The sequence below is a fragment of the Nuphar pumila genome, chromosome 5 (genome assembly GCF_984573655.1).
Source record: "Nuphar pumila chromosome 5, dmNupPumi1.hap1.1, whole genome shotgun sequence".
Taxonomy (NCBI): domain Eukaryota; kingdom Viridiplantae; phylum Streptophyta; class Magnoliopsida; order Nymphaeales; family Nymphaeaceae; genus Nuphar; species Nuphar pumila.
Genome location: NC_143253.1, coordinates 81769449 through 81913627, shown reverse-complemented (window position 1 = coordinate 81913627; position 144179 = coordinate 81769449).

The following is a 144179-nucleotide window of genomic DNA, read 5'->3' as shown; positions in this document are numbered from 1 at the left end:
TTCACCGTGAAATCCTTCCGTCCTAATTCACGGTGAATGTAGTGCTCTAGATTTTAGCAGCAACAACATATTTCAGAATGCTGGAATGATTTCAGCCAACGCTTCAGCCGATCTGCTTTTCACAGCAAAGGCTTGATGAAAATGTTGGATAGATGTTATGCAGATCAGATGACGGTAAATGCTAATGGTTATGAACCTACAGCTACAACAACAACATGAGATGCACTATGTGATAAAATGCAAGAAAATCAGATGCAAAAGACAAAACATTAAACATAGATGCAGATCTAAAATGCTTAGTGAAAAAAATTTGCAGATGATGATGTTAATATGCAGAATGCAGGTAAGATGCTATGCTCATGTGATGAAACAAAATGAACAACAACGATGTAGAAAACAAACAGGACATTCGGTGAAATGAAATGAAAACTGATGCAAACTTTTTTTCATTTTTCTTTCAAATAAACTATTTCTACAGCGTGAGTTGAAAGAGGATACGAGAGACGATGATGAAGAAGAAAAGAAAGAGAAGATAGAAAGAAAAGAAAATGAAAAGAAGAAGAAGAAGATGAAGATCACTTACTGAACCAGAGGGATTAGAAGAGAGGTGGAATCCTCTCTCTTGCTTCAGCCATTGTTGGAATTCTCCACCGGAAAGAGGATGAGAAAAAGAGGGTAAAATAGGGAGAAGGAGAAGAAGAGGTAAGAAGAGGTGGAGAAGAAGAGGAAGAAGAGAGGGCTTAGGCAAGAAAGAGAAGACAAGCTTCCCTTCCCCCTACGTATGGTATTTATAATTTTGAAAGTTTTTCCATAAGTCCATCTTATTTCAAAGAATTCCATTTTAAATCTTCTCCTAAAGAAAACTTATTTGCAAAACAACTCAAAATGACTATGTTTTAGAAATTGTAAAACTAAGTCTATTTTAACTCTAATTTTTTTATGATTTTCAAAAACTAAACTACTACAATTATGTCAAACACTAAAATATGCATTAAAATGTAAAATAACACTATTTTTTCATGCATTTTCTATTCTTATATTATTTTAGCACATTTACTCGAAACTAACATAAAATTGGGTTTTTAAATCATTTTCTCATGAAATCATGCATATTTTTATATGAAATATCTCTAAAATATATGCATGATCAAATACCCCCAAGCTTATGTTTTGCTAGTCCTCAAGCAAACTAGAAAAATGCACGAAATCAGAACTATCAACTAACTCACTTTCGTAGGAATCACAGTTGCATTTAGCTCATGCAACAAGCCCTTTCAACCCCTCAGTTACCCTAGTGGACGAGTAAGGTCTCGTGAGGGTTTGCAGTGATGCTACCCACAAACATCTCTGTCATGTATGCATAATATTACGCATCCTCATAAGCAGTAGTTAATTAAAGACTTTGTTTTCACAAATATTTCGTGTTACAAAAAAAATCAAAACATAATTATAGTTTTTTATATACCACCACAGAAAAAAGAATTTCTTTCACTTTTCTAAATATCACAATTATTTATGTTTTATTCTTAGAAAATCCAATAAAAATATATTATTATTTACTTATCCTCACTCATATGTTTTCTGCACAGGTTTTCTCAATCACACTTCTAAGCACTGAACTTTTCTTTCTTTTTAAGCTCTTTTCTTCATTTTTTTCATTTTTTACGCTTTTTTTCTTTTTGCGTATTCATTCTTCTCTTATAGCTTGTGTGTGGTCTGCTTTTATGCCTTGTGCAATGTCAATATCTTCTATACTTTTTCAATGCATACCAAAAGATATCAACTAAGACATAAAAGTGACTTCCTTCATTCACCTTTATAACGTGAGAGTCAAACATTTCAACTTGTATCTGTTCTCAGCTACTTAGGATCACGAAGTTTTCCACTCTCCTTTTCGAAATGTAATTAAAAGTTTTAACTTACATCTAAGTTCCATCTACTAAGTATTATGGAATTATCCAAACAACCTAACACATGCTTCTTTTTTTCTCTCTTGAGCTCTTTTTTTACGCTTTTGTTCATATGCTTAGTTTTTCAAAAATAGAACTGTGCATATTCATATTTGTGATTCAAAATAAATTCTAACATGTATTTATCATCATTTCTTCGAAATCCGCATAAACAACCATAATTTTTAGATCTATGTCAGAAAAAATTTTCATGGGGCTTAAAAATCCTCTAAAAACATCAGATTTGAAATAACATTCATATAAGTTCAAACTCTTTCTTTAAAAATCTACTTTTCATGAGAGATGTGTAAACATGTGCAAGAACATAGACAAAAATATTCTGGTGAGCTACTGCACCCTCCCCCATGCTTGAATGACACTGTCCCAGTGGCACTCCCCCATGCTTATAAGAAACTAAGTGAATGCACATGAGACAAAATAAATAAGGGAAAAGAGTAGAATGACCTTACATGAAAAAAAATGCATGTTCTATGAATGTAATGAATGCAATGTATACATGACAAAACATGAAACTCATAGAAAGAGATAGAAAACAAAAAATAAAACCAAATAAAATCTACAAATCCTAACAACAAATGTAATACTATACAAAATATGGGTTGCCTCCCATAAAGTGCTAAGTTTCACGTCCCCAGCCAGACGGATCCCTGGAAAAACCTTCATCGTCCATGAGATCAATGGACATGAAGTCAGTCTCAACAGAGCTCTATGTAGAAAAGAGTGTCATCTGTGACACTGCGCACTGTGTTTCCATCCCGTCTACCTCTAAATGTAGTATCATATCTCTCTCGACATGAAGAACAGAGATTAGTCTCATCTGAGAGACTGGTCAAGAAATGAGAGTCTAGGACCGACCGAGTATCAATGAATGCAACTTCAGACAAGTGGTGAATATGATCAGGCTTGACTTGGTCAAGCACCTTCTGCATCTGTACCTCTTGCTTACTGAAAAGAATAGGTGATCCTAAAGGCTGAGAAAACGGGGCTTTATGAATATGTGAAGAATGTAACACTTGAGGGCCTTGCCCCTTCTGCTGAAGTATCATGGAGATCGACTCGTCAGTGAAAATGATATGGGGCTCATGAGTCGATTCCTGAATGGGATGATACGCCTTCCCGCTCTGAAGGGATGTATCAGATTTGACTTGCACAGGGTGTGAATTTGTGGGTTGCAAGTCAAATGAAATGGGCTCCTCTCCCTTGGATATGACAACAGGCCTACTAGATGGGTTCCCCTGGCTTTGTCTACTTAATGTCTGAGCTAACTATCCCAGTTGAGTCTCTAGCTTGGCCATCGACTGCGTATGGGAGCAAAGAGTGGCTTCGATATTAGAAAAGGCCTCTAACATCTTCTCTTGAAATGATGAACTTGGAATGGGCTCTTGAAGAGAAGGTAGACTAGACTGGGGATGAACCAGTGAAAAAATGGGATGCGAGTAACCTTGTGAAGGGTTACTGTGTCTATACTGTGTCTGAGAGGGCTGATGGGATGGGGAAATGGAATAGTTTCGCCAACCTGGGTTATATGATGGTGTAAATGAATCAGGCATGGGTCTAGCGAAACCTTGGGCAGCATTCACCTGCTCCTGAATGAATTCAGGATATAGCGGTGCTGCCGAACAATCCGAAACACAGTGTGCAGGGCTAGCACAAAGCTCGCACACTCTTCCTATTGGACTTCTCGAAGAATTTGCTAGGAATTTATCTAACTTCCTAGTCAACTGGTCAACCTAGGTACGCAAATCTAACTCGGACCCAACTTCGGAAATCCCTATTTTTTTAGGACCACTAGACAGAGATGTAGTCCTATAGAGCCGTGAAGATAAAGCATGATGCATTGTGTTTTCACTCAAGGTCTCAAATAGAGACCACGCCTCATCCTCACTCTTGAGCATAAAAGTGCCCCCACAAGACGAATCACCCATTTGACGATGCTTCTCAGTAAGCCCATCATAGAAATACTGCACCAACTCCCAACGAGGCACCTGGTGATGGGGACACTTGCGGAGAAGATCTTTCAATCTCTCCCAAGACTCGTGAAACTGTTCTCCCTCAATTTGAGAAAAGTTGGTTATGGCTTTACGAAACTGATTCGTTTTACCAATTGGGAAGTACTTTTTGAGGAATTCGCGCTGCATTCCTTCCCAAGTAGTAATACGAACCGTCTCAAGAGACTTTAGCCAGTGCTTGGCTTTATCTTTGAGAGAGAACGGAAACAAAGTCAACCTCATAGCATCGTCTCCAAAGTTATTGATTCGCACAGTCGAGCAAATCTCAAGGAATTCGTCGAGATGACAATATGGGTCTTCATTGCTAAGGCCATAAAACGCGGGTAACATTTGAATCACACTGGCCTTAATCTCAAAATGGCTCGCTCCTACATCAGGTCTCCTGATGCAGGAGGCGGGAGTATACGTATTTGGCATGAAGTACTCCCTCAAAGGACGGATCAATTGATGATCGTCAGCCATTGCGTACACCTTGGAGTAGACCGGTGTAGCACACGTCCTAACTTTGGGTTTTCTACCTAACTAACACACTAAGCGGCCAAACCACGCAAACCACAAAGCGAGTAAACTAAAAAAAACAAAACTAAACAAACACCACGCAGTTACACATAACAAAGATTATGCATAAGAAATATGAAATCTATGTGTACGGTACCAATCGTACACAATCACCTTTAAGGGGATCCTAGTAGGTAGGCTGTGCAGAAAAGTAAGCTTGTCTCTAAGATATGCACATACGTGGTTCTAAACCTAAATGCAACACAAACACTAGGCAATAAATTGAATACGAATATTACGTCGTTCCCCGGCAACGGCGCCAAAAATTTGATGTCTTATTTTAAATCATTGTAATTTTGAAAAGATTTTTATATGTAAAACATGTGAAAACCAGACATCAAATAATAAAAACCGGTTCTCACTAGTGGATGAGATCGGGTCGAACTCAGGGAATGGAAATATTTCGTATTCAATCTAAACTAATCTTTATTGCCGTATTATTAAAATGTAAAATGTACGAGAAAAGAAAAAACAAACAACTATCTATTACAACAAATGAATACCCTTCGCAGAGGGCGTAAAGTGCAAAATTTACAAACCCAATTAAATTCCTAATTCTAAACTGACAAATGTCGTCTACACTCGTGCCTCGTGTCACATGTCAGATGTGCGCACAAGATATCGCTTGCTTGCTTTCTCCATGCTTTCCTACAAAACACAAACACACACAAAGCAGAAAGACAAAACAAGTAGTGCTCTACTAAAAAAATGTAAAATAATGTAAGCATGTGTGGAATAAAAGAATGCAATACATAAAAATTAAAATGACTAACATAACTAAAAATGCCTAAGATGCAATGTTTGAAATGTAAAATAAAATGTGAACTAAAGTAAAACTAAGATGAAACTAAATGCAATTGAACTTTAAAATGCAATGACATGCATGCAGAAATGACCAACTAAAAATCAAAACAAAGATGCCTAAAATGAAATGTTGTAAGCATCTAAATGAAAATATGTAAAATAAGATGACATGAAAATTGCAATTCATGAAATGCAAATGGTTAATGCCGTGAAAAATGTTAAAAACAGGTTGCTGTTAAAATGATTTTCAAAATCAAACAGAGAATGCCTAACCGGGGCTATTGTGGAAAGAGTTTCACGGTAGCTAATAGAGGTTCATGGTAAAAAAAATGGTTTCATCGTGAAACCCAAATCAATCTCTGGCTATGAAATTTGTCAGAAGTGATGAGTTCAACGAACACTGGAGAATGTTTGGCTGATATAAAGACACTCCAGTAATAGCAAGGGAATCCGGCCAGATCAACAACACTCCAGTAGACAGATGATAAATCCGGTAGATCCAATGATCTTCACGGTCAATTTCAAAGCAAATCAAAACAATTCCATCAGATCAAATGAGTTTTTTTTTTCACAGTAACTCGAATTCTGGTTTCACGGCAAATGGAAAACCAAGGCAAGTCCGTCTGAAAGGGAAATTTGACTGATATAGTTGCCGATAGATGCAGAGGATTCTGGATGTCTGGAGTAAATCCGGCAAAACAGGTTTCTAATTCATAACAGATCGGAAGGGATTTCTGCTAGTGATTTTGGTAGATCCAATGATTTAGAGTTCTAATGAAGGGATTCACGATGAATACAATGATTCAAACGGTTGAATATGAAGGATTTCATAGTCAATCAAGGCTTCACCGTGAAATCCTTCCGTCCTAATTCACGGTGAATGTAGTGCTCCAGATTTTAGCAGCAACAACATATTTCAGAATGCTGGAATGATTTCAGCCAACGCTTCAGCCGATCTGCTTTTCACAGCAAAGGCTTGATGAAAATGTTGGATAGATGCTATGCAGATCAGATGACGGTAAATGCTAATGGTTATGAACCTACAGCTACAACAACAACATGAGATGCACTATGCGATAAAATGCAAGAAAATCAGATGCAAAAGACAAAACATTAAACATAGATGCAGATCTAAAATGCTTAGTGAAAAAAATTTGCAGATGATGATGTTAATATGCAGAATGCAGGTAAGATGCTATGCTCATGTGATGAAACAAAATGAACAACAACGATGTAGAAAACAAACAGGACATTCGGTGAAATGAAATGAAAACTGATGCAAACTTTTTTTCATTTTTCTTTCAAATAAACTATTTCTACAGCGTGAGTTGAAAGAGGATACGAGAGACGATGATGAAGAAGAAAAGAAGGAGAAGATAGAAAGAAAAGAAAATGAAAAGAAGAAGAAGAAGATGAAGATCACTTACTGAACCAGAGGGATTAGAAGAGAGGTGGAATCCTCTCTCTTGCTTCAGCCATTGTTGGAATTCTCCACCGGAAAGAGGATGAGAAAAAGAGGGGAAAATAGGGAGAAGGAGAAGAAGAGGTGGAGAAGAAGGGGAAGAAGAGAGGGCTTAGGCAAGAAAGAGAAGACAAGCTTCTCTTCCCCCTACGTATGGTATTTATAATTTTGAAAGTTTTTTCATAAGTCCATCTTATTTCAAAGAATTCCATTTTAAATCTTCTCCTAAAGAAAACTTATTTGCAAAACAACTCAAAATGACTATGTTTTAGAAATTGTAAAACTAAGTCTATTTTAACTCTAATTTTTTTATGATTTTCAAAAACTAAACTACTACAATTATGTCAAACACTAAAATATGCATTAAAATGTAAAATAACACTATTTTTTCATGCATTTTCTATTCTTATATTATTTTAGCACATTTACTCGAAACTAACATAAAATTGGGTTTTTAAATCATTTTCTCATGAAATCATGCATATTTTTATATGAAATATCTCTAAAATATATGCATGATCAAATACTCCCATGCTTATGTTTTGCTAGTCCTCAAGCAAACTAGAAAAATGCACGAAATCAGAACTATCAACTAACTCACTTTCGTAGGAATCACAATTGCATTTAGCTCATGCAACAAGCCCTTTCAACCCCTGGGTTACCCTAGTGGACGAGTAAGGTCTCGTGAGGGTTTGCAGTGATGCTACCCACAAACATCTCTGTCATGTATGCATAATATTATGCATCCTCATAAGCAGTAGTTAATTAAAGACTTTGTTTTCACAAATATTTCGTGTTACAAAAAAAATCAAAACATAATTATAGTTTTTTATATACCACCACAGAAAAAAGAATTTCTTTCACTTTTCTAAATATCACAATTATTTATGATTTATTCTTAGAAAATCCAATAAAAACATATTATGATTTACTTATCCTCACTCATATGTTTTCTGCACAGGTTTTCTCAATCACACTTCTAAGCACTGAACTTTTCTTTCTTTTTAAGCTCTTTTCTTCATTTTTTTCATTTTTCACGCTTTTTTTCTTTTTGCGTATTCATTCTTCTCTTATAGCTTGCGTGTGGTCTGCTTTTATGCCTTGTGCAATGTCAATATCTTCTATACTTTTTCAATGCATACCAAAAGATATCAACTAAGACATAAAAGTGACTTCCTTCATTCACCTTTATAACGTGAGAGTCAAACATTTCAACTTGTATCTGTTCTCAGCTACTTAGGATCACGAAGTTTTCCACTCTCCTTTTCGAAATGGAATTAAAAGTTTCAACTTACATCTAAGTTCCATCTACTAAGTATTGTGGAATTATCCAAACAACCTAACGCATGCTTCTTTTTTTCTCTCTTGAGCTCTTTTTTTACGTTTTTGTTCATATGCTTAGTTTTTCAAAAATAGAACTGTGCATATTCATATTTGTGATTCAAAATAAATTCTAACATGTATTTATCATCATTTCTTCGAAATCCGCATAAAAAACCATAATTTTTAGATCTATGTCAGAAAAAAATTTCATGGGGCTTAAAAATCCTCTAAAAACATCAGATTTGAAATAACATTCATATAAGTTCAAACTCTTTCTTTAAAAATCTACTTTTCATGAGAGATATGTAAACATGTGCAAGAACATAGACAAAAATATTCTGGTGAGCTACTGCACCCTCCCCCACGCTTGAATGACACTGTCCCAGTGGCACTCCCCCATGCTTATAAGAAACTAAGTGAATGCACATGAGACGAAATAAATAAGGGAAAAGAGTAGAATGACCTAACATGAAAAAAAAATGCACGTTCTATGAATGTAATGAATGCAATGTATACATGACAAAACATGAAACTCATAGAAAGAGATAGAAAATGAAAAATAAAACCAAATAAAATCTACAAATCCTAACAACAAATGTAATACTGTACAAAATATGGGTTGCCTCCCATAAAGTGCTAAGTTTCACGTCCCCAGCCAGACGGATCCCTGGAAAAACCTTCATCGTCCATGAGATCAATGGACATGAAGTCAGTCTCAACCGAGCTCTATGTAGAAAAGAGTGTCATCTGTGACACTGCGCACTGTGTTTCCATCCCGTCTACCTCTAAATGTAGTATCATATCTCTCTCGACATGAAGAACAGAGATTAGTCTCATCTGAGAGACTGGTCAAGAAATGAGAGTCTAGGACCGACCGAGTATCAATGAATGCAACTTCAGACAAGTGGTGAATATGATCAGGCTTGACTTGGTCAAGCACCTTCTGCATCTGTACCTCTTGCTTACTGAAAAGAATAGGTGATCCTACAGGCTGAGAAAATGGGGCTTTATGAATATGTGAAGAATGTAACACTTGAGGGCCTTACCCCTTCTGCTGAAGTATCATTAAGATCGACTCGTCAGTGAAAATGATATGGGGCTCATGAGTCGATTCCTGAATGGGATGATACGCCTTCCCGCTATGAATAGATGTATCAGATTTGACTTGCACAGGGTGTGAATTTGTGGGTTGCAAGTCAAATGAAATGGGCTCCTCTCCCTTGGATATGACAACAGGCCTACTAGATGGGTTCCCCTGACTTTGTCTACTTAATGTCTGAGCTAACTATCCCAGTTGAGTCTCTAGCTTGGCCATCGACTGCGTATGGGAGCAAAGAGTGGCTTCGATATTAGAAAAGGCCTCTAACATCTTCTCTTGAAATGATGAACTTGGAATGGGCTCTTGAAGAGAAGGTAGACTAGACTGGGGATGAACCAGTGAAAAAATGGGATGCGAGTAACCTTGTGAAGGGTTACTGTGTCTATACTGTGTCTGAGAGGGCTGATGGGATGGGGAAATGGAATAGTTTCGCCAACCTGGGTTATATGATGGTGTAAATGAATCAGGCATGGGTCTAGCGAAACCTTGGGCAGCATTCACCTGCTCCTGAATGAATTCAGGATATAGCGGTGCTGCCGAACAATCCGAAACACAGTGTGCAGGGCTAGCACAAAGCTCGCACACTCTTCCTATTGGACTTCTCGAAGAATTTGCTAGGAATTTATCTAACTTCCTAGTCAACTAGTCAACCTAGGTACGCAAATCTAACTCGGACCCAACTTCGGAAATCCCTATTTTTTTAGGACCACTAGACAGAGATGTAGTCCTATAGAGCCGTGAAGATAAAGCATGATGCATCGTGTTTTCACTCAAGGTCTCAAATAGAGACCACGCCTCATCCTCACTCTTGAGCATAAAAGTGCCCCCACAAGACGAATCACCCATTTGACGATGCTTCTCAGTAAGCCCATCATAGAAATACTGCACCAACTGCCAACGAGGCACCTGGTGATGGGGACACTAGCGGAGAAGATCTTTCAATCTCTCCCAAGACTCGTGAAACTGTTCTCCCTCAATTTGAAAAAAGTTGGTTATAGCTTTACGAAACTGATTCGTTTTACCAATTGGGAAGTACTTTTTGAGGAATTCGCGCTGCATTCCTTCCCAAGTAGTAATACGAACCGTCTCAAGAGACTTTAGCCAGTGCTTGGCTTTATCTTTGAGAGAGAACGAAAACAAAGTCAACCTCATAGCATCGTCTCCAAAGTTATTGATTCGCACAGTCGAGCAAATCTCAAGGAATTCGTCGAGATGACAATATGGGTCTTCATTGCTAAGGCCATAAAACGCGGGTAACATTTGAATTACACTGGCCTTAATCTCAAAATGGCTCGCTCCTACATCAGGTCTCCTGATGCAGGAGGCGGGAGTATACGTATTTGGCATGAAGTACTCCCTCAAAGGACGGATCAATTGATGATCGTCAGTCATTGCGTACACCTTGGAGTAGACCGGTGTAGCACACGTCCTAACTTTGGGTTTTCTACCTAACTAACACACTAAGCGGCCAAACCACGCAAACCACAAAGCGAGTAAACTAAAAAAAACAAAACTAAACAAACACCACGCAATTACACATAACAAAGATTATGCATAAGAAATATGAAATCTATGTGTATGGTACCAATCGTACACAATCACCTTTAAGGGGATCCTAGTAGGTAGGCTTTGCAGAAAAGTAAGCTTGTCTCTAAGATATGCACATACGTGGTTCTAAACCTAAATGCAACACAAACACTAGACAATAAATTGAATACTAATATTACGCCGTTCCCCGGCAACAGCGCCAAAAATTTGATGTCTTATTTTAAATCGTTGTAATTTTGAAAAGATTTTTATATGTAAAACATGTGAAAACCAGACATCAAATAATAAAAACCGGTTCTCACTAGTGGATGAGATCGGGTCGAACTCAGGGAATGGAAATATTTCGTATTCAATCTAAACTAATCTTTATTGCCGTATTATTAAAATGTAAAATGTACGAGAAAAGAAAAAACAAACAACTATCTATTACAACAAATGAATACCCTTCGTAGAGGGCGTAAAGTGCAATATTTACAAACTCAATTAAATTCCTAATTCTAAACTAACAAATGTCGTCTACACTCGTGCCTCGTGTCACATGTCAGATGTGCGCACAAGATATCGCTTGCTTGCTTTCTCCATGCTTTCCTACAAAACACAAACACACACAAAGCAGAAAGACAAAACAAGTAGTGCTCTACTAAAAAATGTAAAATAATGTAAGCATGTGTGGAATAAAAGAATGCAATACATAAAAATTAAAATGACTAACATAACTAAAAATGCCTAAGATGCAATGTTTGAAATGTAAAATAAAATGTGAATTAAAGTAAAACTAAGATGAAACTAAATGCAATTGAACTTTAAAATGCAATGACATGCATGCAGAAATGACCAACTAAAAATCAAAACAAAGATGCCTAAAATGAAATGTTGTAAGCATCTAAATGAAAATATGTAAAATAAGACGACATGAAAATTACAATTCATGAAATGCAAATGGTTAATGCCGTGAAAAATGTTAAAAACAGGTTGCTGTTAAAATGATTTTCAAAATCAAACAGAGAATGCCTAACCGGGGCTATTGTGGAAAGAGTTTCACGGTAGCTAATAGAGGTTCATGGTAAAAAAAATGGTTTCACCGTGAAACCCAAATCAATCTCTGGCTATGAAATTTGTCAGAAGTGATGAGTTCAACGAACACTAGAGAATGTTTGGCTGATATAAAGACACTCCAGTAATAGCAAGGGAATCCGGCCAGATCAACAACACTCCAGTAGACAGATGATAAATCCGGTAGATCCAATGATCTTCACGGTGAATTTCAAAGCAAATCAAAACAATTCCATCAGATCAAATGAGTTTTTTTTTTTCACAGTAACTCGAATTCTGGTTTCACGGCAAATGGAAAACCAAGGCAAGTCCGTCTGAAAGGGAAATTTGACTGATATAGTTGCCGATAGATGCAGAGGATCACTACAAGAAAATAGGTTATTAGCGACGGACGTTAGCGACAGAATCGATTCTGGATGTCTGGAGTAAATCCGGCAAAACAGGTTTCTAATTCATAACAGATCGGAAGGGATTTCTGCTAGTGATTTCGGTAGATCCAATGATTTAGAGTTCTAATGAAGGGATTCACGATGAATACAATGATTCAAACGGTTGAATATGAAGGATTTCATAGTCAATCAAGGCTTCACCGTGAAATCCTTCCGTCCTAATTCACGGTGAATGTAGTGCTCCAGATTTTAGCAGCAACAACATATTTCAGAATGCTGGAATGATTTCAGCCAACGCTTCAGCCGATCTGCTTTTCACAGCAAAGGCTTGATGAAAATGTTGGATAGATGCTATGCAGATCAGATGACGGTAAATGCTAATGGTTATGAACCTACAGCTACAACAACAACATGAGATGCACTATGCGATAAAATGCAAGAAAATCAGATGCAAAAGACAAAACATTAAACATAGATGCAGATCTAAAATGCTTAGTGAAAAAAATTTGCAGATGATGATGTTAATATGCAGAATGCAGGTAAGATGCTATGCTCATGTGATGAAATAAAATGAACAACAACGATGTAGAAAGCAAACAGGACATTCGGTGAAATGAAATGAAAACTGATGCAAACTTTTTTTCATTTTTCTTTCAAATAAACTATTTCTACAGCGTGAGTTGAAAGAGGATACAAGAGACGATGATGAAGAAGAAAGAAGGAGAAGATAGAAAGAAAAGAAAATGAAAAGAAGAAGAAGAAGATGACGATCACTTACTGAACCAGAGGGATTAGAAGAGAGGTGGAATCCTCTCTCTTGCTTCAGCCATTGTTGGAATTCTCCACCGGAAAGAGGATGAGAAAAAGAGGGGAAAATAGGGAGAAGGAGAAGAAGAGGTAAGAAGAGGTGGAGAAGAAGGGGAAGAAGAGAGGGCTTAGGCAAGAAAGAGAAGACAAGCTTCTCTTCCCCCTACGTATGATATTTATAATTTTGAAAGTTTTTCCATAAGTCCATCTTATTTCAAAGAATTCCATTTTAAATCTTCTCCTAAAGAAAACTTATTTGCAAAACAACTCAAAATGACTATGTTTTAGAAATTGTAAAACTAAGTCTATTTTAACTCTAATTTTTTTATAATTTTCAAAAACTAAACTACTACAGTTATGTCAAACACTAAAATATGCATTAAAATGTAAAATAACACTATTTTTTCATGCATTTTCTATTCTTATATTATTTTAGCACATTTACTCGAAACTAACATAAAATTGGGTTTTTAAATCATTTTCTCATGAAATCATGCATATTTTTATATGAAATATCTCTATAATATATGCATGATCAACTACTAACACTATTGCATAATTAACATATACTTAACTAAACATTAAGTTGCAAATTATACTAATGAAACAAACTAAAAACTATATGGAAAACCCTACAGCCGGCTGGACAACACTACAACTAGGAAAATAAGACTCGATTTTTCATTTTCAATAGAAATCAAACACCAAAACACAAAAATGATATTTAGCAATGTCCTAAGATGCTGAACTCGACCAAGACAAACTCTATAGGACTGTAAAATCAACAAGATAGATGCAGACACACAACTTGCAGTTGGAAATTACACGCACTTACCTAGATTCAACCCTAATCCAACGATTTTGTCAAAGCAATTCACACGACACACCTAAATCTACCCTCACCTAAAACGAAGATAGAGGACACTGGAAACAGATGAAATGAACTCAGATTACACGATGGAACTACAGAAAAACTGCAGAACCTACACTTACTAAAACGTCAAGATTGGCTAGAAATATTCTAGCCGATTTTGATTTTTAATTGAAAACGCAATCTAAATGAGACTCATCAACCAAACTATACCAAAAAGAAAATTTTAAAACACGTTTTTCTGTAAAAATAATACAATAAACCACGTTGGACAAAAAGAGAAAATCGGCTAGAAGGGGATCTAGCCGATATTCACGTTTTGAGTGAAAACGATGGGAAATCTATACTCGAACACTTAAAAATGAAACCAAACCTAGATCTACCGTGCTGGTCTATGCACGAAAGCTACACTAAGGCTGGAACGATAAACACACAGCACACGAACAGAAAATAAAACAAGAAAAACGAGCACACACGATTTGGGTTTTAACTAGAAGAAAGGGAAGAAGAAGACCTACCTCCAGGGCGATCCGATGATTGTGGGGAAGAAGAGAGCGAACAATGGCTCTAGATTGACGTCCCGGATTGTTCAAGGATGCTGAAATATCACCACGAGCAGGGGTTTTACAAATGCAACACGTTGGAGATCCACCGAAAATGGAAAAGGTGCCGATTCGCGATCGAAGGGCTTAGAAAACCGGATGGAGGTAGGGTCGGCTCATCTTGTTGGAGTGTTTCGCACTTCTACGCAAGATAGATGTTCTCCACCTCTTCTACACCTGTAAAAACACAGCAAACAATGGTTAATCACAGCAAGGATGAAGAGGAAACAAAAAGAATTGAAACGGGAGATGAATCAATGCTTGAGTTTTAAGCAAAACTCAATCTTCAAGGCAAATGATGTGAGATGAAGGTTTGGAAGGGGGATGGAGCTAGAATCACAATAGGGGGCATCAATGCCAATGCCAAAGATGTCTAGGGCTCAGCCAAAAAGTATATTTATACTTTTGGCAATTTTCAAAAACAATGGTATAATAAAAAATTTTACTCTACGCCACTTTCTGAGAGGGTTTTCTGAAAATCTTTTGTAATTGGGTATGGATATGCATGTGGATTGGATTTGGGCTCTCTAATGATTGGTTCAAGGTCCAAAACAGTCTAATTGGGTCGGATATGGATCCGATCTACCTCAAAATCCATGCCCAAACACTAAAGTAGTCATAACTCTCTCATTTTAACTCCGATTTTTCTGAAATTCGAACCACAACCCCTTGATATCAAAATACATCCAAACATGGGTTTTAAACCTTAAACTCACCAAAAAAGCATGAATAACTTTCTAACATGATGTGCATTTCATGCATCATGTGACCACATGAAAAAGGACGGAATGCACTGAATAATTGATAAACACTTTCAGGAATATCTTGCCTTTAGTCATTTGACCATGGTTGTCAAATCGATATATGGTGATAGGATCTGGAATGTATTCCTCCTCTTTGATGCCTAACGCCTTTGTTGTCATCTTGGGACATATGTTGAGGTTGCTGCCTCCATCGATCAACACATGAGGTATTGTCATTCCTCTTACTCGAATGACGATGTACAAGGCATTATTATGAAAGAAGTGAGGCTTTGAAAGGTCCTCATCCGAGAAGGTGATTGACACATTTGTCATGGCTTAATTCACAATTTGAGTCATGTCTTCAGGCGTGGTACTGGGTTTTACTTTAATTTTTCTAAGCAAATCGTCCAGTACTTGTTGGTGCTTGCAAGAACTCTTGGCTAAGTCTAAAATTGAAACATTGGATAGAGCAGTCACTGGCTTTTGAGTTGATATTTCTCCCTTTTCTGGCATGGGCTTGATGAATTGGCTAAGGAATTCCTTTTACTTTCTTAGGGGATTGTGATCATCGCAAAATTTTTCCTCTCTTATGCATTTCTCTCTCTTCTTTCTCTTTTCCTTTTCTAACCTCTATTTTCCTCCTTTTTGAAGGGAGAAGAATAAAAGAAAGAAAAGAAAGAGAGAAGAGAAAAGAAAGAGAAAGAGAGAGAGAAGGGGAACTATTTTGCGCGGTCTCACTTGACCTTGATTTGAAAAATATTTAGAAATTTAACTCGCCTCCGTTTTGAAAATTTGCGGGAAAAATGGAGAGACGGGATTCGCTCGTCGGTATGAGGTTCGACCGTTACTGGCGCTTTTACCAGGGGTAATCGAACCAAGGATCGAATCTATGCCTTTTGCTTTGCCTAAATATAATCTAAGAATTTATTCTAACTCTAAAATGCACAAAGAATCATGCTTGTGCAATGCAAGGATGTATGCTCTTTTGAAAAGAATGTTTTGGAAATTTCCAAGTATTCTGAGATGAACTTGGTAAAGGAGTGAAGAAATGATTGAATCTAACTTAGAACTTGAGATAGATTAGAGAAGTTCTAAGTTTTTGAAGTAAATCGGAGTTGGAAGAATAAATCTTGACTTGGAGAAAGAATGATTTAAAGCTTTGAAATGAAAGGAAATGAAGTTTCAAAGTCAGAAATAGACTTTGAATTTAATCATGGATTTGGGAGAAGAAGATGAAGTTCTTTGAAGTGATATTGAATTTGAATCTTAGAATGAACCTCGGAAAATCAAATGGTATTTAAGAATAGACATGGATTTAGGGAGTTCCAATGAGATCTGGAAATGGACTTGGATTTGAAATCCAGATTTTGAAATTGAATTGGATCTAAAAATGGATTTAAGATCTGGGATCTAATATCCGATATAAAATTGGGTTCTGGATCCTAAGATGGATTTGGATCTGAAGTCTGAGATCCAATATGAAGTTGGATTCTGGATCCTAAGATGGATTTGGATCAGAAGTCTGAGATCCAATGTGGAGTTGGACTCTGGATCCTAAGATGGATTTGGATCTGAAATCTGAGATCCAATGTAGAATTGGATTCTGGATCCTAAGATGGATTTGGATTTGAAGTCTAAGATCCAACATGTGATTGAATTCTGGATCCTAAAATGGATTTGGATCTGAAGTCTGAGATCCAAGGTGAAATTGGATTTTGGATCCTATAAGGAAATTGGATCTGGAGTCTGAGATCCAATGTAGAATCGGATCCTGGATCCTAAGATGGAATTGGATCTGAAGTCTAAGATCCAAAGTAGAATTGGACTTTGGACCCTCAGATGGAATTGGATCTGAAGTCTGAGATCCAATGTAGAGTTGGACTCTGGATCCTAAAATGGATTTGGAGTTGTTAAATTCAGAAGATGAATTAAGAACTTCCAAGTTTAAATTGAACTTGGAAAATGAAATTTAGAATTTGAATCTTGAATATAAAAATGAATTTCAAAGTCAAATTGGACTTTGAAATCTGATTTAAATTTGAATATAAAAATGACTTTGAAATCTCAAAGTTAAAAATTGAACTTTGAGATTGAAAATGAAATTGATTTTGAAAATGAAAGGATGAATTGGATTTTATAAGAATTGAAGATAGATTGAGGAAGATATTTACATCACTTGGAGTTTTAGAAAAGGAAATTTGGAAAATATGATGCAGTTTTATCCTAAATGATGAATGAATTTAAAGAATTTTGAAATTGGATTTTGAAAAAGCTATTTCATTCTTTAAATGAATTTAAGATAAGATTGGAAAATATAATACATCCTTGACTATGGTCATTGAATGTATTATATAATAATCTATATTTAAATTCAGATGAAGAATAAAACATATTTTTGTGCTTTTATAGAGTTTAAAATGGAATTATTTCTCAATATACCCTGACTATGGTCATTGATATATATTTTGAGCTAATTCTAAGTTAAACTCTAATAAAAGAAGGAAATATTTGAAAATATGATGATTTTTGAAGAGGATCCAGTGTTATTTTATAAAAGATAAAAATCCTAGGTTTTGTTTACATCCTAACTATGGCCATTTATGTAAATCATCAACTTAGGATTAATTACCTCTTACGAAATGGTGCCCGTGCCATTCGTGTTCACATTTGTGAAAATTTAAGAAATAAAGGCAAAAATGCATGAAAATAAGCAATTTATGATATTTACAATGTTCATTCATTCTATCTAAGAGCTGGAAATTTAAATTATCGTTAATATGTAACTATTACAAAGCTCCTAATCTAAATAAGAATCTAATAATTGCCGTGTTCCTGCAAAGACAAGGTTAATATAAAATAACATGCTAAGAAGGTGGAAGATATTATGATAGAATTGGCATATTTATAACAGAGTGTGACGTCTACTTCTCATGAAAGAAATATACATATATGCATGCCAATGAGACAAATATATACGGATACGCATATCAAAACCGAAAAAAAATGCATGGAAAGAGTATTTACAAGCAATATTTATGCTAATGGGGATGGTGTATATGTGTGCCTAAGCCTGATATGAATGCCTCATGTTAGATAGAATGCAATAAGAGAAACCAGTGGTAATAGGATGCTGATGTACACTACCTACCAATGCCTGTACTGACCCATCGTGTATGCAACTGATATTCTAATTTCAATAGACAATACATGCTAACCTCATGCACCAACACTATCTTACCCGACATTGATGTACTGTTGGTCCAGACCCACCGACATATTATTACCTCTTAATTATGCCTGACTGAATTTACTAATGCATAGTGGCTAACGTAGGCCAATACCTGTTACTTGATAAATGACTTATCTATGCACTGATGCAGACTTGCTAATCTACTGGCTGTTAATACAGACTACTAGTCCTCATTAATACACACTACATGATGCCAACACATTAACTGTTGAGATATGGGCTGACTGCAAGAGACCACCCAACACAATCTGCATCAACCTTCAATGCTTAGCACCGATTTGTTCATTCACATGCATGCAAGTTACTTAATGTTCTGCTTCCTGACTTAGAGAAATTATAATGGGGGTCATATATGATAAAATAATAATAAAAAAATTATTTGGACATCAAAGCATAGATATAACACATTACACATCTACTGCCAAACTCAGATGTAGCCATTCCTTGTAGCAGCTGCCAATGAACACAGCGCATGCTCTACTAGAGGCTAGATACCAAATTCCTTTTGAAAAGGTCATGCACTTATATGCAGTTCAGTAATAATTGGATTATTCTAACAATGATTATTGAAGACTCCTGCAATTGAATAATTCTATCCCCTGAATGAAAATTTGGAAGAATGTAAAAATATCCATGGTGGTATTCCAGAGAATATTATACGCCATATTTACATTTCTAGACTTACTGCGGCCCATGCTAAAGGTTGGTGATACTGACCTTCCTCAGATGAAATCTTTGAGTTAGAATCCTTGGTAATGAACTTATTACATTTTGTGCTTGCAACATCAACACAGTAAATCGTATTCTGTTCTTCCTGATTTTGGAGAGAACCAGCATCGAATGTAGACAAGACAACAAGGTGATCTTCGGGAGCCCCTCTTTGAAATCCCCTTCAACACCTGGATGGCGAGGTGGCGGATGTTGTGATTCCCTTCCCGCCATACAATGTCGGTTCCAGTCACATAATCTCCATTCTGGACCAAACCTGCGTACACCCAGAAATTATCACTCCCCAAATCATAAAAATAAAGAAAGGAAAAGATGTACAGTAGGATAGGCAGGATGGTGGGTGATTCTGAGACTCCCTTCATTTCAACGTTGGAATTCCTGGAGGGTTAGATCCAGCAATACCTCACATCCTGCCGATATGGTTACCGGAGTAACTTTAGCAGCAGGTTTCTTGTATTTTGCCATTCTCATTTGTTCTCCCAGAAGTCAGAATGAATCAGCAGTGGCTGGAGCATTTCTTATCAAAGTATGTAGCAGGGGGAGGAATGATACATATTACAGATATAGGTGAAAACATTGTGGTGTAATATGGGAACAAATGCTATGGCAAAAAATGATAAAGAAAAATGATGAGATGCAGAATGAAGTGCTAATATAACAATGAATGGATGTCATTTGATTGAGTGATAGAGTATATAGGAAACAAAAAACAAAGAATCTAGATTAATCTACAAGCACAAAGAACAAACCTGCTGAAGCCAATGTCCATGTAATATGAGCAACATATGCGGATTTAGCTGATTGACTGAATGGCAATAGCTGGAACCGGTTCAGAAGATCCCACTAAATTTGTGGTTTGATTTTAACAATCACAAGCAATTTAACACTCCAACCAGTAGGGCTGGAGGACAGCATAATCGGGTATGAATGGGTGTATACTTAGATGGGTTGCCAGTGGGATGGAAACTATATGCGGATATGAAAATCAATCATGTGATCCATTCAAACACTCGACCTGGTGGAAGAGATTGCTTCAACTCATCAGCCTCCTCAGGTACAGGGGAATGATAGGCTATTGGTGGATGATGGAGAGGATAAAATATTGCTACAAAAATGATTTCTTCAACAAAGCAAAAAAAAAAAATCACCCACTGATATGCAGTCTCAGAAGCTGTAGGAATGTCATCACAACAGGTAACATACCTGATTGAATCCTATTTTACCTCAGTTTTCACCAGGTTTGAAGATCATCAGCCTCCTAAACTCATCAGAACTTAGTGAAAATCCGATGAGACTCAATAAGTTTCAGTTAGAATCATAATGAAACTTTTGCAACACATGTAGCAGAAACTGCAATTAGCATACAGTAGAGAAACTCAATTGATTGGACAATTGCAATTAGTAAGAATTGCAGTGAAGCTCCACAAAATCAGCTCTAAAAAGAAAATAACAGTAAAAAAAAAATGCAGTGAAGATCGTAATGAATTTCAAGCATCCAGACCTGGCCCTGTTGCCAAATCGCAGTGAGCTTTAGACTCTCAAACATCCAATCTTGCTGGAAATTGCATCAGTCGACTGTTGAAAATCAAGTACAAGCGATTTCGGACTTAGCTCTCACCGGAGGGTGCGATAATCAATCCAACGGAGAATGCAGTGATCAGCATAGTCACAATTCATTGGGGATTAGACAGCAGGCGTCAATCAAACATACACCAGATTTTCAATTTGCAAGCATCCCCCGGATTTAAACAACGAGACTTGCAGTAAAGGGGACATCGGTCAGCCATCAGAACTTAGAAAAATCTGAGATTCATTCAGGAAACCCCAGCGTTTGGATGATCACGACGATCCAACAACCCAAAAACGAAAATATATAAATCCGATGATCAGAGCATCGCGGATATTCTCAGATTCGGATATCTGATTGAATCGGTATTCACCGAAAACAGTAAACCACAGGTCGAAATCCGATGGAATTTTTAACAAACGGATATCCTCCACTGTAAAACGATAATAGCTTCAGAGATTTTTTTTTTACTATTCTGATTGTTGATCGGAAACAGCAAATCGACTCCAAATATTTACAAACAGTAGAAACATCGATTGAAATTTCAAACAACAGCCGGATTTTGAATAATCTATCACCAAAAAAGGGTGACGACATCGGTCAGATCGAGATTTTACTTCACGGATCGCTCAGAGTTTACTGCAATCAATCAGGCTTAAACAACAAACATTTATCTAAAAGATAGAAAACTGTGGTGTAGGGCCACATGAATGATAAACGGAACATCAGGAAGTAGGAAATAGATGTAAACAGGAGATCTAAAGAGATTGAACCAAAAAGAAAATTGAAATATAAACTGATTACAGAAAATGGAATAAAAAATATAAATAAAAAAAAAATCGTAATAATGAAGGGATACCAAAAATCATAATACTGACTATAGATTGGAATCATGACTGAAATAGCAAAAATAAAAGAGAAAAGAAAAAAAATGAACGATATGTCGGAATAAGAACATTCCCATTAATCTCGCCATTTGTAAGCTGATTCTACAATACGTAGATCAATGTTACAAAGAGGCTTGCTCGAATAATAATAATAAAAAAAAGAAATGAAAGTAATTCAGAAATTCGTAAAACAGAAAGAAAGATGGAAATGACATCGATCCTTATTGTATCTTTACTGTGGGATTCGTCGGGTTCCTTCTGCTATTCAGGGGAAGGCTAGGGGAAGAAGAAGGAGAAGAAGAAGAGTAAAGGGGGAGAAAGAGATCGAGAACCGGAAGAGGCATGAGGAAAGGAAGTTCAGAAATCAAAAGGATGGAGGGGTGATTACGGGCCATCGTGAAGGAGAAGAAGATGGAGAGGTGAAGAAGCGGTCTGATGCTGGAAGAAGAGGGGTGCGGGGGTGAAACGCGGTGCGGTGAAGGGTTTTCGTTGGCCGATTTTAAAGGAGAAGAAAGAAGTCTCGGTTGGGGGATGAAGGGTGAAGATGGGGGTTGTTGGTGATGAGGGGTTGGAAATGGAGGGTTCGGCCATGGAGGAGAGAGAGAAGCGGCTGAGGAAGGAAGATGGCGAGAGTTAGGGTTTTCAAAAACCCTAACTCGACTTTAAAATGAAAATAATGCTTTTTCCAAAGAAGGGCCTCTTCTTTTTAAAAAGTTTTCTCTAAAACAGGTTTCTAAAAATCATTTTGCAATTTTCTTCGTTTATTTTTTTTATATATATTTTTTTGGTTCTTTTCCGAGTATTTTTATTTTTTTGTATTTTGGGAAATACAAAATCCTAAAATGTACGGCAAAACAAGGATTTAAACTAATTTTTTTATATTTTTGAGAAATATTTACAAAAAGAAGGTTTTCAAGGCTATTTTGAAGAAATTTCTTCAGAAAATGGGTTCGGACCCGAGTTTTGAGAAAATGTTTGAGTTTTTGAAGCTCGAATTGAGAAATACATGTGATGGATCCAAACGGATGTCGAATGGACTGTCCGAGCTATTTAAAGACTATTTTTGGTATTTTTTTTATAATTTAAATTTAAAATTTGAACAAGGAGATTTAGATTTGGATCTGGACAATGGATCCAGATCCGAAATCAATTTAAACATATAAAATGAATTTGATTTCAGTAAAACTTGAGAAATGAACTGGAATTTAGATTTAAAAATGACTCATTTGCTCAAAATTGAATTTAGGGGCAAGAAGGGAATATTTAAAAGTTTTTGAAAAATTTGGGGTGTTCACAGATGCCCCTCTTTGCTACTAAGCCGGTTGAAAGCAGAGTTTAGTGGCAAAGAAAACACTCCAAATTTTGAAAAAAAATGCCCCAGTCAGCAGATCTGAACTGGGTGTGGAAGAATTTGATTTAAAAGACATGTTTCTCAGATTTAAACTTTATCCCTGAATGGCTTTGGGAAGACGAAATCCTCGAAAATGATATGATTGAGTAAAGAATGAGGAAATCGTGATGGGACTTTGGGTGATGATATCAAAATGATGAAAGATAGGGAATTTAGATCAAGTCTCGTGGGTGAGAAATGACTCAGGTTTAGCCCTTAACCTGGATGGGACAAAGATATATCAAAATGACCTGAATGGGGAAAGAAGTATATGAGGGCTTTGATGGGACATTTATGAGAGAAGGCCTTGTGAAGCTCAAGTAGGATCAAAGCATGGATTCCTCGATGGGAAGAACCATGATGGGACTTGGAAGGAAAACACCTCGTCGAAACGAGACTCAGGTTTAACCCAAACCTGAAAAAGGAAAATACCTCGAGGGGCGGGGTTCAAGCTTAACCATTATCCTGAAGGGGACGACCATATGGAATCCTCGAGTGAAGAGACCATGATGGGACCTTCGGAGTTTGGACGAACAAATCCGAAAGGGGTTTGCGAAAGGAGGAAGAAAATGGGGTTCCCTAAAGCTTGAAAAAGGGATGAACTTGGGCGTCTCATTGCTGAGACTAAATCAGCTTTTGAATTTAACGACCTCTTGCAGGAAGTACAGGTTTTGACCCTTAACCTGAGTGGGACCAACCATACTGATTTCTTGAAACCGTGATGAGACAGGAGAGATACTTCAACTGAATGAGGCAACTCTTCTGGAATGTGAGAGATGGAAAGTAAGGAGATGACAGGAGGCGAATCTTTCGATGGGGTGAAAGATGAATAAGGCAGACCTTTTATCAAGGAGACGAATCTCTTGACAAGACAAAAGATGGAACAAGACAAATCCTTTGGACAGGAGAAGGTGAGAGGGAAAATATGAAGATGGTGATGAAGATGGCAATCCTTTTAGTAAGGAGAAGGTAAAATATGAAGATATGAAGATGGCAATAGTAAGGAGAAGGCGAAATGTGAAATATGAAGAAGACAATATTTTTAACAAGGAGAAGGAAAAAATGTAAGATATGAAGAAGGCAATGTTTTTAACAAGGAGAAGGCAAGTCTCTCGACAAAGCAAAAGACGAGGAAGGTGATCATTTAATCAAGGAGAAGGCGAGTCTCTCGTCAAAGCGAAAGACGAAGAAGGCAATCATTTAGTCAGGGAGAAAGGCAAATCTTTTGACAACGCAAAAGACGGGAAAAGGCAATCCTTTTATCAAGGAGAAGGCGAGTCTCTCGACAAAGCGAAGGACGGAGAAGGCGATCATTTAATCAAGGAGAAAGGCAAATCTTTTGACTACGCAAAAAGATGGAGAAGGCGATCCTTTCATTAAGGAGAAAGCGAGTCTCTCGACAAAGCGAAAGACGAAAAAGGCAATCCTTTTATCAAGGAGAAGGCGAGTCTCTCGACAAAGCAAAAGACGGAGAAGGCAATCCTTTGATTAAGGAGAAGGCGAGTCTCTCGACAAAGCAAAAGACGGGGAAGGCGATCCTTTTAGAAAGGAGAAGGCGAGTCTCTCGACAAAGCGAAAGACGGAGAAGGCGATCCTTTTATCAAGGAGAAGGCGAGTCTCTCGACAAAGCGAAAGACGAGGAAGGCGATCCTTTTAGAAAGGAGAAGGCGAGTCTCTCGACAAAGCGAAAGACGGAGAAGGCGATCCTTTTATCAAGGAGAAGGCGAGTCTCTCGACAAAGCGAAAGACGGGGAAGGCGATCATTTTAGAAAGGAGAAGGCGAGTCTCTCGACAAAGCGAAAGACGGAGAAGGCGATCCTTTTATCAAGGAGAAGGCGAGTCTCTCGACAAAGCGAAAGACGGGGAAGGCGATCATTTTAGAAAGGAGAAGGCGAGTCTCTCGACAAAGCGAAAGACGGAGAAGACGATCCTTTTATCAAGGAGAAGGCAAGTCTCTTGACAAAGCAAAAGACGAAGAATGTAAACAACTCTAGGTTGTATCAAAATGGATATCAAATATTTATTTCATTCTTAGAATATCTAGAAAATTTTGCCAATAGGATAAATTTATAGTTGACTTCAACGCTTAAAAATGTGCACGTATGTGCGAAAGATATTCCCTCTTTTACCTAGAGTATTTCCTCCAACGAGTTTAACTCCTCAGTTTTAAGAGTCAAATTCAAAATTTTAGCGCTGATGACTTTCTTCAAGAAAGCTATCTATTTCCTGGATATGAGAAGAGAAGAAATATTCTCAATTTCATAAAAGTAGGTAGTGAAAAGACATTGATAAAAGATATTTTGTATAAGAAAAGATGATTTCTGGCAATTTAGGCAGTTTGATATCTGAGTGTTTTCTCATGATGATCTTCTTACACTCTTTTTGAGTCATTGGGCTTTTTCGGGCTTTTTACATCATCCTTCATTTTGGAGATGTCCTGACTTTTCTCTCTTTTTTTCAGGGAAGGGTACGTCACAAACTCCTTCAACTCGGAGATGCTTCGATCCTTCATTTTCTCAGGGGTTATATATGAGGGTATTGGCTCAAAAGTCTTTAGATGATAGCAGAAATCAAATATCATTTAGGGTTTGTTGGTAGGTCCATCACATCCACCTTCATCTCGACGGTGATCCGAACTTTCCCTGGAAGGATCCATCACAAACTCCGTCATCTTGGAGATGTTTCAAATCTTCTTTGGCCCCGGGGGTCTACTCGCTTAATTTGCCTTCATTTTGACGACAATGGAGAGATCCCTTTTGCAGATATTTGATTGCAGCTTTAAACTGGATAAGGAGATATGGATTAAGTGGATTCTTTTACGGCTCAGGATATTTCTACTGCCTAATTTGCCAGAAAATCATCTTTAAACATGCACCATAGCTATGATCAATATCAATTCGCTTCCGGCTTTTCAATGTCATCGAATACTTCTTTCGCCAATCATACCGAGGATATTTCTTTCATCCTTTTGGTTGATCAAACAGGGAAAAGTTTTGAATTTTACCTCTTTTTCGCAAAAAGTTTCACCTTTTTGGAAAGAATACTAAAGGTAATTTAAGGTGATTCTTTTGTGTTTTTTAAGAATATTGTAATCAACAAATATTTTTAGCAAATTGGCAAAGTTTTCATGACTTCTATGTGAAATATTTACTCAATATAGATTTTGATGCGACCCTTAGTTGTAATTTATGATTTTGGACATTCTGACTAGTAAACTGGGATCTTTCATTTAACGATCAGTGAAGGAGCTGGAACCTTTCATTTAACGACCAGCGAGGTAGCTGGGACATTTCATTTAACGACCAGCGAAGTAGCTGGGACATTTCATTTAATGACCAGAAAAATCTGGGACCTTTCATTTAATCATTTAACGACCAGCGAAGTAGCTGGGACATTTCATTTAATCATTTAACGACCAGCGAAGTAGCTGGGACATTTCATTTAACGACCAGCAAAGTAGCTGAGACATTTCATTTAACGACCAGTAAAAACCGGGACCTTTTATTTAACGACCAGCGAAGTAGCTGGGACATTTCATTTAACGACCAGCGAAGTAGCTGGGACATTTCATTTAGCGACCAGCGAAGTAGCTGGAACATTTTATTTAATCATTTAACGACCAGCGAAGTAGCTGAGACATTTCATCATTTAACGACCAGCGAAGTAGCTGGGACATTTCATTTAATCATTTAACGACCAGCGAAGTAGCTGGGACATTTCATTTAACGACCAGCGAAGTAGCTGGGACATTTCATTTAGCGACCAGCGAAGTAGCTGGAACATTTCATTTAACGACCAGCGAAGTAGCTGGGACATTTCATTTAATTATTTAACGACCAGCGAAGTAGCTGGGACATTTCATTTAATCATTTAACGACCAGCGAAGTAGCTGGGACATTTCATGTAATCATTTAACGACCAGCGAAGTAGCTGGGACATTTCATTTAATCATTTAACGACCAACGAAGTAGCTGGGATATTTCATTTAATCATTTAACAACCAGCGAAGTAGCTGGGACATTTCATTTAATCATTTAATGACCAGCGAAGTAGCTGGGACATTTTATTTAATGACCAGCGAAGTAGCTGGGACATTTCATTTAATCATTTAACGACCACCGAAGTAGCTGGGACATTTCATTTAATCATTTAATGACCAGCGAAGTAGCTGGGACATTTCATTTAATTTTTAACGTCCTGATTTAAGATTGAGACTTTTGAAAGACAACCAATATGAGGACTGAATTTGATCTTTAGATTTAAAAACTTTAGCAAAATAACCAGTGCGAGCACCAGGTTTTTCCAACCGAGAATCGGGAAGGAGATTGGCCTATTTAAGATATTTAGAGATTGAAGCAAGAAGAATGGCCGGGGTTTCAGGATTATCCCTTATCCTGAAGGGGAAATAGAATAGACATTTTTTGAAGAGAATTTAGAAAAAGAATGATTCAGGTTTATCCCTTAACCTGAAGGAGAAATGAAATAGACATTTGATGAGAATCTAGGAAAAGAATGATTCAGGTTTATCCCTTAACCTGAAGGGAAAATAGAAGATTTTATGAAGAGATAACCTGAGACTTGAATTTAGAAGGAATATGACAAGATTTAGAATTTATGATCTATGATTTAGATGGACCAGGTATGTGACGGGGAATGTAAAAAAGAATAAACTAAAAGGATATAGAATTTTGAAGAAAATGTAGAACATTTGAGGAAATTGATTTATTTTTGTAAAAAAGAATTCTCACAGGTAGCATGGTTGCCCCTATGAGTGATCTCAGGATAATCCCTTATCCTGAATGGGAAAAAGAATAGAATTTAAAGAGAAATTGATATAAATGTAGAAAATCAATAAAGTTTGACAAAACTTGTATTTACAAAAGAATCCTCATAGGTAGCGCCATTGCTCCTACAAGGGGTCTCAGGATTATCCCTTATCCTGAATAGAATAGAATTTAAGAAAAATTTTAATGAAGAAAAATCGATATAAATCTAAAAAGAATTAATAAAGATTGGCAAGACTTGTATTTACGAAAGAATCCTCATAGGTAGCGTTATTGCTCCAACAAGGGGTCTCAGGATTTTCCCTTATCCTGAATGGGAACACCTCGGACAACGAGGGTCAGGTTTATCCCTTAACCTGAGTGGAAAACACCTCGGACAACGAGGGTCAGGTTTATCCCTTAACCTGAGCGGGAAACACCTCGAACAACGAGGGTCAAGTTTATCCCTTAACCTGAAAGGGTAAAAGAATTGATAAAATTTAATGGAATTTGAGGAAAATTTTTGATAAACTTGATAAAACATGATAAAATTGATGTAAACTTGATAAAATATGAATAAAACGAATGAAACAGATAAAAAGTACCAAAAATTAACTAAAAATTTATAAGATTTGAGAAAAAGGAGTTTTTCTGATCCTGCCTGCATATGGGATCTTGAAAGGGAAATGTTTATTTAAAAGATAGGTGAAAAATCATTTTTGGGAGGAAAATTCATTTGTAAGAAGAACGATCAGCGCGAGATCTGATCCTTTAAAAAGGAGAATCATCATGAGAGATCATCATGAGGTTTGATTTCGAGGATAGTGGTTTAAAAACCAGTTTGAAAGAGAAAACAAACATAAGGTGATGATTTTGAAGACAAATGGTTTTCAAAACCTAATTTGGAAAAGGAAAATCAGTATGTTAGTTTATTTAAAAGGGATTTAGATCAAAATATTTAAATTTTTGAAGAATTTTGCAGAAATTTTTATGATTTTGAAAATCCTCATAGGTAATATCATTTCTCTCATGATGGAGGAAAACAAATTTTGAAAATAGATGACAAGGATTTAAAAATTTTGAAAAATAGCAGGCAGGATCAAAAGATTTTGAAGAAATCAGAAAGAAAAGGCAATACACCTGGGTTTTTAAAAGAGGGATTTTTGAATAATATATACCCAGGGTTTTTGGAAAATATAAGGAAGATATATACATATATAATATCATTCAATCATAGACATACAAGCAAGGATGCACAAATAGCATTCCCTAAAGCTGACTCTATATGCAATATTTGAAATGGATTGTAGGACCTTAATCCTAACTCTAAGATTTATATCATCTGTTTCCAATCAAGGTACGCCGATATACTCAAGTCGAAGCTCGAAGTACGTGGCATATAAGATATCACTTCGGTTTTAAGGTAATGGCTTCCCAACATCCTTGAGCACCTACCGATATACCTCGGACTATGGCCCATAGGTACGTGGTAGGGGGGCGCAAACCCAAATAAGTGGTCCAGTTGTGAGGCTCTCTCCCAAACTATGGTTCAGTGAGACACCCCAGCAACGTGAAGACCGGGACAAATATAGGTAGGGATGTTTTCAAAATATGATCAACATGCGATAAAATTAAAAGGCTCTAATGCAAGTCCTAAAGAGATAGATTTAAATGAAAAGAAGCATACACTTGCATACATTGTCTGCATTCAATCCTTAAAATTGAGGAGAGTTGTATTTAAAATCTAAGTCTAATGTGAACATAGATATAATCTCCTCAATATGGTCCTACCAAACCATACTTAGATCCTATATGCAATGATGTCAGCTTAGGACAAGATCTAGGCTCCTAAGGTTTGCATGAAAATATAGCTGACATATGTTAGAATAAAGACTTAGATTATATAAAAGCAAAGCAAAGGCATAGATCCAACCGAACGAAGACGGATCCCATCACGGTCGCCAAAACAGTGATCATCGCAAAATTTTTCCTCTCTTATGCATTTCTCTCTCTTCTTTCTCTTTTCCTTTTCTAACCTCTATTTTCCTCCTTTTTGAAGGGAGAAGAATAAAAGAAAGAAAAGAAAGAGAGAAGAGAAAAGAAAGAGAAAAAGAGAGAGAAGGGGAACTATTTTGCGCGGTCTCACTTGACCTTGATTTGAAAAATATTTAGAAATTTAACTCGCCTCCGTTTTGAAAATTTGCGGGAAAAATGAAGAGACGGGATTCGCTCGTTGGTACGAGGTTCGACCGTTCCTGACGCTTTTACCAGGGGTAATCGAACCAAGGATCGAATCTATGCCTTTTGCTTTGCCTAAATATAATCTAAGAATTTATTCTAACTCTAAAATGCACAAAGAATCATGCTTGTGCAATGCAAGGATGTATGCTCTTTTGAAAAGAATGTTTTGGAAATTTCCAAGTATTCTGAGATGAACTTGGTAAAGGAGTGAAGAAATGATTGAATCTAACTTAGAACTTGAGATAGATCAGAGAAGTTCTAAGTTTTTGAAGTAAATCGGAGTTGGAAGAATAAATCTTGACTTGGAGAAAGAATGATTTAAAGCTTTGAAATAAAAGGAAATGAAGTTTCAAAGTCAGAAATGGACTTTGAATTTAATCATGGATTTGGGAGAAGAAGATGAAGTTCTTTGAAGTGATATTGAATTTGAATCTTAGAATGAACCTGGGAAAATCAAATGGTATTTAAGAATAGAAATGGATTTAGGGAGTTCCAATGAGATCTGAAAATGGACTTGGATTTGAAATCCAGATTTTGAAATTGAATTGGATCTAAAAATGGATTTAAGATCTGGGATCTAATATCCGATATAAAATTGGGTTCTGGATCCTAAGATGGATTTGGATCTGAAGTCTGAGATCCAATATGAAGTTGGATTCTGGATCCTAAGATGGATTTGGATCTGAAGTCTGAGATCCAATGTGGAGTTGGACTCTGGATCCTAAGATGGATTTGGATCTGAAATCTGAGATCCAATGTAGAATTGGATTTTGGATCCTAAGATGGATTTGGATCTGAAGTCTAAGATCCAACATGTGATTGAATTCTGGATCCTAAAATGGATTTGGATCTGAAGTCTGAGATCCAAAGTGAAATTGGATTTTGGATCCTATAAGGAAATTGGATCTGGAGTCTGAGATCCAATGTAGAATCGGATCCTAGATCCTAAGATGGAATTGGATCTGAAGTCTAAGATCCAAAGTAGAATTGGGCTTTGGACCCTCAGATGGAATTGGATCTGAAGTCTGAGATCCAATGTAGAGTTGGACTCTGGATCCTAAAATGGATTTGGAGTTGTTAAATTCAGAAGATGAATTAAGAACTTCCAAGTTTAAATTGAACTTGGAAAATGAAATTTAGAATTTGAATCTTGAATATAAAAATGAATTTCAAAGTCAAATTGGACTTTGAAATCTGATTTAAATTTGAATATAAAAATGACTTTGAAATCTCAAAGTTAAAAATTGAACTTTGAGATTGAAAATGAAATTGATTTTGAAAATGAAAGGATGAATTGGATTTTATAAGAATTGAAGATAGATTGAGGAAGATATTTACATCACTTGGAGTTTTTGAAAAGGAAATTTGGAAAATATGATGCAGTTCTATCCTAAATGATGAATGAATTTAAAGAATTTTGAAATTGGATTTTGAAAAAGCTATTTCATTCTTTAAATGAATTTAAGATAAGATTGGAAAATATAATACATCCTTGACTATGGTCATTGAATGTATTATATAATAATCTATATTTAAATTCAGATGAAGAATAAAACATATTTTTGTGCTTTTATAGAGTTTAAAATGGAATTATTTCTCAATATACCCTGACTATGGTCATTGATATATATTTTGAGCTAATTCTAAGTTAAACTCTAATAAAAGAAGGAAATATTTGAAAATATGATGATTTTTAAAGAGGATCCAGTGTGGATCCAGTGTTATTTTATAAAAGATAAAAATCCTAGGTTTTGTTTACATCCTGACTATGGCCATTTATGTAAATCATCAACTTAGGATTAATTACCTCTTACGAAATGGTGCCTGTGCCATTCGTGTTCCCATTTGTGAAAATTTAAGAAATAAAGGCAAAAATGCATGAAAATAAGCAATTTATGATATTTACAATGTTCATTCATTCTATCTAAGAGCTGAAAATTTAAATTATCGTTAATATGTAACTATTACAAAGCTCCTAATCTAAATAAGAATCTAATAATTGCTATGTGTTCCTGCAAAGACAAGGTTAATATAAAATAACATGCTAAGAAGGTGGAAGATATTATGATAGAATTGACATATTTATAACAGAGTGTGACGTCTACTTCTCATGAAAGAAATATACATATATGCATGCCAATGAGACAAATATATACGGATACGCATATCAAAACCGAAAAAAAATGCATGGAAAGAGTATTTACAAGCAATATTTATGCTAATGGGGATGGTGTATATGTGTGCCTAAGCCTGATATGAATGCCTCATGTTAGATAGAATGCAATAAGAGAAACCAGTGGTAATAGGATGCTGATGTACACTACCTACCAATGCCTGTACTGACCCATCGTGTATGCAACTGATATTCTAATTTCAATAGACAATACATGCTAACCTCATGCACCAACACTATCTTACCCGACATTGATGTACTGTTGTTCCAGACCCACCGACATATTATTACCTCTTAATTATGCCTAACTGAATTTACTAATGCATAGTGGCTAACGTAGGCCAATACCTGTTACTTGATAAATGCCTTATCTATGCACTGATGCAGACTTGCTAATCTACTGGCTGTTAATACAGACTACTAGTCCTCATTAATACACACTACATGATGCCAACACATTAACTGTTGAGATATGGGCTGACTGCAAGAGACCACCCAACACAATCTGCATCAACCTTCAATGCTTAGCACCGATTTGTTCATTCACATGCATGCAAGTTACTTAATGTTCTGCTTCCTGACTTAGAGAAATTATAATGGGGGTCATATATGATAAAATAATAATAAAAAAATTATTTGGACATCAAAGCATAGATATAACACATTACACATCTACTGCCAAACTCAGATGTAGCCATTCCTTGTAGCAGCTGCCAATGAACACAGCGCATGCTCTACTGGAGGCCAGATACCAAATTCCTTTTGAAAAGGTCATGCACTTATATGCAGTTCAGTAATAATTGGATTATTCTAACAATGATTATTGAAGACTCCTACAATTGAATAATTCTATCCCCAGAATGAAAATTTGGAAGAATGTAAAAATATCCATGGTGGTATTCCAGAGAATATTATACACCATATTTACATTTCTAGACTTACTGCGGCCCATGCTAAAGGTTGGTGATACTGACCTTCCTCAGATGAAATCTTTGAGTTAGAATCCTTGGTAATGAACTTATTACATTTTGTGCTTGCAACATCAACACAGTAAATCGTATTTTGTTCTTCCTGATTTTGGAGAGAACCAGCATCGAATGTAGACAAGACAACAAGGTGATCTTCGGGAGCCCCTCTTTGAAATCCCCTTCAACACCTGGATGGCGAGGTGGCGGATGTTGTGATTCCCTTCCCGCCATACAATGTCGGTTCCAGTCACATAATCTCCATTCTGGACCAAACCTGCGTACACCCAGAAATTATCACTCCCCAAATCATAAAAATAAAGAAAGGAAAAGATGTACAGTAGGATAGGCAGGATGGTGGGTGATTCTGAGACTCCCTTCATTTCAACGTTGGAATTCCTGGAGGGTTAGATCCAGCAATATCTCACATCCTGCCGATATGGTTACCGGAGTAACTTTAGCAGCAGGTTTCTTGTATTTTGCCATTCTCATTTGTTCTCCCAGAAGTCAGAATGAATCAGCAGTGGCTGGAGCATTTCTTATCAAAGTATGTAGCAGGGGGAGGAATGATACATATTACAGATATAGGTGAAAACATTGTGGTGTAATATGGGAACAAATGCTATGGCAAAAAATGATAAAGAAAAATGATGAGATGCAGAATGAAGTGCTAATATAACAATGAATGGATGTCATTTGATTGAGTGATAGAGTATATAGGAAACAAAGCACAAAGAATCTAGATTAATCTACAAGCACAAAGAACAAACCTGCTGAAGCCAATGTCCATGTAATATGAGCAACATATGCGGATTTAGCTGATTGACTGAATGGCAATAGCTGGAACCGGTTCAGAAGATCCCACTAAATTTGTGGTTTGATTTTAACAATCACAAGCAATTTAACACTCCAACCAGTAGGGCTGGAGGACAGCATAATCGGGTATGAATGGGTGTATACTTAGATGGGTTGCCAGTGGGATGGAAACTATATGCGGATATGAAAATCAATCATGTGATCCATTCAAACACTCGACCTGGTGGAAGAGATTGCTTCAACTCATCAGCCTCCTCAGGTACAGGGCAATGATAGGCTATTGGTGGATGATGGAGAGGATAAAATATTGCTACAAAAACGATTTCTTCAACAAAGCAAAAAAAAAAAATCACCCACTGATATGCAGTCTCAAGAGCTGTAGGAATGTCATCACAACAGGTAACATACCTGATTGAATCCTATTTTACCTCAGTTTTCACCAGGTTTGAAGATCATCAGCCTCCTAAACTCATCAGAACTTAATGAAAATCCGATGAGACTCAATAAGTTTCAGTTAGAATCATAATGAAACTTTTGCAACACATGTAGCAGAAACTGCAACTAGCATACAGTAGAGAAACTCATTTGATTGGACAATTGCAATTAGTAAGAATTGCAGTGAAGCTCCACAAAATCAGCTCTAAAAAGAAAATAACAGTAAAAAAAAAATGCAGTGAAGATCGTAATGAATTTCAAGCATCCAGACCTGGCCCTGTTGCCAAATCGCAGTGAGCTTTAGACTCTCAAACATCCAATCTTGCTGGAAATTGCATCAGTCGACTGTTGAAAATCAGGTACAAGCGATTTCGGACTTAGCTCTCACCGGAGGGTGCGATAATCAATCCACCGGAGAATGCAGTGATCAGCATAGTCACAATTCATTGGGGATTAGACAGCAGGCGTCAATCAAACATACACCAGATTTTCAATTTGCAAGCATCCCCCGGATTTAAACAACGAGACTTGCAGTAAAGGAGACATCGGTCAGCCATCAAAACTTAGAAAAATCTGAGATTCATTCAGGAAACCCCAGCGTTTGGATGATCACGACGATCCAACAACCCAAAAACGAAAATATATAAATCCGATGATCAGAGCATCGCGGATATTCTCAGATTCGGATATCTGATTGAATCGGTATTCACCGAAAACAGTAAACCACAGGTCGAAATCCGATGGAATTTTTAACAAACGGATATCCTCCACTGTAAAACGATAATAGCTTCAGAGATTTTTTTTTTTACTATTCTGATTGTTGATCGAAAACAGCAAATCGACTCCAAATATTTACAAACAGCAGCAACATCGATTGAAATTTCAAACAACAGCCGGATTTTGAATAATCTATCACCAAAAAAGGGTGACGACATCGGTCAGATCGAGATTTTACTTCACGGATCGCTCAGAGTTTCCTGCAATCAATCAGGCTTAAACAACAAACATTTATCTAAAAGATAGAAAACTGTGGTGTAGGGCCACATGAATGATAAACGGAACATCAGGATGTAGGAAATAGATGTAAACAGGAGATCGAAAGAGATTGAACCAAAAAGAAAATCGAAATATAAACTGATTACAGAAAATGGAATAAAAAATATAAATAAAAAAAAATCGTAATAATGAAGGGATACCAAAAATCATAATACTGACTATAGATTGGAATCGTGACTGAAACAGCAAAAATAAAAGAGAAAAGAAAAAAAATGAACGATATGTCGAAATGAGAACATTCCCATTAATCTCGCCATTTGTAAGCTGATTCTACAATACGTAGATCAATGTTACAAAGAGGCTTGCTCGAATAATAATAATAAAAAAAAGAAATGAAAGTAATTCAGAAATTCGTAAAACAGAAAGAAAGATGGAAATGACATCGATCCTTATTGTATCTTTACTGTGGGATTCGTCGGGTTCCTTCTGCTATTCAGGGGAAGGCCAGGGGAATAAGAAGAGTAAAGGGGGAGAAGGAGATCGGGAACCGGAAGAGGCACGAGGAAAGGAAGTTCAGAAATCAGAAGGATGGAGGGGTGATTACGGGCCATCGTGAAGGAGAAGAAGATAGAGAGGTGAAGAAGCGGTCTGATGCTGGAACATTAGGGGTGCGGGGGTGAAACGCGGTGCGGTGAAGGGTTTTCGTTGGCCGATTTTAAAGGGGAAGAAAGAAGTCTTGGTTGGGGGATGAAGGGTGAAGATGGGGGTTGTTGGTGATGAGGGGTTGGAAATGGAGGGTTCGGCCATGGAGGAGAGAGAGAAGCGGCTGAGGAAGGAAGATGGCGAGAGTTAGGGTTTTCAAAAACCCTAACTCGACTTTAAAATGAAAATAATGCTTTTTCCAAAGAAGGGCCTCTTTTTTTTAAAAAGTTTTCTCTAAAACAGGTTTCTAAAAATCATTTTGCAATTTTCTTCGTTTATTTTTTATATTTTTTTTTTGGTTCTTTTCTGAGTATTTTTATTTTTTTGTATTTTGGGAAATACAAAATCCTAAAATGTACGGCAAAACAAGGATTTAAACTAATTTCTTTATATTTTTGAGAAATATTTACAAAAAGAAGGTTTTCAAGGCTATTTTGAGGAAATTTCTTTAGAAAATGGGTTCGGACCCGAGTTTTGAGAAAATGTTTGAGTTTTTGAAGCTCGAATTGAGAAATACATGTGATGGATCTAAACGGATGTCGAATGGACTGTCCGAGCTATTTAAAGACTATTTTTGGTATTTTTTTATAATTTAAATTTAAAATTTGAACAAGGAGATTTAGATTTGGATCTGGACAATGGATCCAGATCCGAAATCAATTTAAACATATAAAATGAATTTGATTTCAGTAAAACTTGAGAAATGAACTGGAATTTAGATTTAAAAATGACTCATTTGCTCAAAATTGAATTTAGGGGCAAGAAGGAAATATTTAAAAGATTTTGAAAAATTTTGGGTGTTCACAGGGATGACCTTATAGGTTCTTCAGATACTTTCAGCTTGCCAAATGCTAAAATTATATCCATCTTCTTAGTGGTTGGGGCTACTTGTCGTAGCACTAACACCTGATGCTGAACTTTTAGATCTTGAAGGGAACACGACTTGATGTGTTCTTGAGGTAGGAGTGACTATTCGGATATTACTGCTGTGGTGTGCAGAGGAAATGGCTGATTGAGAATGTCCATTTTTTCTTCTTTATCTCCTTCCACCAAAATATTCTTGTCAATGTAATCCAAGACAATATTCTTGAGAACGAAACAGTTCTCAGTGTTGTGTCTCACTGTCCTGTGGAACTTGCAGAATTGGTCTTTCCACTTCCCCATAGTCATAGGGGGATCGGCCAGTCTAGACAACTTGATTATTTCCTTCAACAGCATGTACTCGAGCATATCTTTGAGCAATTGGTTGAGAGGAGTGAATTTTATGTCGTAGCTCCATCCTTCATGTTTGGTCTTTTCGCGCAGTTTTGGTCCTTGATCTTACTGAAGAGGCTTGTTGTATTGAGGAGCAGGCTTTCCTTTCTGATTACTTTTGTTATTTACATTGCCTGTGCCATAGCAGTAATCTTTCTTTCGCCCTTTGTAATGATTTCGATTATTGTTGTTGTTGCTGGCAGAGTAGGTGAAGTGAGTTTTCTTTTTTTGTTCACCTTGGGGGTTATTCTTGAAAAATGTGAAGCCCTCATAGACTCCATTTTTCACGCTTAGCTTGAGTCATTCGGCTCGGCTCAATAAAAGTCCTGAATGGTGCAGTTGAGATTAATCCTCTTAGAGGTTGCGAGAAATTATTGAGGATCAGCGATAAAGCATGCCTCTCTGATATGGGATCCCTCATTTTGTTGCAAGTTGACTTCCGTCTATGAATGAAATCCCTTGCTTTTTCATTTTCATTCTGCCTTAGATTGCAGAGATGGCTTAATGTTGGGAGTACCTCCGTGTTGAACAAGAACAGTTCAATAAATAAATTCACAACTTTATCGAACTCCTTGAGCTCGATGGGATTGATATACTCAGCATACCATTTGGCTGCAACTCCTTCCTGTTACGACAATGAAGTCATACATGATACTTCAAGTACAAGGTTTTGATGATGAACAAGTGAATCAACTGCATTTCAGCTAAGGCGATGAAGAAATATGACAAGCATTGAAGAATTCAATGAAGAATCTTTGAAGACTAGTGTGCAAATGTTAAATTCATTAAAAGTCTTAGATTATTGTAATAGCCTTACTTATAGTGCATATTTTGGTTGTATTTCACCTAAAAAGTCTTTAGAAAAACTTTTCTAAAAGAACCCTTCATGAAAATATTTTTAGAAAACTCTTTATTTAATTTTTTGTATTTATTAGTCGACCAATAGACTCACCAATTGACTAATCCTTTCGTGCCAAATTTTTTAAACAAAATATCATTTTTGTCAAATTAGTCGACCGAAGGTTTTATCAGTCGACCGGACAGAATGTCTGTTTTCTGAAAATTTAGCAGCAGTCGACTAATGATTTTATCAGTCGAACGGACAAAACATGAATTTTCAGAAAAATTTAGTAGCAGTCGACTGAAAGGTTTTTTAGTCTACTGATGATATTATCAGTCGACTAATTTTTTCTCTAGTCGACTAAGTTTCAAAACTTCAGATTTTCAAACGGCTTGATAAACACATTAGTCGACCCACGATAACTGTCAGTCTACTAATAGTTAATTATCAGTCGACTAACTACTGTTCCAGTCGACTAATTTTGTTGTTTTTCCTGAAACTTTTAAAAGACATGTCTTTTCATTTTTCAAACATTTTGATCATTCAAAATGAACTGTTTTGACACCCTTTCATACCCTTAATGTATGGAATCTTTCAACTATAAATATGAGTGCATTTCACACTAAAAAACAAGCAATCCAATCGATTTACATTGAATTACTCTTTGCTTTTCACTCATATTCAGTTTCTCACTCACTTGATAGTTTTCACTTCAATTTTTTACTGAAATTCCTTTGAGAGATAGTGAATTCGTGAGTAGAGTATTTCAACAACCTCAAAAGCCAATTGCATCTCATTTGCATTCATAAGAAGGGCTCATAGGTTGTATTGTAAGTTGTTACTTGTTTCAATTTTCTGTAAAAGGAAGGACTCCTTGGTTTAAAGGAGTTGTTTGCTTTCAGTAGGTGTGTTACTGAAAGTGGGACCGGATTTGTTCTGTATGATCTTGTAGTTACACAAGGTTGATAGTGGAAATCTCAAGCTGGTTTTGCTTGGGGACTGGATGTAGGTCGGGAAAGACCGAATCAGGATAAATTATTGTGTTCTTTGTGTGTTTGCTTTGCGAATTTCAAAATCCATCAAAATTCTGAAGACAATATTTAAAAGCACTATTCACCCCCCCTCTAGTGCTCGTTGCCTCGATCCTACTGCACTTTCATTCGGTATCAAAGCAAGTTTGCTATTATTTTGATTTGACCATCATCTAACATGGAAACAACATCATCTCCGCACAAAGAAGGATGCTCCTCTGTTCGTCCTCCCTTCTTCAACGAAACAAACTATGGATACTGGAAAGTGAGAATGACAATATTCTTACAATCCATGGATCTCAAAATTCAGAGAGTTGTTTCAAAAAAGTACCAAATGCCATCAACTGACTTCAGTCAATGGACAGATGAAGAAAAGAAGACTGCCTCACTTCATGCCAAGGCTATGAATGCATTATATTGTGTCATTGACAAGGTAGAGTTCAATCACATCTCTCAATGCTCTACAGCAAATGAAATCTGGCATACTCTTCTCGTGACTCACGAAGGTACGTCAAAGGTAAAGGAATCTAAAATTGCTTCTTTAGTTCATAAATTTGAATTGTTTAAAATGAAGCAAAATGAATCTATATCGTACATGGTAACAAGAATGACCGATATCACTAACACTCTAAAATCCCTTGGAAAAGAATATTCACAAGTGGATTTAGTCAGAAAAATCTTAAGGTGTTTAACTCCTGAATGGGAGAGAAAAACCACAGCTATTGAGGAAGCAAATGATTTAAACACTCTCACTCTTGAAGATTTGGTTGGTAACTTAATGGCATATGAAGTCCAACTTCAAGACAGATAAGAAGAAGAACCCAAGAAGAAATCTCTTGCTTTTAAGGCTACTTCTGACTTTGAAAATTCAGAAGAAGATGAAGATGAAGATATTGCTCTCATTACAAGGCAATTCAAAAGATTCATCAAAAAGGAAAGATTTCAAAGAAAGGTAAAGAAAGCGGATTCTTCCAATCCAAATGAAGTCAAGTGCTTTAACTGCAAAAAGGCAGGACACATCAAGAAAGATTATCCTTTTCTCAAAATCAAGCCCATGGACCAATTTAAGAAGAAAAAGGCATTTCAAGCATGTTGGAATGATAGTGACTCCTCTTTCGATGAAGAATCAAATGAAGAAGTCGCCAACATGTGTTTTGTAGCTCAAGAAGACTCGGTAAGTCAATTTGAGTATGATGATTTATTAGAAGCATTTAATGATTTATATGCTAAATTTAAGAGTCTAAGTTCTAAAAACAAAGAGTTAAAAACTGAAAATTCAACTCTTGACTCTGAAAACAAAGTGTTACTTCAAGAGATAGAAGATCTCAAGAAGAAAAACTCTTGTCAAGCATTTGAGATAAAAAAAACTAGAATTAAAACCAATCTCTTACAAAAAGAAATAACGAGTCTAAAAGAAAAATCAAATGATCTTCTTTCTATAGTGACCAAATTCACAAATGGTCAAGAGAATCTAGAAAGACTTCTCGGTTCTCAAAGATGCTCGGTTAATAAAACCAGATTGAGATATAGCTTCTTTGATACTCAAAATAGACCAAACTATGTGGTGAAGAATCAAAGACAATATTCTCAACCATTTGTTGAAAGAACTAAATTTTCTAGTTATAATAGAAATGCATCTAATCATGGAACTTACAATGCTTATAAGCCTAGACATGATTACTCTAGAAATGCTAAATCTTTTTATCAATGGAAACCAAAATCCAAATGGATATGGGTTCCTAAGACTAACTCTCATGGACCCAAAAATAGAAAAGAGTCAAATGCTTTGTCTTCTAATTTTGTTGTAGGTACACAAAATAAGGAGCAAATGGATATTGGACAACGGTTGTGTTACGACAATGAAGCCATACATGATACTTCAAGTACAAGGTTTTGATGATGAGCAAGTAGAATCAACTACATTTCAGCTAAGGCTATGAAGAAATTGAAGAATTCGGTGAAGAATCCTTGAAGACTAGTGTGCAAATGTTTAATTCATTAAAAGTCTTAGATTCTTGTAAGAGCCTTACTTAGAGTGCATATTTAGGTTGCATTTCACCTTAAAAGTCTTTAGAAAAACTTTTCTAAAAGAAACTCTTTTGAAAATCTTTTTAGAAAACTCTTTTCTTAAATTTTCATGTTTATTAGTCGACCAATAGACTTATCAGTCGACTAATCCTTTCGCGCCATATTTTCTAAAAAGTCATTTTTGTCAAATTAGTCGACCGAAGATTTTATCAGTCGACTGGACAGAATGTCTGTTTTCTGGAAAATTAGCAGCAGTCGACTAATGGTTTTATCAGTCGACTGAACAGAACATGTGTTTTCTGAAAAATTTAGCAGCAGTCGACTAATGCTTTTTATCAGTCGACCGAACAGAATGTTTGTTTTTCAGAAGTTTTTAGCAGCAGTCGACTAAAAGGTTTTTCAGTCTACTGATGATATTATCAGTCGACTAACTTTTCTTAAGTCGACTAAGTTTCAAAAGTTCAGATTTTCAAACGGCTCGATTAACAGATCAGTCGACCGACGATAACTGTCAGTCTACTAATAACTAACTATTAGTCGACTAACTGATGTTTCAGTCGACTAATTTTGCCATTTTCCTGAAACTTCAAAAAGGCGTGTCTTTTCATTTTTCAAACGTTTTGATCGTTCAAAATGGACAGTTTTGACACCCTTTCATACTCTCAACGTATGGAATATTTTAACTATAAATATGAGTGCATTCTACACTCGAAAACATCAAATTCAATAGAATTATATTGAATTACTTCTTGCTTTTCACTCCTATTCATTCAAGTTTTTGTTTTCTCACTCACGTGATATTTTCACTTCAGTTTTTCACTCAAATCACTTTGAGAGATAGTGAATTCGTGAGTAGAGTGTTTCAACAACCTCAAAAGCCAATTGCATCTCATTTGCATTCAAAAGGAAGGCTCATAGGTTGTATTGTAAGTTGTTATTTCTTTTCTGTAAAAAGAAAGACTCCTTGGTCTAAAGGAGTTGTTTGCTTTCAGTAGGATTGTTACTGAAAGTGGGACCGGTTATGGTCTGTGTGATCTTGTAGTTTACAAGGTTGATAGTGGAAAATCTCAAGCGGGTTTTGCTTGGGGACTGGATGTAGGTCGGGTTTGACCGAACCAGGATAAAATCTCGTGTTCTTTGTGTGTTTGCTTTGAGATTTGCAAAATCCTTCAATATTCCGCAGAAAGTTTTAAAAGCACTATTCACCCCCCCCCCCCTCTAGTGCTCGTTGCCTCGATCCTAGTGCACTTTCATTTGGTATCAGAGCAGAGGTTTGCTATTACTTTGATTTGACCATCATCTAGCATGGCAACTACAACATCTCAGCACAAAGAAAGAAGTTCATTTGTTCGTCCTCCTCTCTTCGACGGAACAAACTATGGATACTGGAAAGTAAGAATGACAATATTCCTGCAATCCATGGATCTCGATATCTGGAGAGTTGTTTCAGAAAAGTACCAAACTCCATCAACTGATTTCAGCCGATGGGCCGATGATGAAAAGAAGACTGCTTCACTTAATGCCAAGGCAATGAATGCCTTATATTGTGGCGTTGACAAGGTAGAGTTCAATCGCATCTCTCAATGCTCTACAGCTAATGAAATCTGGCACACTCTTCTCGTAACACACGAAGGTACGTCAAAGGTAAAGGAATCTAAAATTGCTTCTTTAGTTCATAAATTTGAATTGTTCAAAATGAAGCAAAATGAATCTATATCGGACATGGTAACTAGAATGACCGATATAACTAACACTTTGAAATCCCTTGGAAAAGAATATTCATAAGTGGATTTAGTCAGAAAAATTCTAAGGTGTTTAACTCTTGAATGGGAGAGAAAAACCACTGCTATTGAAGAAGCAAATGATCTCAATACTCTCACTCTTGAAGACTTAGTTGGTAACCTAATGGCATATGAGGCCCAACTTCAAGACAGACAAGAAGAAGAGCCTAAAAAGAAATCTCTTGCTTTTAAGGCTACTTCTGACTCAGAAGATTCTGAAGAAGATAAAGATGAAGATATTGCCCTCATCACAAAGCAATTCAGAAGATTCATCAAAAAGGGAAGATTTCAAAGAAAGGCAAAAAAAGCAGATTCTTCCATTCTCAATGAAGTAAAGTGCTTTAACTGCAAAAAGGCAGGACATATCAAGAAAGATTGTCCTCTTCTCAAATTCAAGCCCAAGGACCAATTCAAGAAGAAAAAGGCACTTCAAGCCTGTTGGGATGATAGTGACTCCTCTTCCGATGATGAATCAAATGAAGAAGTCGCCAACATGTGTTTTGTAGCACAAGAAGATTCGGTAAGTCAATTTGACTATGATGAGTTATTTGAAGCATTTAATGATTTATATGCTAAATTTAAGAGTCTTAGTTCTAAAAATAAATAGTTAAAAACTGAAAATTTAACTCTTGACTCTCAAAATAAAGTGTTACTTCAAGAAATAGAAGATCTCAAGAAGGAAAATTCTTGCCAAGCACTTGAGATAAAAGAAATTGGAGTTAGAACCAATCTCTTACAAAATGAAATATTTAGTCTTAAAGAAAAGTCAAATGATCTTCTTTCTATAGTGACCAAATTCATAAATGGTCAAGAGAATCTAGAAAAACTTCTTGGTTCTCAAAGATGCTCGGTTAATAAAACCGGATTGGGATATAGCTTCTTTGATACTCTAAATAGACCAAACTATGTGGTGAAAAATCAAAGACATTATTCTCAACCTTTTGTTTATAAAACTAAACTTTCTAGTTCTAATAGAAATGCATCTAGAAATGTTTATTCTAAATTCTTTTATAGAAAGAATATTTATTATCAAAGGAAACCAAAATTCAAATGGATATGGGTTCCTAAGACTAACTCTCATGGACCCGAAAATAGAAAGGGGTCAAATGCTCTGTTTTCTGATTTTGTTGTAGGTACACAACATAAGGAGCAAATGGATATTGGACAGCGGTTGTTCCAAACATATGACTGGAACGCCGGAGTTATTTTCCACCCGCCAAAATAAGGATGGAGGAACCGTCACCTTTGGTGACAATAACAAGGGAAAAGTGATAGGTATTGGTAATATTGGTAATCCAAAATTTCCCTTGATAGAAAATGTTCTTTTAGTAGATGGTTTAACGCATAATTTAATATATATTAGTCAATTATGTGATAAAGGTTTTCATGTTTCTTTTGAAAATGATTTATGCTTAATTTCTGATTTTAAATCTAAAAAGATCATTTTTAAAGGTAAAAGAAGAAACAATGTGTATGAACTATATCTAGATGAATTACCCTCTTTTAATGAAAAATGTCTTATTGTTTCAAATGAAATTCAATGGTTATGGCACAAGAGACTTGGACATGTTAACTTTAAAATTATTTCAAAATTATCCAAGAATGATCTTGTAAGAGGCCTACCTAGAATACCATATAAAAAGGATCACTTATGTGATGCTTGTCAAAGGGGTAAACAAATCAAGAGTTCTTTTAAAGCTAAAGATATAGTTTCAACAAAACGTCCTCTTGAACTTTTACATTTAGATCTATTTGGACCATCTAGAATTCAAAGTTTGAATGGTAGCAAGTATGCTTTTGTTATAGTAGATGATTATTCTCGGTTTACATGGGTGATTTTTCTAAAAAGCAAAAATGATGCTTTTTCAGAATTTTCTAAACTTTGTAGAAGAATTACAAATGAAAAATCTACATCTATTATTAAAATTCGTAGTGATCATGGTGGTGAATTTGAAAATGAATCTTTTCTAAAGTTTTGTGATTTACATGGTATATCTCACAACTTTGCTTTTCCTAGAGCGGCTCCACAAAATGGAGTTGTTGAAAGAAAGAATAGAACCTTGCAAGAATGTGCTAGAACCATGCTTCAAGATAAAAATTTACCAAAATATTTTTGGGCTGAAGCAATTAATACAGCATGTTATGTCTTAAATCGTATTCTTATTCGACCAAGTTTACATAAAACATGTTTTGAATTGTATTATGATCGTATACCAAAGATCTCATATTTCAAAATTTTTGGTAGTAAATGTTTCTTGTTAAATACCAAAGATAATCTTGATAAGTTTGATTCAAAATCAGATGAATCAATATTTCTTGGATATTCTTCTAGAAGTAAAGCATATCGTATTTTCAATAAAAGAACATTTTGTATTGAAGAATCTTTACATGTTGCATTTGATGAGAATTGTGAGCAGGTTATTCCTCTAAGCGAAGAAGAAGAAGCAATACTTCAAGAAGAACCCTTGATAGAGAGTACTTCTCAAGAAAATATTCCTCTTCAATCGGTTTGGAAAGAAGTTCCTAATCATCCACATGAACAAGTTATTGGTGAAATAAAGAGTGGTGTCCAAACTAGAAGGCAGTTAGAAAAATATATTGCAAATGTTGCTTTCATATCTAAATTAGAACCAAAGAATATCAATGAGGCATGTGATGATGAATTTTGGCTTTTAGCCATGTCTGAAGAACTTAACCAATTTACTAGGAATGATGTTTGGGATCTAGTTGATAGACCAAAGGATCATCCAGTAATTGGAACAAGATGGGTCTTCCGAAATAAGCTGGATAAAAATGGTGAAGTCATTCGTAACAAAGCAAGGCTAGTGGCACAAGGCTATAATCAAGAAGAAGGCATAGATTTTGATGAAACCTATGCACCAGTGGCTCGATTAGAGTCAATTCGTATGATGCTTGCTTTTGCTAGTTACATGAACTTCAAGTTATATCAAATTGATGTTAAGAGTGCATTCTTAAATGGACACATCAATGAAGAAGTTTATGTAGAGCAACCTCTAGGCTTTGAAAATGAGAAATATCGAGAAAAGGTCTACAAATTGAAAAGAGCTCTGTATGGACTCAAACAAGCACCAAGAGCGTGGTATGAAAGACTACGAAATTTTCTAGAACAATCTGGTTTTTCCATTGGTCGGTAGACTCCACTTTATTTATTAAACATTTTAATTCAGATATTCTTATTGTACAAATTTATGTTGATGACATAATATTTGGTTCTACTAATGATTCTCTTTGTAAAGAATTTTCTAAGGCTATGCAGGAAGAGTTTGAAATGAGCTTGATGGGCGAATTAAACTACTTTCTTGGACTTCAAATAAAGCAAACTGAAGAAGGAATCTTCATCAATCAGGCTAAGTATACAAAAGAACTTCTCAAGAGATTTGGGATGGACTCATCGAAATCAAGAAGGAATCCTATGAGTACAACTACTTCTCTTGATAAAGATGAAAATGGTAAAAGTGTAGATACTAAGCTCTACAGAGGTATGATCGGATCTCTATTATACTTAACTGCTAGTCAACCTGATATTATGTTTAGTGTTTGTATGTGTGCAAGATTTCAAGCTAATCCAAAGGAATCTCATTTAACTGCAGTAAAACAAATTCTTCGTTATTTGAAAGATACTTCAGATTTCGGTTTGTTTTACCCAAAATCATCTTCCTTTGATTTAGTTTCATATAGTGATGCAGATTTTGCAGGAAGTAAATCTGATCGCAAGAGTACTAGTGGAACTTGTCATTTCTTGGGAAATTCCTTAGTCTCTTGGTTTAGTAAAAAGCAAAATTCAGTATCACTCTCAACAACTGAAGCTGAATATATAGCGGTTTGTTTAGCATGTTCACAAGTACTTTGGATGAAACAAACCTTAAAAGATTTTGGTTTAAACTACTCCACAACAACTATTTTTTGTGATAACACTAGTGCTATAAATCTTTCGAAAAATCCTATTCAGCACTCAAGAACTAAGCATATTGAAGTTAGACATCATTTTTTAAGAGATCATGTGTTAAAAGGAGATATTTCGTTAAATTTTATTTCCACTAAAGAACAACATGCCGATATCTTCACTAAACCTCTTAAAAATGAAGATTTTATGAGAATTAGGAGAGAACTAGGTATTTGCTCGCTTTTGGATTTATAAAAATGCTGTTTTTTGAACAAAATCTCAAAATCGCTCTATATTAGTCGACCGATAAAATTCTAGTCGACTGGTGTTTTATATTTTGGAAAGTATCGCACCATATTAGTCGACCGAAATATTTCTAGTCGACTGATGATATTTTTAGAATAAGTTACACTTTTTAGTCGACCGATAAAGTTTTAGTCGACTAAATTTTTTTAAAAAAAAATTTAAGTGAAGGGACCCGACACCCCTTGGATTTGTTTTAAAACTCGTTTTTTTTTAAAGAGGCATCGTTTCACTTCGTACCTTTTCATTTTTTTTTAAAACGAAACCCTTAAACCAAAAACCCCTCTTTCTCTTTTGCCTCTCTCTCTCTCTTCCGAAAAACCCTCGGAGTGTCGTTCGACTCCATCATCGTCGGGATTTTCTTACCGTACCAGGGAGACGCCGGAATCTTATGGCCGTGATCTTCAAACGCCGGAATCCTCTTGTAGTGACTGGCACATCTTCAAAAACACGCTGGAACTCTATTGTCGTGACAGTGTTTTACTAAACCCTCTTGTGGCCGACCTCTTCTCACCGTCAGCCACCGCATCGTCCTTTGTTTTTGAACGCCGGAAAGCTTTTTCCCCTTGCCGGACGTCATTTGGAAGCCAACATTTTGGTAACCATGCCTCGCACGAAGTCTGCATCTGCAAAAGGTTTAGGTTCTCCTCCTCCTACACCTACTTCAAGACATGGTTTTTCACTAAGATTACTTCGCAATCCTCTTCTCTATGACACTTTTGGATCAATTTCTGCACTACCTATTTTACCAGGCCGAAATGTTCTATTTCACTTGTTTTCTTGTTACAATATAAGAGAATTATTTCCTGGTATTTCACATCTTTTTGATGCTTGTGCAGACACCCTTCACTATCCTTTTCTTATTCACTTGTTTTACACGAATTTACAAATGAATCATGAAACTGGAGTTTTGTCTTCTCTTGTTCGTGATGTTGAAATCGAGTTTGATTCGAAATTGCTTGGAGAAATTCTTGAAATTCCACCTTCAGACACTCTTTTCAACACTATTGAATTGAATGATGAAAGAGTTTTTGAACAAATTCTTCTTCCAGAAGCACCTCACTGCCCTCCTTTTAAAAATACTAATCTTCAAACTCGTGCATGCATTGCTGGACGAATCCTTGCCCACAATGTTCTACCCAAAACTGGTTCTTTTTTATTATTATTCCACAGATCTATCTACGGCTCTTTATGTTTTATTTGGAAATATTTCTGTCAACTGGGCCAATGTATATTTTACAAACTTGTGGAAACAAAAACCATTTTTTCCTTATGGTTGTCTTTTAACCCGTATTTTTAGACATTTTAAAGTTCCCTTAACAAATGAAAAGTACATTGAGCAAAAAGAGTTCTTTGATCAAACAATTTTTAAAAGAATGAAAATTAAATATCTGCCTCCCTTAAATGTTGATCAAACTGAACCATCTGATCCTAATGAACCATCTATTTCTGAACCTTCACCTTCTGCGACACCTTCATCTCATGCAAAAAGAAAGAAATTTTCAACAAATCAAGACCATGATGAAGTTATGCAGAGACTGGAAGCTTTGGAGCTGCATCAACACACCTTTCGTGAAGATGTGACTCAACAACTTGCTTCAATTCAGAAGGATGTAACTGCCATTAAGGATTTGCTAAACTCTCTTTTCTGATCTTTGATCTTTGAAAAACATACTTTATGGGTTGTAATATTTTAAACTTATCTCTATTTCTGCTTATGCTATTTTTGCCCTTACTCTTTTTGATTCTCACAAAGGGGGAGAAAAAGATAAAGATAGCATTACTTTGAAATTGCAGGGAGATCTTGAGAAAAAGATGATAGCAATTACATTACAGGAGATCTTGCATGAGAAATGCAAAATTAAGAGAAAAAGAAAGCTTTGAATGAATGTATTTCTAAATACATGAAGAAATGATGAATGGAAATGCAAACCAATCAATATGTGATATATGTGCTTTAAATGTGCTAACTTTTAATGTTTTGCAACATATTGATAGGGGGAGTAAAATCTCCATCTATGCATCTAAATGCTTCATCTTTGATTAAGTTTGTCATCATCAAAAAGGGGGAGATTGTTACGACAATGAAGCCATACATGATACTTCAAGTACAAGGTTTTGATGATGAGCAAGTAGAATCAACTGCATTTCAGCTAAGGCTATGAAGAAATTGAAGAATTCGGTGAAGAATCCTTGAAGACTAGTGTGCAAATGTTTAATTCATTAAAAGTCTTAGATTCTTGTAAGAGCCTTACTTAGAGTGCATATTTAGGTTGCATTTCACCTTAAAAGTCTTTAGAAAAACTTTTCTAAAAGAAACTCTTTTGAAAATCTTTTTAGAAAACTCTTTTCTTAAATTTTCATGTTTATTAGTCGACCAATAGACTTATCAGTCGACTAATCCTTTCGCGCCATATTTTTTAAAAAGTCATTTTTGTCAAATTAGTCGACCGAAGAATTTATCAGTCGACTGGACAGAATGTCTGTTTTCTGGAAAATCAGCAGCAGTCGACTAATGGTTTTATCAGTCGACTGAACAGAACATGTGTTTTCTGAAAAATTTAGCAGCAGTCAACTAATGCTTTTTATCAGTGGACCGAACAGAATGTTTGTTTTTCAGAAGTTTTTAGTAGCAGTCGACTAAAAGGTTTTTCAGTCTACTGATGATATTATCAGTCGACTAACTTTTCTCAAGTCGACTAAGTTTCAAAAGTTCAGATTTTCAAACGGCTCGATTAACAGATCAGTCGACCGACGATAACTGTCAGTCTACTAATAACTAACTATTAGTCGACTAACTGATGTTTCAGTTGACTAATTTTGCCGTTTTCCTGAAACTTCAAAAAGGCGTGTCTTTTCATTTTTCAAACGTTTTGATCGTTCAAAATGGACAGTTTTGACACCCTTTCATACTCTCAACGTATGAAATATTTTAACTATAAATATGAGTGCATTCTACACTCGAAAACATCAAATTCAATAGAATTATATTGAATTACTTCTTGCTTTTCACTCCTATTCATTCAAGTTTTTGTTTTCTCACTCACGTGATATTTTTACTTCAGTTTTTCACTCAAATCACTTTGAGAGATAGTGAATTCGTGAGTAGAGTGTTTCAACAACCTCAAAAGCCAATTGCATCTCATTTGCATTCAAAAGGAAGGCTCATAGGTTGTATTGTAAGTTGTTATTTCTTTTATGTAAAAAGAAGGACTCCTTGGTCTAAAGGAGTTGTTTGCTTTCAGTAGGATTGTTACTGAAAGTGGGACCGGTTATGGTCTGTGTGATCTTGTAGTTTACAAGGTTGATAGTGGAAAATCTCAAGCGGGTTTTGCTTGGGGACTGGATGTAGGTCGGGTTTTACCGAACCAGGATAAAATCTCGTGTTCTTTGTGTGTTTGCTTTGAGATTTGCAAAATCCTTCAATATTCCGCAGAAAGTTTTAAAAGCACTATTCACCCCCCCTCTAGTGCTGGTTGCCTCGATCCTAGTGCACTTTCAGGTTGTTCCAAACATATGACTGGAAAGGCGGAGTTATTTTCCACACTCTAAAGTAAGGATGGAGGAACCGTCACCTTTGGTGACAATAACAAGGAAAAAGTAATCGGTATTGGTAACATTGGTAATCCAAAATTTCTCTTGATAGAAAATATTCTTTTAGTAGATGGTTTAATGCATAATTTATTATCCATTAGTCAATTATGTGATAAAGGTTTTCTTGTTTCTTTTGAACATGATTTATGCTTAATTTCTGATTTTCAATCTGAAAAGATCATTTTTAAAGGTAAAAGAAGGAACAATGTGTATGAACTTTATCTAGATGAGTTACCCACTTTTAATGAAAAATGTCTTATTGTTTCAAATGAAATTCAATGGTTATGGCACAAGAGACTTGGACATGTTAACTTTAAAATTATTTTCAAGTTATCCAAGAATGATCTTGTTAGAGGCCTACCTAGAATACCATATAAGAAGGATCACTTATGTGATGCTTGCCAAATGGGTAAACAAATCAAGAGTTCTTTTAAAGCAAAAAATATAATTTCAACAAAATGTCCTCTTGAACTTTTACATTTAGATCTATTTGGACCATCTAGAATTCAAAGTTTGAACGGTAGCAAGTATGCTTTTGTTATAGTAGATGATTAATCTCGATTTACATGGGTGATTTTTCTAAAAAACAAAAATGATGCTTTTTCTGAATTTTCCAAACTTTGTAGAAGAATTACAAATGAAAAATCTACATCTATTATTAAGATTCGTAGTGATCATGGTGGTGAATTTGAAAATGAATCTTTTCTAAAGTATTGTGATTTACATGGTATATCTCATAACTTTGCTTTTCCTAGAGCAGCAATACAAAATGGACTTGTTGAAAGAAAGAATAGAACTTTGCAAGAATGTGCTAGAACCATGCTTCAAGATATAAATTTACCAAAATACTTTTGGGTTGAAGCAATAAATACAGCATGTTATGTTTTAAACCGTGTTCTTATTCGACCAATCTTACATAAAACATGTTTTGAATTGTATTATGATCGTATACCAAAGATCTCATATTTCAAAAAATTTGGTAGTAAATGCTTCTTGTTATATACCAAAGATAATCTTAATAAATTTGATTCAAAATCAGATGAATCAATATTTCTTGGATATTCATCTTGAAGTAAAGCTTATCGTGTTTTTAATAAAAGAACATCTTGTATTGAAGAATCTTTACATGTTGCATTTGATGAGAATTGTGAGCAGGTTATAACTCTAAGCGAAGGAGAAGTAATACTTCAAGAAGAACCTTTGATAGAGAGTTCTTCTCAAGAAAATGTTTTTCTTCAACCTGTTTGGAAAGAAGTTCCCAATCATCCACATGAACAACTTATTGGAAAAATAAAGAGTGGTGTCCAAACTAGAAGGCAATTGCAATATATTGCAAATATTGCTTTCATATCTAAAATAGAACCAAAGAATATCAATGAGGCTTGTGATGATGAATTTTGACTTTTGACCATGTTTGAAGAACTTAACCAGTTCACTAGGAATGATGTATGGGATCTAGTTGATAGATCAAAGGATCATCCAATAATTGGAACAAGATGGGTCTTTCGAAATAAGCTGGACGAAAATGGCGAAGATATTCAAAACAAAGCAAGACTAGTAGCACAAGGCTATAATCAAGAAGGCATAGATTTTGATGAAACCTATGCACCAGTGGCTCGATTGGAGTCAATTCGAATGATGCTTGCTTTTGCTAGTTACATGAATTTTAAGTTATATCAAATTGATGTTAAGAGTGCATTCTTAAATGGACACATCAATGAAGAAGTTTATGTAGAGCAACCTCCAGGCTTTGAAAATGAGAAATATCCAGAAAAAGTCTACAAATTAAAAAGAGCTTTGTATGAACTTAAACAAGCACCAAGAGCGTGGTATGAAAGACTACAAAATTTTCTAGAACAATCTGGTTTTTCCATTGGTCGGGTAGACTCCACTTTATTTATTAAAAATCTTAATTCAAATATTCTTATTGTGCAAATTTATGTTGATGACATAATATTTGGTTCTACTAATGATTCTCTTTGTAAAGAGTTTGCTAAAGCTATGAAGGAAGAGTTTGAAATGAGCTTGATGGGCGAATTGAACTGCTTCTTTGGACTTCAAATATAGCAAACTGAAGAAGGAATCTTCATCAATCAGGCTAAGTATACAAAGAACTTCTCAAGAGGTTTGGGATGGACTCATCGAAATCAAGAAGAAATCCTATGAGTACAACTACTTCTCTTGATAAAGATGAAAATGGTAAAAATGTAGATACTAAGCTCTACAGAGGTATGATCGGATCTCTATTATACTTAACTGCTAGTCGACCTGATATTATGTTTAGTGTTTGTATGTGTGCTAGATTTCAAGCTAATCCAAAGGAATCTCATTTAACTGCAGTAAAACAAATTCTTCGTTACTTGAAAGATACTTCAGATTTTTGTTTGTTTTACCCAAAATCATCCTCTTTTGATTTTGTTTCATATAGTGATGTAGATTTTGCAGGAAGTAAATCTGATCGCAAGAGTACTAGTAGAACTTGTCATTTCTTAGGAAATGCCTTAGTCTCTTGATTTAGTAAAAAGCAAAATTCAGTGTCACTCTCAACAACTGAAGCAGAATATATAGCGGCTAGTTTAGTGTGTTTTCAAGTACTATGGATGAAACAAACCTTAAAAGATTTTGGTTTGAATTACTCCACAACAACTATTTATTGTGATAACACTAGTGCTATAAATCTTTCGAAAAATCCTATTCAACACTCAAGGACTAAGCATATTGAAGTTAGACATTATTTCTTAAGAGATCATGTGTTAAAAGGAGACATTTCTTTAAATTTTATATCCACTAATGAACAACATGTCGATATCTTCACTAAATCACTTAAAAATGAAGATTTTATGAGAATTAGGAGAGAACTAGGCATTTGCTCATTTTTAGATTTATAAAATGCTTAATTTTTTAACAAAATCTCAAAATCGCACCATATTAGTTGACCGATAAACTTCTAGTTGACTGATGTTTTAAAGACTTTTTACTGATGGTATCGCACCTTATTAGTCGACCGATAAAATTTTAGTCGACTGATATTTTTTTTAAATTTCAACTGAAGGGACCTGATACCCCTTGGATTTTTTTTTACACCTGTTTTTTTTTTTTGGCACTGTTTCATTTTTTATGCCCATTTCGTTTTTTTTAAACGATACCCTCTCTCTTTCTCTCTTCTCTCTCTTCCGAAAATCTCTCGGAATGTCGTTCAAACCCCTTTTTGCCAGAATCCTCTTGTCGTGACCGGTGCATCTTCAGTTCTTGTCGAAATCTTCTTGTGACAGCCTCCTCTCACCTGCCGTCAGCCACTGCATCATCCTCTATTTCTGTAGCAAACAAACTCCTCCTCGCCTCTTCCCTCTTGCCTAAAATCCGTGGAAACTCAACATCCCTTTTGGTGGGTTATTACTGTTGATTGTTTTGGCCACTACCAATGATCTTGATCGTAGAAGGCACAACGTTCACTTTGCACAAAGTTGCATTGGTTCTCCACCACAACGTCGGACAACATCTTCCTTCTGCCAGATGCCATTCTTAAAGCATTTGGAAGCCGACATCAACACTATCTTCAACTGTTCTTCTTAATGACTGTGTTGATCAATCACTCTCTGCAACTGCAAAATTTTTTTACAGGTGAATCCGTTTTGTCCTTATCAACCATGCCTCATCAGAAGACCGCATCCGCACAAGGTTCTCATCCAACTACACCACAAGCATGTCATGGATTTTCTCTTAGACTACTTAGAAATCCTCTTTTATATGATACTTTTGGATCAATTTCTACACTTCTTATTTTACCAGGCCGAAATGTCCTGTTTCATCTGTTTTCTTGTTATAATATCAGAGAATTATTTTCAGGTATTTCATATCTTTTTTATGCCGGTGCAGACCCTCTTGTTTGCGATGTTGAAATTGAGTTTGATTCTAAACTGCTTGGACAAATCCTAGATATTCCACCTTCAGAAACTCTTTTCAATACTATTGAACTTAATGATGAAAGAATTTTTGAACAAATTCTTCTTCCCGGTGCACCTCATTGTCCTCCTTTCCAAAATATCAATCTCCAAACTCGTGCACGCATTGCTGAACGAATTCTTGCCCACAATGTTCTACCTAAAACTGGATCTTTTGATTACTATTTCACAGATCTTTCTACGGCTCTTTATGTCTTATTTGGAAATATTTCTATAAATTGGGCCAATGTGTATTTTACTAATTTTGGAAACAAAAACCTTTTCTTCCATATGAATGTCTTCTTACTCGTATTTTCAGATATTTCAAAGTACCCTTAACCAATGAAAAATATATTGAACAAAAAAAGTTCTTTGATCAAACTATTTTTAAACGTATGAAAATAAAATATTTGCCTCCTTTAAACTGGTATATTAATCAAACTGAACCATCTGAACCATCACTCTCTGAACCATCACCATCTTCTGTGACACCTTCATCTCAAGCAAAACGAAAGAAATTCTCTACTAGTCAAGGCAATGATGAAGTTTTGCAGTGAATGGAAGCTTTAGAGCTGCATCAACACACTTTTCGTGAAGATGTGACTCAACAACTTTCTTCAATTCAGAAAGATATTGCTGAACTCAAGGAGATGATCAAGCAACACTTCACTTGATTTTTGTTTACTGTCCTTACTGAACTTTGATACTTTATGGGTTGTAATATTTTGAACTTGAATTTGCATTTTGCTTATGCTATGTCTACCCTTACTCTTTTTTATTATGACAAAGGGGGAGAAAAAGATAAAACTTGCATGAGAAACATGAGAAATTAAGAGAAAAAGATAGAACTTGCATGAGAAATTAAGATAAAAAGATAGAAATTGGCATGAGAAATTAAGAGAAAAAGATAGAAATTGCATATTGCATCATGACATGGATTTATGAAAAAGTTTTAATGCTTTCATGAAGTAATGATGGAAATGCAAACCAATCAATATGTGATATATGTGCTTTGAATGTACTAACTTGTAAAGTTTTGCAGCATATTGATAGGGGGAGTAAAATCTCCATCTATGCATCTAAATGCTCCATCTTTGATTAGTTTGTCATCATAAAAAAGAGGGAGATTGTTACGACAATGAAGCCGCACATGATACTTCAAGTACAAGGTTTTGATGATGAACAAGCGAATCAACTGCATTTCAGCTAAGGCGATGAAGAAATATGACAAGCATTGAAGAATTCAATGAAGAATCTTTGAAGACTAGTGTGCAAATGTTAAATTCATTAAAAGTCTTATATTCTTGTAAGAGCTTTACTTATAATGCATATTTCGGTTGCATTTCACCTAAAAAGGAAGGACTCCTTTTTTTAAAGGAGTTGTTTGCTTTTAGTAGGTGTGTTACTGAAAGTGGGGCCGGATTTGGTCTGTATGATCTTGTAGTTACACAAGGTTGATGAAAGTGCAGTAGGATCGAGGCAACGAGCACTAGAGGGGGGGTGAATAGTGCTTTTAAAAAATTGTCTGCCGATTATTGACGGATTTTGCAATACGCAAAGCAAACACAAAAAAAACACAATAGTTTATCCTGGTTCGGTCTTTCTCGACCTACATCCAGTCCCCAAGCAAAACTCGCTTGAGATTTCCACTATCAACCTTGTGTAACTACAAGATCAAACAGACCAAATCCGGTCCCACTTCCAGTAACATACATACTGAAAGCAAACAACTCCTTTAAACCAATGAGTCATTCCTTTTACAGAAAATAAGTAACAACTTACAATACAACCTATGAGCCCTTCTTTTGAATGCAAATGAGATGCAATTAGCTTTTGAGGTTGTTGAAATACTCTACTCATGAATTCACTATTTCTCAAAAGAAATTGAGTGAAAAACTAAAGTGAAAATATCAAGTGAGTGAGAAAATGAATATGAGTTAAAAGCAAAGAGTAATTGATTCAAATTGATTGAATTGAAGAGCTTTTGAGTGTAAAATGCACTCATATTTATAGTTGAAAGTTTTCATACGTTGAGAGTATGAAAGGGTGTCAAAACAGTCCATTTTGAATGATCAAAACGTTTGAAAAATGAAAAGACACGCCTTTTTGAAGTTTCAGGAAAAATGGCAAAATTAGTCGACTAAAACAGTAGTTAGTCGACTAATAATTAGTTATTAGTAGACTGACAGTTATCGTCGGTCGGCTGATCTGTTAATCGAGCTGTTTGAAAATCTGAACTTTTGAACCTTAGTCGACTAGAGATAAAATTAGTCGACTAATAATATCATCAGTAGACTGAAAAATCTTTCAGTCGGCTGCTGCTAAAATCTTCTGAAAAACATACATTTTGTCTGGTCGACTGATAAAAGCATTACTCGAATGCTGCTAAATTTTCAGAAAACACATGTTTTGTCCAATCGACTGATAAAGTCATTAGTCGACTGCTGCTAAATTTTCCAGAAAACAGACATTCTGTCCAGTCGACTGATAAAACCTTCGGTCGACTAATTTGACAAAAATGACTTTTTAGAAAATATGGCGCAAAAGGATTAGTCAACTGGTGAGTCTATTGGTCGACTAATAAACACGAAAATTTAAGAAAAGAGTTTTCTAAAAAGATTTTCATGAGGGGTTCTTTTAAAAAAGTTTTTCTAAAGACTTTTTACGTAAAATGCAACCTAAATATGCACTCTAAGTAAGACTCTTACAAGAATCTAAGACTTTTAATGAATTTAACATTTACACACTAGTCTTTAAAGATTCTTCATCGAATTCTTCAATGTTTGTCATATTTCTTCATCGCCTTAGCTAAAATGCAGTTGATTTACTTGTTCATCATCAAAACCTTGTACTTGAAGTATCATGTACGACTTCATTGTCGTAACAATCTTCCCCTTTTTTATGATGACAAACTTAATCAAAGATGAAGCATTTAGATGCATAGATAGAGTTTTTTACTCCCCCTATCAATATGCTGCAAAACATTAAAAGTTAGCACATTTAAAGCACATATATCACATATTGATTGGTTTGCATTTCCATTCATCATTACTTCATGCAGCTCCAAAGCTTGTTGAGTCACATCTTCACGAAAAGTGTGTTGATCCAGCTCCAAAGCTTTCAGTCACTGCAAAACTTCATCATTGTCTTGACTTGTATAAAATTTCTTTCGTTTTGCTTGAGATGAAGGTGTCGCTGAAGATGGTGATGGTTCAAAAATTGATGGTTCAGTAGGATCAGATGGTTCAGTTTGATCAACGTTTAAAGGAGGCAGATATTTAATTTTCATTCGTTTAAAAAGTGGTTGTACTCATAGGATTTCTTCTTGATTTCGATGAGTCCATCCCAAATCTCTTGAGAAATTCTTTTATATACTTAGCCTGATTGATGAAGATTTCTTCTTCAGTTTGCTTTATTTGAAGTCCAATGAAGTAGTTTAATTCGCCAATCAAGCTCATTTCAAACTCTTCCTGCATAGCTTTAGCAAATTCTTTACAAAGAGAAACATTAGTAGAACCAAATATTATGTCATCAACATAAATTTGCACAATAAGAATATCTGAATTAAGATTTTTAATAAATAAAGTGGAGTCTACCCGACCAATGGAAAAACCAGATTTTTCTAGAAAATTTCGTAGTCTTTCATACCACGCTCTTGGTGCTTGTTTAAGTCCGTACAAAGCTCTTTTTAATTTGTAGACTTTTTCTGGATATTTCTCATTTTCAAAGTCTGGAGCACTACATAAACTTCTTCATTGATGTGTCCATTTAAGAATGCACTCTTAACATCAATTTGATATAACTTAAAATTCATGTAACTAGCAAAAGTAAGCATCATTCGAATTGACTCCAATCGAGTCACTGGTGCATAGGTTTCATCAAAATCTATGCCTTCTTCTTGATTATAGCCTTGTGCTACTAGTCTTGCTTTGTTTCGAATAACTTTGATATTTTCGTCCAGCTTATTTCGGAAGACCCATCTTGTTCTAATTACTGGATGATCCTTTGGTCTATCAACTAGATCCCATACATCATTCCTAGTAAATTGGTTAAGTTATTCAGACATGGCCAAAAGCCAAAATTCATCATCACAAGCCTCATTGATATTCTTTGGTTCTATTTTAGATATGAAAGTAACATTTGTAATATATTTTTCTAATTGTCTTCTAGTTTGGACACCACTCTTTATTTCTCCAATAACTTGTTCATGTGGATGATTGGGAACTTCTTTCCAAACCAGTTGAAGAGGAATATTATTTTGAGAAGTACTCTCTATCAAAGGCTCTTCTTGAAGTATTGCTTCTTCTTCTTCGCTTAGAGGTATAACCTGTTCACAATTCTCATCAAATGCAACATGTAAAGATTCTTCAATGCAAGATGATCTTTTATTAAAAACACGATAAGCTTTACTTCTAGAGGAATATCCAAGAAATATTGATTCATCTGATTTTGAATCAAACTTATCAAGAGAAGTGGTTGTACTCATAGGATTTCTTCTTGATTTCGATGAGTCCATCCCAAATCTCGTGAGAAATTCTTTTATATACTTAGCCTGATTGATGAAGATTTCTTCTTCAGTTTGCTTTATTTGAAGTCCAATGAAGTAGTTTAATTCGCCAATCAAGCTCATTTCAAACTCTTCCTGCATAGCTTTAGCAAATTCTTTACAAAGAGAAACATTAGTAGAACCAAATATTATGTCATCAACATAAATTTGCACAATAAGAATATCTGAATTAAGATTTTTAATAAATAAAGTGGAGTCTACCCGACCAATGGAAAAACCAGATTTTTCTAGAAAATTTCGTAGTCTTTCATACCACGCTCTTGGTGCTTGTTTAAGTCCGTACAAAGCTCTTTTTAATTTGTAGACTTTTTCTGGATATTTCTCATTTTCAAAGTCTGGAGCACTACATAAACTTCTTCATTGATGTGTCCATTTAAGAATGCACTCTTAACATCAATTTGATATAACTTAAAATTCATGTAACTAGCAAAAGTAAGCATCATTCGAATTGACTCCAATCGAGTCACTGGTGCATAGGTTTCATCAAAATCTATGCCTTCTTCTTGATTATAGCCTTGTGCTACTAGTCTTGCTTTGTTTCGAATAACTTTGATATTTTCGTCCAGCTTATTTCGGAAGACCCATCTTGTTCTAATTACTGGATGATCCTTTGGTCTATCAACTAGATCCCATACATCATTCCTAGTAAATTGGTTAAGTTATTCAGACATGGCCAAAAGCCAAAATTCATCATCACAAGCCTCATTGATATTCTTTGGTTCTATTTTAGATATGAAAGTAACATTTGTAATATATTTTTCTAATTGTCTTCTAGTTTGGACACCACTCTTTATTTCTCCAATAACTTGTTCATGTGGATGATTGGGAACTTCTTTCCAAACCAGTTGAAGAGGAATATTATTTTGAGAAGTACTCTCTATCAAAGGCTCTTCTTGAAGTATTGCTTCTTCTTCTTCGCTTAGAGGTATAACCTGTTCACAATTCTCATCAAATGCAACATGTAAAGATTCTTCAATGCAAGATGATCTTTTATTAAAAACACGATAAGCTTTACTTCTAGAGGAATATCCAAGAAATATTGATTCATCTGATTTTGAATCAAACTTATCAAGAGAAGTGGTTGTACTCATAGGATTTCTTCTTGATTTCGATGAGTCCATCCCAAATCTCTTGAGAAATTCTTTTATATACTTAGCCTGATTGATGAAGATTTCTTCTTCAGTTTGCTTTATTTGAAGTCCAATGAAGTAGTTTAATTCGCCAATCAAGCTCATTTCAAACTCTTCCTGCATAGCTTTAGCAAATTCTTTACAAAGAGAAACATTAGTAGAACCAAATATTATGTCATCAACATAAATTTGCACAATAAGAATATCTGAATTAAGATTTTTAATAAATAAAGTGGAGTCTACCCGACCAATGGAAAAACCAGATTTTTCTAGAAAATTTCGTAGTCTTTCATACCACGCTCTTGGTGCTTGTTTAAGTCCGTACAAAGCTCTTTTTAATTTGTAGACTTTTTCTGGATATTTCTCATTTTCAAAGTCTGGAGCACTACATAAACTTCTTCATTGATGTGTCCATTTAAGAATGCACTCTTAACATCAATTTGATATAACTTAAAATTCATGTAACTAGCAAAAGTAAGCATCATTCGAATTGACTCCAATCGAGTCACTGGTGCATAGGTTTCATCAAAATCTATGCCTTCTTCTTGATTATAGCCTTGTGCTACTAGTCTTGCTTTGTTTCGAATAACTTTGATATTTTCGTCCAGCTTATTTCGGAAGACCCATCTTGTTCTAATTACTGGATGATCCTTTGGTCTATCAACTAGATCCCATACATCATTCCTAGTAAATTGGTTAAGTTATTCAGACATGGCCAAAAGCCAAAATTCATCATCACAAGCCTCATTGATATTCTTTGGTTCTATTTTAGATATGAAAGTAACATTTGTAATATATTTTTCTAATTGTCTTCTAGTTTGGACACCACTCTTTATTTCTCCAATAACTTGTTCATGTGGATGATTGGGAACTTCTTTCCAAACCAGTTGAAGAGGAATATTATTTTGAGAAGTACTCTCTATCAAAGGCTCTTCTTGAAGTATTGCTTCTTCTTCTTCGCTTAGAGGTATAACCTGTTCACAATTCTCATCAAATGCAACATGTAAAGATTCTTCAATGCAAGATGATCTTTTATTAAAAACACGATAAGCTTTACTTCTAGAGGAATATCCAAGAAATATTGATTCATCTGATTTTGAATCAAACTTATCAAGAGAAGTGGTTGTACTCATAGGATTTCTTCTTGATTTCGATGAGTCCATCCCAAATCTCTTGAGAAATTCTTTTATATACTTAGCCTGATTGATGAAGATTTCTTCTTCAGTTTGCTTTATTTGAAGTCCAATGAAGTAGTTTAATTCGCCAATCAAGCTCATTTCAAACTCTTCCTGCATAGCTTTAGCAAATTCTTTACAAAGAGAAACATTAGTAGAACCAAATATTATGTCATCAACATAAATTTGCACAATAAGAATATCTGAATTAAGATTTTTAATAAATAAAGTGGAGTCTACCCGACCAATGGAAAAACCAGATTTTTCTAGAAAATTTCGTAGTCTTTCATACCACGCTCTTGGTGCTTGTTTAAGTCCGTACAAAGCTCTTTTTAATTTGTAGACTTTTTCTGGATATTTCTCATTTTCAAAGTCTGGAGCACTACATAAACTTCTTCATTGATGTGTCCATTTAAGAATGCACTCTTAACATCAATTTGATATAACTTAAAATTCATGTAACTAGCAAAAGTAAGCATCATTCGAATTGACTCCAATCGAGTCACTGGTGCATAGGTTTCATCAAAATCTATGCCTTCTTCTTGATTATAGCCTTGTGCTACTAGTCTTGCTTTGTTTCGAATAACTTTGATATTTTCGTCCAGCTTATTTCGGAAGACCCATCTTGTTCTAATTACTGGATGATCCTTTGGTCTATCAACTAGATCCCATACATCATTCCTAGTAAATTGGTTAAGTTATTCAGACATGGCCAAAAGCCAAAATTCATCATCACAAGCCTCATTGATATTCTTTGGTTCTATTTTAGATATGAAAGTAACATTTGTAATATATTTTTCTAATTGTCTTCTAGTTTGGACACCACTCTTTATTTCTCCAATAACTTGTTCATGTGGATGATTGGGAACTTCTTTCCAAACCAGTTGAAGAGGAATATTATTTTGAGAAGTACTCTCTATCAAAGGCTCTTCTTGAAGTATTGCTTCTTCTTCTTCGCTTAGAGGTATAACCTGTTCACAATTCTCATCAAATGCAACATGTAAAGATTCTTCAATGCAAGATGATCTTTTATTAAAAACACGATAAGCTTTACTTCTAGAGGAATATCCAAGAAATATTGATTCATCTGATTTTGAATCAAACTTATCAAGAGAAGTGGTTGTACTCATAGGATTTCTTCTTGATTTCGATGAGTCCATCCCAAATCTCTTGAGAAATTCTTTTATATACTTAGCCTGATTGATGAAGATTTCTTCTTCAGTTTGCTTTATTTGAAGTCCAATGAAGTAGTTTAATTCGCCAATCAAGCTCATTTCAAACTCTTTCTGCATAGCTTTAGCAAATTCTTTACAAAGAGAAACATTAGTAGAACCAAATATTATGTCATCAACATAAATTTGCACAATAAGAATATCTGAATTAAGATTTTTAATAAATAAAGTGGAGTCTACCCGACCAATGGAAAAACCAGATTTTTCTAGAAAATTTCGTAGTCTTTCATACCACGCTCTTGGTGTTTGTTTAAGTCCGTACAAAGCTCTTTTTAATTTGTAGACTTTTTCTGGATATTTCTCATTTTCAAAGTCTGGAGCACTACATAAACTTCTTCATTGATGTGTCCATTTAAGAATGCACTCTTAACATCAATTTGATATAACTTAAAATTCATGTAACTAGCAAAAGTAAGCATCATTCGAATTGACTCCAATCGAGTCACTGGTGCATAGGTTTCATCAAAATCTATGCCTTCTTCTTGATTATAGCCTTGTGCTACTAGTCTTGCTTTGTTTCGAATAACTTTGATATTTTCGTCCAGCTTATTTCGGAAGACCCATCTTGTTCTAATTACTGGATGATCCTTTGGTCTATCAACTAGATCCCATACATCATTCCTAGTAAATTGGTTAAGTTATTCAGACATGGCCAAAAGCCAAAATTCATCATCACAAGCCTCATTGATATTCTTTGGTTCTATTTTAGATATGAAAGTAACATTTGTAATATATTTTTCTAATTGTCTTCTAGTTTGGACACCACTCTTTATTTCTCCAATAACTTGTTCATGTGGATGATTGGGAACTTCTTTCCAAACCAGTTGAAGAGGAATATTATTTTGAGAAGTACTCTCTATCAAAGGCTCTTCTTGAAGTATTGCTTCTTCTTCTTCGCTTAGAGGTATAACCTGTTCACAATTCTCATCAAATGCAACATGTAAAGATTCTTCAATGCAAGATGATCTTTTATTAAAAACACGATAAGCTTTACTTCTAGAGGAATATCCAAGAAATATTGATTCATCTGATTTTGAATCAAACTTATCAAGAGAAGTGGTTGTACTCATAGGATTTCTTCTTGATTTCGATGAGTCCATCCCAAATCTCTTGAGAAATTCTTTTATATACTTAGCCTGATTGATGAAGATTTCTTCTTCAGTTTGCTTTATTTGAAGTCCAATGAAGTAGTTTAATTCGCCAATCAAGCTCATTTCAAACTCTTCCTGCATAGCTTTAGCAAATTCTTTACAAAGAGAAACATTAGTAGAACCAAATATTATGTCATCAACATAAATTTGCACAATAAGAATATCTGAATTAAGATTTTTAATAAATAAAGTGGAGTCTACCCGACCAATGGAAAAACCAGATTTTTCTAGAAAATTTCGTAGTCTTTCATACCACGCTCTTGGTGCTTGTTTAAGTCCGTACAAAGCTCTTTTTAATTTGTAGACTTTTTCTGGATATTTCTCATTTTCAAAGTCTGGAGCACTACATAAACTTCTTCATTGATGTGTCCATTTAAGAATGCACTCTTAACATCAATTTGATATAACTTAAAATTCATGTAACTAGCAAAAGTAAGCATCATTCGAATTGACTCCAATCGAGTCACTGGTGCATAGGTTTCATCAAAATCTATGCCTTCTTCTTGATTATAGCCTTGTGCTACTAGTCTTGCTTTGTTTCGAATAACTTTGATATTTTCGTCCAGCTTATTTCGGAAGACCCATCTTGTTCTAATTACTGGATGATCCTTTGGTCTATCAACTAGATCCCATACATCATTCCTAGTAAATTGGTTAAGTTATTCAGACATGGCCAAAAGCCAAAATTCATCATCACAAGCCTCATTGATATTCTTTGGTTCTATTTTAGATATGAAAGTAACATTTGTAATATATTTTTCTAATTGTCTTCTAGTTTGGACACCACTCTTTATTTCTCCAATAACTTGTTCATGTGGATGATTGGGAACTTCTTTCCAAACCAGTTGAAGAGGAATATTATTTTGAGAAGTACTCTCTATCAAAGGCTCTTCTTGAAGTATTGCTTCTTCTTCTTCGCTTAGAGGTATAACCTGTTCACAATTCTCATCAAATGCAACATGTAAAGATTCTTCAATGCAAGATGATCTTTTATTAAAAACACGATAAGCTTTACTTCTAGAGGAATATCCAAGAAATATTGATTCATCTGATTTTGAATCAAACTTATCAAGATTATCTTTGGTATTTAACAAGAAACATTTACTACCAAAAAATTTTGAAATATGAGATATTTGGAATACGATCATAATACAATTCAAAACATGTTTTATGTAAAATTGGTCGAATAAGAACACGGTTTAAAACATAACATGTTGTATTTATTAATTCAGCCCAAAAGTATTTTGGTAAATTTTTATCTTGAAGCATGGTTCTAGCACATTCTTGCAAAGTTCTATTCTTTCTTTCAACAACTCCATTTTGTGGAGCCGCTCTAGAAAAAGCAAGGTTGTGAGATATACCATGTAAATCACAATACTTTAGAAAAGATTCATTTTCAAATTCACCACCATGATCACTACGAATTTTAATTATAGATGTAGATTTTTCATTTGTAATTCTTCTACAAAGTTTAGAAAATTCTGAAAAAGCATCATTTTTGCTTTTTAGAAAAATCACCCATGTAAACCAAGAATAATCATCTACTATAACAAAAGCATACTTGCTACCAATCAAACTTTGAATTCTAGATGGTCCAAATAGATCTAAATGTAAAAGTTCAAGAGGACGTTTTGTTGAAACTATATCTTTTGCTTTAAAAGAACTCTTGATTTGTATACCCCTTTGGCAAGCATCACATAAGTGATCTTTCTTATATGGTATTCTAGGTAGGCCTCTTACAAGATCATTCTTGGATAACTTGGAAATAATTTTAAAGTTAACATGTCCAAGTCTCTTGTGCCATAACCATTGAATTTCATTCGAAACAATAAGACATTTTTCATTAAAAGTGGGTAACTCATCCAGATATAGTTCATACACATTGTTCCTTCTTTTACCTTTAAAATGATCTTTTTAGATTAAAAATAAAAAATTAAACATAAATCATTTTAAAAAAAAATATGAAAACCTTTATCACATAATTGACTAATAGATAATAAATTATGCATTAAACCATCTACTAAAAGAATATTTTCTATCAAGGAAAATTTTGGATTACCAATATTACCAATACCTATTACTTTTCCCTTGTTATTGTCACCAAAGGTGACGGTTCCTCCATTCTTATTTTGGAGGGTGGAAAATAACTCCGGCCTTCCAGTCATATGTTTGGAACAACTGCTATCCAATATCCATATGCTCCTTATTTTGTGTACCTACAACAAAATTAGAAGACAAAGCATTTGACCCCTTTCTATTTTCGGGTCCATAAGAGTTAGTCTTAGGAATCCATATCCATTTGGATTTTGGTTTCCTTTGATAATAAATATTCTTTCTATAAAAAGATTTAGTATTTCTAGAGTAATCATGTCTAGGCTTATAAGCATTATAAGTTCCATGATTAGATGCATTTCTATTAGAACTAGAAAGTTTAGTTCTATGAACAAATGGTTGAGAATAATGTCTTTGATTATTCACAACATAGTTTGGTCCATTTTGAGTATCAAAGAAGCTATATCCCAATCCAGTTTTATTAACCGAGCATCTTTGAGAACAAAAAAGTCTTTCTAGATTCTCTTAACCATTTGTGAATTTGGTCACTATAGAAAGAAGATCATTTGATTTTTCTTTTAGACTAGTTATTTCTTTTTGTAAGAGATTGGTTCTAACTCCAATTTCTTTTATCTCAAATGCTTGGCAAGAGTTTTCCTTCTTGAGATCTTCTATCTCTTGAAGTAACACTTTGTTTTGAGAGTCAAGAGTTAAATTTTCAGTTTTAACTCTTTGTTTTTAGAACTTAGACTCTTAAATTTAGCATATAAATCATTGAATGCTTTTAATAAATCATCATAGTCAAATTGACTTACCGAATCTTTTTGTGCTACAAAAACATGTTGGCGACTTCTTCATTTGATTCTTCATCGGAAGAGGAGTCACTATCATCCCAACATGCTTGAAATGCCTTTTTCTTCTTGAATTGGTCCTTGGGCTTGATTTTGAGAAGAGGACAATCTTTCTTGATATGTCCTGCCTTTTTGCAGTTAAAGCACTTGACTTCATTGGGATTGAAAGAATCCGCTTTCTTTACCTTTCTTTGAAATCTTCCCTTTTTGATGAATCTTTTGAACTGCCTTGTAAAGAAGGCAATATCTGTTACGACAATGAAGCCATACATGATACTTCAAGTACAAGGTTTTGATGATGAGCAAGTAGAATCAACTGCATTTCAGCTAAGGCTATGAAGAAATTGAAGAATTCAGTGAAGAATTTTTTAAGACTAGTGTGCATATGTTTAATTCATTAAAAGACTTAGATTCTTGTAAGAGCCTTACTTAGAGTGCATATTTAGGTTGCATTTCACCTTAAAAGTCTTTAGAAAAACTTTTCTAAAAGAAACTCTTTTGAAAATCTTTTTAGAAAACTCTTTTCTTAAATTTTCATGTTTATTAGTCGACCAATAGACTTATCAGTCGACTAAACCTTTCGCGCCATATTTTCTAAAAAGTCATTTTTGTCAAATTAGTCGACCGAAGATTTTATCAGTCCACTGGACAGAATGTCTGTTTTCTGGAAAATTAGCAGCAGTCGACTAATGGTTTTATCAGTCGACTGAACAGAACATGTGTTTTCTGAAAAATTTAGCAGCAGTCGACTAATGCTTTTTATCAGTCGACCGAACAGAATGTTTATTTTTCAGAAGATTTTAGCAGCAGTCGACTAAAAGGTTTTTCAGTCTACTGATGATATTATCAGTCGACTAACTTGGTGTAAAGGAGTTGTTTGCTTTCAGTAGGTTTGTTACTGAAAGTGGGACCGGTTATGGTCCGTGTTATCTTGTAGTTTACAAGGTTGATAGTGGAAAATCTCAAGCGGGTTTTGCTTGGGGACTGGATGTAGGTCGGGTTTGACCGAACCAGGATAAAATCTTGTGTTCTTTGTGTGTTTGCTTTGAGATTTGCAAAATCATTCAATATTCCGCAAAAAGTTTTAAAAGCACTATTCACCCCCCTCTAGTGCTCGTTGCCTCGATCCTAGTGCACTTTTATTTGGTATCAGAGCACAGGTTTGCTATTACTTTGATTTGACCATCATCTAGCATGGCAACTACAACATCTCAGCACAAAGAAGGAAGCTCCTCTGTTCGTCCTCCTCTCTTCGACGGAACAAACTATGGATACTGAAAAGTAAGAATGACAATATTTCTGCAATCCATGGATCTCGATATCTGGAGAGTTGTTTCAGAAAAGTACCAAACTCCATCAACTGATTTCAGCCGATGGGCCGATGATGAAAAGAAGACTGCTTCACTTAATGCCAAGGCAATGAATGCCTTATATTGTGGCGTTGACAAGGTAGAGTTCAATCGCATCTCTCAATGCTCTACAGCTAATGAAATCTGGCACACTCTTCTCGTAACACACGAAGGTACGTCAAAGATAAAGGAATCTAAAATTGCTTCTTTAGTTCATAAATTTGAATTGTTCAAAATGAAGCAAAATGAATCTATATCGGACATGGTAACTAGAATGACCGATATAACTAACACTTTGAAATCCCTTGGAAAAGAATATTCACAAGTGGATTTAGTCAGAAAGATTCTAAAGTGTTTAACTCCTGAATGGGAGAGAAAAACCACTGCTATTGAAGAAGCAAATGATCTCAATACTCTTACTCTTGAAGACTTAGTTGGTAACCTAATGGCATATGAGGTCCAACTTCAAGACAGACAAGAAGAAGAGCCTAAAAAGAAGTCTCTTGCTTTTAAGGCTACTTCTGACTCAGAAAATTCTGAAGAAGATGAAGATGAAGATATTGCTCTCATCACAAGGCAATTCAGAAGATTCATCAAAAAGGGAAGATTTCAAAGAAAGGCAAAGAAAGCAGATTCTTTCATTCCCAATAAAATAAAGTGCTTTAACTGCAAAAAGGCAGGACATATCAAGAAAGATTGTCCTCTTCTCAAATTCAAGCCCAAGGACCAATTCAAGAAGAAAAAGGCATTTCAAGCATGTTGGGATGATAGTGACTCCTCTTCCAATGAAGAATCAAATGAAGAAGTCGCCAACATGTGTTTTGTAGCACAAGAAGATTCGGTAAGTCAATTTGACTATGATGAGTTATTTGAAGCATTTAATGATTTATATGCTAAATTTAAGAGTCTTAGTTCTAAAAATAAAGAGTTAAAAACTGAAAATTTAACTCTTGACTCTCAAAATAAAGTGTTACTTCAAGAAATAGAAGATCTCAAGAAGGAAAATTCTTGCCAGGCAATTGAGATAAAAGAAATTGGAGTTAGAACCAATCTCTTACAAAAGGAAATATCTAGTCTTAAAGAAAAGTCAAATGATCTTCTTTCTATAGTGACCAAATTCACAAATGGTCAAAAGAATCTAGAAAAACTTCTTGGTTCTCAAAGATGCTCGGTTAATAAAACCGGATTGGGATATAGCTTCTTTGATACTCAAAATAGACCAAACTATGTGGTGAAAAATCAAAGACATTATTCTCAACCTTTTGTTCATAAAACTAAACTTTCTAGTTCTAATAGAAATGCATCTAGAAATGATTATTCTAGAAAAGTTTATTCTAAATCCTTTTATAGAAAGAATATTTATTATCAAAGGAAACCAAAATCCAAATGGATATGGGTTCCTAAGACTAACTCTCATGGACCCAAAAATAGAAAGGGGTCAAATGCTCTGTTTTCTGATTTTCTTGTAGGTACACAACATAAGGAGCAAATGGATATTGGACAGCGGCTGTTCCAAACATATGACTGGAAGGCCGGAGTTATTTTCCACCCTCCAAAATAAGGATGGAGGAACCGTCACCTTTGGTGACAATAACAAGGGAAAAGTGATAGGTATTGGTAATATTGGTAATCCAAAATTTCCCTTGATAGAAAATGTTTTTTTAGTGGATGGTTTAAAGCATAATTTAATATCTATTAGTCAATTATGTGATAAAGGTTTTCATGTTTCTTTTGAAAATGATTTATGCTTAATTTCTGATTTTCAATCTAAAAAGATCATTTTTAAAGGTAAAAGAAGAAACAATGTGTATGAACTATATCTAGATGAATTACCCTCTTTTAATGAAAAATGTCTTATTGTTTTAAATGAAATTCAATGGTTATGGCACAAGAGACTTGGACATGTTAATTTTAAAATTATTTCAAAATTATCCAAGAATGATCTTGTAAGAGGCCTACCTAGAATACCATATAAAAAGGATCACTTATGTGATGCTTCTCAAAGGGGTAAACAAATCAAGAGTTCTTTTAAAACTAAAGATATAGTTTCAACAAAACGTCCTCTTGAGCTTTTACATTTAGATCTATTTGGACCATCTAGAATTCAAAGTTTGAATGGTAGCAAGTATGTTTTTGTTATAGTAGATGATTATTCTCGGTTTACATGGGTGATTTTTCTAAAAAGCAAAAATGATGCTTTTTCAGAATTTTCTAAACTTTGTAGAAGAATTACAAATGAAAAATCTACATCTATTATTAAAATTCGTAGTGATCATGGTGGTGAATTTGAAAATGAATCTTTTCTAAAGTTTTGTGATTTACATGGTATATCTCACAACTTTGCTTTTCCTAGAGCGGCTCCACAAAATGGAGTTGTTGAAAGAAAGAATAGAACCTTGCAAGAATGTGCTAGAACCATGCTTCAAGATAAAAATTTACCAAAATATTTTTGGGCTGAAGCAATTAATACAGCATGTTATGTCTTAAATCGTGTTCTTATTCGACCAATTTTACATAAAACATGTTTTGAATTGTATTATGATCGTATACCAAAGATCTCATATTTCAAAATTTTTGGTAGTAAATGTTTCTTGTTAAATACCAAAGATAATCTTGATAAGTTTGATTCAAAATCAGATGAATCAATATTTCTTGGATATTCTTCTAGAAGTAAAGCCTATCGTATGTTCAATAAAAGAACATCTTGTATTGAAGAATCTTTACATGTTGCATTTGATGAGAATTGTGAGCAGGTTTTTCCTCTAAGCGAAGAAGAAGAAGCAACACTTCAAGAAGAACCCTTGATAGAGAGTACTTCTCAAGAAAATGTTCCTCTTCAACCGGTTTGGAAAGAAGTTTCTAATCATCCACATGAACAAGTTATTTGTGAAATAAAGAGTGGTGTCCAAACTAGAAGGCAGTTAGAAAAATATATTGCAAATGTTGCTTTCATATCTAAATTAGAACCAAAGAATATCATTGAGGCATGTGATGATGAATTTTGGCTTTTAGCCATGTCTGAAGAACTTAACCAATTTACTAGGAATGATGTTTGGGATCTAGTTGATAGACCAAAGGATCATCCAGTAATTGGAACAAGATGGGTCTTCCGAAATAAGCTGGATGAAAATGGTGAAGTCATTCGTAACAAAGCAAGGCTAGTGGCACAAGGCTATAATCAAGAAGAAGGCATAGATTTTGATGAAACCTATGCACCAGTGGCTCGATTAGAGTCAATTCGTATGATGTTTGCTTTTGCTAGTTACATGAACTTCAAGTTATATCAAATTGATGTTAAGAGTGCATTTTTAAATGGACACATCAATGAAGAAGTTTATGTAGAGCAACCCCCAGGCTTTGAAAATGAAAAATATCCAGAAAAGGTCTACAAATTGAAAAGAGCTCTGTATGGACTCAAACAAGCACCAAGAGCGTGGTATGAAAGACTACGAAATTTTCTAGAATAATCTAGTTTTTCCATTGGTCGGGTAGACTCCACTTTATTTATTAAACATTTTAATTCAGATATTCTTATTGTGCAAATTTATGTTGATGACATAATATTTGGTTCTACTAATGTCGGTTCCAGTCACATAATCTCCATTCTGGACCAAACCTGCGTACACCCAGAAATTATCACTCCCCAAATCATAAAAATAAAGGAAAAGATGTACAGTAGGATAGGCAGGATGGTGGGTGATTCTGAGACTCCCTTCATTTCAACGTTGGAATTCCTGGAGGGTTAGATCCAGCAATACCTCACATCCTGCCGATATGGTTACCGGAGTAACTTTAGCAGCAGGTTTCTTGTATTTTGCCATTCTCATTTGTTCTCCCAGAAGTCAGAATGAATCAGCAGCGGCTGGAGCATTTCTTATCAAAGTATGTAGCAGGGGGAGGAATGATACAGATTACAGATATAGGTGAAAACATTGTGGTGTAATATGGGAACAAATGCTATGGCAAAAAATGATAAAGAAAAATGATGAGATGCAGAATGAAGTGCTAATATAACAATGAATGGATGCCATTCGATTGAGTGATAGAGTATATAGGAAACAAAGCACAAAGAATCTAGATTAATCTACAAGCACAAAGAACAAACCTGCTGAAGCCAATGTCCCTGTAATATGAGCAACATATGCTGATTTAGCTGATTGACTGAATGGCAATCGCTGGAACCGGTTCAGAAGATCCCACTAAATTTGTGGTTTGATTTTAACAATCACAAGCAATTTAACACTTCAACCAGTAGGGCTGGAGGACAGCATAATCGGGTATGAATGGGTGTATACTTAGATGGGTTGCCAGTGGGATGGAAACTATATGCGGATATGAAAATCAATCATGTGATCCATTCAAACACCCGACCTGGTGGAAGAGATTGCTTCAACTCATCAATCTCCTCAGGTACAGGGGAATGATAGGCTATTGGTGGATGATGGAGAGGATAAGATATTGCTACAAAAACGATTTCTTCAACAAAGCAAAAAAAAAAATCACCCACTGATATGCAGTCTCAGAAGCTGTAGGAACGTCATCACAACAGGTAACATACCTGATTGAATCCTATTTTACCTCAGTTTTCACCAGGTTTGAAGATCATCAGCCTCCTAAACTCATCAGAACTTAGTGAAAATCCGATGAGACTCAATAAGTTTCAGTTAGAATCATAATGAAACTTTTGCAACACATGTAGCAGAAACTGCAATTAGCATACATTAGAGAAACTCAATTGATTGGACAATTGCAATTAGTAAGAATTGCAGTGAAGCTCCACAAAATCAGCTCTAAAAAGAAAATAACAGTAAAAAAAAAATGCAGTGAAGATCGTAATGAATTTCAAGCATCCAGACCTGGCCCTGTTGCCAAATCGCAGTGAGCTTTAGACTCTCAAACATCCAATCTTGCTGGAAATTGCATCAGTCGACTGTTGAAAATCAGGTACAAGCGATTTCGGACTTAGCTCTCACCGGAGGGTGCGATAATCAATCCACCGGAGAATGCAGTGATCAGCATAGTCACAATTCATTGGGAATTAGACAGCAGGCGTCAATCAAACATACACCAGATTTTCAATTTGCAAGCATCCCCCGGATTTAAACAACGAGACTTGCAGTAAAGGGGACATCGGTCAGCCATCAGAACTTAGAAAAATCTGAGATTCATTCAGGAAACCCCAGCGTTTGGATGATCACGACGATCCAACAACCCAAAAACGAAAATATATAAATCCGATGATCAGAGCATCGCGGATATTCTCAGATTCGGATATCTGATTGAATCGGTATTCACCGAAAACAGTAAACCACAGGTCGAAATCCGATGGAATTTTAACAAACGGATATCCTCCACTGTAAAACGATAATAGCTTCAGAGATTTTTTTTTTTACTATTCTGATTGTTGATCGGAAACAGCAAATCGACTCCAAATATTTACAAACAGCAGCAACATCGATTGAAATTTCAAACAACAGCCGGATTTTGAATAATCTATCACCAAAAAAGGGTGACGACATCGGTCAGATCGAGATTTTACTTCACGGATCGCTCAGAGTTTCCTGCAATCAATCAGGCTTAAACAACAAACATTTATCTAAAAGATAGAAAACTGTGGTGTAGGGCCACATGAATGATAAACGGAACATCAGGATGTAGGAAATAGATGTAAACAGGAGATCGAAAGAGATTGAACCAAAAAGAAAATCGAAATATAAACTGATTACAGAAAATGGAATAAAAAATATAAATAAAAAAAAATTCGTAATAATGAAGGGATACCAAAAATCATAATACTGATTATAGATTGGAATCATGACTGAAACAGCAAAAATAAAAGAGAAAAGAAAAAAAATGAACGATATGTCGAAATGAGAACATTCCCATTAATCTCGCCATTTGTAAGCTGATTCTACAATACGTAGATCAATGTTACAAAGAGGCTTGCTCGAATAATAATAATAAAAAAAAAAAGAAATGAAAGTAATTCAGAAATTCGTAAAACAGAAAGAAAGATGGAAATGACATCGATCCTTATTGTATCTTTACTGTGGGATTCGTCGGGTTCCTTCTGCTATTCAGGGGAATAAGAAGGGGAAGAAGAAGAGTAAAGGGGGAGAAGGAGATCGGGAACCGGAAGAGGCACGAGGAAAGGAAGTTCAGAAATCAGAAGGATGGAGGGGTGATTACGGGCCATCGTGAAGGAGAAGAAGATAGAGAGGTGAAGAAGCGGTCTGATGCTGGAACAAGAGGGGTGCGGGGGTGAAACGTGGTGCGGTGAAGGGTTTTCGTTGGCCGATTTTAAAGGGGAAGAAAGAAGTCTCGGTTGGGGGATGAAGGGTGAAGATGGGGGTTGTTGGTGATGAGGGGTTGGAAATGGAGGGTTCGGCCATGGAGGAGAGAGAGAAGCGGTTGAGGAAGGAAGATGGCGAGAGTTAGGGTTTTCAAAAACCCTAACTCGACTTTAAAATGAAAATAATGCTTTTTCCAAAGAAGGGCCTCTTTTTTTTAAAAAGTTTTCTCTAAAACAGGTTTCTAAAAATCATTTTGCAATTTTCTTCGTTTATTTTTTATATTTTTTTTTTGGTTCTTTTCTGAGTATTTTTATTTTTTTGTATTTTGGGAAATACAAAATCCTAAAATGTACGGCAAAACAAGGATTTAAACTAATTTCTTTATATTTTTGAGAAATATTTACAAAAAGAAGGTTTTCAAGGCTATTTTGAGGAAATTTCTTTAGAAAATGGGTTCGAACCCGAGTTTTGAGAAAATGTTTGAGTTTTTGAAGCTCGAATTGAGAAATACATGTGATGGATCCAAACGGATGTCGAATGGACTGTCCGAGCTATTTAAAGACTATTTTTGGTATTTTTTTATAATTTAAATTTAAAATTTGAACAAGGAGATTTAGATTTGGATCTGGACAATGGATCCAGATCCGAAATCAATTTAAACATATAAAATGAATTTGATTTCAGTAAAACTTGAGAAATGAACTGGAATTTAGATTTAAAAATGACTCATTTGCTCAAAATTGAATTTAGGGGCAAGAAGGAAATATTTAAAAGATTTTGAAAAATTTTGGGTGTTCACAGGGATGACCTTATAGGTTCTTCAGATACTTTCAGCTTGCCAAATGCTAAAATTATATCCATCTTCTTAGTGGTTGGGGCTACTTGTCGTAGCACTAACACCTAATGCTGAACTTTTAGATCTTGAAGGGAACACGACTTGATGTGTTCTTGAGGTAGGAGTGACTATTCGGATATTACTGTTGTGGTGTGCAGAGGAAATGGCTGATTGAGAATGTCCATTTTTTCTTCTTTATCTCCTTCCACCAAAATATTCTTGTCAATGTAATCCAGGACAATATTCTTGAGAACGAAACAGTTCTTAGTGTTGTGTCTCACTGTTCTGTGGAACTTGCAGAATTGGTCTTTCCACTTCCCCATAGTCATAGGGGGATCGGCCAGTCTAGACAACTTGATTATTTCCTTCAACAGCATGTACTCGAGCACATCTTTGAGCAATTGGTTGAGAGGAGTGAATTTTATGTCGTAGCTCCATCCTTCATGTTTGGTCTTTTCGCGCAGTTTTGGTCCTTGATCTTACTGAAGAGGCTTGTTGTATTGAGGAGCAGGCTTTCCTTTCTGATTACTTTTGTTATTTACATTGCCTGTGCCATAGCAGTAATCTTTCTTTCGCCCTTTGTAATGATTTCGATTATTGTTGTTGTTGCTGGCAGAGTAGGTGAAGTGAGTTTTCTTTTTTTGTTCACCTTGGGGGTTATTCTTAAAAAATGTGAAGCCCTCATAGACTCCATTTTCCACGCTTAGCTTGAGTCATTCGGCTCGGCTCAATAAAAGTCCTGAATGGTGCAGTTGAGATTAATCCTCTTAGAGGTTGCGAGAAATTATTGAGGATCATCGATAAAGCATGCCTCTCTGATATGGGATCCCTCATTTTGTTGCAAGTTGACTTTCGTCTATGAATGAAATCTCTTGCTTTTTCATTTTCATTCTGCCTTAGATTGCAGAGATGGCTTAATGTTGGGAGTACCTCCGTGTTGAACAAGAACAGTTCAATAAATAAATTCACAACTTTATCGAACTCCTTGAGCTCGATGGGATTGATATACTCAGCATACCATTTGGCTGCAACTCCTTCCTGTTACGACAATGAAGTCATACATGATACTTCAAGTACAAGGTTTTGATGATGAACAAGTGAATCAACTGCATTTCAGCTAAGGCGATGAAGAAATATGACAAGCATTGAAGAATTCAATGAAGAATCTTTGAAGACTAGTGTGTAAATGTTAAATTCATTAAAAGTCTTAGATTCTTGTAAGAGCCTTACTTATAGTGCATATTTTGGTTGTATTTCACCTAAAAAGTCTTTAGAAAAACTTTTCTAAAAGAACCCTTCATGAAAATATTTTTAGAAAACTCTTTATTTAATTTTTTGTATTTATTAGTTGACCAATAGACTCACCAATTGACTAATCCTTTCGTGCCAAATTTTTTAAACAAAATATCATTTTTGTCAAATTAGTCGACCGAAGGTTTTATCAGTCGACCGGACAGAATGTCTGTTTTCTGAAAATTTAGCAGCAGTCGACTAATGATTTTATCAGTCGACCGGACAAAACATGAATTTTCAGAAAAATTTAGTAGCAGTCGACTGAAAGGTTTTTTAGTCTACTGATGATATTATCAGTCGACTAATTTTTTCTCTAGTCGACTAAGTTTCAAAACTTCAGATTTTCAAACGGCTTGATAAACACATTAGTCGACCCACGATAACTGTCAGTCTACTAATAGTTAATTATCAGTCGACTAACTATTGTTCCAGTCGACTAATTTTGTTGTTTTTCCTGAAACTTTTAAAAGACATGTCTTTTCATTTTTCAAACATTTTCATCATTCAAAATGAACTATTTTGACACCCTTTCATACCTTTAATGTATGGAATCTTTCAACTATAAATATGAGTGCATTTCACACTAAAAAACAAGCAATCCAATCGATTTACATTGAATTACTCTTTGCTTTTCACTCATATTCAGTTTCTCACTCACTTGATAGTTTTCACTTCAATTTTTTACTGAAATTCCTTTGAGAGATAGTGAATTCGTGAGTAGAGTATTTCAACAACCTCAAAAGCCAATTGCATCTCATTTGCATTCATAAGAAGGGCTCATAGGTTGTATTGTAAGCTGTTACTTGTTTCAATTTTCTGTAAAAGGAAGGACTCCTTGGTTTAAAGGAGTTGTTTGCTTTCAGTAGGTGTGTTACTGAAAGTGGGACCGGATTTGTTCTGTATGATCTTGTAGTTACACAAGGTTGATAGTGGAAATCTCAAGCTGGTTTTGCTTGGGGACTGGATGTAGGTCGGGAAAGACCGAATCAGGATAAATTATTGTGTTCTTTGTGTGTTTGCTTTGCGAATTTCAAAATCCATCAAAATTCTGAAGACAATATTTAAAAGCACTATTCACCCCCCCTCTAGTGCTCGTTGCCTCGATCCTACTGCACTTTCATTCGGTATCAAAGCAAGTTTGCTATTATTTTGATTTGACCATCATCTAGCATGGAAACAACATCATCTCTGCACAAAGAAGGATGCTCCTCTGTTCGTCCTCCCTTCTTCAACGGAACAAACTATGGATACTGGAAAGTGAGAATGACAATATTCTTACAATCCATGGATCTCAAAATTCAGAGAGTTGTTTCAAAAAAGTACCAAATGCCATCAACTGACTTCAGTCAATGGACAGATGAAGAAAAGAAGACTGCCTCACTTCATGCCAAGGCTATGAATGCATTATATTGTGTCATTGACAAGGTAGAGTTCAATCACATCTCTCAATGCTCTACAGCAAATGAAATCTGGCATACTCTTCTCGTGACTCACGAAGGTACGTCAAAGGTAAAGGAATCTAAAATTGCTTCTTTAGTTCATAAATTTGAATTGTTTAAAATGAAGCAAAATGAATCTATATCGTACATGGTAACAAGAATGACCGATATCACTAACACTCTAAAATCCCTTGGAAAAGAATATTCACAAGTGGATTTAGTCAGAAAAATCTTAAGGTGTTTAACTCCTGAATGGGACAGAAAAACCACAGCTATTGAGGAAGCAAATGATTTAAACACTCTCACTCTTGAAGATTTGGTTGGTAACTTAATGGCATATGAAGTCCAACTTCAAGACAGATAAGAAGAAGAACCCAAGAAGAAATCTCTTGCTTTTAAGGCTACTTCTGACTTTGAAAATTCAGAAGAAGATGAAGATGAAGATATTGCTCTCATTACAAGGCAATTCAAAAGATTCATCAAAAAGGAAAGATTTCAAAGAAAGGTAAAGAAAGCGGATTCTTCCAATCCAAATGAAGTCAAGTGCTTTAACTGCAAAAAGGCAGGACACATCAAGAAAGATTGTCCTCTTCTCAAAATCAAGCCCATGGACCAATTTAAGAAGAAAAAGGCAATTCAAGCATGTTGGAATGATAGTGACTCCTCTTTCGATGAAGAATCAAATGAAGAAGTCGCCAACATGTGTTTTGTAGCTCAAGAAGACTCGGTAAGTCAATTTGAGTATGATGATTTATTAGAAGCATTTAATGATTTATATGCTAAATTTAAGAGTCTAAGTTCTAAAAACAAAGAGTTAAAAACTGAAAATTCAACTCTTGACTCTGAAAACAAAGTGTTACTTCAAGAGATAGAAGATCTCAAGAAGAAAAACTCTTGTCAAGCATTTGAGATAAAAAAAACTGGAATTAAAACCAATCTCTTACAAAAAGAAATAACGAGTCTAAAAGAAAAATCAAATGATCTTCTTTCTATAGTGACCAAATTCACAAATGGTCAAGAGAATCTAGAAAGACTTCTCGGTTCTCAAAGATGCTCGGTTAATAAAACCAGATTGAGATATAGCTTCTTTGATACTCAAAATAGACCAAACTATGTGGTGAAGAATCAAAGACAATATTCTCAACCATTTGTTCAAAGAACTAAATTTTCTAGTTATAATAGAAATGCATCTAATCATGGAACTTACAATGCTTATAAGCCTAGACATGATTACTCTAGAAATGCTAAATCTTTTTATCAATGGAAACCAAAATCCAAATGGATATGGGTTCCTAAGACTAACTCTCATAGACCCAAAAATAGAAAAGAGTCAAATGCTTTGTCTTCTAATTTTGTTGTAGGTACACAAAATAAGGAGCAAATGGACATTGGACAACGGTTGTGTTACGACAATGAAGCCATACATGATACTTCAAGTACAAGGTTTTGATGATGAGCAAGTAGAATCAACTGCATTTCAGCTAAGGCTATGAAGAAATTGAAGAATTCGGTGAAGAATCCTTGAAGACTAGTGTGCAAATGTTTAATTCATTAAAAGTCTTAGATTCTTGTAAGAGCCTTACTTAGAGTGCATATTTAGGTTGCATTTCACCTTAAAAGTCTTTAGAAAAACTTTTCTAAAAGAAACTCTTTTGAAAATCTTTTTAGAAAACTCTTTTCTTAAATTTTCATGTTTATTAGTCGACCAATAGACTTATCAGTCGACTAATCCTTTCGCGCCATATTTTCTAAAAAGTCATTTTTGTCAAATTAGTCGACCGAAGATTTTATCAGTCGACTGGAAAGAATGTCTGTTTTCTGAAAAATTAGCAGCAGTCGACTAATGGTTTTATCAGTCGACTGAACAGAACATGTGTTTTCTGAAAATTTAGCAGCAGTCGACTAATGCTTTTTATCAGTCGACCGAACAGAATGTTTGTTTTTCAGAAGATTTTAGCAGCAGTCGACTAAAAGGTTTTTCAGTCTACTGATGATATTATCAGTCGACTAACTTTTCTTAAGTCGACTAAGTTTCAAAAGTTCAGATTTTCAAACGGCTCGATTAACAGATCAGTCGACCGACGATAACTGTCAGTCTACTAATAACTAACTATTAGTCGACTAACTGATGTTTCAGTCGACTAATTTTGCCGTTTTTCTGAAACTTCAAAAAGGCGTGTCTTTTCATTTTTCAAACGTTTTGATCGTTCAAAATGGACAGTTTTGACACCCTTTCATACTCTCAACGTATGGACTATTTTAATTATAAATATGAGTGCATTCTACACCCAAAAACATCAAATTCAATAGAATTATATTGAATTACTTCTTGCTTTTCACTCCTATTCATTCAAGTTTTTGTTTTCTCACTCACGTGATATTTTCACTTCAGTTTTTTACTCAAATCACTTTGAGAGATAGTGAATTCGTGAGTAGAGTGTTTCAACAACCTCAAAAGTCAATTGCATCTCATTTGCATTCAAAAGGAAGGCCCATAGGTTGTATTGTAAGTTGTTATTTCTTTTGTGTAAAAAGAAGGACTCCTTGGTGTAAAGGAGTTGTTTGCTTTCAGTAGGATTGTTACTGAAAGTGGGACCGGTTATGGTCTATGTGATCTTGTAGTTTACAAGGTTGATAGTGGAAAATCTCAAGCGGGTTTTGCTTGGGGACTGGATGTAGGTCGGGTTTGACCGAACCAGGATAAAATCTCGTGTTCTTTGTGTGTTTGCTTTGAGATTTGCAAAATCCTTCAATATTCCGTAGAAAGTTTTAAAAGCACTATTCACCCCCCCTCTAGTGCTCGTTGCCTCGATCCTAGTGCACTTTCATTTGGTATCAGAGCAGAGGTTTGCTATTACTTTGATTTGACCATCATCTAGCATGGCAACTACAACATCTCAGCACAAAGAAAGAAGTTCATTTGTTCGTCCTCCTCTCTTCGACGGAACAAACTATGGATACTGAAAAGTAAGAATGACAATATTTCTGCAATCCATGGATCTCGATATCTGGAGAGTTGTTTCAGAAAAGTACCAAACTCCATCAACTGATTTCAGCCGATGGGCCGATGATGAAAAGAAGACTGCTTCACTTAATGCCAAGGCAATGAATGCCTTATATTGTGGCGTTGACAAGGTAGAGTTCAATCGCATCTCTCAATACTCTACAGCTAATGAAATCTGGCACACTCTTCTCGTAACACACGAAGGTACGTCAAAGATAAAGGAATCTAAAATTGCTTCTTTAGTTCATAAATTTGAATTGTTCAAAATGAAGCAAAATGAATCTATATCGGACATGGTAACTAGAATGACCGATATAACTAACACTTTGAAATCCCTTGGAAAAGAATATTCATAAGTGGATTTAGTCAGAAAAATTTTAAGGTGTTTAACTCCTGAATGGGAGAGAAAAACCACTGCTATTGAAGAAGCAAATGATCTCAATACTCTCACTCTTGAAGACTTAGTTGGTAACCTAATGGCATATGAGGTCCAACTTCAAGACAGACAAGAAGAAGAGCCTAAAAAGAAATCTCTTGCTTTTAAGGCTACTTCTGACTCAGAAGATTCTGAAGAAGATAAAGATGAAGATATTGCCCTCATCACAAAGCAATTCAGAAGATTCATCAAAAAGGGAAGATTTCAAAGAAAGGCAAAAAAAGCAGATTCTTCCATTCTCAATGAAGTAAAGTGCTTTAACTGCAAAAAGGCAGGACATATCAAGAAAGATTGTCCTCTTCTCAAATTCAAGCCCAAGGACCAATTCAAGAAGAAAAAGGCACTTCAAGCCTGTTGGGATGATAGTGACTCCTCTTCCGATGATGAATCAAATGAAGAAGTCGCCAACATGTGTTTTGTAGCACAAGAAGATTCGGTAAGTCAATATGACTATGATGAGTTATTTGAAGCATTTAATGATTTATATGCTAAATTTAAGAGTCTTAGTTCTAAAAATAAATAGTTAAAAACTGAAAATTTAACTCTTGACTCTCAAAATAAAGTGTTATTTCAAGAAATAGAAGATCTCAAGAAGGAAAATTCTTGCCAAGCACTTGAGATAAAAGAAATTGGAGTTAGAACCAATCTCTTACAAAATGAAATATTTAGTCTTAAAGAAAAGTCAAATGATCTTCTTTCTATAGTGACCAAATTCATAAATGGTCAAGAGAATCTAGAAAAACTTCTTGATTCTCAAAGATGCTCGGTTAATAAAACCGGATTGGGATATAGCTTCTTTGATACTCTAAATAGACCAAACTATGTGGTGAAAAATCAAAGACATTATTCTCAACCTTTTGTTTATAAAACTAAACTTTCTAGTTCTAATAGAAATGTATCTAGAAATGTTTATTCTAAATTCTTTTATAGAAAGAATATTTATTATCAAAGGAAACCAAAATCCAAATGGATATGGGTTCCTAAGACTAACTCTCATGGACCCGAAAATAGAAAGGGTTCAAATGCTCTGTTTTCTGATTTTGTTGTAGGTACACAACATAAGGAGCAAATGGATATTGGACAGCGGCTGTTCCAAACATATGACTGGAACGCCGGAGTTATTTTCCACCCGCCAAAATAAGGATGGAGGAACCGTCACCTTTGGTGACAATAACAAGGGAAAAGTGATAGGTATTGGTAATATTGGTAATCCAAAATTTCCCTTGATAGAAAATGTTCTTTTAGTAGATGGTTTAATGCATAATTTAATATATATTAGTCAATTATGTGATAAAGGTTTTCATGTTTCTTTTGAAAATGATTTATGCTTAATTTCTGATTTTCAATCTAAAAAGATCATTTTTAAAGGTAAAAGAAGAAACAATGTGTATGAACTATATCTAGATGAATTACCCTCTTTTAATGAAAAATGTCTTATTGTTTTAAATGAAATTCAATGGTTATGGCACAAGAGACTTGGACATGTTAATTTTAAAATTATTTCAAAATTATCCAAGAATGATCTTGTAAGAGGCCTACCTAGAATACCATATAAAAAGGATCACTTATGTGATGCTTCTCAAAGGGGTAAACAAATCAAGAGTTCTTTTAAAACTAAAGATATAGTTTCAACAAAACGTCCTCTTGAGCTTTTACATTTAGATCTATTTGGACCATCTAGAATTCAAAGTTTGAATGGTAGCAAGTATGTTTTTGTTATAGTAGATGATTATTCTCGGTTTACATGGGTGATTTTTCTAAAAAGCAAAAATGATGCTTTTTCAGAATTTTCTAAACTTTGTAGAAGAATTACAAATGAAAAATCTACATCTATTATTAAAATTCGTAGTGATCATGGTGGTGAATTTGAAAATGAATCTTTTCTAAAGTTTTGTGATTTACATGGTATATCTCACAACTTTGCTTTTCCTAGAGCGGCTCCACAAAATGGAGTTGTTGAAAGAAAGAATAGAACCTTGCAAGAATGTGCTAGAACCATGCTTCAAGATAAAAATTTACCAAAATATTTTTGGGCTGAAGCAATTAATACAGCATGTTATGTCTTAAATCGTGTTCTTATTCGACCAAGTTTACATAAAACATGTTTTGAATTGTATTATGATCGTATACCAAAGATCTCATATTTCAAAATTTTTGGTAGTAAATGTTTCTTGTTAAATACCAAAGATAATCTTGATAAGTTTGATTCAAAATCAGATGAATCAATATTTCTTGGATATTCTTCTAGAAGTAAAGCATATCGTATTTTCAATAAAAGAACATTTTGTATTGAAAAATCTTTACATGTTGCATTTGATGAGAATTGTGAGCAGGTTATTCCTCTAAGCGAAGAAGAAGAAGCAATACTTCAAGAAGAACCCTTGATAGAGAGTACTTCTCAAGAAAATATTCCTCTTCAATCGGTTTGGAAAGAAGTTCCTAATCATCCACATGAACAAGTTATTGGTGAAATAAAGAGTGGTGTCCAAACTAGAAGGCAGTTAGAAAAATATATTGCAAATGTTGCTTTCATATCTAAATTAGAACCAAAGAATATCAATGAGGCATGTGAAGATGAATTCTGGATTTTAGCCATGTCTGAAGAACTTAACCAATTTACTAGGAATGATGTTTGGGATCTAGTTGATAGACCAAAGGATCATCCAGTAATTGGAACAAGATGGGTCTTCCGAAATAAGCTGGATGAAAATGGTGAAGTCATTCGTAACAAAGCAAGGCTAGTGGCACAAGGCTATAATCAAGAAGAAGGCATAGATTTTGATGAAACCTATGCACCAGTGGCTCGATTAGAGTAAATTCGTATGATGCTTGCTTTTGCTAGTTACATGAACTTCAAGTTATATCAAATTGATGTTAAGAGTGCATTCTTAAATGGACACATCAATGAAGAAGTTTATGTAGAGCAACCTTTAGGCTTTAAAAATGAGAAATATCGAGAAAAGGTCTACAAATTGAAAAGAGCTCTGTATGGACTCAAACAAGCACCAAGAGCGTGGTATGAAAGACTACGAAATTTTCTAGAACAATCTGGTTTTTCCATTGATCGGGTAGACTCCACTTTATTTATTAAACATTTTAATTCAGATATTCTTATTGTACAAATTTATGTTGATGACATAATATTTGGTTCTACTAATGATTCTCTTTGTAAAGAATTTACTAAGGCTATGCAGGAAGAGTTTGAAATGAGCTTGATGGGCGAATTAAACTACTTCCTTGTACTTCAAATAAAGCAAACTGAAGAAGGAATCTTCATCAATCAGGCTAAGTATACAAAAGAACTTCTCAAGAGATTTGGGATGGACTCATCGAAATCAAGAAGGAATCCTATGAGCACAACTACTTCTCTTGATAAAGATGAAAATGGTAAAAGTGTAGATACTAAGCTCTACAGAGGTATGATCGGATCTCTATTATACTTAACTGATAGTCGACCTGATATTATGTTTAGTGTTTGTATGTGTGCAAGATTTCAAGCTAATCCAAAGGAATCTCATTTAACTGCAGTAAAACAAATTCTTCGTTATTTGAAAGATACTTCAGATTTCGGTTTGTTTTACCCAAAATCATCTTCCTTTGATTTAGTTTTATATAGTGATGTAGATTTTGCAGGAAGTAAATCTGATCGCAAGAGTACTAGTGGAACTTGTCATTTCTTAGGAAATTCCTTAGTCTCTTGGTTTAGTAAAAAGCAAAATTCAGTATCACTCTCAACAACTGAAGCTGAATATATAGCGGCTAGTTTAGCATGTTCACAAGTACTTTGGATGAAATAGACCTTAAAAGATTTTGATTTGAATTACTCCACAACAACTATTTATTGTGATAACACTAGTGCTATAAATCTTTCGAGAAATCCTATTCAGCACTCAAGAACTAAGCATATTGAAGTTAGACATCATTTTTTAAGAGATCATGTGTTAAAAGGAGATATTTCGTTAAATTTTATTTCCACTAAAGAACAACATGCCGATATCTTCACTAAACCTCTTAAAAATGAAGATTTTATGAGAATTAGGAGAGAACTAGGTATTTGCTCATTTTTGGATTTATAAAATGCTGATTTTTGAACAAAATCTCAAAATCGCACTATATTAGTCGACCGATAAAATTCTAGTCGACTGATCTTTTATATTTTGGAATGTATCGCATCATATTAGTCGACCAATATAGTTCTAGTCGACTGATGATATTTTTAGAATAAGTCGCACTTTTTTAGTCGACCGATAAAGTTTTAGTCGACTAAATTTTTTTTAAAAAAAAAATTAATTGAAGGGACCCGACACCCCTTGGATTTGTTTTAAAACCCGTTTTTTTTTAAAACAAAAGAGGCATCATTTCACTTCTTACCTTTTCATTTTTTTTAAAAAAAAAACGAAACCCTTTAAACCAAAAACCCCTCTTTCTCTTTTGCCTCTCTCTCTCTTCCGAAAAACCCTCGGAGTACCGTTCGACTCCATCATCGCTGGGATTTTCTTACCATAACAGGGAGACGCCGGAATCTTGTGGCCGTAATCTTCAAACGCCGGAATCCTCTCGTAGTGACTGACGCATCTTCAAAAACACGCCGGAACTCTCTTGCCATGAAAGTGCATTGCCGGAATCCCCTTTTTGGCCGACCTCTCCTCACCGTCAGCCACCGCATCGTCCTTTGTTTTTGAACGCCGGAAAGCTTTTTCCCCTTGCCGGACGTTATTTGGAAGCCGACATTTTGGTAACCATGCCTCGCACGAAGTCTGCATCTGCAAAAGGTTTAGGTTCTCCTCCTCCAACACCTACTTCAAGACATGGTTTTTCACTAAGATTACTTCGCAATCCTCTTCTCTATGACACTTTTGGATCAATTTCTGCACTACCTATTTTACCAGGCCGAAATGTTCTATTTCACTTGTTTTCTCGTTACAAAATAAGAGAATTATTTCCTGGTATTTCACATCTTTTTGATGCTTGTGCAGATACCCTTCACTATCCTTTTCTCATTCACTTGATTTACACAAATTTACAAATGAATCATGAAACTGAAGTTTTGTCTTCTCTTGTTCGTGATGTTGAAATCGAGTTTGATTCGAAATTGCTTGGAGAAATTCTTGCAATTCCACCTTCAGACACTCTTTTCAACACTATTGAATTGAATGATGAAAGAGTTTTTGAACAAATTCTTCTTCCAGAAGCACCTCACTGCCCTCCTTTCAAAAATACTAATCTTCAAACTCGTGCACGCATTGCTGGACGAATCCTTGCCCACAATGTTCTACCCAAAACTGGTTCTTTTGATTATTATTCCACAGATCTATCTACGGCTCTTTATGTTTTATTTGGAAATATTTCTGTCAACTGGGCCAATGTGTATTTTACAAACATCTGGAAACAAAAACCATTTCTTCCTTATGGTTGTCTTTTAACCCGTATTTTTAGACATTTTAAAGTTCTTTTAACAAATGAAAAGTACATTGAGCAAAAAGAGTTCTTCGATCAAACAATTTTTAAAAGAATGAAAATTAAATATCTGCCTCCTTTAAATGTTGATCAAACTGAACCATCTCATCCTAATGAACCATCTATTTCTGAACCTTCACCTTCTGCGACACCTTCATCTCATGCAAAAAGAAAGAAATTTTTGACAAATCAAGACCATGATGAAGTTATGCAGAGACTGGAAGCTTTGGAGTTGCATCAACACACCTTTCGTGAAGATGTGACTCAACAGCTTGCTTCAATTCAGAAGGATGTAACTGCCATTAAGGATTTGCTAAACTCTCTTTTCTGATCTTTGATCTTTGAAAAACGTACTTTATGGGTTGTAATATTTTAAACTTATCTCTATTTCTGCTTATGTTATTTTTGCCCTTACTCTTTTTTATTCTGACAAAGGGGGAGAAAAAGATAAAGATAGCATTACATTGAAATTGCAAGAGATCTTGAGAAAAAGATGATAGCAATTACATTACAAGAGATCTTGCATGAGAAATGCAAAATTAAGAGAAAAAGAAAGCTTTGAATGAATGTATTTCTAAATACATGAAGAAATGATGAATGGAAATGCAAACCAATCAATATGTGATATATGTGCTTTAAATGTGCTAACTTTTAATGTTTTGCAGCATATTGATAGGGGGAGTAAAATCTCCATCTATGCATCTAAATGCTTCATCTTTGATTAAGTTTGTCATCATAAAAAAGGGGGAGATTGTTACGACAATGAAGTCATACATGATACTTCAAGTACAAGGCTTTGATGATGAGCAAGTAGAATCAACTGCATTTCAGCTAAGGCTATGAAGAAATTGAAGAATTCAATGAAGAATCTTTGAAGACTAGTGTGCATATGTTTAATTCATTAAAAGTCTTAGATTCTTGCAAGAGCCTTACTTAGAGTGCATATTTAGGTTGCATTTCACCTTAAAAGTCTTTAGAAAAACTTTTCTAAAAGAAACTCTTTTGAAAATCTTTTTAGAAAACTCTTTTCTTAAATTTTCATGTTTATTAGTCGACCAATAGACTTATCAGTCGACTAATCCTTTCGCGCCATATTTTCTAAAAAGTCAATTTTGTCAAATTAGTCGACCGAAGGTTTTATCAGTCGACTGGACAGAATGTCTGTTTTCTGAAAAATTAGCAGCAGTCGACTAATGGTTTTATCAGTCGACTGAACAGAACATGTGTTTTCTGAAAATTTAGCAGCAGTCGACTAATGCTTTTTATCAGTCGACCGAACAGAATGTTTGTTTTTCAGAAGATTTTAGCAGCAGTCGACTAAAAGGTTTTTCAGTCTACTGATGATATTATCAGTCGACTAACTTTTCTCAAGTCGACTAAGTTTCAAAAGTTCAGATTTTCAAACGGCTCGATTAACAGATCAGTCGACCGACGATAACTGTCAATCTACTAATAACTAACTATTAGTCGACTAACTGATGTTTCAGTCGACTAATTTTGCCGTTTTCCTGAAACTTCAAAAAAGGCGTGTCTTTTCATTTTTCAAATGTTTTGATCGTTCGAAATGGACCGTTTTGACACCCTTTCATACTCTCAACGTATGGAATCTTTTAACTATAAATATGAGTGCATTTTACACTCAAAAACGACAATTCAATCGATTTGAATCTTGCTTTTCACTCTTATTCAGTCAAGTATTTGTTTTCTCACTCACGTGACATTTTCACTTCAGTTTTTCACTCAAATCACTTTGAGAGATAGTGAATTCGTGAGTAGAGTGTTTCAACAACCTCAAAAGCCAATTGCATCTCATTAGCATTCAAAAGGAAGGCTCATAGGTTGTATTGTAAGTTGTTATTTCTTTTGTGTAAAAAGAAGGACTCCTTGGTGTAAAGGAGTTGTTTGCTTTCAGTTGGTTTGTTACTGAAAGTGGGACCGGTTATGGTCTGTGTGATCTTGTAGTTTACAAGGTTGATAGTGGAAAATCTCAAGCGGGTTTTGCTTGGGGACTGGATGTAGGTCGGGTTTGACCGAACCAGGATAAAATCTTGTGTTCTTTGTATGTTTGCTTTGAGATTTGCAAAATCATTCAATATTCCGCAGAAAGTTTTAAAAGCACTATTCACCCCCCCTCTAGTGCTTGTTGCCTCGATCCTAGTGCACTTTCAATATCTTCATCTTCATTTTCTTCTGAATTTTCAGAGTTAAAAGTAACCTTAAAAGCACGAGATTTTTCTTGGGTTCTTCTTCTTGTCTATCTTGAAGTTGGACTTCATATGCCATTAGGTTACCAACCAAATCTTCAAGAGTGAGAGTGTTTAGATCATTTGCCTCTTCAATAGCTATGGTTTTTCTCTCCCATTCAGGAGTTAAACACCTTAGGATCTTTCTGACTAAATCCACTTGTGAATATTCTTTTCCAAGGGATTTCAGAGTGTTAGTTATATCGGTCATTCTTGTTACTATGTTCGATATAGATTCATTTGCTTCATTTTAAACAATTCAAATTTATGAACCAAAGAGGCGATTTTAGATTCCTTTACCTTTGACGTATCTTCGTGAGTCACGAGAAGAGTATGCCAGATTTCATTTGTTGTAGAGCATTGAGAGATGCAATTGAACTCTACCTTGTCAACGGCATAATACAATGCATTCATTGCCTTGGCATTAAGTGAAGCAGTCTTCTTTTCTTCATCAGTCCATCAGCTGAAATCAGTTGATGGAGTTTGGTATTTATCTGAAACAACTCAACAAATATCGAGATCCATGGATTGCAAGAATATTGTCATTCTCACTTTCCAGTATTCATAGTTTGTTCCATCAAAGAGAGGAGGACGAACAGAGGAGCATCCTTCTTTGTGCTGAGATGTTGTAGTTGTCATGCTAGATGATGATCAAATCAAAATAATAGCAAACCTTGCTCTGATACCAAATGAAAGTATAGTAGGATCAAGGCAATGAGCACTAGAGGGGGGTGAATAGTGCTTTTAAAAAATTGTCTGCGGAATATTGACGGATTTTGCAATACGCAAAGCAAACAAACAAAGAACACAATAGTTTATCCTAGTTCGGTCTTTCCCGACCTACATCCAGTCTCCAAGCAAAACCCACTTGAGATTTCCACTATCAACCTTGTGTAACTACAAGATCAAACAGATCAAATCCGGTCCCACTTCCAGTAACATACCTACTGAAAGCAAACAACTCCTTTAAACCAAGGAGTCCTTCCTTTTACAGAAAATAAGTAACAACTTACAATACAACCAATGAGCCCTTCTTTTGAATGTACATAAGATTCAATTGGCTTTTGAGGTTGTTGAAATACTCTACTCACAAATTCACTATTTCTCAAAAGAATTTGAGTGAAAAACTGAAGTGAAAATATCAAGTGAGTGAGAAAATGAATATGAGTGAAAAGAAAAGAGTAATTGATTCAAATTGATTGAATTGAAGTGCTTTTGAGTGTAAAATGCACTGATATTTATAGTTGAAAGTTTCCATACATTGAGGGTATGAAAGGTTGTCAAAACAGTCCATTTTGAACGATCAAAACGTTTAAAAAATGAAAAGACACGCCATTTTGAAGTTTCAGGAAAAACGACAAAATTAGTCGACTGAAACAGTTGTTAGTCGACTAATAATTAGTTATTAGTAGACTGACAGTTATCGTCGGTCGACTGATCTGTTAATGGAGCCGTTTGAAAATCTGAACTTTTGAAACTTAGTCGACTAGAGATAAAATTAGTCGACTGATAATATCATTAGTAGACTGAAAAATCTTTCAGTCGACTGCTGCTAAAATCTTCTGAAAACATACATTCTGTCCGGTCGACTGATAAAAGCATTAGTCGACTGCTGCTAAATTTACAGAAAACACATGTTCTGTCCAGTCGACTGATAAAGTCATTAGTCGACTGCTGCTAAATTTTCCAGAAAACAGACATTCTGTCCAGTCGACTGATAAAACCTTCGATTGACTAATTTGACAAAAATGACTTTTTAAAAAATATGGCGCGAAAGGATTAGTCGACTGGTGAGTCTATTGGTCGACTAATAAACACGAAAATTTAAGAAAAGAGTTTTCTAAAAAGATTTTCATGAGGGGTTCTTTTAGAAAAGTTTTTCTAAAGACTTTTTAGGTGAAATGCAACCTAAATATGCACTCTAAGTAAGGCTCTTACAAGAATCTAAGACTTTTAATGAATTTAACATTTGCACACTAGTATTCAAAGATTCTTCATCGAATTCTTCAATGTTTGTCATCTTTCTTCATCGCCTTAGCTGAAATGCAGTTGATTTACTTGTTCATCATCAAAACCTTGTACTTGAAGTATCATGTACGACTTCATTGTCGTAATAGTTGATAGTGGAAATCTCAAGCTGGTTTTGCTTGGGGACTGGATGTAGGTTGGGAAAGACCGAACCAAGATAAATTATTGCGTTCTTTGTGTGTTTGCTTTGCGAATTTCAAAATCCATCAAAATTCCGAAGACGATACTTAAAAGCACTATTCACCCCCCCTCTAGTGCTCGTTGCCTCGATCCTACTCCACTTTCACTTTCAAGTTGCGGGGGAAGCATAGAAATAGTGCTTTGTCGTCCCTCTTGAACTTAGAGCATTCAGCGAAGAACATGGCGAGATGTTGTAAACACACCAAATTTCCACCCTCATCCAGTGTTTATATATTTCATGTGTCATTGCATATCATTGCATGCATTCAGCATACCATTTCATTGCATTGCATAGCATTGCATGTCATTACATCTCATTTTCGAGATCCAACACTCCTGTTTTCAAAATATTTAATTTAGATTCGAGTTTTAAAACTTTTCTTTCAAAATCAATTTTAAAACCTGGGTTTTTAATAAACATTCTGTCATTTGCCAACCCCCAGGACCTTATATTTTGAAGTATTTTTCTCATAAAACAATCTGGATTCGTTTTAAACACAATTTTCAACTGATTTCAATTCTCATATGAGACCCATTTAGGTGGTGTCGCTTCTGGATTCCTTCATTTATCAAATTTCTCAAAAAATTTAGAGTCTTAGTTGGATCAGGACTCTATCTTTTTATCTTTTAAAAACATTTTCAAAACTCTATTTTGATTTTAAACCAGTTATGATCATATCCCTTGTCCATTTTCTCCATTTTGGCCAAAATCTTAGAGTCCTAGTTGGATCAGGACTCTTTTTCCAAAGTTCTAGTGGGATCAGAACTCTACTTTTTATTACCTTTTCTACCCATTTTTGGAGAAAACCTTTCAAAATCTTTCATTTTGGCCAAAATCTCAGAGTCCTAGTTGGATTAGGACTCTTCTTCAAGAATCCCAGTCGGATTAGGACTCTTCGTCAGAATCCCAGTCGGACTAGGACTACGTCCTTCATTGTTATTTTACTTGTTTTAACCAAATCTTTCAAAATCTTTCAAAAATAAGTCAAAAACTCAGAGTTTTAGTTGAACCAGGACTCTATTCAGAGAATCCCAGTTTGATCAGGACTCTAACCCCGATTTCAATTTTGCAAGAATCTTTCCAAAATCTCTTCATTTATCTTTCCAAATTTCAAAATTGTTACACTTTTACCACTCAGTTTCAAAATTATGGGATTTTACCCTAGAGTCCTTATCAAATCAGGACTAACCCGAGTCCTGATCGAATCAGGATTCTATCTAAAGTTTGTTTTCTCACTCCATTTTCACTGATTTTCAAAATTTTTGTTTAAATTTCATTATTCACTTATCAGAAAACTAAAAATTCTTATAGTTCTGATCGAATCTGGACTCTTTCTCAGAGTCCTAATCAGATTAGGACTCTGAATCAAAACTTCAATTTTATCCTGTTTTGAACTGTTTTTCAAAGATTCTGATATTTGTTTTCTTAGAAAATCCAAAAATATGAGAGTTCTAGTTCAATTAGGACTCTGTCCCCAGAGTCCCAGTTGAATCAGAACTCTGTTTTGATTTTAGTACTTGTCATTATTTTTAATGTTTTTACAAGTTCTTTTATTTGTTTTTTAGAAAATACCAAAAAAAATCTAGAGTTTTAGTCCGATCAGGACTCTGTCCCAGAGTCCTAGTCCAGTCAGAAGTCTGTTCTGAAGTTTGTTTTTACTTCGATTTTCATAAATTTTCATTTGTTTTCCAAAACTTAGGTCATTTTACAGAGTCCAGTTAATTCAAGACTCTATCTTTGAGTATCGGTTGAGTTAGGACTCTAACCCTGACTGTATTTTCTGACTTATTTTACCATTTCTGATAAAATCTTTCAAAAACTCCTTCATTTGGCTTTTAAAAGTCTGAAATCTCAGAGTCCTAAAATTTCAGAACTCTAGCCCAGAGTCCTAGTTCGCTTAGGACTTTATTTTCAAACCATTGAATTTTATTTGTCGATTTCAACCCCTTTTCAAAGCTATTTTCAGTCTTTAATTCAAATTTTTCAAAACTTCGATATGGGGCCCATTCAGTTGGCGCCATATCTGAGGGAGTTCTGACCTAGTCAAAACTCTATGCTATTTCAAAATTTTCAATCTCAAAATCTACTTTTGAATATCTTTTGAAAAATTTCTCATTTTCAAGTTTTATAATCATTTTTTGAAAATTCAAGTGGGGCCCACTCTAGGTGGCGTCACATTTGCAAAAGTCAGGGTTAGACTAGGGTTAGTCATAGTTCTAGTTAGTTTAGAGGTTATGAATCTATAAGAGTCCAAACTTGATTTTAAAAATCATATTTTTTTACTTTAGATTTTAACCTTGATTTTAAAGTTTTAAATTAGAGTTTTTGAAAAATGCCAAGTGGCACCACATTCGGGAAGTTCCCTAAAACATTTAGGAGTTTAATTGGGGTTAGTTAGGGTCCCTTTAGGGTTAGGAAACCACCAAAAATCGTCCTCCCCATTTAGCTTATCTTGATAAACTCCAAAAAATTTAAAACTCTCCAAATTAGCCCTAATTACATGGATTTTCAAAAATCTATAAAAAGGGGTCTTTAGAGGGGTTAAAGGAGGTTTTTTTTTCTCTCCCAATTTCGTGGTCTCTCTCTCCTCTCTAGCACCTCCACCTTCCTCCATTGCAGCTGCAGCCCCAAGGTGAGTTATTTAATATTATTTCATTATTTTTTTATTAGTTTTTTATGATTTTATATTAGATTTCACCATAGAAACCCTTGTGTTCATGGATTTAACCATGAATTCTCATCCAAGAACCCCAAGGTCGACCCAAGAAGATGATCTATTCTTATTTGGTACTATTTTTTGAGATTCTAATCCATTAGAATCGTTTACCTTTCTGTTTTTCATGTTCTTAACCGACGAAACATGAGATTTACCCGTTAAATGGGTTAAATCCATGATTTCAAAAGTAAAATTAATTTCAGCCATGGATTCCCTATTTTTATTTTATTTTTTAGCATATTAATGTTCATTGCATGTGTTTCAACATTAAATTTAATTTCTTTTTGCTGTTATATGTTTTTTTTTATTTTTCATTGTTAAATTATGCTTTTTTTAATGTTTTATTGGATTTTCATGTGTTTTAATTCTAGATCTGTGAAAAGCATGTTATTTTGCATTTAAATCTTTGTTAGAAATTGTTAATTTTTTTATATGGGATACACGGATTTGTTATTGAGTTTCTGTAAAAAAATCAAACGTTTTGGGATTTGGGAACATTGTTAAAAAAATATAAAGTCAAATCGGGATTTCTGTTGATTAAAATCGTTGTTCAAATTCAAGTATAACTCGCAGTTGTATTATTTATTTCATACAATATTCGATTCAAAATACGTAAAGTGAAGTAGCTTTATGTTGATGTAGGCTATTTACTGTAAAATTTTCATAATTTTTTGTCACTGTTTGATATTTTTCCTCTGTCAGAAAGTCGGATCCATGTTTTAAAACTCGTTATGATTTACTAAAACCCTAATCTGACTTGTACTGATCATAGATCCTTAACCGTAGATCCGATTCATTATATATAAAAAGGGAAGTTCATTATTTATCTGTCTACTATTTACTTCTGAAATTTCATAAATTTTTGATTAAATCTGCTATTTGTTTCTGTATTTTTAACCAGAAATACCTGTTTTAATCAATTTTATATTCGTTAAATTTAAGTTCAGATTGCCAGAACAATATCTCCCTAACCGGAGATGTTTTTTATGATTTGTATATAAGATATTTTGTGTTTTTTTGTCTAGTTTGTCTTTGTAAAATTTCTGAAATTTACATGGTGAATTGATCCCTGATTCTGGTCTAACACTAAAACTGGTACGTGACCTTGGGTAAAAATAGCATATTTTAGGGTTTAATTACAATTTTCGAATTGGAATAATGTCAAAAATATGTTTTTATGATTTCAATCTGATTTTAGGGTGATAACAAATGCAGGTGTTGATTTTTATGAATTTTGAAATCCATTTGATGCTTGAATGGATTAAATTTCAAAACAGGGTGCCCGCAGGATCCCGAAAATCTGCCAAAATTATAATTTTTTTTATATCATGATTTTTTATGCATAAGTTCATGTTTTTAGGGTTTGTTCATGTTTAGAATCATACTAGGACACTTCATGGTTGATTTAGCTGCTATTTTATTTTATTTAAATCCTAAACCCAAAGTTTTCACCAAAATATTTTCTGAAAACCCTGATTTCAAGGCCATAGTCTTGCTATCAAGGGCATTTTGGTCATTTGGCCTCAATTTCAAAATTTTAAACCCTAATTTTCATATTTTTAATCATGTCATATCATATTTAGTTTAATTTATCCTCATTTGAATTTCAAAAGTTATATTTTACAAAATATCTTTCTTAAAACCCTGATTTCAAGGCCACAGTCTTGCTAACAAAGGTATTTTGGTCATTTTGACCGCAATTTCGAATTTTCAAATACCATTTCTATTATTTCTTCAATTTTATTTCTTATTTCATTATGTTTATCTTAGGGAATCATGAAAAAAAGCTTATGTCTAGATAAATCCAGTAATTTTCAAATATTTTTGGATAAATCTAGAAAAGCTAACATATCTTCACTAACAAGTTTTCTAGTTTTGCAAGGATATTGAAGACTTTATTTTTCTGTATTTAAATTCAATTAGTGATGTAAATTAAATTAAATTTTGGAATAAGAATTTCAATTACTGCTTAGAATAGGAAGCATTACATATAGTTTGATTCTGCAAATTTTAATATCTGATGAATGCATCATTCATGCATATTCTTTACAAATTCATCATGGTCTACATGAATGGCACATACACAAGCTCTTAGGGAGTTGACAAACTCGGTGGAATTCGTATTTATGGCCATAGTCAGAATACGAATGAGACAGATTTGTAATCTTTGTATTAGCCACATTCAGCCTACACTCTTAGGCTAACTTCAAAATGCACTGCATTTCTCAAAAATACAAAAGGATTTTCTCAATTCCTCAAAATCAAGTCTTTCAAATACATATTCATTCATTTCATTCATTTGCAAATTCCAATTCCAATTCAGAGAAATTGTTTTTCTCAAAATTTTCTAAGTTTTCGCATAAAGTGATTTTCTTAAAAGTTTGAGCTTTCAGATGATATTTCAAGTATTTATCAAGTTCAAATCATGATTTTCCAAGTTATATATTCAATTTCAAAGTTTAAATTTAGAAAAATCAAGTTTTCCAAAGTTACATGAAATTCCTCAGAAATTCATTTTCACAAAACACTTGGATTCTTTAGAAATCGATTTTTGTTTTTCCCAAAAATATTCTTTCACCATGATTCAGGATTTTCCAAGTAACATCTTTTCCAAGAAATTTCCAAGAAATTTCCAAGTATTTCAAATCTCAGAAGCAAACATCATGTTTTCAAATCTGCATTTTCAGAAAATTCATAGCACATGCCTGATTCTTTGTGCATTTAGGAAATAGAACATGATTTAGACAAGTTGAGCAAAGCTAAGCACACTTTTGATCCTTGGTTCAATTACCCCAGGTAAAGGCGCCAGGAACGGTTGAACCTCGTACCGACAGGCGAGTCTAATTCTTCGGAATTATCCTGCATTTTAAAACGAAGGTGAGTTATTTTCAAAAACTTTTTCAAAGGTCAGTTTGACTTGCAAAAGTAAAATTTTGCGATGATAACAGGTTTGACGACCGTGATGGGACCTATCTTCGTCTGATCAATTGTGTACTTGACTTAGTTCAAATTGTTAAAATCGTGTTCCATGAAATGTCAGCTTTTACTTTCTGTTATCATGTAAACCTAGGAGCCTAGACTTGAACCCAGCTAACATGGATTGCATGTAGACTAGGCATGGTTTGGTAGGACCATATTAAGAAGAATTATTCATGCTCACTTAGACTTAGGTCTAACACAACACTCCTCAATCTAGGAATTGTATGAAAACAATGCTTGCTTCTTCAAATATTTCAAAATTCTATCTCTTTAGGACTTAGAGCCCTCTATTTGCTTGCATGTGCTTATGTTTTTAAAAAACCATCCCACCTATCTCTACCCGGTCTTCACGTTGCTGGGCTTTCTTCCAGAACCATAGTTCAGGACAAAGCCTCACAACTGGGCCACCTACTTGGGTGAAAACCTCCCTGCCACGTACTAAGGGCCATAGTCCAACGTATATCGGCAAGCGCTCATGGATGTTGGAAAACTTGAACCTAGAACCGAAGAAATTGATTTTATGCCATGTACATCGAGCCTCGGCTCGAGTATATAGGCATAGCGTGATTGGACACATATGAGCTGGGCCTAGAGTCAGGATTAGGGTCCTACAGCTATTTCAAAACTTGTGCATCTAGAGTCAACTTTTAGGGAATGCAGTATGTGCATAATTGCTTGTGCAGGATGTGGTGTATTCATTTTCCATCTTATTTTTTCATATTTTTCCAAAATATTGGATGATTTTTCAAATACCTTATTTTCTAATTTATGAAACCCTCCTTTGTATTTTCTCAAAACCCTGGACGATTTTCCAAATTCTCCTCTATTTTCTTCAAAACTCCAGGTGATTTTCCATCCTTTCGTTCTTCTGGATCATGAATTTCCAGCTTTATTTTTATCCTGCTTGCATTTTTTTCAAAATCCTTATATTTTCTCAAGTCTTATTCCAATTTTCCATGTTTTTCGAGTCTGATGGCATCCGGTCAACTTGATTCGGTCTTCTTTGAGGGTCATATCTCCTACAAGGTGCGACAAGGTCTTTCAGAACATCGAACTCTCAGCACTGGATCCTTCATTCCCCGGTAGTATTATTCATGGCTCAAGAACTTCTCTCGTATGTTTCTGAAGCATTTGAGTGATTGTGGATTGGAGCTGGCATCTGCAGTGGGAAAGCAGACAATCAACGACAATTTGATCCACGCACTGGCAGAGCGGTGGAACCTAATCACTAGTACCTTCTGATTCCCATGGAGAGAAATGACTTTGTTGATGGACGAATTTTCAAAAATCATGGGATTGCCCGACCCAGCCGGTCAGCCTGGAGATCCATTGGAGAAACAATTTTTTATCAATGTCAAGGGTCTGGATCCCCGAGATGCTTTAGCTTGCATGACAGGACGCAAGTCTTGGCCATTGATAGAGGAGAATGGAAATGAATATGTGAACCTACTTGAAATCTACAGACAGTATGGGGCATTTGTGTAAGTCACTTCCCTATCTCGAACAGCTCGAGAGAGAATCTAGCATGCGATGGTCTTATGCACTGTGGGATTGGCTCTCTTTTCGGATGGACGAAATTACATGGATATCAGGATAGTTCAACTTCTGCGAAGGTGGGGAAGTCGACAGATTAACCTCCTCTCTATAGCTATGGCCGCACTCGCTTTTCTATACTGAGGGTTGACCCATTTCACACTCGAAGAATCAATTCTAGTCGAAGGGTGCACCTATGCATTGCAATCTTGGTTCCTCCGGCGTGTGCGAGCCCGAGCCAGTTCATTTAGATACAATAGTGAAAAGCTTATTCCAGTTGCGCGATACCGATTCTTGATCGATAACTTTCAGGAGGAAGAAGTCATGTGGGACTACTTTGATCGTCACGAATCACCTCCCAGATATACTTATGCATATGGCAAGCGATTCAGGCTACTTGACCCATTCTTCTGCGTATACTACCATCCAGAGTGGTGTGCCAGGCAGTTCTCTCAGAGACAGAAGGACAGAAATTCGTCTACTATCAGGGATCTTGTCAGAGTTCGATCTCACATCAGATTAGTGGTCTGGAGCATACCATTCTGCCAGACATGGTTGAGATTCTTTTGTTACTCTCACTATTTTTTCTGGTCCTCAAGTGTCCTCTAATTATCAGGAGTGGTGGAAAATTGTTTGTCCCCCTCCCCTTTATCAAGTTTATTACTAATAAAATCATGTTTTTCCTTCAATACAATTTCTTTAATTTTTATCTTGGTTTGACGACCTCACCTAGGTAATAAGGCTTATTTCCAGTTGTTTATTTTGCAAAGATAAGCAACGCAATTGTCGTGACTCCAGCGACGACTCAGTCCCTAGTAATGATATTCTTCCAATTGTCAATCGAAATATTCAGCAAATATTTCCTATTCAAAACTATTTTCAGCAGCTAATCCTCAGTTTTGCCCTGTAGAGAGTATTTGCACCCTTATATGGTTCAGAAAAGGTTCGACAGAAAAATTACACCCGTTCAGCGTATCAGTTACTCGCCAAGCCTCAGAACATGAAATGTCCTCTTCAAGATCTATCAGAAACAAAAATCAGCAGGGCAATGATGATGTTGATCCTCAGATGTATGTCATGTTTCAAAAGATGATGAGTAAGATGATGGCAGAGCAAGCAGAGGCCAATTCTGGCAAGATATCTAGCAAGAAGAAGACTAAGGGCCAAACACTGAATAAGCAGCTGATGATATCCAAGAAACATATCCAATATAAGGATACATCTGATGAATCAGAATCAGTAGGTGACACTGATGAAGAGTATGAAGTCTAGCAAGCACTTCAAAGATCCCCTCATAGACAAGGGACAACCTATAAATTGAAAAATCAAACAATGGATGATCCAGTCCAAATACAGCTGTAGGAAATGGCCAAGATGATTAAAGATTTGCAAGCCCGTGACAAGGTCAAGAAGGTCTTCAGGAGCAAAGACTTCTATGATGGCATCACCCACGTCAGGAATAATCAAGATTCAGAAAAGAAGACAAATTCCACCTTCTTCACCGATGCCAACCATAGCGATTACAAAGATAACAAGGGAGATCATACAAGTCAGAAAGAAAAGTCTTCGAAGCAGAGTGAAAAATGGAGTCAACAGAAAGAGAAGAAAAAGCATGACGGTTGGAGTTACGATCATGAATTTACTCCTCTAGATCAACCCCTTGAAAAGATCCTTGAATACATGTTGGTCAAGGAAATGGTTAAACTCCCAAAAATTGTTAATCCTCCTATCACAAAAGGCAAATTGAAAGATCGATTTTGTAAATTCCACCGAACAACGGAGCATGATATTGAACATTGTTTCATCTTTAAAAATATCATCCAAGACTATATCGACAAGAATTTCTTTGTTGAGGGTGAGAAAGAATACCAGTTGACTATCTTTGCCAAGTCTCAGCAAAAATCAAGCACTCGGCAAGAGGTACAACATGATGATCGAAATCAGGACCACAAGATGGCCCCATTCGATCAAATACATGAGAGTTTTATGGAATACATGCTCGCAAAAGATACAGTAAGATCTCTGAAGGCTCACTCCACATTTTCTACCAATCCCACTAGAAATAACAATGGCCACAACAAAAGAGGAGGTAAAAAAAATCATACTGGAGGCTCAAGAAACCCAAACCCAGAGAGAAATGACCTTGCAAGTCGAAAGGATAAAATGGACAAGCGAAATGACAACTCTCCTTCAAGTGTTCAATTAGAATTAAAGCTCCAAAGAAGACCGAAGCATGACGGTTGGAGATATGACTGCAATTTTACTCCCTTAGAATAGTCACTCGAGCAAATTCTGGAATATATGGTAGCCAAAGGGATGGTCAAACTTCGCAGGATGGTGGATCCTCCTGTGACCATGGGAAGGTTTAAAGATTAGTTCTGCAAATTTCATCGGACAATGGGTCACGACACCGAGCACTGTTTTGTCTTCAAGAACATCATTCAGGACTACATCAACAAGAATCTTCCTGATGAAGATGAAAAATCATCCTGACCATGCTTTTCCCCACTCATTCAAGAAATTGATAACACTAGTGCTTTTCCAATTTCTTGTCTTGTTTTTATGGGATAATGCAATCCCGTTTGTCTTTCCTTGATTTGTCACTTTTCCTTCAATGCATCAATAAAGTTGTCTATTTTTCCTGCAAGCTCGGTGCCACCTTTTATTCTCCTCTGTAAAATGTTCTTTCATGAGGAAAGACCTCTTCAGAGTCTCTCCTGAATCAATCAAAAGCCAGTTACCTTATCACCTTCAGAGAGCGTTCTTCGAACATCAATCATTTATTCTTTTGTTCAAAATATTCTTTCCCCATTACACTGGGGCATTACTTTGAAAATTGTCTTCAAAACTTTCTGTATGCAGGCAGGATCAAACAAATCTCATATTTTGCAAACATATGCGCCCATTTACTTCATTTTGCATTCATTTGCATGCATTCATTTGCATTTGCATACATCAATTTACATCAGTCCAATACCCATTCAGGATAAGGGATAAATTTTGAGACCCGGAGCATTTGTCTAGGTCATCGTGAGGGTGAACATTGAAAATCTCACATCACAATCATCAAGCGCTTTCTAAACACCAAACTTTTTCAAATTCGACCTTCGGGTTGAGTCTTTTATCGAAACAATTTTGACAATTCAACCTTCGGGTGAAGCCTACTTCCTAAATCCGGTTTTTACTGGTCGAACTTTCTAAATCCAGTTTTCACTGGTCGAACTTCCTAAATCCGGTTTTTACTGGATGAACTTTTTAAATTCAGTTTTCACTGGTCGAACTTCCTAAATCCGTTTTTTACTGGTCGAACTTCCTGAATCCAGTTTTCACGGGTCGAACTTCCTAAATCCGATTTTTAGTGGTCGAACTTCCAGAATCCAGTTTTCACTGGTCGAACTTTTTAAATCCGGTTTTTACTGGTCAAACTTCCTAAATCCGGTTTTTACTGATCAAACTCTCTGAATCCATTTCTTACTAGTCAAACCCTCTAAATTTGGTATTCACTGGTCAGACTTTTTCAAAACCTAGTGTGTGTGCTGGTACTTTTAAAAATCCAGTGCTCGTACTGGTACTCTTCCAAAATCTGGTGCTCGTGCTGGTACTTTTCTAAATCCTATTTTATTGGTTAAAACTCTTAAATCTGATTTTGTTTTCTTCCTAGTCAATGTTTCCAAACCCAAATTATATTGGTCTAATTTTCTTTCCTTCAAATGTCTTGAATTGGTCTAGAAGATCCGAGTTCCGACTCAAATTTTCTTCCAAATCCAATTCAAAATTGGTCTAGAAAATCCGGGTTCTGACTCAAATTTTCTTCCAAATCCAATTCATCTAATTTTCTTTCCTTCAAATGTCTTGAATTGGTCTAAAAGATCCAAGTTTCGACTCGAATTTTCTTTCAAATCCAATTCAGAATTGGTCTAGAAAATCCGAGTTCTGACTCAAATTTTCTTTCAAATTCAATTCATCTAATTATCTTTCCTTCAAATGTCTTGAATTGGTCTAGAAGATCTGAGTTTCGACTCAAATTTTCTTCCAAATCCAATTCGGAATTGGTCTAGAAAATCTGAGTTCCGACTCAAATTTTCTTCCAAATCCAATTCATCTAATTTTTTTTCCTCCAGATTCTAGAATTGGTCTAGAAGATCCGGGTTCCGACTCAATTTTTCTTCCAAATCCAATTCAGAATTGGTCCAGAAAATCTGAGTTCTAACTCAAATTTTCTTCCAAATCCAATTCATATAATTTTCTTTCCTCCAGATTCTAGAATTGGTCTAGAAGATTCGTGTTCTGACTCGAATTTTCTTCCAAATCCAATTTAGAATTGGTCTAGAAAATATGAGTTATGACTCGAATTTTCTTCCAAATCCAATTCATCTAATTTTCTTTCCTCCAGATTCTAGAATTGGTCTAGAAGATTTGGGTTCCGACTCGAATTTTCTTCCAAATCCAATTCAGTTCACCAATTGCTTTCCCAATGAGAATTCTTTCTTTTCCGTTCATATCAAGAAAATTGATAGCCTCCTTGAAAGAAAAGTCAATTGCAAGTAATTTGAATTCGAATCTTGATTCTATGAAGTTAAGTCTAGATGGAGGTAATACTTTAGGTAGAAAAGAGGGAATATTTTTCATATAAGTATACTTACATTTCAATTATTTTTGAATCAGTCACAAATTTTTTATCTTATTGGCAATCTTTTCAAGTTATCATGACATAAAGTGAGAGTTTGATGTCTATTTTGATGTATCCAGGTGTTGTTTTTATCCTTTTTAGGATCAAATAATGGGATTTCTCCAAGATCCTTCCCTTCTTGTTTTGATCTGAGTGCTTGGTCTCTCAGATTTGCACACTTCCTTGTGTTCCCCACTGTCCCACCATAGACAGTTCCCATTCAGGGTAAGGGTTAAACCTGAATTTTCTGCAAAAAGGTCATTTGTCTTAAAAGCCATTCAGTCACAGCGATAAGATGCCCAAGATCAATCCCTTTTCAAGCTTTAGGGAACCCCCTTTCTTCCTTTTGCAAACCCCTCTTGGATTTATTGTGCAAAATTCGAAGGTCCCATCATGGTTTATTCATTTGAGGATTCTGTTTATTGTCCCCTTTTAGGTTAAGGGTTAAGCTTGAACCTCATTTTCCATAAGGTATTGTCCCCTTTCAGGTTAAGGGTTAAGCCTGAACCTCATTTTTCCATGAGGTATCATCCCCTTTCAGGTAAGGGTTAAGCCTGAACCTCATTTTTCTATGAGGTATCGTCTCCTTTCAGGTTAAGGGTTAAGACTGAACTTCATTTTTCCATGAGGTATTGTCCCCTTTCAGGTTAAGGGTTAAGCCTGAAACTCATTTTTCCATGAGGTATCGTCCCTTTCAGGTTAAGGGTTAAGCCTGAATCTCTTTTTTTTTTACAAGGTATCTTTCGTCCCATCCAGGTTAAGGGCTAAGCCTGAGCCTCATTTCGATGAGGTGAATCTTCTTCTTTATTCTTCATTCCATATTTGTCATTACCGTAGTAGCCAATTCCTTCATACCCGGTCAAATTCTCCTAACTGGGGCATTTTTTCATATATATAGTCCAAATTTGTTGTGTTTTTCTTTGCCACTAATTTCGGCCCTATACCGGCTTAGTAACAAAGAGGGGCATTTGTAAACACCCCAAATTTTCACCCTCATCCAGTGTTTATATATTTCATGTGTCATTGCATATCATTGCATGCATTTGGCATACCATTTCATTGCATTGCATAGCATTGCATGTCATTATATCTCATTTTTGAGATCCAACACTCCTGTTTTCAAAATATTTAATCTAGATTCGAGTTTTAAAACTTTTCTTTCAAAATCAATTTTAAAACCTGGGTTTTTAATCAACATTCTGTCATTTGCCAACCCCCAGGACCTTATATTTTGAAGTATTTTTCTCAGAAAACAATCTGGATTCGTTTTAAACACAATTTTCAACTGATTTCAATTCTCATATGAGACCCATTTAGGTGGTGTCGCTTCTGGATTCCTTCATTTATCAAATTTCTCAAAAAATTTAGAGTCTTAGTTGGATCAGGACTCTATCTTTTTATCTTTTAAAAACATTTTCAAAACTCTATTTTGATTTTAAACCAGTTATGATCATATCCCTTGTCCATTTTCTCCATTTTGGCCAAAATCTTAGAGTCCTAGTTGGATCAGGACTCTTTTTCCAAAGTTCTAGTGGGATCAGAACTCTACTTTTTAATACCTTTTCTACCTATTTTTGGAGAAAACCTTTCAAAATCTTCCGTTTTGGCCAAAATCCCAGAGTGCTAGTTGGATTAGGACTCTTCTTCAAGAAGCACAGTCGGATTAGGACTCTTCGTCAGAATCCCAGTCAGACTAGGACTACGTCCTTCATTATTATTTTACTTGTTTTAACAAAATCATTCAAAAAGAAGTCAAAAACTTAGAGTTTTAGTTGAACCAGGATATTAATCAGAGAATCCCAGTTTGATCAGGACTCTAACCCTGATTTCAATTTTGTAAAAATCTTTCCAAAATCTCTTCATTTATCTTTCTAAATTTAAAAATTGTTACACTTTTACCACTCGATTTCAAAATTCTGGGATTTTACCCCAGACTCCTGATCAAATCAGGACTCTACCCTAGAGTCCTGATCGAATCAGGATTCTATCCAAAGTTTGTTTTCTCACTCCATTTTCACTGATTTTCAAAATTTTTGTTTAAATTTCATCATTCACTTATCAGAAAACTAAAAATTCTTAGAGTTCTGATCGAATCTGGACTCTTTCTCGGAGTCCTAATCAGATTAGGACTCTGAATCAAAACTTTAATTTTATCCTGTTTTTCAAAGATTCTGATATTTGTTTTCTTAGAAAATCCAAAAATATGAGAGTTCTAGTTCAATTAGGACTCTGTCCCCAGAGTCCCAGTTGAATCAGAACTCTATTTTGATTTTAGTATTTGTCATTATTTTCAATGTTTTTACAAGTTCTTTCATTTGTTTTTTAGAAAATACCAAAAAAAATCTAGAGTTTTAGTCCGATCAGGACTCTGTCCCAGAGTCCTAGTCCAGTCAGAAGTCTGTTCTGAAGTTTGTTTTTACTTCGATTTTCATAAATTTTCATTTGTTTTCCAAAACTTAGGTCATTTTACAGAGTCCAGTTAATTCAAGACTCTATCTTAGAGTTTCGGTTGAGTTAGGACTCTAACCCTGACTGTATTTTCTGACTTATTTTACCATTTCTGATAAAATCTTTCAAAAACTCCTTCATTTGGCTTTTAAAAGTCTGAAATCTCAGAGTCCTAAAATTTCAGAACTCTAGCCCAGAGTCCTAGTTCGCTTAGGACTTTATTTTCAAACCATTGAATTTCATTTGTCGATTTCAACCCCTTTTCAAAGCTATTTTCAGTCTTTAATTCAAATTTTTCAAAACTTCGATATGGGGCCCACCCAATTGGCGCCATATCTGGGGGAGTTCTGACCTAGTCAGAACTCTATGCTATTTCAAAATTTTCAATCTCAAAATCTACTTTTGAATATCTTTTGAAAACCCTCTCATTTTCAAGTTTTAAAATCGTTTTTTGAAAATTCAAGTGGGGCCCACTCTAAGTGGCATCACATTTGCAAAAGTCAGGGTTAGACTTGGGTTAGACATAGTTCTAGTTAGTTTAGAGGTTATGAATCTATAAGAGTCCAAACTTGATTTTAAAAATCATATTTTTTTTCTTTAGATTTTAACCTTGATTTTAAAGTTTTAAATTAGGGTTTTTGAAAAATGCCAAGTGGCACCACATTCGGGAAGTTGTCTAAAACATTTAGGAGTTTAATTGGGGTTAGTTAGGGTCCCTTTAGGGTTAGAAAACAACAAAAAATCGCCCTCCCCATTTAGCTTATCTTGATTAACTCCAAAAAATTTAAAACTCTCCAAATTAGCCCTAATTACATGGATTTTCAAAAATCTATAAAAGGGGTCTTTAGAGCGGTTAAAGGAGGCTTTTTTTTCTCTCCCAATTTCGTGGTCTCTCTCTCTCTCCTCTCTAGCACCTCCACCTTCCTCCATTGCAGCTGCAGCCCCAAGGTGATTTATTTAATATTATTTTATTAGTTTTTATTATTTTTTATGATTTTATATTAGATTTCACCATGGAAACCCTTATGTTCATGGATTTAACCATGGATTCTCATCCAAGAACCCAAAGGTCAACCCAAGAAGATGATCTATTCTTATTTGGTACTATTTTTTGAGATTCTAATCCATTAGAATCGTTTACCTTGCTGTTTTTCATGTTCTTAACCGACGAAACGTGAGATTTACACGTTAAATGAGTTAAATCCATGATTTCAAAGATAAAATTAATTTCAGCCATAGATTCCCTTTTTTTTTTAGCATATTAATGTTCATTTCATGTGTTTCAACATTAAATTTAATTTCTTTTTTCTGTTATATGTTTTTTTTATTGTTTTTCATTGTTAAATTATGTTTTTTTTAATGTTTTATTGGATTTTCATGTGTTTTGATTCTAGATCTGTGAAAAGCATGTTATTTTGCATTTAAATCTTTGTTAGAAATTGCTAATTTTTTTATATGTGATACACAGATTTGTTATTGAGTTTCTGTAAAAAAATCATACGTTTTGGAATTTGGGTACATTGTAAAAAAATATAAAGTCAAATCGGGATTTCTGTTGATTAAAATCGTTGTTCAAATTCAAGTATAACTTGCAATTGTAATATTTATTTCATACAATATCCGATTCAAAATACGTAAAGTGCAGTAGCTTTATGTTGATGTAGGCTATTTACTGTAAAATTTTCATAATTTTTTGTCACTGTTTGATATTTTTCCCTTGTCAGAAAGTCGGATCCATGTTTTAAAACTCGTTATGATTTACTAAAACCCTAATCTGACTTGTACTGATCATAGATCCTTAACCGTAGATTCGATTCATTATCTATAAAAAGGGAAGTTCATTATTTATCTGTCTACTATTTACTTCTAAAATTTCATAAATTTTTTATTAAATCTGCTATTTGTTTCTGTATTTTTAACCAGAAATACCTGTTTTAATCAATTTTATATTCGTTAAATTTAAGTTCAGATTGTCGGAACAATATCTCCCTAACCGAAGATGATTTTTATAATCTGTAAATAGGATATTTTGTGTTTTTCTGTCTAGTTTGTCTCTGTAAAATTTCTGAAATTTACATGGTGAATTGATCCTTGATTCTAGTCTAACACTAAAACTGGTACGTGACCTTGGGTAAAAATAGCATATTTTAGGGTTTAATTGCAATTTTCAAATTGGAATAATGTCAAAAATATGTTTTTATGATTCCAATCTGATTTTAGGGTGATAACAAATGCAGGTGCTGATTTTTATGAATTTTAGAATCCATTTGATGCTTGAATGGATTAAATTGCAAAAAAGGGTGTCCACAGGATCCCGAAACACTGCCAAAATCATGATTTTTTTGATATTTTTAGTTTTTATGCATAAGTTCATGTTTTTAGGGTTTGTTCATGTTTAGAATCATACTAGGACACTTCATGGTTGATTTAGCTGCTATTTGATTTTATTTAAATCCTAAACCCAAAGTTTTTACCAAAATATTTTCTGAAAACCCTTATTTCAAGGCCATAGTCTTGCTATCAGGGGCATTTTGGTCATTTGGCCTCAATTTCAAAATTCTAAACCCTAAATTTCATATTTTTAATCATGTCATATCATATTTAGTTTAATTTATCCTCATTTGAATTTCAAAAGTTATATTTTACAAAATATCTTTCTGAAAACCCTGATTTCAAGGCCATAGTCTTGCTAACAGGGGTATTTTGGTCATTTTGACCCCAATTTTGAATTTTCAAATCCCATTTTTATTATTTCTTTAATTTTATTTCTTATTTCATTATGTTTATCTTAGAAAATCATGGAAAAAGGCTTATGTCTAGATAAATCCAGTAATTTTCAAATATTTCTGGATAAATCTAGAAAAGCTGACATATCTTCACTAACAAGTTTTCTAGTTTTGCAGGGATATTGAAGACTTTATTTTTCTGTATTTAAATTCAATTAGTGATGTAAATTAAATTAAATTTGGAATAAGAATTTCAATTCCTGCTTAGAATAGGAAGCATTGCATATAGTTTGATTCTGCAAATTTTAATATCTGATGAATGCATCATTCATGCATATTCTTTACAAATTCATCATGGTCTACACGAATGGAACATACACAAGCTCTTAGGGAGTTGACAAACTCGGTGGAATTCGTATTTATAGCCATAGTCAAAATATGAATGAGACACAGATTTGTGATCTTTGTATTAGCCACATTCAGCCTACACTCTTAGGCTAACTTTAAAATGCACTGCATTTCTCAAAAATACAAAAGGATTTTCTCAATTCCTCAAAATTAAGTCTTTCAAATACATATTCATTCATTTCATTCATTTGCAAATTCTAATTCAGAGAAATTGATTTTCTCAAAATTTTATAAGTTTTCGCATAAAGTGATTTTCTCAAAATTTTGAGCTTTCAAATGATATTTCAAGTATTTATCAAGTTTAAATCATGATTTTCAAAGTTATATATTCAATTTCAAAGTTTAAATTTAGAAAAATCAAGTTTTCCAAAGTTACTTGAAATTCTTCAGAAATTCATTTTCACAAAACACTTGGATTCTTCAGAAATCGATTTTCGTTTTTCCCAAAAATATTCTTTCACCATGATTCAGGATTTTCCAAGTAACATCTTTTCCAAGAATTTTCCAAGTATTTCAAATCTCAGAAGCAAACATCATGTTTTCAAATCTACATTTTCAGAAAATTCATAGCACATGCCTGATTCTTTGTGCATTTAGGAAATAGAAAATGATTTAGACAAGTTGAGCAAAGCTAAGCACACTTTTGATCCTTGGTTCAATTACCCCTGGTAAAGGCGCCAGGAACGGTTGAACCTCGTACGGACAGGCGAGTCTCATTCTTCGAAATTATTCTGCATTTTAAAACGGAGGTGAGTTATTTTCAAAAACTTTTTCAAAGGTCAGTTTGACTTGCAAATGTAAAATTTTGGGATGATAACATATGTGCTTTGGGGTCGCCAGAACCAATGAACTTGATGAATTTACAGGGAAGATTTTCGAGATCATCATCACCTTCTAGACCATCATAGAAGTCATCGCTAGTGAAGACTTTCTTGCCCTTGTCCCGGGCTTGTAGATCTTTGACAACTTTAGCCATTTCCCTGAACTGTGCTTGCAGTGGATCTTCTATGATCTGACTTTTTAGTTTGTGGGCACCTTTTTGCTCCCGGCCATATTTCTGAAATGTCGGGGGCACCTCATATTCTTCATCGGTGTCTTCTGCTGATTCTGTTCCATCTGAGATTTCTTTTGGCTGAACCTGCTTCTTGGAAGTCTTTATGGATTTCTTAGCTTTGTGATCGTGGAACTTTTGCCTAAATGGATTCTTCTCTGAACTAGTCCTGGCCTGCTCGCTTATCATTTTGTTCATCATTTTCTAGAACATAGCATATATCTATGGATCTATGCCATCGTCCTTTTGTTGGCCCTGGCTCCTGACTGAATGCGTGGAGTCCATCTCTTCTTCTGAAGCTGATGAGTACTGAAATGATGTTGTTTTTCTTCCTGATCTTGTCCGAACCATTAAATGCTACAAATGCTTTCTGCAGGACAAAGATCCGATTAGATTCTAAGGGAATTTATTTCTTGAAAGAAATATTTGCTGGAAATATAGTAGACAGTTTGAAAAAGTATCCCATTACTAGGGATTGAGTCGTTGCGGAGATTGCGATAATTGTGTTGTCATAAAAAATAAACAACGAAAAATGTGCCTTGTTACCTAGGCAAGGTTGTCAAACCATGAGAAAGGGAGAGAAAATTTTATTGGAAGGAGAAAAATATGATTTTATTGATCTTGACAAAGAGGTGGAGGACAAACAATTTGCCACCATTCATGATAGTCGCCAGATACTTTAGGACCAGGAAAGAATTTGAGAGTAACAAAGGAATCCCAGCTGTAGCGGGGAGAGTGATATGCCCCGGACCATTGTGCGGAAGTGAGATCGAATTCTGCCATAGCCCTTGATAGTAGTTGAGCTTCAATGTATTACTGTCTTTGGAAAAACTGCCGAATACATCGCTCCGGTTGGTAGTAAGTGCAGAAGAATGGTCCCAACAATTTGAACCGCTTGCCATAAACATATGTATATCTGGGAGGAGATAGTTGTCGATCGAGGTAGTCCCAGACGATGCCATCTTCTTGAATGTTGTCGATCATGGACCGGTATTGTGCCACTGGAAGGAGTTCTTGGCCATTGTATCTGAAAGAGTTGACTCAGGCTGGAATGTGCCGAAAGAACCAGGATTGAAGTGTGTAGATGCATCCTTTGACGAGAATAGACTCTTCAAGTGAGAAACGAGTCAAACTCCAATATAGGAAAGAGAGTGCTTGTTATCATCGCGAAATTTTTCCGTCTCCCCTTCCTTGCGGGAGAGAGGAAAATGCTTTCGCGGGTCAAACTTGACCGAAAATTTTGAAAATTGTTTTGAAATACTCGCCTCCATTTTGAAAATTGCGGGAAAATCCATGGGATGGGGCTCGACCTGTCGGTACGAGGTTCGACCGTTCCTGTCCCCTTTAACAGGGGTAATCGAACCAAGGACCAGAATGTGCTTGATTTAGTTAAATTATCAAAATTGTCTTCTATCCTAAATGCACAGAGAATTCAGGCATGTGTTATGAAATTTTATAAAAATGCAAGTTGGAAAACATAATGTATGCTTGGAAAACATTTGGACTTGAAAGATATTTCTCAGGGAAAAGGTGGAAATCAATCTCTCAATAAACTCAGAAGAAAGAATTTTAAAATCACCAAAAAGTTTATGATGATATGAGAAAATCCTGAGAAAATGGAGAGAATTCTTGAGAAAAGATGAACATTTGAAAATGAAAATATTTGTCAGGGAAACTTCAATTTTGAAAACTTTCTTTGGAAAATGATTGAAATACATTAGAAAATCCTTAGGAGCTGGAAAAGCAAAACTCAGGAAACTGAAATCCTGAGAGTATTAGACTTGAAATATTTGAAAATTGATTTTGATTCTTGAGAAAGATGAGAAATTCCTTTTGAAAATGAATCTTAAGAAAATAACATTTCCAGGGAAAATCACGAGAAAACTTGACTTGGAAAATCCAACTTTAAAAATTTTCACGGTTTCTTGAGGAATCGATTTCCATGGAGTGAAATTTTCTAAAGAAAATCATGAGAAAAGCAGATAATGCCATGATGCAGATGATTTGAATGAATGAATGCACTTTGAAAAGATTTTCTGAAAATTTTGTTGGAAAATTGTGTATTAAGCCAAAGTAAATCCTTCACATATTCTGACTGTGGCCATGAATATGTTCAGAGTTTATTTGAGTTACTTCACAATATTTTGAAAAATTGGGAATATGATGTGAAATTTTTAAGATAGCCTAAGAGTGTAGGCTCAATGTGACTGGTAGAAAGATGATGAATCTGGGTCTCGTCCATATTCCGACTAGGGCCATAAATATGGATTCCACCGAGTTCGTCAACTCCCTAAGAGTTAGTGCACATGCCATTCGTGTACATCCATAGTGATTTTGAAATAAAATGCATTGATTGCATGATCAAGATATTGCAAAACTGAAACTAGATGAGATGCATCCTAATCTAAGCAGTAAAAAGTAAATATTATTCCAAATTGATTATTATATATCTGACATAAAGCAACTAAATGAATATACAAAGTTAAAATAATCGGTATCCTCTAGATTTCCCTGCAAATGAGATTTAAGACAAGAAACACAATATACAGAGAGAAGATTGAAAGTCTGATGTGAATGACAAGGTATAGGTGATTTTACATGAATTACAGTAGAGACAGATGAGTTAATGATAATGTAATGTCTAAAAAAAATGATCGGGAATATATGTAAAACATATCCCGAAGTCATGCTAAATAAAAAGGAGGACTATACATACATGGACCTAAGTACTTAAGCTTGCCCTGTATGAAATATACACATGAAAATATCCATATCACTATACACTTGAAAACTATTTCTACCTAAAACACATGATAATATCTTTTCTAAGTACACATATGGAGGAAAATGTATAGAAAAGCCTAGGGGTCCTCATCATTGAGAATAGGCCTACTAATATACTGCTACCGCGTATAGCTATAAACTAGAATTAAGCAAATAGGCTACGGAAGACACTAACATATAACCATGCTTGATAGTTTTCAACGGAATGTGTGGGTAATAACAAAGGCTATGTAATGATGGGCCACATACACATTGGTATACAAACATGGAAGTTGTAACAAGATGCAGAAAAATAAATGTTGATATATTATGGCAGGGGAAATGTTATCGTTGCAAAATTTTTCCCGTCTTCCCTTCCTCGCGGAAGAGAGAGGGAAATGCTTTCGCGATTCAAACTTGACCGGATTTTGGAAATTGTTTTGAAATACTCGCCTCCATTTTGAAAATTGCGGGAAAATCCATGGGATGGGGCTCGACCTGTCGGTACGAGGTTCGACCGTTCCTGCCGCCTTTAACAGGGGTAATCGAACCAAGGACCAAAATTATGCTTGACTTAGTGAAATTACCGAAATCGTGTTCTATCCTAAATGCACAGAGAATTCAGGCATGTGCTATGAGAATTTTGAAAAATGTAAATTGGAAAATATGATGTATGCTTAGAAAATATTTGAAGTTGAAAAGTATTTCTCAGGAAAAGGATGGAAATCAATCTCTCAGGAAAAACTCAGACGAAGAAGGTTTGAAATCTAGAGAAAATTTATAAAGAGTTGGAAAATCTTGAAGAAGTGAGAATCTCGGGAAAATATTGAGAAAGTTTATAAAGACTTGGAAAATTATGAAGAGGTGAGACTCTCGAGAAAATCTTGAGAAAGTTTATCAGATTTGAAAATCATGAAGAAATGAGAATCTCAGAAAAATTTTGAGAAAGTTTATAAAGACTTAGAAAAATGAGAATCTCAGGATAATTTTGAGAAAAGCTTAGAAAGACTTGGAAAACCATGAGGAAATAAGAATCTCAGGAAAATTTTAAGAAAGTTTAGAAAGACTTGGAAAACCATGAAGAAATGAGAATCTCAGGAAAATTTTAAAAAAGCTTAGAAAAGACTTGGAAAACCATGAGGAAATAAGAATATCAGGAAAATTTTAAGAAAGTTTAGAAAGACTTGGAAAACCATGAGGAAAATAAGAATCTCAGGAAAATGAAGGAATTCTTGAGAAAAGATGATCATTTGAAAAGAAAAACACTTATCAGGAAAACTTGGATTTTGAGAATTTTCTTAAGAAAAGGATAGAAAATTTATAGGAAAGATTCATTGGAGAAGTAAATTCAGAACTTAGGAAATTGAAATCCTGAGAATCCGGTTTTTTTTTTTTTTGCAATATCTGAAAATCAACTTGGATTCTTTAGAAAATGAGAAATTCCTTTGAAAAGAATCTTAAGGAAATAACTTTTTAAGGAAAATCACAGGAAAACATTTGATTTGGGAAATCCAACTCCGAATATCATCATAGTTTCTTGAGAAAATCGATTCCATGAAGTGAAAATCTTTTGAGAAAATCATGAGGAAAACAAATGATGCAGATGATGTGAATGAATGAATGCACTTTTGAAAAGATTTCTGAAAATTTTATTGGAAAAATGTGGATTAAGCCAAAGTAAATCCTTCATATATTCTGACTGTGGCCATGAATATATTCAGGGTTTATTTGAGTTAATTCACAATATTTGGAAAACATTGGAAATATGAGGTGCATTTTCAAGATAGCCTAAGAGTGTAGGCTCAATGTGACTGGTAGAGAGATGATGGATCTGGGTCTCGTCCATATTCCGACTAGGGCCGTAAATATGGACTCCACCGAGTTCATCAACTCTCTAAGAGTTTGTGCACGTGCCATTCGTGTTCATCTACGGTGAATTTGGAAAATTGAGATATATGCATCATATAATCAGGATATTACTGAAATCAAACTATATGAGATGCGGCCTAATCTAAGCAGTAAAAGTAAATCTTATTCCAAGGTTTACATTGGATTGTTACATTGCATAACATAAAGTAAAATAAAATTGAAATGGATCTAAGGAATCTGCATCTTCTAGATTTTCCTGCAAAATGAGAGTTAGTACAAAATAAACAAGGAAATGGACATATATATATAATATATACAACGAAGAGACATATATATATATGTATCAAAATGCTAGAATAGGTGTTAAATGTCATGTAACGATGGAAGTGTAACTATATGAGAAAATATATGGATGTTTATACATGGAAATAAGAGCATATGAAGATATATATATATATATATAGAAATAAAATGAGAAAATATATGCACTAATGGAAATTCTACAAAATGGGTAAAATCAGAAAATATGGATATACGCAGTTTCTGTAGGTAACTTTACATAGCCGTATTTCCTAAATTACAAGATATATTTCAACAAAAATGGGTATAGAGCTTCTCTATATATCAATAAAGAAGCGTGCAAAAATTGGTTGGGAGATCACGATTGGATATAGAGATATCCGTTCATGAATATGGCCAAATATCAAGACTGCACACTTGCAGCAGAAAATGAATATGTGCAGGAAATGGGTTGTGGAAGCATCATGGGCTATTTCAAGGATATCATGAAAATGATATGAAAAGCTTGACGAATAGGTGAAAATGTCGTGAAAAATGATGAAATAATGTGTATAATTGGTGCTGCAAATGGAGTGATATAGCAATCAAGAATTTAGCACTACGCTAAGCAAAATTTCATAAAACCAAGGGTGATGTTCCAGCCATAGCTTCATAAAACAGAAATTGTAGCATCAAATGATGAAGTTCCAGCCATAACTTCATAAAACAAGAACTTTAACATCCAGCTCATAAATCAAATGATGAAGTTCCAGTCATAACTTCATAAAACAGAATTTTTTAATATGAACCTCATAAATCAAATGATGTTCCAGCCCATAGCTCCATACAACAGAAATTGTAACATCAAGTGATGAAGTTCCAGCCATAACTTCATAAAACAAGGATTTGAACATCAAGCTCAACAAAATTTCATAAATCAAATGATGAAGTTTCAGCCCTAACTTCATAAAATAGAATTTTTGAACATGAGGCTCATAAATCAAATGATGTTCCAGCCCATAGCTTCATACAACAGAAATTGTAACATCAAGTGATGAAGTTCCAGCCATAACTTCATAAAACAAGGAATTGAACATCAAGCTCAACAAAATTTCATAAATAAAATGATGAAGTTTCAGCCCTAACTTCATAAAACAGAATTTTTGAACATGAAGCTCATAAATCAAATGATGTTCCAGCCCAAAGCTTCATACAACAGAAATTGTAACATCAAGTGATGAAGTTCCAGCCATAACTTCATAAAACAAGGAATTGAACATCAAGCTCAACAAAATTTCATAAATAAAATGATGAAGTTTCTGCCCTAACTTCATAAAACAAAATTTTTGAACATGAAGCTCATAAATCAAATGATGTTCCAGCCCATAGCTTCATACAACAGAAATTGTAACATCAAGTGATGAAGTTCCAGCCATAACTTCATAAAACAAGGAATTGTACATCAAGCTCAACAAAATTTCATAAATAAAATGATGAAGTTTCAGCCCTAACTTCATAAAACAGAATTTTACCCTCAAGCTAAACAAAGTTTCATCAATCAAATGATGAAGTTCATGCTGCTCGTGGACTGCAAATGGGCCTCCTGCTGCAAGTGGAGGTGCGGCTGGGCTTCCTGCTGGTGAGCTGAAGCGGTTGCTGCTGGAACTATGTTGGCGGGTTGAAGGGTGAATGACAGCAGCTGGATGTCCTCTGCTACGGCTGGGCTGGAGAAGAACTGGGCAGCAGCAACTGGAACTCTGCTGGCTGGGCTGAAAGAGGGGTGATTTTGCTGCTGGTGAGGGCTGGCTTGAAGGCATAAGGGAACAGAAATTGCAAATTTTTCAAAGGGTTTCCAGCTGACTGGGGTGTGGAAAGTTGCAGTTGGGGTTAAAGAAGGATGCAGGAACCGTAGAAAGCTTGGTGGCTGGGATAAAGAAGGATGGCAGTTGGCTGGATCTTCAATGGGCTGAAGTGGGGATAGACACGTTCAGCATCCTGCTGGATGGTTTGAGGAAGGATGGTAGCCGTTGGAGGTGGAGCTTCCTGTTGTATGACCTACGGCTGGGCTGAAGGAAGGTGGGTAGCAGCTGATAGAGGTCTTGCGGCTGGAATGAAGGAGGATGCAGGAAACGTTGGGTTTGGCTGTGCTGTGGCTGGAAGGAAGGTGGAAGGAAACGTTGGCTTTGGCTGTGCTGTGGCTGGAAGGAAGGTGGAAGGAAACGTTGGGTTTGGTTGTGCTGTGGCTGGAAGGAAGGTGGAAGGAAACGTTGGCTGGGCTGTGGTAGGTGCAAACGTTGGGTTTCTTGCTTGCTGGTGGGTTGAAGGAAAGGGGCAGCAACCGTGGGTTAGCTGAAGGCTATGGCTGGACTGAAGAAGGTAATCCTCTGCTGCTGTTGGAGGTGAAAGGGGCTCCACGCTGAGAACTCCCACCTGCAAAACAGAAAAAAACATTAATCGGCCAGGCTTCCCCCTTTGGTGAATGCTCCCTTTAATCCAAAACCCATGAAAACCTCTTCTTCCCCCCTCCCTCAATCGGCTAATGGCTACTCTTTAAAACTTTCAGCCCCTCCAAAAGAAACGCAGGTCCGTTACCATTTTTTTGAAAAAATTTTCAAATTGGACTTCAATGCTATCGTTTTCAAAAGGGCGCATCTTTTGATTTTTTTCAAATTTTGGTTTTATTTCCCTAAGTTTTAGGTAAAAATAAAAAATTTTCCTTAGGGAAATTCGGCTGTGCCATTAAGGCTGCTTCTTTCTAAAAAAAAAATTATTAAAACAAAATAAAATAAAAAAAAATAAAAAGGAAATAAATGAGAGGCTTTTATGGAAATGCCACCTCAATCCACTTTTAAAATCCTTTTTGAAAATAAAGCTTTATTTTGTTTTGTAAATCTTTTATTTTCAAGTGGGGTGCCACATGTGTGTGGGCCCACTAAAAAAATAAATAAATAAATAAGAATTTTAAAAAGAAAATTTTGCAAATTGGTATGACCTCCGAGTGGGTCCCACTTGAGAATAAGATACTTACCTGGGAATCCGAGTATGGTGCTAGTTCGAAGGCGGGTCCCGCTCCATTTTTTTTTTTTGAAGATACGAGATAAAACATTATTTGTTTTTCAAGAATTTGGAAAAATTGGGTTTTTAGGGAAAAAAATATGGATAAATGTAAAAAAAAAAATTGTAAAGGGATTTAAAATCTTTTGCAAAAAGTTTTGAGATAAAATCTTTAAAATCAATATCCAAATATCCAGATTGTTTTCTTGAGAAAATTTTTTTAATTCAAAGTCCTGGGGGTAAAATGGGAAAGATTGACAATTTTGAAAGCCCAGGGTTTTAAAAATCAATTTTGAAAAGTTTAAAAATCAAATCTGGATTGACAATTTGGAAAATCAGGAGTTCTGAATCTCAAAATGACATGCTGTGCAGTGAAATGATGCAATGCTATGCAAAGACATGTTCTATGAAATATCACTCTGAGCTCGGACTTGGAAATTCTAGCTTTTTGTCCAGAAAGAGGATTTTGAAATTTTGCAATTTGAAGATGTCTCTGAACCTAAATATAGAAATTTTGAGGCTCAAGAGTGAAATTTAGGACTTTCTGCAAGGTTTAATCTTGGAAAATGACCATTTTGCCCTTTATTGCTTCCGGAGAACTGAAATGTGCCGATTGAGGGCAATGTCAAGAAGTGAGTGAAAATTTGGGGTGTTTACAGATGCCCCTCTTTGCTACTAAGACGGCTTAGGGTCGAGCTTAGTGGCAAAGAAAACACACCAAATTTGGGCTATATATAAAAAAATGCCCCAGTTAGAAGGATCTGACTGGGTATGAGGAAATTAAGCTCGAGGAAAATGATAGATATGAAATGGAGAATAAAGAGAAAATAGATTTGCTCTCAGAGAGCGAAGTTCAGGTTTTTGCCCTTAATCTGGATGGGACAGAAATACCTTGCATGGAACGAAGCTCAGGTTTTAACCCTGGACCTGATTGGGGGAATGAAATTATCTCATTAAAATGAGATTCAGGTTTGTACCCTTAACTTGATCGGGCAGAAAATGGAATACCTCCTTGAATGAGGCTCAGGTTTATACCCTTATCTTGATCGGGTGAAAAATAGAATACCTCTTTGAAGGAGGCTCAGGTTTATACCCTTATCCTGATCGGGCGGAAAATAGAATACCTCTTTGAAGGAGGCTCAGATTTATACCCTTATCCTGATCGGGCGGAAAATGGAATACCTCCTTGAATGAGGCTCAGGTTTATACCCTTATCCTGATCGGGTGAAAAATGGAATACCTCCTTGAATGAGGCTCAGGTTTATACCCTTATCCTGATCGGGTGGAAAATGAATTGGTATGATGGAACCTTCAGATTTTGCACAATAAATCCAACAGGGTTTTTGCAAAAGGAAGGAAAATGGGGTCCCTAAAGCTTGAAAAGGGGTTGATCTTGGACGTCTCATTGCTGAGACTAAAATCAGCTTTTGAAATTGCCTCTTGCGGGAAATGATTGTTGGTTCGACCTCTAACCGAAATGGGACTGTCTATGGTGGGACAGTGGGGACACAGGGAAGTGTGCAAATCTGAGAGTTCATGCTCTCAAAGAAGGGAAGGAATCAAATCCTTAGGAGGGATTTAAAATTGGTGTCAGGATGTATCAAAGACGGATATCAAGCTCTCACTTCACGTCAGGATAGCTAGAAAATGTTGTTAAAATATTGAGAATTCTGTTGTTGATTCAAAGTTTTTGAAAATGTTCCACATTGTTGCAAAGATATTCCTTATTTTCTACCTAAAGCATTACCTCCAAACAAGGTTCACTTCGTAGAATCGAGACTTGAAATCCAAATTGCTTGCAATTGACCTTCTTCAAGGAAGCTATCAATTTCCTTGATATGAACAGGAAAGTGAGAATTCAATATTATGAAAGCAATTGATGAAAGAGTATTGATAATAGAATTTCACAAGTTTAAAGAAGATTCTTGATAGATCTGGCAGTTTGATATCCTGAGGGCTTCTCTCATGATAATCTTTCTGCACTCTTTTGGCTCTCTTGTGTTTTGGCTGCATTCTCCTTCATTTTGGAGATGTTCTGACCTTTTTCTCTTTTCTTTTTCCTCTCTTTCTCTCTTTTGAAAGGGTACGTCACAAGCTCCTTCATCTTGGAGATGTTTCGATCCTTCTTTGACGATATTGGCTCATGGGTCAGAGATTTTTTGGATGATAGCTAAAATTAAATATCTTTTAGGGATTGTTGAGAGGTTCATCGCATCCGCCTTCATCTCGACAGTGCTTTGGACTTTCCCTGGAAGGACCCGTCACAAACTCCGTCATCTTGGAGATGTTTCGAATCTTCTTTGGCCCCGGGGGTCTATCGCTTAATTCGCCTTCATCTTGACGACAAGTGAGAGATCCCTTTTGCGGATACTTAATTGCAGCTTAGGTGATTCTGAGGAGACAGGGTTTTGATGAATACTCTCTTTTTCTAGCGCTCAAGATATTTTCACTGCCTCGTCTTTTCAAGAATAGTCTTTAAAGATGTGCCATTGATTGCGATCAATATCAATCATTTATGGCTTTGCAATAATACTGAATCTTCTTTGCTGGCCATATTGAAGACTTATCCTTCATCCTTTTGGTTGGCCAATAGAAAGAATTTGAAGTTTGAATCTCTTTTCGCAAAAGCTTCACTCTTTTGGAAGTAATGTTGAAGGTAAACTGAAATAAAGATTTGTGCAATAAAGATTCTGAAATCAACAATTAATTTGATTGACAAATTGACAAAGTTTTCTTGAAATCCTAGGTGAAAAAGAGCATTTGAAGTCTGGTTTAATGCATCCATGACAAAAATTACCCTCTCCTTTCCCCAAAGGAGGTGACTATCAGTTTACTGGGAACAATATCAGTTCAATTAAGAACGACCATCGGTTCGCTGGGAACTATATCAGTTCAATTAAGAACAACCATCGCTGAGAATAATATCAGTTCAATGAAGAACGACCATCGGTTTATTTGGAACACTATCAGTTCAATGAAGAACGACTATCAGTTCACTTGGAACACTATCAGTTTAATGAAGAACGACTATCAATTCATTTGGAACACTATCAGTTCAATGAAGAACGACTATCAGTTCGCTTGGAACACTATCAGTTCGATGAAGAACGACTATTAGTTCGCTTGGAACACTATCAGTTCAATGAAGAACGACTATCAGTTCGCTTGGAACACTATCAGTTCAATGAAGAACGACTATCAGTTCGCTTGGAACACTATCAGTTCAATGAAGAACGACTATCAGTTCGCTTGGAACACTATCAGTTCAATGAAGAACGATTCTCAGTGGGAATAATATCAGTTCAATGAAGAACGACCATCGGTTCACTTAGAACACTATCAGTTCGATGAAGAACAAATATCAGTTCACTTGGGAACACTATCAGTTCGATGAAGAACGACTATCAGTTCACATGGAACACTATCAGTTCAATGAAGAACGACTATCAGTTCACATGGAACACTATCAGTTCAATGAAGAACGAGGACTATTATATAGAGTTGGATTGCTTCTATGAACGGTTTCAGAATTATCCCCTTATCCTGAACGGGGATGGAAATTGGATGACCTGGCGGTCGAAATTGAGAATTTTGGTAATTTGAAAATTGGATGACCTGGAGGTCGAAATTGAAGAATTATGGAAAATGATTCAGGTTTATCCCTTAACCTGAAGGGGAATGTTGATGTAAATTTAATGAAAATGAATATGATTAAATGCAAATTGATGCAAATGAATGCAGAATTAATGCAAATGAGTGCATATATATATGCAAAATGAGAGATTGGTTTATCCTGCCTGCATACAGGATGTTTTGAGGTAAAGATAAATTTTCAAAAAAAATGCCCCAGTGTGACTGGAGAGGAAAATTTTGAATAAAAAAAAGATAATTGACAAGCTTCTTGACTAATATACGTCCTCAAGATCATTCCTCACAAGAGAGACATTTTGAAAAGGAAGAAGAAGCAAATAAGATGGCGCCAAGCTATTGAAAAATTCGATGACTTTATTGATGCTTTAAAATCAAGGAAGGAGAATGGGATTACATTATTCTTTTTGAAAAAGCAAGATAAAAAATGGGAAATTGTTGGCATTGTCATCTTCTGGAATGATTGTGGAAAAAGCTTAGTCAGGATGACTAGTCCTCTTTTCCCTCTTCAACGAGGAGCTTCTTGTCAATACAGTCTTGAACAATGTTCTTAAGGACGAAGCAGTTTTCTGTATCATGCCCTACTGCTCGATGAAATTTACAAAACTGTTCTTTGAATCTGCCCATAATTGCTGGAGGATCACTGGCTTTAGGCAACCGAACAAGGTCTTTCTCAAGCATATACTCGAGTATACTCTCGAGTGTCTGATCCAGAGGGGTGAATTCTCGATCAGTTCTCCAGTCCTTGCGCTTTGATTTTTCCTGATCTTTCTTTTGATGTTGAGGGCTGGATTGGAGAGGTTTATCACTGTTGATGTCCTTCCCTTTTTGCCTTTTGATTCTCTCCAAACTGTTGCCATGATCATTCTTGTTGCCCTTGCTATTATTGAAAGATTTGGCCGCAAAAGTGAAGTGATCCTTCTTTTTGGCATCTTGACTGTTTCTTGCAATGGTAAGGCCTTCATAGACTCCATTCTCTACTCCCATTTCGAGTCATTCAGCTCGTTCAATGAGTTCAACGAAAGACTTGGAGAGTGAGGTAGAGATTAATCCTCTCAGAGGTTGCGAAAAATTGTTGAGGATTAAGGATAAAGCATGCCTTTCTGATATAGGATCCCTCATTTTGTTGCAGGTCTCTCTCCATCTGCGAATGAAGTCCCTTGCCTTTTCATTTTCATTCTGCCTTAGATTGCAGAGATGGCTCAATGTTGGGAGCGCTTCAGTATTGAACAGAAATCGCTCGATGAATAAATTGACCACCTTATCGAATTCTCGCAGCTCGATTGGATTGATATGCTCGGAGTACCACTTGGCGGCAGTGCCTTCTAAGCTGCGAGGAAAACAGAGAAATAGGGCTCTATTGTCTCTCTTGAATTTGGAGCATTCGGCGAAGAACATGGCGAGGTGGGCTTTGGGATCACCAGAACCATCGAACTTGATGAACTTGCGAGGCAGATTTTCCAGATCTTCGTCTCCTTCTAAGCCATCATAGAAGTCCTCGCTGGTGAAGACTTTCTTGCCCTTGTCGCGAGCTTGCAGGTCTTTAACAACTTTGGCCATTTCTTTGAACTGTGACTGCAGGGGCTCTTCTGCAACTTGATCTTTTGATTTGCGACTCCTCCTTTGTTTTCGACTTTGTTTCTGAAATGCCGGAGGCACCTCATATGCTTCATCAGTGTCTTCCTCTGATTCTGATTCATCTGAAATTTCCTCTGGCTGAATTTGCTTCTTGGAAGTCTTCTTATCCTTGTGCCTGTGGAACTTCTCTCTGAATGGATTCTTCTCTACACTGGTCCCAGCCTGTTCATTCATCATTTTGGTCATCATTTTCTGGAACATGGCATACATCTGTGGGTCTATACCATCCTCCCCTTGCTACTGCTCTTGACTCTTCTCGGATCGCGGGGAGTCCATCTCTTCTTCTGAGGCCGACGAGTACTGAGATGCCGTTGTTCTTTTTCCTGATCTTGTTCGAACCATCAAATGTTGTGGATGCCCTCTGCAGGATGAAGTCTTGATTAGACTCTGAGGGAATTTTGGATTGAAAAAAAATGATATGGTAGACAATTGGAAGAATATCCCATTACTAGGGATGGAGTCGCCGTAGAAATCACGACAATTGTGTTGTCATTTTTTGTAAGAGAAATAACAACGGAAAATGTGCCTTGTTACTTAGGCGAGGTCATCAACCACGAGGAAAATATCATTTTTAAAGGAAAGAGATATCTCTTGGAAAAACAATTAGCAAATGGATTTAGAATAAGGAGAAGGAAAATGGATAAACAATTTCCACCGCAATAAATCAAGGTATTCACGAGGAAAATAAGATGGAGAATTTGGCAAATAGACAAAAGGATTGAAAATTCAATGAGAGAAAACATATGATTTTGAAAAAAATTGCAGGCAGGATGAAAATGCAGCTGGAAATTCGAGATCCAGTGGAACGGAAGGATGGATAATCACCTGGAGTTTTGAAAGAAATTGGATAATTGGGAAAATCTTCCAGAGTTTGAGGAAATAAAAGGAAAAAAATAAAAATATGGGTATTTGAAAATATTTTAGGAAAAATATAGGAAAATAGAGGTAATATAAGAACAATCACATCCTGCACAAACAATTATGCACATACATCACTCCCTAAAAGGCTGACTCTAGATGCATTATTTTGAAAACAGCTGTAGGACCCTAATCCTAACTGTAGGTTCAGATCATCTTTATCCAATCCAGTTATGCCGATATACCCGAACCGAAATTCGAGGTACGTGGCATATAATTTCAACTCCGGTTCTAAGGTAAGGTTTTCCAACATCCTTGAGCGCCTACCGATATACTTCGGACTGTGGCCCGCGGTACGTGGTAGGGGGTGTTAACCCAAATAATTGGCCCAGTTGTGAGGCTCTGTCCCGAACTAGGGTTCTGGAAGAGAGCCCAGCAATGTGAAGACCGGGTAATGATAGGTAATTGGGGTTTGAAAAAATGATCACATGCAAGAAATAGATGGCTCTAAATCCTAGAGAGATAGACTTTTGAAAATCTTTGAAGAAGCATACATTGTTTGCATTCAGATCCTAAATTAAGGAGAATTGTATTTAGACCTAAGTCTATGTGAGCATGAAAATATCTCCTCAATATAGTCCTACCAAACCATGCCTAAGCTATATGCAGTAAATGTCAGCTAGGTCAGAATCTAGGCTCCTAGGCTCACATGATATAAAAAGTAAAAGAGCTGACATTTTGTGAACATAATTTCGATAATTGAACTAAGTCAAGCATAATTTAGGTCAGACAAGGACAAGTCCCATCACGGTCGCCAAACCTGTTATCGTCGCAAAATTTTTCCCGTCTTCCATTCCTCGCGGAAGAGAGAGGGAAATGCTTTCGCGATTCAAACTTGACCGGATTTTGGAAATTGTTTTGAAATACTCGCCTCCGTTTTGAAAATTGCGGAAAAATCCATGGGATGGGGCTCGACCTGTCGGTACGAGGTTCGACCGTTCCTGCCGCCTTTAACAGGGGTAATCGAACCAAGGACCAAAATTATGCTTGACTTAGTGAAATTACCGAAATCGTGTTCTATCCTAAATGCACAGAGAATTCAGGCATGTGCTATGAGAATTTTGAAAAATGTAAATTGGAAAATATGATGTATGCTTAGAAAATATTTGAAGTTGAAAAGTATTTCTTAGGAAAAGGATGGAAATCAATCTCTCAGGAAAAACTCAGACGAAGAAGGTTTGAAATCTAGAGAAAATTTATAAAGAGTTGGAAAATCTTGAAGAAGTGAGAATCTCGGGAAAATATTGAGAAAGTTTATAAAGACTTGGAAAATTATGAAGAGGTGAGACTCTCGAGAAAATCTTGAGAAAGTTTATCAGATTTGAAAATCATGAAGAAATGAGAATCTCAGAAAAATTTTGAGAAAGTTTATAAAGACTTAGAAAAATGAGAATCTCAGGATAATTTTGAGAAAAGCTTAGAAAGACTTGGAAAACCATGAGGAAATAAGAATCTCAGGAAAATTTTAAGAAAGTTTAGAAAGACTTGGAAAACCATGAAGAAATGAGAATCTCAGGAAAATTTTGAAAAAGCTTAGAAAAGACTTGGAAAACCATGAGGAAATAAGAATATCAGGAAAATTTTAAGAAAGTTTAGAAAGACTTGGAAAACCATGAGGAAAATAAGAATCTCAGGAAAATGAAGGAATTCTTGAGAAAAGATGATCATTTGAAAAGAAAAACACTTATCAGGAAAACTTGGATTTTGAGAATTTTCTTAAGAAAAGGATAGAAAATTTATAGGAAAGATTCATTGGAGAAGTAAATTCAGAACTTAGGAAATTGAAATCCTGAGAATCCGGTTTTTTTTTTTTTGCAATATCTGAAAATCAACTTGGATTCTTTAGAAAATGAGAAATTCCTTTGAAAAGAATCTTAAGGAAATAACTTTTTAAGGAAAATCACAGGAAAACATTTGATTTGGGAAATCCAACTCCGAATATCATCATAGTTTCTTGAGAAAATCGATTCCATGAAGTGAAAATCTTTTGAGAAAATCATGAGGAAAACAAATGATGCAGATGATGTGAATGAATGAATGCACTTTTGAAAAGATTTCTGAAAATTTTATTGGAAAAATGTGGATTAAGCCAAAGTAAATCCTTCATATATTCTGACTGTGGCCATGAATATATTCAGGGTTTATTTGAGTTAATTCACAATATTTGGAAAACATTGGAAATATGAGGTGCATTTTCAAGATAGCCTAAGAGTATAGGCTCAATGTGACTGGTAGAGAGATGATGGATCTGGGTCTCGTCCATATTCCGACTAGGGCCGTAAATATGGACTCCACCGAGTTCATCAACTCTCTAAGAGTTGGTGCACGTGCCATTCGTGTTCATCTACGGTGAATTTGGAAAATTGAGATATATGCATCATATAATCAGGATATTACTGAAATCAAACTATATGAGATGCGGCCTAATCTAAGCAGTAAAAGTAAATCTTATTCCAAGGTTTACATTGGATTGTTACATTGCATAACATAAAGTAAAATAAAATTGAAATGGATCCAAGGAATCTGCATCTTCTAGATTTTCCTGCAAAATGAGAGTTAGTACAAAATAAACAAGGAAATAGACATATATATATAATATATACAACGAAGAGACATATATATGTATCAAAATGCTAGAATAGGTGTTAAATGTCATGTAACGATGGAAGTGTAACTATATGAGAAAATATATGGATGTTTATACATGGAAATAAGAGCATATATATATATATATATCAGTATATATCTATGTATATATATATACATATATATACATATATACGTATACATATTGGTAAATATATATAGATATACATATATATATATATAGAAATAAAATGAGAAAATATATGCACTAATGGAAATTCTACAAAATGGGTAAAATCAGAAAATATGGATATACGCAGTTTCTGTAGGTAACTTTACATAGCCGTATTTCCTAAATTACAAGATATATTTCAACAAAAATGGGTATAGAGCTTCTCTATATATCAATAAAGAAGCGTGCAAAAATTGGTTGGGAGATCACGATTGGATATAGAGATATCCGTTCATGAATATGGCCAAATATCAAGACTGCACACTTGCAACAGAAAATGAATATGTGCAGGAAATGGGTTGTGGAAGCATCATGGGCTATTTCAAGGATATCATGAAAATGATATGAAAAGCTTGATGAATAGGTGAAAATGTCGTGAAAAATGATGAAATAATGTGTATAATTGGTGCTGTAAATGGAGTGATATAGCAAACAAGAATTTAGCACTACGCTAAGCAAAATTTCATAAAACCAAGGGTGATGTTCCAGCCATAGCTTCATAAAACAGAAATTGTAGCATCAAATGATGAAGTTTCAGCCATAACTTCATAAAACAAGAACTTTAACATCCAGCTCATAAATCAAATGATGAAGTTCCAGTCATAACTTCATAAAACAGAATTTTTTAATATGAAGCTCATAAATCAAATGATGTTCCAGCCCATAGCTCCATACAACAGAAATTGTAACATCAAGTGATGAAGTTCCAGCCATAACTTCATAAAACAAGGATTTGAACATCAAGCTCAACAAAATTTCATAAATCAAATGATGAAGTTTCAGCCCTAACTTCATAAAACAAAATTTTTGAACATGAGGCTCATAAATCAAATGATGTTCCAGCCCATAGCTTCATACAACAGAAATTGTAACATCAAGTGATGAAGTTCCAGCCATAACTTCATAAAACAAGGAATTGAACATCAAGCTCAACAAAATTTCATAAATAAAATGATGAAGTTTCAGCCCTAACTTCATAAAACAGAATTTTTGAACATGAAGCTCATAAATCAAATGATGTTCCAGCCCAAAGCTTCATACAACAGAAATTGTAACATCAAGTGATGAAGTTCCAGCCATAACTTCATAAAACAAGGAATTGAACATCAAGCTCAACAAAATTTCATAAATAAAATGATGAAGTTTCAGCCCTAACTTCATAAAACAAAATTTTTTAACATGAAGCTCATAAATCAAATGATGTTCCAGCCCATAGCTTCATACAACAGAAATTGTAACATCAAGTGATGAAGTTCCATCCATAACTTCATAAAACAAGGAATTGAACATCAAGCTCAACAAAATTTCATAAATAAAATGATGAAGTTTCAGCCCTAACTTCATAAAACAGAATTTTACCCTCAAGCTAAACAAAGTTTCATCAATCAAATGATGAAGTTCATGCTGCTTGTGGACTGCAAATGGGCTTCCTGCTGCAAGTGGAGGTGCGGCTGGGCTTCCTGCTGGTGAGCTGAAGCGGTTGCTGCTGGAACTATGTTGGCGGGTTGAAGGGTGAATGACAGCAGCTGGATGTCCTCTGCTACGGCTGGGCTGGAGAAGAACTGGGCAGCAGCAACTGGAACTCTGCTGGCTGGGCTGAAAGAGGGGTGATTTTACTGCTGGTGAGGGCTGGCTTGAAGGCAAAAGGGAACAGAAATTGCAGATTTTTCAAAGGGTTTCCAGCTGACAGGGGTGTGGAAAGTTGCAGTTGGGGTTAAAGAAGGATGCAGGAACCGTAGAAAGCTTGGTGGCTGGGATAAAGAAGGATGGCAGTTGGCTGGATCTTCAATGGGCTGAAGTGGGGATAGACACGTTCAGCATCCTGCTGGATGGTTTGAGGAAGGATGGTAGCCGTTGGAGGTGGAGCTTCCTGTTGTATGACCTACGGCTGGACTGAAGGAAGGTGGGTAGCAGCTGATAGAGGTCTTGCGGCTGGAATGAAGGAGGATGCAGGAAACGTTGGGTTTGGCTGTGCTGTGGCTGGAAGGAAGGTGGAAGGAAACGTTGGCTTTGGCTGTGCTGTGGCTGGAAGGAAGGTGGAAGGAAACGTTGGGTTTGGCTGTGCTGTGGCTGGAAGGAAGGTGGAAGGAAACGTTGGCTGGGCTGTGGTAGGTGCAAACGTTGGGTTTCTTGCTTGCTGGTGGGTTGAAAGAAAGGGGCAGCAACCGTGGGTTAGCTGAAGGCTATGGCTGGACTGAAGAAGGTAATCCTCAGCTGCTATTGGAGGTGAAAGGGGCTCCACGCTGAGAACTCCCACCTGCAAAACAGAAAAAAACATTAATCGGCCAGGCTTCCCCCTTTGGTGAATGCTCCCTTTAATCCAAAACCCATGAAAACCTCTTCTTCCCCCCTCCCTCAATCGGCTAATGGCTACTCTTTAAAACTTTCAGCCCCTCCAAAAGAAACGCAGGTCCGTTACCATTTTTTTGAAAATTTTTTCAAATTGGACTTCAATGCTACCATTTTCAAAAGGGCGCATCTTTTGATTTTTTTCAAATTTTGGTTTTATTTCCCTAAGTTTTAGGTAAAAATAAAAAATTTTCCTTAGGGAAATTCGGCTGTGCCATTAAGGCTGCTTCTTTCTAAAAAAAATTTTATTAAAACAAAAAAAAATAAAAAGGAAATAAATGAGAGGATTTTATGGAAATGCCACCTCAATCCACTTTTAAAATCCTTTTTGAAAATAAAGCTTTATTTTGTTTTGTAAATCTTTTATTTTCAAGTGGGGTGCCACATGTGTGTGGGCCCACTAAAAAAATAAATAAATAAATAAGAATTTTAAAAAGAAAATTTTGCAAATTGGTATGACCTCCGAGTGGGTCCCACTTGAGAATAAGATACTTACCTGGGAATCCGAGTATGGTGCTAGTTCGAAGGCGGGTCCCGCTCCATTTTTTTTTTTGAAGATACGAGATAAAACATTATTTGTTTTTCAAGAATTTGGAAAAATTGGGTTTTAGGGAAAAAATATGGATAAATGTAAAAAAAAAAATTGTAAAGGGATTTAAAATCTTTTGCAAAAAGTTTTGAGATAAAATCTTTATAATCAATATCCAAATATCCAGATTGTTTTCTTGAGAAAATTTTTGTAATTCAAAGTCCTGGGGGTAAAATGGGAAAGATTGGCAATTTTGAAATCCCAGGGTTTTAAAAATCAATTTTGAAAAGTTTAAAAATCAAATCTGGATTGACAATTTGGAAAATCAGGAGTTCTGAATCTCAAAATGACATGCTGTGCAGTGAAATGATGCAATGCTATGCAAAGACATGTTCTATGAAATATCACTCTGAGCTCGGACTTGGAAATTCTAGCTTTTTGTCCAGAAAGAGGATTTTGAAATTTTGCAATTTGAAGATGTCTCTGAACCTAAATATAGAAATTTTGAGGCTCAAGAGTGAAATTTAGGACTTTCTGCAAGGTTTAATCTTGGAAAATGACCATTTTGCCCTTTATTGCTTCCGGAGAACTGAAATGTGCCGATTGAGGGCAATGTCAAGAAGTGAGTGAAAATTTGGGGTGTTTAAAGGAAAGCAATATGCTACAAACCGTGAAGATATGATGGGAAGAAATAGATGGCTACAGTTGTGTAAAAGCAATTCATCGGACCTCAAAGTCTGGATAGAAATACAAAAGAGGATAGCCTTTTCTAACTAACCAACATTACAGAAATCTTTACAGTATTAAGAAGGGATGAACTATGCTAAAAGGTGGGTACAAGAAAGCTACAGATGTGGGCCTGAGCTATCTCAATAAGGAATCAAAATGGTTCAGCAAAAAAAAATTATAGATCATGCTAGTGGCTGATGGTTGTTCCTCCAATGTTCACTCCACATTGATCACATTTCCAGCACATTCAGGCTTACTAATGTGTGAACATGGATTAGTAAAAAAAAAAAATCACTAATGGCGATGAGAGATGGTCCAAAAGAATAAAAAGAAGTAATCACGACAATGAAAATAACAAAAGTAAGTATAACGATGACAAGGAAATAAAATACATTTCCCACATTGAAAAAAGGAAAAGAAAAAATATATATATATACATATATATCCCCCAAGCATCATGTCACAAAGTGGGCAATAAATCAACAGTCTGCATATATGGAAAGCTGGAATCTAGTTCTGTGTCTTTTGGTGAAAGCATTGTGAGGAAGAACCATAACCTTGACCCCATCACATCATAACACCATGAACTAATTGCCGACTTCTATGTATTTATCCATGCATCAGATCAAACTGGAATCGAACCATAGACCTTGTTAACTGTTAACACACATACTCCCATTGCCTTCTTTGAATTACTTAATGGGAGATAAACCACAAACACCATACTCCAGATCATGGTTACCATGGGCACATATAATCCCATCAATGCTTCGAGAACTTCAGAGCTCTATTCAACAATGTTCATGAATAAGAGGCAGTAAGGGTAGGGAAAGCATATGGTGGTCATAAGGTACACAAGAGGGAAATGTAAGCATGCAAGTACAGGTTACTTAAAATCACAAAGCTAAATAAAAATCAGACTGAATTACATTATTTGAAGATGTCAATTGGGTTAGAAAGCAAATACCTACAGGAATTTGAATATAATTCGGAAAATCAGAAAACGTGTGTGTGGTAAGTGAAATGGCGATGGATATACAATACAAGACCGATATACTGTAAAAAGAAAAATGGGCTTACAATGGGTACTGGGGAGGACAGATGATATACAGTGAATTAACAAAGCAAAGGGGAATATGAGCGAAAGAAAAAAAAATTCTTTTAGATAACTGGATACAGGGTTATTAAATACCCAACTATGAACGAGATTGTATACAGATGTTGTGCCTGGGTTAGGGGCACTGTTTATTGTACGATGAATCCATAAGGATATCGTTTATGCAATTTTGTAACAAGCTGCTCAAACTATGACATCTGAGAATTCAGTAAATGCAACAAAGTAAGAAGATGTCTTTGTCAATGGTGGAATCCAAAGAATAAAACAAAGAAACATTGAAATATGTTAAAACCAGAGGACAAGGCTACTTAAAATTTTATTCCCTGCACATACATGGACTGACTAAAACGATACTTCTAAAAAGAAAAATACCTTTTTTTTTTGTTATTTCGTAACCTTCCTGAAATGCTGCATGAGGTGACCCATAGAGGAGCAGAAAGAAAAAAAAAAACCTTGAATAATAAAAAGAAATGACATCCGAAAGGGGATCTGTGACTCTGAAACAGTTCATAAAAAAAAAGGATATTATGAGAAAAAATTATATATTTTTTTTTTCTTTTTTTTTAGAGAGATCGGTGATGCTATGATGGAGCATCATCGATCTTTAATGTATGCGGCAACTCAGAAAGTAAATGTCATCTTCTAAAATGATGGATTTACTGTATGCATGAGATGAATAGAATAACTAATTTAACAGAAACACAAACATAGCAGAGGTTTTCACCTATTCACCCAGACTAAATGCTCTCTGACTGTGGGTCCTTGAGGATATCTTGTTTGATGATGAGCAGACTTGATGGATTTCGAGAATGGCAGTAGGCCTCCGGCAAATGCTTTTAGTTTGACAGGCCCTTCTAGGTTATTAGGTTGAAGGGGTGACAACCATGAGGGGAAAAGAGGAACTGTGCTATAGAAAGGGGAAAGGGGGGAAGTAACGACGGTTCAAGATATAGGGGAGTCGGGATTATGGATTCCTCTGCTGCTGGAGGGAAAGAAGAAGCGGTAATCCAGATGGGATTCCAGCAATAAGGAAAAAGGGCGAGGCAGTTGGGGGTCAGCCTCCTGCTAGCCGAGAGGAGGAGAGGCGGAAAAAAAAAGGGCTGGTGGAGTCTTCAGTCTTCTGCTAGAAGAGCGGAATCGATCGTGGTGTCAAGAAAAAGGGCGATAGGTTAAGGAAGAAGGAAGAGGGGTTTTGGGAGATGGGAGAAGCCGGAGTCCAGGAAATCGCAGATTGATCTTCTTCTCCCAACGAGGTTTGCTTTTAAAGAATTTTCCGCTCTTTTTACAGAAAAATCGGGTGTTTTGAAATCATCCGAACTGCATTTCGAAAACATTTGAAAATCTTCAAACAAACTTTCAAAAAAAAAAATTTGAAGTTCGCCAATCGTTGAGAAGAGGATGGCGTTATTTTCTGAAGGGGAAAAAAAATGGGTTCAAAACTTAGGTAAAGACAAGGGTTTTCAGGAGGGCTTCTTTTTTGGGGCTGAAAGGTAATAAATAAAACAACAAAAAAAATAAGAAAATGATAAAAACAAATTTTGTTTTTCTTTTTTTCTTTATTAAGGTGGTGCCACCTCACTCGATTTGAAGACCTTTTTGAAAAAGTTTGTTTTTCTTTGCAGAGGACTCTAGTGGGGTGTCACCTACGTGGGCCCACTAATTATTTTATTAAAAATTAAATCAAATGAAAGAGTTTTATAAATTGGTGCCACTTCCGAATGGGCATTGTTTTGAAAATAAGAGAAATATTTGAAATTTTGAGTGTGACACCACCTCGAGGCGGGTCCCACGTCACTTATTTGAAATAAAAGCCGAGTGAGATTTTTGGAATCTTTATAATAGTAAGCTAAGTTTAGAAAACACGAAGTGAACTTTGGTTTGGTTTCAAAACTTAGAAGAAAATGGTTCTTCAGGGCAAAATTTAGAAAGATGCGGAGAAATTCGGAGCCCTTTTTGTAAAAGTTTGAAATAAGGTCTTCTGAATTTGAAATTGTGTCCCCCTCTTTTCAATTGACGAAATTTTGAAAATCAATGTAAAAAACTATCCAGATCATTTTCTTGAGAAAATTTTTGTAATTCAGAGTCCTGGGAGTAAAATGGGAAGAATTGGTAATTTTGAAGACCCAGGGTTTTGAAATCAAATTTTGAAAAGTTTAAAACCAAAATCTGGATTAACAATTTTGAAAATCGAGAGTTCTGGATCTCAAAATGACATGCTGTGTATTGAAATGGTGTGAAATGTTCATGCAATGCTATGCAAAGACATCTTTCCTGAAATACCCCTCTCAATTAGGAATTTGAAATTCTAGCTTCTTTTCAAGAGTAGGATTTTGAAATTTTGCAGTTTGAAGATGTTTCTGAGTCTAAATAGAGAAGTTTTGAGACTCGAGAATGGAATTTAGGACTTTCTGCAAGGTTCAATCTTGGAAAATGACCATTTTGCCCTTCATTAGTTCCGGAGAACTGAAATGTGATGATTGGTGGAGATGTCAAGAAGGTGAGTGAAAAATTAGGGTGTTTACAGATGCTCCTCTTTGCTACTAAAGCAGCTTGTCGCCGAGCTTAGTGGCAAAGAAAACACACCAAATTTGGGCTGTATAAAATGCCCCAGTTAGAAGGATCCAACTGGGTATAGAGATATTATCCCAATGAAGATGGTAGATATGAAATGGAGAATGAAAAGAAAAGATTTGCTCTGTGAGAGTGAAGTTTAGGTTTTGCCCTTATTCTGGATGGGACAGAAAATACCTCGTATGGAACGAAGCTCGGATTTGACCCTTAACCTGATTGGGGAATGAAATATCTCATAGAAATGAGACCCAAGTTTATACCCTTATCCTGATCGGGCGGAGAGGCTCAGGTTTGTACCCTTATCCTGATCGGGCGGAAAATGGAATATCTCATCAAAGGAGGCTCAAGTTTGTACCCTTATCCTGATTGGGCAGAAAATGAAATACCTCTTTGAATGAGGCTCAGGTTTGTACCCTTATCCTGATTGGGCGGAAAATGGTTAGAATCCTCAAAGGAAGAGACCATGATAGAGCCTTCGGATTTTGCACAATAAATCCGACAGGGGTTTTGTAAAAGGAAGGAAAATGGGGTCCCTAAAGCTTGAAAAGGGGTTGATTTTGGGCGTCTCATTGCTGAGACTAAATAGCTTTTGAAATTGCCTTTTGCGAGAAAATGATTGGTGGTTTGACCTTGAACCGAAATGGAACTGTCTATGGTGGGACAGTGGGGACACAGGAAAGTGTGTGAATCTGAGAGCTCACGCTCTCAAAGAAGGGAAGGAATCAAGTCCTTAAGAGGGATTTAAAATTTGTGTCAGAATGTATCAAAAATGGACATCAAGCTCTCACTTCACGTCAGGATAACTAGAAAATATCATCAAAATGTTGAAAATTTTGTTGTTGATTCAAAATATTTGAAAAGGATGCGCGTTGTTGCAAAATTATTCCTTCTTTTTTACCTAAAGTATTACCTCCAAACGAGATTGACTTCATAGAAACAAGATTGGGAATCCAAATTACTTGTGATTGACCGTCTTCAAGGAAGTTATCAATTTCCTTGATATGAACAGGAAAGAGAATTTGATATTATGAAAGCAATTGATGATAGGATATTGATAATAGAATCTCACAAATTTAAAGAAGATTCTTGATAAATGTGGTAGTTTGATATCCTGGGAGCTTCTCTCATGATAATCTTTTTGCACTCTTTTGGCTCTCTTGTGTTTTGGCCACATTCTCTTTCATTTTGGAGATGTTCTAACTTTTTCTCTCTTTCTTTTTCCTCTCTTGCTCTCTTTTGGGAAGGGTACATCACAAACTCCTTCAACTTGGAGATGTTTTGATCCTTCTTTGACGATATTGGCTCATGGGTTAGAGATCTTTGGATGATAGCTTGAAATTAATCATCTTTTAGGGATTGTCGGGAGGTTCATCGCATCTGCCTTCATCTCGACAGTGCTTTGGACTTTCCCTGGAAGGATCCGTCACAAACTTTGTCATCTTGAAGATGTTTCAAATCTTTTTTGGCCCCGGAGGTCTGCTCGCTTAATTTGCCTTCATCTTGACGACAATTGAGAGATCCCTTTTGCGGATATTTAATTGGAGCTTAGGTGATTTTGAAGAGACAGGGCTTGGGTGAATTCCCTCTTTTTCTAGAGCTCAGGATATTTCCACTGCCTCATCTTTACAAGAATAATCTTTAGAGATGTGCCATAACTGCGATCAATATCAATGGCTTTGCAATAACATTGAATCTTCTTCTCTGGCTATATCAGGGATTTATCCTCCGTCCTTTTGGTTGGCCAATAGAAAGAATTTGAATTTTGGATCTCTTTTCACAAAAGCTTCACTCTTTTGGGAGTAATGCGGAAGGTATACTGAGGTAATGATTTGTATAATAAAGTTTTGAAATCAACAAATTTGATTGACAAATTGAAAAAATGTTCTTGAAATCCTTGGTGAAAGAGAGCGTTCGAGGTCCGGCTCAACACATCCGTGACGAAAAATCTCCTCTCTTTTTTCCCAAAAAGAGAGACTCAGGCTTAGCCCTTACCTGAATGGGAAATGGGAAATACTCCTCTCTTCCCTGAAGAGGAGGTATTTGCAAAATGAACTTTCGAAGAGAAATTAAGCTTTCATCAAAGCTTCCTAATATTAGGCTTCTCTTATGGAAAGGGGCCCGATAATAGTGAGGTCAAAAAATTGGGTCATGAAAGGATCGAGTCCATCACACTCTCCCTAAAAAAAGGGTCTTTTCATGACGAAAATGGCCTAGTATGAAATTGGGGGGTCACAAGAAAAGAGAGTCTCCGTCGAGTCTCTCCCTATAAAAGGGTTCCTTGTGTGAAATTGAAAATTGTTTTGCAAAGGGTTCACAAAGACGCGAGTCCCTTCAAACTCTCCTTGAAAAGGGGCTAAGTGAACAAATTGGATAGCATGTTAAAAGAACGAGCTCCCTCGAACTCTCCCTAAAAAGGGTCTCTCGCAAGAGAAAATGATTGAAATTGGATATTGAAATTGATTGACTAAAAGATCGAAATTGGAAAATTGATTGTTTGAATGACCCGGAGGTCGAAATTGGATGACCTGACGGTCAAAATTGAGAATTGGTTGACCAAAAGGTCGAAATTGTGTGACCCGAAGGTCGAAATTGAGAATTGAGTGACCCAAAGGTCGAAATTGTGTGACCCAAAGGTCGAAATTGAGAATTGAGTGACCCGAAGGTCAAAATTGAGAATTTGGTAATTGGAATTGAGAATTGGAATTTGAAATTGGAAATTGGATGACCCAGAGGTCGGAATTGAAGAATTGCATGATCCAAAGATTTAAATTGGAAATTGGTGGGCAAAAGGTCAAATTTGAGAAATTGACAGACCCTGAGGGTCAAAATGACTTGGATCAACAAAGGAGAATAATGAGTTCGAGTCAGAGCTCAAATAAAGTAAAGAGTTCACGAGTCGGAACCCGGATCAACAAAAGAAAATGAAGAGCTTGAATCAAAGCTTGAATAAGGTAAAAAGATCCCGAGTTGAAACTTGGATCAACAAAGAAAATGAAGAGCTCGAATCAGAGCTCGAATAAGGTAGAGAGATCACGAGTCGGAACTCGGATCAACACAAGAAAATGATTTAAGGGAACACCCAAGTCGGAACTCGGTTTTTTGGAGAAAAAATAATTTGAAGGAAAAACCAGAGTCGGAACTCGATTTTTTAAAGGAAAAATAATTTGAAAGAAAACCCAAGTCGGAACTCGGTTTTTCAAAGAGAATATAGACCAATTTGGATATTGGATTTTGAAATAATGCCAGTTCGAGCACTGGATTTTGAAATAATACCAGTTTGAGCACTTGATTTTGAAATAATACTAGTTTGAGCACTGGATTTTGGTTCAATACTAATGATTGTTTTTCAATTTTGAATAACAATTAGGAGTTGTGATGGGACTGTTTATTGAAATCCCAATACTGACTAGATTGTTATTAATGCAGTTGAATGCAAATGAACGCAAATTGATGCACATAAATGCATAAGTGTGTGAAATGAGGGATTTGTTTATCCTGCCTGCATACAGAACAACATTTTAAAAATGCCCTAGTGTAACTGGGAAAGAAAGTTTGATCATTATTTGAAGAAAATAGGAGGATTACAAGAGGAGACTAAATGTTTCATGTATAGAACTTTTTCAAGAGTCGAGCATTAATGGGATCTGGTAATTCTACCCCATCGGCATTGATGAGCCGATATGAGTTGCGGGGTAATGCTTCTTTGACAACATAGGGACCTTCCCAATTTGGTGACCATTTACCACCGGGGTGATGCTTGAGATAAGCTGTGGATCGAAATACTAAATCATTGACTTTGAATCTTCTTTCGATGACAGACTTTGCATATTGCCTGGCTATTATCTGGCGATAGGATTGAGCATGTTCTGTTGCTTTTAGCCTTCTCTCGTCAAGCAAGTCTAGCTGTATCAGTCGTTGCTGCTGGTATTGGTTGAGAGGTAATTGCAGGAGTGAAGCAAATTTCAAAGTGGGCTTCTGAACATGTAGCGGCAATACTGCTTCTGTTCCATAGACCAGTTTTGATGGAGTAACATTCGTTGGAGTGCAAATAGTGGTCCGATAGACCCATAGTGCATCATGGATCTTCTCATGCCAATCATGGCCTGTTTCTAAAGTTCGCTCCAGGATGCGAATTAAAATCTTGTTGGTAGCTTCTGCCTGACCATTCCCTTGGGGATAATATGGAGCAGAGAAATGATGATAGATTTTGAACTTTGAGCAGAATGTCTTCATCTTTTCATTCTTAAAATGACTGCCATTATCTGACACGATGTCATGCGGGATGCCGAAACGGCAAAGGATGCTCTTGTGAATAAAAGAGACCACGTGTCGACCTTCTACTGTGCGGAGAGTGATGGCTTCTACCCACTTGGTGAAATATTCTGTTGCAGCAAGAAAGTATTTTTGGCCATTTGAAGCAGAGGGAGTGATGGGACCTACGACATCGAAGGCCCACATGGAGAACGACCATGGAGAAACAACATATTGCAAATAAGTTGCTGGAGCATGAATAGAAGGTGCATGTATCTGACATTGAATACACTTCTTCACAAAATGATAACAGTCTTGCTGCATGGTCTTCCAATAGTAGCCTGCTCTAATGATTTGCTTGACAAGGGTTTGGTAACCAATGTGGCCACCACAAATGCCTTTGTGTGCTTCTCGCACGACTTCTTTGGCTTCATCTTCATCTAAGCATCTGGAATACTCTGAACTGAATCCGCGACGATAAAGGACATTAGCCAGAATGAAATATCGAGTAGACATACGTTGGATTGCTCGCTGCTCTTTCCTCGAGAGTTCTGGGGGAAATTCCCTGGTTTCTATGAAATTCTTGATGTTGTAATACCAAGGCTTCTTCTTTTGCTCAACCTGGTTTACTTGTTTTGTTGGAAGGAAAGCAGGTTGGTCGAGTCTGCCGATTTCAAAAGAGCGACAAGATTCTTCATTCTTGAATGTCATAATGGAGCCTAAACTGGCTAGGCTATCAGCTACTTGATTAAAATCTCTCTTGATATGGAAGAGCTGAAATTCTTCGAACTTGCTGACAAGAGCTGAAACAATTTTCTGATAAGGAAATAGCTTTTGATCTTTCACTTGCCATTCGGTTCAGACTTGATTGATGACGAGTAATGAGTCACCGTAGGCATGCACTCTCTTGACATTGAAGTCCAGTAGAATTTTTAGACCTTGAATCAGGGCTTCATACTCAGCCATGTTGTGGGTGCATTGAAAATCTAACTTGAGAGAAAATGGAATCATCTTCTTCTCCGGAGTGATTAACAAGATTCCAATGCCTATTCCGGCCATGTTCTTGGAACCATCAAAAAATAAATTCCAGCTTGGATACTACTGGATATTGCAAATTTGCTAGTCTGGAAAATCATCTTCGGCTTTCACTTCTTCTGCCAAAGGAAAATCTGCCAGTTGATCTGCAATTGTTTGTCCTTTAATTAATTGTTGTGAGACAAGTCATACTGCATCAGTAAGACTTGCCATTTGGCGACTCGTTCGCTGAGAAAAGGTTGCTTTAGGATATATTTGAGAGGATTGAGTTTGGACAAGATTTTGACTTCAGATGCCAGCAGGTAGTGTCTTAGCTTCTGACACATCCATACCAGAGCTAGGCAGGTCTTCTCTATTTGAGAGTATTTATTCTCATAGTCTATGAAAGTCTTACTTACATAATAAATGGTGTGCTCTATCAAGCTGCCTTCTTTATACTGAGCCAAGAATTCGCCGCATGCGACTTGATTGACCGAGATATATAATAAAAGAGGTTTTCTCAATTCTGGCGGCTTCAGGATTGGAGGATTGAGAAGATACTTCTTGATTCGATCGAACGATTGCTGACACTCTGGTCCCCATTCGAACTTTACTTCTTTTATGAGTAAGTGGTTGAATGGTTCACATCTCATTGCCAAATTGGAAATAAATCGCCGGATTGATTGCATGCGTCCCTGAAGGCTACGCAATTCTTTGAGATTTTTCGGGGGTGGCATATCAATGATAGCCTTTGTTTTGGCTGAGTCAACTTCAATTCCCTTTTTGCTGACCAGAAAACCCAACAGTTTGCCTGACTCGACTCCGAAAACACACTTTTGAGGGTTAAGCCTTAGCTTATAAAGAATGAGTCGCTTGAAAACTTGATCAAGGGCTTCGAGGTGATCTTCTTCCTCTTTGGATTTCACGAGAATATCATCGACATACGCATCCATGATTTTGCGTATCTGATCGTGAAAGATAATGGCCATTGCCCGTTGATACGTTGCCCCAGCATTCTTGAGCCCAAAAGGCATAACTGTATAACAGAAAGTGCCCCAAGGCGTAGTGAAGGAAGTTTTGGATTGGTCGCGGGCGGCCAACTTAATTTGATTGTAGCCTGAATATCCATCCATAAAGGAGAACATGACATGTTCTGCTGTGCTGTCGACTAGAAGATCAATGCTTGGAAGTGGATAATCATCTTTCAGAGTCGCTTTATTGAGGTCTCTGAAGTCTATGCAAATCCTCACTTTGCCACTTTTCTTTGGAACAACGACAATATTGGCTAACCAATCTGGGTGTCAATAGTTCGGATAAATCCTGCTTTGAGCAGATCTTCGAGTCCTTCCTTGACTTGTTGTTCTATTCTGGGATCCATTTTTCTCAGCTTCTGCTTGACTGACTTAGCATCTGGCTTCAAAACGAGGCGGTGTTCGACCAATTTGGGGTCTAATCCCGGCATATCTTCATATGTCCATGCGAACACTTCTTTATGTTGCTTGAGAAAATTTATAAGCCTTTCCTTTTCTTTCGGATTCAGACTGGTTCCGATCTGGAGAATTTTGGGATTATCCTCTGAACCGATATTGACATCTTCAGTTGGATCTTGTACTAGAGCAGATGGTTCGTCTTACTTCTGAGCTGAGGTGAACTCTGGTAATTCCTGAAGAGATTGATCAAATTTTGCATAATCATCTGACTGCTTTGCAATCTTGCTGTCTTCAATGCTTGCTTTGACTCGGTGAATTGCTGTCGTTTTTTGGAAAGCCTTTGAATTGAGAACGAGCTTCTTGATTGCTCGGAAAGACATTCTGAAAATTTGGATGAGAAACTTGATTCAGATAAAATCACCCATCATAAGTCAAGCAATCATTTGAAGAGAACCATGCATAAAATGGCATTAAAATTATAAAATGAAGAGATAGACGAAAAGGAGACAGATGGCATCCAGATAGACAAAAAAACTTAAAATTTTATTGTTTTTGAATGGATCAAGGACATTATTAAAATGAGATATTTATTGAAAAGAATAAAAAGAAAATAATGAATGGTCTTCAATGTGCCCCTTTGACAAAAACTGTCTTCTTTGGTGAGCTCCCACCAGAGAACCCTAGTCCTGCTATGTGAGGATGATGCTTCTGGATCACTGGCTCGATGTGACCATCTTCATTTTTGCCTAGTCCTTTGAAGGGTTGATAATCATGCTTCAGAAGTAAATCAAATCCCTTTCTTGCTTTCATGAATTGCAGGAACAATGGATGATCTTTGATGCCAATGTAGTTGATTCGTCCTCCGATTTTGAAGAATTCAGGACCTCTCCATCGGGTCATAGCTACAGTGTGCAGAGCTAATTCTGAGGATGTCTCGAGTATTTCTCGATTTTCTCTGAGATTGATTTCTTCGCTCTCTCTGATGCTGGGGATATCTGCAGTGAATGATGGTCGAGGGATCATGGGCTATGGGAACCTTTCTTCCGGGTCTTCTCCCAGTACTGTTGTAATCATTCCACCTTTGGACCATTTTACACATTGATGAAGGGTGGAAGGTACTGCATTAGCATTGTGGATCTACGTCCTTCCAAGCAGCAGATTGTAGGTGGGTGGTATATTGACCACATGAAAGAGGACTGAATGCACTGAATAGTTGATGAACACTTCTAGAAATATCTTGCCCTTAGCTGTTTGATCATGGTTGTCAAACCCATAGATGGTGATAGGATCTGGAATGTATTCCTCTTCCTTGATCCCTAATGCTTTTGCGGTCATTTCAAGACATATGTTGAGGTTGTTGCCTCCATCAACTAGCACATGGGGTACTGTCATCCCTCTTACTTGGACGACGATGTACAAGGCATTATTATGAAAGGAGTGAGGCTTCAGAAGGTCCTCATCCGAGAAAGTGATCGACGCATGAAATTCCACTAGAGGGGGGGTGAATAGTGAAATATGAAATAGATTGATAAATTAAAAAATAAATGCAATAAGGCACAACACAAAAAACACAAGATTTATACTGGTTCAGTCGAGTCATTGACCAACATCCAGTCCCCAAGCAAAATACTTGAGCTTTCCACTATAACATCCGAGTTACCGGATAAATAGTACAACACCCTCTTCATCAGAGATCTTCTTCTCTCAACAGAGAAGGGGAACACCCTCTTCCACAGAGGTCTTCTTCTCTCAACAGAGAAGGACAACACCCTCTTTCAGAGAGGTCTACTTTTTTCAATAAAGAAGAAATACATTGAATAACAGAAAGTTACAATACTTCCTATAGAACCTTCAGAATGATATGAATGCATTAATGAAGGATTCTGAGAATGTTCTGTTCTTTTCACTCAAATGATTCTCTTTGTCAAAGAGCTATTCTTGATTTTTTCCTTTTCTTTTCTCTTTCTTTTCTCTTCATTTTCTAGGCTCTCTTTTTCAAATATCGAATAAAAATTATTCTCGTTGTAAGCTCACATGTCGCTTTTTTGAAGAACTATTTTGTTTGTGTTTATATACCCTTCAAAAAAATAGTCGTTGCCCTTTTTGAAATGATTGTCTTTTTGGGATGTGAGATGTCAAGTCATTTTCAAAAACAACTTTATGTATTTTTCCAAAATGTTTTCTTTCTATAAGTGTAGTATTTGGGGTACACTATTCGTTGTAGTATTTTAAGTATGATTATTTTATGTAAAAAGTCTATTTTCATAAAAAATGAAGTGTAGTACATTGAATGTTGGATTTTAAACCATCATGTAGTTTTGTCTTTATTCAAATTAATGATTTGTAGTACTTTAGTATTTTATTTAGAAATCGTCACTTCTTTACATAAATGGGTGTAAGTACAATAAATGCTTTGAGTTCTTTATTTTGTAAATAGTCATATCTAAAAAATACTTTATGATGTGCTACTTAATGTCTACAGAGAGAATGAAGACTTTAAGCAAGTCGACATTCTTGAGTAGGGTTAAGATAGTCATTTCCAAAAAAGTTTTTGAGGTGGTATTTAATGTTTTACAGAAAGAATGATGACTTTAAGTAAGTCGACATTCTTGATTTGTATAAAGTAACTAAAGTCTTTTCTAAACATATTATAATATTAGTTTTCTTTGTTTAGTTCAACTAGCTGATTTTTATGTTTGTCTTTTTTCTTACATACTTGAAATCATTACTTTTTATTTCTTTTCAAGTTGTCTTATACATGATAGAAGGTACAATTAATGCTTTGAAATCATGAGCTATTATATCTTGTCAAAATACCTTTTTCATAAAAGTTTGTAAGAAGGTACAATGATTAGATTTCAAAAAGGTGCTTTTTGAAAATGTCGTATACTTTTATGAAACATAGCTTTTGTGAATGAGTGGCTTGTATGATAAAAGCATGTAATATGCAATATGCATGCTTCTGAAGGTTTTGTTACATATGACTCTAAAGAAGAAAAAAAAATCTTTATCTTGAAGTAGCCGATCTTTTTTGATGATCTTTAAGAATGAATGCCCCATCAAGCTTTTTCTTCATGGACTATGATTGCACCAAGTTTGTACTTGAGGAGAAGGTCTTCATCCTTTT